Raw genomic sequence first — 144,179 nt, 5'->3', positions numbered from 1 at the left:
ACGAAAAAATATACTTTATTGATAAGAAGAACACTCACTCACCCTAATGGTGACATGCTAAATAATCATTGGGTTCCCACTGGAGGAATTGAATGTTCCTCCAGTGTGCAACGATGCCTGAATTACAGCGGAGCTGGTTGTTGTTTGTGGGTTTTTTTTTGGTGTGTGTTTAGTGTATAGTGAATAGTGAATTTAAAAAATACTAACTGTACCCAAAACAATTTTATTCATAGGTCAGGTAGTATTGATAAAAAGGTGTATTGGATATCTTAGGGGCTATATCAATGACCCCTTGTATCTCAAAAAGTAAAGGTCGACATGTTTCAGCTGTCTAATCAATTTTATGCAGCTTTCTTCAGGACCAAAAATTGAATATCCCGGAGGTCTTTTTTATTAAAAAAAAGAGAAAAACGGAAAAGATGCTCAGGTCACACAACACTTGTTAATAGTGCTTTCGTCATGGGCTAGGGGTGGGGGTATTCTTCACGCTACTGTTTCACTGTAAAATAGTTTGAGAGGTGGCGTTAATAGCGCGGTGATCAAGCAGACTACACTACACTACTCTTTTCTGTTTTTCTCTTTTTTTAAAAAAAAATACCTCTGTAGCTTCCCAGTCATTCTCTGTTTGGGGAGTTTGATTTTAGTGTTTATGTTGTTTGTCTTTACCAGTGGGTCATATTACACTAAAGGGTCAGGAATTGACCACCGTGCTGTCGCTCTACACAAATGCTTTGGCCGCATTTTCGATAATTGGGCATTTTGCTGGCAACATTGAGCGGGCATATCTATTGATGAAATCAATGCCAATTATGGTATATCGTGTCCACGATTTGGGACATGGGGTCTAAAGTTGAACTATAAGTTTACTGGGTGGATGCTATAAATCATACCACTTAAGGGTGAACCTAGGTGCTATAAAGGAGAGTGCCTGAGATGCATGGGAACTAACTAGTTATAAAACAAGCAATTATAAAGCAAATAACTGTTTTTATGCTCCTAATACTGTGATTTACCATTCCACAGGTTGTGGCCCCTGGAAATTCTGGGAGTGCCAACACGGGCAACACCGTGAGTGGTTTTAAAATTTTGGTAAATTTTTCACATATTATATCCGCACGGATAGGACACACCTTAGCGCGTTTGGACCACCGGGGATATTCACTTTTTGGTCCTGAAGAAAGCTGCATAAAATTGATTAGACAGCTGAAACATGTCGACCTTTACTTTTTTAGATACAAGGGGTCATTGACATAGCCCCTAAGATATCCAATACACCTTTTTATCATTACTACCTGACCTATGAATAAAATAGTTTTGGGTACAATTAGTATTTTTTAAATTCACTGTTCACTATACACTAAACACACACCAAAAAAAAACCACTAACAACAACCAGCTCTGCTGTAATTCAGGTGTCGTACACGTAGCACACTGGAGGAACAATTGGTTCCTCCAGTGGGAACACAATGATGAAGCATGTCACCATTAGGGTGAGTGAGAGTTCTTCTTATCACTAAAGTATATTTTTTCGTTGTGTGTATAGCACCTTTTAGGTTCCTTGGCAAACGTCTTTTCACTTTTGGGTTAAGTTTTGCGTGGTGGAGTAATATGATTACAGCACCCTAGAGTCACTCTTTAGTTGTTGTTGTATCACTACCATTATGTCATATTAAAAAGGCAAAAAGTTCAGGGGTGAAATTGCCAAAAGGGCCAAGTCCAACACAACTTCCCTTCGAGCCACAAAGCATAGCAGACCAATCACCACTGTGATGGACTTCCCTGCTTGGGGCATTAGAACACGGATGTGGGCCCGCACTGCAGGGACACCCTCCGGTTCTCCACCACGTGGTTCCACAAAAAAAAAACTTAGGCCCAACTAGGCTGCCCCACTGGTACTCTCTAGTTGTCCACGGTTAGGACCAGGCCCTAGGCCACCTAGATACCACTGGTCCTTGCCAATCCACAGAGTGGGGGGTAGTAACCCCTGGCAAGCAATAGCCATTCTCCACTCTCCTTCTCAGTGTAGTTCCAAACTACCACTGATCATTCAACCCAGGGTCCACACCCTCAGGCTGACCAGAGGTCATGGGCAAGAGTGCCCCACCCTACCTCTACTTCTGGGGTTCCGCATCCTCCCAGGGGAAGCACCCACCAGAACACAACTCTTCCATCAGTTTATGACCTCTCTCCGTCAACTGGCCTACCTCCTGGGATCCACATTCACCGGATGCACCGGGGTCACAGGTGAGGCCTCCTTCCTTCTGCACCCCCTTCCAGAGTTCTGCACCCGCACACTGTGAACAGGGTCCCTCCACTTAAGGTAGGCCCCACCTGCTCTCATGGTAGTCCTACAATACTCAGCCAAGGACCCTAAAGATCCCTGCTAGGACCGTACCACCCCTTCTGGGAAATACAGGATCTCTTCACTTAAGACGAGCCCACCTGTGGTCACAGGGGTACCCCTAGAAGGCAAAATCGGCCAGGACACTGATTACAGTTGCCCTGATGTCCAGATTCAGAAACACCGGCTATGTTCTCCCCAACCCAAGGACGTACCCTTTGGTCAGATGCCTGGCGCACCAGGACTTCACAAGTTATGTTATGTTAGTAGTTTGTGTAAGAGCGACAGCTGCCCCAGCAAAGAGGCGTCCCGGCGCTGGTAGATCAAAAAATGCAGTACCGATAGAGGCAGGCCAAGCAAGGACAAGCAACCCTAAGGAGGAGGAAACAGAAAGGTTTTGACAACTTTCTGGAAGACAGACAAGTTCTCATTACCACTGATGCCCACCGGCAAGGAGTTCCAGATCTTGGCTCCAAACACCCGGAAGGAGGGACCACCAATGCGGCATAGTTTGGGACGAGGTACGATCACTTGATGTTGTCCCAGTGAGCGCAAACTACGCTGGGGCACATATGGAGTCAGAAGCGGACACAGGAGATCTGGGCACCAGTATTTAAGAATCTTGAACGCCGGTCAGAGAGCTTTGAACTGGATTCGGGAATCAATTGGAAGCCAGTGCAGCTTTCTGGTCATGGCTCTGGCATAGCATCTACGGGGAAGACCTACCAAGGTCCTTGCTGCCGAATTCTGAACTCTCTGAAAACGTGCTATCTCAGATTTGTTTGCGCCCAAAAACAGCACACTGGCGTAGTCCAGGCATGAAAGAATGGTAGCTTGGACAATAAGCTGCCATACTTTAGAGTCAAAGAACTTCAGTATTGGATTAAGGCCCCTCACCAGACCCACACAGGTAGCTGCCACTCTCTTGGTGTGGGTCTGGAAGCTGAGCAAGGAGTCCATCCAGACATCCAAGTTTTTGACTAATGACTTGGATGCTGGCATTGTGCCCAAAGATGATGGCCACCAGTGCTCATTCCAGTGGGTGGTGTACTTCCCTACAAGCAGCACCTCCGTTTTGCCTGCATTAAGCTGCAGGCAGTTGTCAGTCATCCATTGGGCTACTTCAGCCATCCCGTCCCTAAATCTCGTGGCCGATGTAGATGGCCCTTCAGTAAGAGTGATGACCAGCTGAGTATCATCTGCATATGATACCAGTGTAAGGGCCCACTCTTTAGCTACTGCCACAAGCGGCTGCACATAGAGATTAAAAGGGACGGGCTGAGTGCAGAGCCCTGAGGGACTCCCTGACCGATGTGATGAGACTGAGAAAGATGTGGAGGTGCCGACACCCGGAAGGATCTGCCCTTTAAAAATGAACGAAACCATTCCAGGGCAAGACCAGTGATCCCAGCTGTCTCCAGACGATATAACAGGATGTCATGCGATACCGTGCCAAAGGCCGCGCTGTGATCTAACAAAATCAGCGCTGCACTTTGACCGGCATCGAGAATCGTCCGGAGATGTTCGGTTGTGGCCAGTAGGGCAGACTCGGTGCTGTGACCCGGCCTGAACCCATTTTGAGATGGGTCCAGAATGACGTTATGGTGCATGAATTGACACAGCACATTGTTAACGTGGGCCTCAGCGAGCTTAGCCACCCATGGGAGAAGGGAAATCGGTCTAAAGTTATTAAGCATGGGCTGAAAATTCGTTTCGCTCGCGGAATTTGCGGATTTTTTGTGTTTTCGTGATCCGCGAATCTCGTGAAATCACGTTAAAATCCGCGAATCAGCGGGGACGAATTTTCAGCCAAGCACTTACAGGGTTACAGCAGCAGGTGCAAAAGTTGAAGCTGTTATTTTGTAACCTTTTACAAAAGGGTTACAAAGAAATTAACTTTTACTTGGGCACCTGCTGCTGAAAGCCTGTAAGTGCTTCCTGGCGCCTCGCTGCCTACTTGTAACTATTCTCTGACCCTGCTCTGACCCTTGAAGCAGGGTCAGAGAATAGTTACAAGTAGGCAATGAGGCGCCTGTCACGAAAATTAAACCTCAACAGGAAGCACTGACAGATATAAAAACAAGCATTTGCAATATAATAGGTCTCGCATTTGGAAAGTTTGAGCTATTGGTCTTGTAAATGACAATTTTTTTTATTTATGTGTTGGTTTTGAAAATAGCTAAATTAATAGCGTTGTCATTTACAATGCCAATAGTTATAACTTTCGCAAATGTGACACCTATAGCATTTGTAATGCAACATGTTTTGTATTTACGTGATTTAGCTGTATTGATATTACAAATTACAATGGCTTTTAATTTTTTAAAATAAATAATACTTAAATAAAAGTGATTTAAGTTTATAATGGCAATAGCTTAAACTTTTGTAAATAACTTTTGTGAAGATTATGTTTAGTGTATTTTATTGTGACGAAAATCCAAGAACAGAAGTGAAATATTAACATCTTTTTGTGACATTTGTAATAAAGTTTGAAACATTGAGAGAACATATTTGAACTAGTTGTTGTTGAATGGTTGCGCAGATTGATGCTGGGGTGGCGCTTAGTGGTGCTGTGGTGGTGCTGAGTGGTGCTGTGGTGATGCTGAGTGGTGCTGTGGTGGTGCTGAGTGATACTGGAATGGTGCTGAGTGATGCTGGGGTGGTGCTGAGTGGTGCTTTGGTGGTACTAAGTTGTGCTGTGATGATGCTGAGTGGTGCTGTGGTGGTGCTGAGTGATACTGGGATGGTGCTGAGTGATGGTGGGGTGGTGCTGAGTGGTGCTTTGGTGGTGCTGAGTGATGGTGTGGTGGTGCTGAGTGGTGCTGTGGTGGTGCTGAGTGATAATGTGGTGGTGCTAAGTGATGCTGTGGTGGTGCTGAGTGATGCTGTGGGGGCGCTGAGTGGTGCTGTGCTTGTGCTGATTGGTGCTGTGGTGGTGCTGAATGATGCTGTGGTAGTGCTGAGTAAGGCTGTGGTGGTGCTGAGTCGTGCTGTGGTGGTGCTGAGTGATAATGTGGTGGCACTGAGTGATGCTGTGGTGGCGCTGAGTGATGCTGTGGTGGCGCTGAGTGGTGCTGCGGTGGTGCTGAGTGATAATGTGGTGGTGCTGAGTGATAATGTGGTGATGCTGAGTAATGCTGGGGTAGCGCTGAGTGATGATGTGGTGATGCAGAGGGCACAAAGGCACAAAAAGCACTCTAACAAAGGGCAGAAGGGCAGAAAAACAAGAGAAAAAAGAGTCTAACAGAAGGCAGAAGGGCACAAAAAAACAGTCTAACAGAGGACAGAAGGGCAGAAAACCAAGGGAAACACGAGTCTAACAGAGGGCAGAAGAGCACAAAAAACTACTTTAACAGGGCAGAAAGGCACAAAAATGAGCCTAACAGAGGGCAGAAGGGCACAAAAAACGAGATTAACAGAGGGCAGAAGGGCAGAAGGGCACAAAAAACAAGTCTAACAGAAGGAAGAAGGGCAGAAAAACAAGGGAAACATTAGTCTAACAGAGGGCAGAAGGGCACAAAAAACGAGTCTAACAGGGGGCAGAAGGGCAGAAAAACAAGGGAAAAATGAGTCTAACAGAGGGCAGAAGGGCACAAAAACAAGGGAAAAACGAGTCTAACAGAGGGCAGAAGGGCACAAAAAACGAGTCTAACAGGGGGCAGAATGAATCCTGCCCTGCGTGTTTGTCCACGAAGATGCCACCTTTTTGTGCACTACCCCTACTCAACTGGAGTACTTTCTAATGTCTAATCAGTAAGTGCTCCCTCGTTGGCTAAATGTACAGGAGCAGATTTACAATAACTGGCGCATCCCCAGAGATGCGCCAGTTATTGTGCGCTGCAGCTCCGCCACCCATGGTGCGCCGCATTTACAATGCGGCGCACCATGTGCCAAAAACGGCACAGAAGCGTCACACATCTGTGCCGTAAAAGCAGCGCATTGCTGGAGCTGCGTCGAGCTTGTGACCCAGGTCCAGCAATGCTCTGGGGGGCCCTATCTTCTCAATGCTGCATCAAGCCTTGCTTCTGCTTCAAGCAGGCGCAGGGCTTTGACGCAGCATTGCCCTAAAAGTGACTGAGTGAATTCTTGTAGATTTCATTCAGCCACTTTTAGGAGGCATTCCTGCTCAGGAACGCCCTCCCCTGCGCCGGAACACCTTCTGATGGCGCAGGGCTTTACAACGTGACACATCTCTCAGACGCGTCACGTTGTTAATACCCAGCACCATGGAGCATCTTTTGTGCTGCCGCTGCGTCACAAAAGGTCTCGGTAGAGGGTGGGAGTGGAGAACCAGAGGGTGGCAGTGATGAACCAGAGGGTGACAGGATGAACCAGAGGGTGGCAGGGGTGAAGCAGAGGGTGACAGTGCTGAACAAGAGGGTGGCGGTGCTGAACCAGAGGGTGGCAGGGGTGAACCAGAGGGTGGCAGTGATGAACCAGATGGTGGCAGGGGTGAACCAGAGGGTGGCAGTGGTGAACCAGAGGGTGGCATGGGTGAACCAGAGGATGGCAGTGGTGAACCAGAGAGTTACAGTGGTGAACCAGAGGGTGGCAATGCTGAACCAGAGGGAGACAGTGGTTAACCAGAGGGTGGTAGTGGTGAACCAGAGGTGCTGTGATAACCCAGAGGGCTGGCAGTCATGAACCAGATGGTGCAGTGGTGAACCAGAGGGTGACAGTGCTGTACCAGAGGGTGGCAGGGGTGAACCAGAGGGTGGCAGTGGTGAACCAGGGGGTGACAGTGGTTAACCAGAGGGAGGCAGTGGTGAACCAGAGGTGCTGTGATGAACCAGATGGTGGCAGTCGTGAACCAGAGGGTGGCAGTGGTGAACCAGAGGGTGACAGTGCTGTACCAGAGGGTGGCAGGGGTGAACCAGAGGTGCTGTGATGAACCAGAGGGTGGCAGTCGTGAACCAGAGGGTGCTGTAATGAACCAGAGGGTGGCAGTGGTGAACCAGAGGGTGGCATGGATGAACCAGAGGGTGGCAGTGGTGAACCAGAGGGTGGCAGTGCTGAACCAGAGGGTGACAGTGGTTAACCAGAGGGTGGCAGTGCTGAACCAGAGGTGTTGTGATGAACCAGAGGGTGGCAGTCGTGAACCAGAGGGTGGCAGTGGTGAACCAGAGGGTGACACTGCTGAACCAGAAGGTGGCAGGGGTGAACCAGAGAGTGGCAGTGCTGAACATGAGGGTGGCAGGGGTGAACCAGAAGGTGGCAGGGGTGAACCAGAGGGTGGCAGTGGTGAACCAGAGGGTGGCAGTGATGATCCAGAGGGTGGCAGTGGTGAACCAGGGGGTGCTGTGCCCATACATGACCGCATGGGTAACTTCGCCATGTAAGCGGCCCGTGAACACGCAAAAAGCCCCGCGAACACGCAAAAAACCCAGCGAACACGCAAAAAAACAAAAATCCACAAATTCGCGGATTTTGCAGATTGCGAAGTCGATTTCGCGCGAATTCGCGGAACGCGAATTCGCAAATTTCGCCCATACTTAAAAGTTTTCTGGTTTAGAAGAATCCAGGGTGGGCTTCTTAATGATACGGGAGATCCATGCCTTTTTCCAGGCAGTAGGAACACTGGCCATAGAAAAGGACAGGTTAAGTATAAAACTCAAAGGCTGCTGGAAAAGCATCAGAGACTCAATAAATTGTGCCGGCCTCATAGGATCTGCCGGAGAACCAGATTTAACTTTCCTACAGAGTTTAGCCAGCTCATCATTTGTGATTTCTGGTATGAGAGTCAGGGCAGCACCACCAGCATTGGTATTAGTGGAGACATGTAAATCCAAAGAGTGCTGCGGGAATGACCTGTATATTTTTTGCACCTTTTCTACAAAGAAAATGGCAAGGTCATCACACTGCTGTGCGTAGGTAATGCTAGAAGCAGGGGTTCTATTACTCTAAAGTTCATGCACCAGTTTAAAAATACATTTAGTGGGGATAGAACTAGCTTTAATCTCTTCCGCATAAAATGTAGCACGCATGGAGCAAATTGCTTTATGATAAAGATTTAATTTAGCTAGGTACATCATTTTATCCCCATCTTTATAGTCCCTTCTCCATGTTCGCTTTGCACTCTTACAGTGCTTCCTCAGGGATCTCAGGGCATCATTACACCAGGGGTTAGAGGGGGATCTGCGCCCCTTAGTCCATTTAGCCGGGATGAGGGCATTGAGTCCCCTCACGATCCAGTCATGGAAGGTGGTATATGCTGTATTGGGGTCCACAGTGTCCCCACAGGGAAACATCCCTAAGGAGGTATGGAGGTCCTTCGATTTAAGTTTATGCCATGGCCTCTTAAAGACCCGATTCAGCCCATCCCTTTTGAATGGCTCCATGACCTCCACAGTGGCTTTAACCAGGTAGTGATCCGTCCATCCCATAGGTTTGGGCAAATCCGTACTGACCTCCGAGATGTTGGAAAACAGTGGATCCAGTATATGCCCTGCCGAGTGCGTAGCGACCTGAATTAAGGAATCTAATTGTAAGGCCGCTAAATCCGTCAGGAGAATCTTGATGGTTGGGTCGTGAACCTGGTCAAAATGGAGATTTAAATCTCCTAGAATCGTGAAATTAGCCGATCCCACCACCAAGGAGCTGGCCACCTCTAGTAGAGAGTCAATAAACTTAGAAGCAGGTCCTGGGAGTCGTATAAATATATAGTCCTGACAGCGAAAAACGCGGGCTAATGACAATCTTAAAGCGGGCACCTTCACAACCCCAAATATCTTTCTTGATGAAGGAACAGGCGTATTGTTTTTTATAAATGACTGCTATACCGCCGCCCCTTGCATCCCTGTTTACAAACCTAATCAGATAACCTTCTGGAAGCGTAAGATTGGGTAAACTAAACATGTAATCGCGCAGCCACGTTTCACACAGGAAGAGAACATCAGGGGATTCTTCTAGAATGAGTGTCCGTATCTCTAAATAATGCTTAGCGAGTGATCTAACATTCAAGTGATGAACAGTGAGCTGAACTTGATTGGCAGACCCCGATCTCTGTCCAGCCAAACAGGGCCTAGGTGCAACGAATTCACAGGAGTTACATTGTAAGCATGTTTGCCCTAGTTGACCCGGCAGCTCACCACAGGTCTGACCTGGGTTCAGTGTAAGTAATGTCTCTTTATCATAGTGTCGGACTTCCCGCAGACCTCGACCAGGGGTACAGGCGAGAGGCGATGTCTTGGCGATGACGGGCGCAGACGGGCTTGCCTTTGGCACGCCCGCTGCGCCCGTCCGCTGCGCTGTCAGGGAATGGTGTTCATTTATAGGAGGAGAGGAGGGTGGGAGGCAGCCGCAACTAGAGAGCGACCCCTGCCTTCACCCAAAATGGCGTCCACCCCACACTCGCACCAGCACCTGATCGGCTGTGCGGGGAGTGGGATTGAGGTAGGAACAGTATCCAAGTGCAAATAGCAGTATTTTAAAAAGGCACAAAGTACATACACTTTAAAAAAAAAATTAAAGAAGCGATTGTGTGCAGATGCTAAAAGATTTCAAATTTAGCGCAATAAAAAAGAAAGTGTCCTCCTAGCTAGCAGCCCCCGGCTTTCCGCCTCAGGGGTGTACAGCACAATTAATCTGTGCGGCCGCGTTCTTTAGTGGTTTAAGTAGTAAAGTGTGTAGTTTAAGTGTGAGTAGTAAGAAAAAAGTCCCTGTTTTTCCAAAACTGGAAAGGCAATTACAGTGCGACCCTACAAAACTCACAAACCTATTAGTGCCATAACCACATTTCTAATGAACCACATCAGTAGACAAAATATAATCAAAAACAAAAAGTTTAAGTGTGACACATAACTAATGTCAAGGACACTGATTACAGTTGCCCTTCCATCCAGGACAGGCAAACACCTGAACCTGGCTCCCCAACCCGAAGACGCTACCCTTTGGTCAGACGCCCAGCGAACCAGGACTTCACAAGGGTGACACATAACTAATGTGTCGTGTGACAGTCTGCCTGGGGCAGATCTCACAACGTACTGTCCAAATGACAATGTGTGCAGATCCCCCAGGACAAAAGTGGCGTCACCATCGCCAATAATTGGCAACACAGCCCTTCTGGCTGGCCCCTGACCCACTGGTTCCCACTGGGGACTCTTTCTCCCTCTCAATCCTCCATCTGGACTTCTGCACCCTCCCAACTGGAGCGGTACCGCCAGACACCAGAACTACTGGAGCACTGCTTACAGAGGCTCCACGTTCTCTAAACACTGGGAGATCCTCCTCAAATGGCCTACCAGTACAGCCTAGGCTCCCAACCTGGTGTTCCCTAAAGAAACCATCCAGGTCTAAGCATGGGCGGAAAATCCGTTACGCTCGCGGATTTTGCGGATTTTCGGTAAATTCGCAATCCGCGAGATTTGCGAAATTCCCGCAAAATCCGCAAATTCGCACGCAGCGGATTTTTTTTCTTTGCGGTGTAAGTTCGCAATTGCGAACATGTAGGTGCGGCGGGCAGCAACAATCTCGCACTCGCAATTCCGCACAAGAAATCTACTAGCAAGCAGCATAGACCTTCTGAAAATGATTATTTTTATCAGAATAACTCCTCAGGTTGACATTTGCCTGCACTTTTTTAGATTTGAGGCTTTTTGATTTTCTTTGGATAACTTTTGGATTAGAAATCAACTTTCTCATATAAGCTTGGTGGGGCATTAAAGTTGCTGTAATGCTGCTCTGCAGAAAAACGAGTTTTGCAAAAGTGAAAGCTGGTTCAAAAGTTCAAACTCATCATTAGTAACCGTTCCATGTAGTGCTTCCTGACAAGGGCCCCTCCAGAGTTCAGTTGCTAGTTGCAACAATTGTATGACCCTGCTCTGACCCTCACAGCAGGCTCATAGAATAGCTACAAGTAGGCCACAAAGGTCCTGGAAAAAAAATTGCACTGCAACAGAAAGCAAATTACAGATAAGGATGCAGGTGCCTGACTGGAATTTTAAAACAGTGACACATTAATAAATCAACCCCAAATTAATTCATGTCAGTTGAAGCAGGCAGGTGTGCGTGCTTTTTCCCCCCATAATCTACAGTGAGGATGAACCAGAGGGTGGCAAAAGGCATTGATGTACGAGAGGGTGGCATGGGTAAAACAGAGGGTGGCAGGGGTGAAACAGAGGGTGCTGGGAACCTGTGATGATGAACCAGACGTAAAAACAACAGAATCGTGACCGTTGCGAGCCGACATGTAAGTTCGCAATTGCGAACTGGTACAAAACCCTCGCGAACTGGCAGAAATCCTTGCGAACTGGCAGAATTCCTTGCGAACACACAAAAAAGCATTCAGCAGGTTCAAAAGTTCAAACTCATCATTAGTAGCCATTCCCTGTAGTGCTTCCTGACAAGGGCCCCTCCAGAGTTCAGTTGCTAGTTGCAACAATTGTATGACCCTGCTCTGACCCTCACAGCAGGCTCATAGAATAGCTACAAGTAGGCCACAAAGGTCCTGGAAAAAAAATTTGCATTGCAACAGAAAGCAAATTACAGATAAGGATGCAGGTGCCAGACTGGAATTTTAAAACAGTGACACATTAATAAATCAACCCCAAATTAATTCATGTCAGTTGAAGCAGGCAGGTGTGCTTGCTTTTTCCCCCCATAATCTACAGTGATGATGAACCAGAGGGTGGCATAAGGCATTGATGTACCAGAGGGTGGCATGGGTAAAACAGAGGGTGGCAGGGGTGAAACAGAGGGTGCTGGGAACCTGTGATGATGAACCAGACGTAGAAACAACATAATCGTGACCGTTGCGAGCCGACATGTAAGTTCGCAATTGCGAACTGGTACAAAACCCTCGCGAACTGGCAGAAATCCTTGCGAACTGGCAGAATTCCTTGCGAACACAAAAAAAGCATTCAGCAGGTTCAAAAGTTCAAACTCATCATTAGTAACCATTCCCTGTAGTGCTTCCTGACAAGGGCCCCTCCAGAGTTCAGTTGCTAGTTGCAACAATTGTATGACCCTGCTCTGACCCTCACAGCAGGCTCATAGAATAGCTACAAGTAGGCCACAAAGGTCCTGGAAAAAAAAATTGCACTGCAACAGAAAGCAAATTACAGATAAGGATGCAGGTGCCAGACTGGAATTTTAAAACAGTGACACATTTATAAATCAACCCCAAATTAATTCATGTCAGTTGAAGCAGGCAGGTGTGCTTGCTTTTTCCCCCCATAATCTACAGTGATGATGACCAGAGGGTGGCATGGGTAAAACAGAGGGTGGCAGGGGTGAAACAGAGGGTGCTGGCAACCTATGATGATGAACCAGACGTAGAAACAACATAATCGTGACCGTTGCGAGCCGACATGTAAGTTCGCGATTGCGAACTGTTACAAAACCCTCGCGAACTGTCAGAAATTCTTGCGAACTGGCAGAAATCCTTGCGAACACAAAAAAAAAATCCGCTAATTCGGGAGAATTCGCGGATTTTGCGGATTGCGAGTTCGCAAATTCGCAAAATTCGCGAACGCCAGATTCGCAAAATTCGCCCATGCTTATCCAGGTCCTAAGACAGGGTTTCGGGCACATGGAGACACGCAGTCCCACCCACTCCCTCTCCTCAGAGACAGGATGTGGGCCCCTACACAGAGACCTAGCTGGGCTACTCTGAACCTATTCCACCACTCTGGGCTGGAAGACACCTCAGCCACTCCTTTTGGAATCACACCCCAATGCAAGCTCCTTATTGCAGAGAACTCACACCCAATCAGGCAGAAAGCTCCTTATTTCAGAGAACTCACACCAAAGTATCCAGCAAGCTCCTTATTTCAGAGAACTCACACCACTCGTACAGTGCAACACATCATTCATCCACAAACATCCCCCCAGACCGGTGAGACAGTATCTACTGCCCCAAAATCTCAACCTGCACCCCTCTTACTGAGCACCAGGTACCATACTCTGGGAACGGGACGGGGAATACATGCACTGGACACACTTTAGCTGCCACCACTGGATCCCACCCTTACTGGTGAATCCACAAAACTCACACTGCACTTAGGGGATAATCTACCCTCCAGAGCTAGTGACTCCATACCAATTAAGTCCCCACTGTAGGCCAGACCAACAACCAGTGCAATGGCTCAAGGGCAGTCTCTCCTCCAGATTCTCTGTTTTCTGTCCTTGGCAGGACACCCAACTCATAGTGCACGAGAAACACATTTCCAAAGAAATGACATTTAGAACCAACTTAAAAACAATAATCCCTTTCCATGTGAATATCTAAAATGCAGACTTTTTTGTAGTGAAGCCAGTTGTCGCTGTGGTACTGCGCAACCACAAGTCCTAATTCTTCCGCTGCTCACCAATGTTAGAAATGGGATCTCTGGTTGGCTGAGGCTTGCGCCAAAGCCAGGCAGAGACCACCACTCTAGTCAGGGCAAGGGAGTTACACTCCAAAGATAACCCATGCTCACCCCGTTGGTAGCTTGGCACGAGCAGTCAGGCTTATCCCGGAGGCCACGTGTACAACATTTGCACACGTACACAACAGCAACAACATCCCAGGCACACTACAAAAGGAACTCCACACAAGGTTATATAAAAACATAGCCTTTGTATTCTTAAAACACATTAGAATAATATTCACATTATGTACACTGCGCCAACTGGCACTGGGCAATATTTACAAGGGATTATGTACACCTGACAGGGCCACATGGACACTGCCAGAACCATCACAAAGCGAACTTGTTAAAAGTAAACTAGATTATAAACGTAGAAGTAAAATAGGTCATAAAACGTACAAACAGTAAAGCACAGCGCGGGGACACGCCGGGATGGCGTCACCAGGCGCTTTATAAACCCCTTTATTATTATTATTATTATTTAAATACTGGTAATCACTGTACTTTGCATCAGTCTGTGACATAAGCTACTTTATGCACAGTATCCCATCAGTCTAAATACATTAGACCCTAACCTCCTAATTATAACTCACACTAGGGGCGTAAATCACACAGTGAAGTATAATCCCACTAACACAAACAAAATAGGTAAACCCACTTCATAATCATAAACCATATTTTAGAGGTATCAAATAGGGTACTCTACACAATATATTTCCTAGCACCAAAATCATATTTAGCACACAAATCACATGAGGGCCTGGTGCCCTATAAAGGTAACAATTCTCCTGGCCAACTGGCCATCTCAAATAGGGGCGCTCAAATGCCCTATGTCCACACAGTCAGGGCTGCTACCTAGGCAGCGAAGGTCAAGGGTGCGCCACTGCGCCAACCTAAACGTGGCAGCTGGCCACTACTTGCTGGGCAGCTGAGAACAATAACATGGGTGCCTAAACGATGCAGCTTGCACTAAGTGCTGCACAGCTTTAGAAGGCCTGGCACCTCTCTGCCACTTCTGTTCCTCGCAGGGACTCTCTTAAGAATTACACCTAAACGGTGAAGCTGCCCACTACTTGCTGGGCAGCTGTAAATAAGCAAATGCAAATGCGGCATGGGCTCTCAGTGGCCCTTGAAATCAATGTGCCCCCGTGGTGCACACTGGCTCCGTAGATACTCCGACAAATGCTGGAGGCCTCAGGCTCGGGGAACAACTGGGGGCCCTGGAACTGCCCCAGGGCCACTCTGGCCCTTTACGTAATGACTGCCCAATTGTTGGAGCCATCTGGCTCTGAAAATAATCAGCACCCTTGAAGCACACTGGCTCCTGAAGCAATTATGCACTACTACGGAAACAAAAGAACTTCTCCCCATCGCTGGAGCAGCCCTACTGTCCAGCGGGGGCTGCTCGGGGAACGAAGGAATCTAGAGCAGTGCCTCCTCTGCATACACACGGGGAGGCAGGGTGGAGCGGCCCACTGTCAAGCGGGCCGCTCATCACTGTACGGGAGTCTCAATCTGGCACTCCCCCCCCCTTCCAGGCAGCTCTACTCACCAGGCTGCTCTCTGGAGGCGGCGGGGGACACTGTCTTCTCTTCGCGGTCTGTCGGAGCTCTCCCTCACTTACGGGAGCCTCGGCGGGTTTCATCGAGGCAGCGGGCGGGGCTCGCTCTTCCTCTCGAGAGCCTTGATGGCGGCTGCACTTTTCCTTCACCCGAGCCCCTTCCTCGGACCTGGGACTCTACGTGACAACTCGGGGAGGCGGGGTAGGCTCTTGTCCTCCCCTCGAAGCATCAGCTGCTGGCTGCCTTCTCTAGTATGTCCCGGCGCCGGGTAGGCTCCCGCCCGGGTCTATCAATGCCTGTCATGCTCTGGCCCCTTACGCTTCCATCCGCAGGCCTCGCCCACAGCCAGGTGGGCTGCCGATCGTGGCGACAACATCAGCTCGGAAACGAGCGGTAGGCTCCTTCGCGATTCAAAGGACCACGCAGGGTGGGCTCTTGCCATAAATATGCAAAGATAAGCGGCAATGTGGGGCTGGCACCCACAAGCAAAACACCACAGCAAGCGGGGTGGGCACCCGCTCGATATCAGCAATTTTGGGTGAATCCCTAAGCTGGGGATTCTCTCAGGACAACATGCAGCTCAGCACTACCCAGCTTCAGGGCTCCTTTTGGAGCAAAACCTCAGCGCTCCCAGGGCGCACAGAAGCCGCATCAGGTCCTGGCAGAGTGAAAGGAAAGAAGATGCTCCCAGGAGTCTTGGAGGCATCAAGGGGGCAATGTAGGGCCCAGAGGCCAGCACAAAGGGCACTCCAGCAAGGAGGCAGCCCCCATGGCGGTCCCTCCTGGGCCCCACTAGCAGCAAGCCCCCCTCTGTCAGGATTTAAAAACAGAACATTTACTTGGGATCACAGCCCCTTATTTATACAGCTATATTGTTTGTCTAAAACTGTAGGGCAAGGGGAGAACCAGATACAACTGGTTCTGGAGCACTTTGTTTTGCTCCACTCCCCTCTCTATTCACAGGACAGGCCAGGGACATCAGATGCACCACAGGAGGTGGAGCCAGCATTGTGGAGGGAAGGCCCAGCCCTATTCAGGTCCCAGGTGCAACTCCTCCCTCCCATCTTCATGCAGATCTCCCTATTCACCACCGGGCTGACCCATCCTGGCTCCTGGAGCCAAACACACCAGCCAGTCCCTGTCAATCACAAGCCAGACATACAATTCGCATCAGGCAGGCAGACACTGCACACAGAAATGCCTACTTCTAAAAGTGGCACTTCTCCACTAGTCACAATAAATCTGCGCACATCATCGTGCAACATTTAATCTCACGAGTTCTCACATACCAAACTCGCCCCTGCAATCCTCTCACATCAGGAATGACCATGGACACTCATATCCCCCATGCATTCCTATGGGAGGGCAGGCTAATCTCACCATACGCACTCAGAGAGCACACGCACCTTATACTGGCCTACAGTGCCAAAGTGCGGAGACCATAAATCACTATCATTATGTCATATTAAAAAGGCAAAAAGTTCAGGGATGAACTTGCCAAAAGGGCCGAGTCCAACATACATTTCCTGAAATGTTTTGGCAAAGCTAATATGCTGGCAGTCAACGACAGACCTATTGTCTTTGCAAGTGTTTGTTCAGCTTTGGTTCATGATCCTTCACATCTAAGACTGGAAACTATTCAATGAAAACGCCCATTCCACTGTCATACTCTCCAGGGAGTGGTTCTTTCTATTAAACACAATCAAACACTCTTGCTTCTGCTGTACACACTTATCACTTTCATCTCATTTAATATTGAGATTCCATTGATCTTCCACCCCCTAATGCCACAGATCTTCAAACAACGTCAAACCCCTCAGAATAACAATAGGTGTGTAGAAGGAGCTACTTTTTAAAGGGGATACCAGATGACAATTAATAGTTTCACGTTGCTTGGCCATGGAGGTCTCTCAAAACAGTGTAAGGTTTGTAAAAATGTTACATGATCTGTGTGACCATGACTTACACAATTGTGTTTTTGTGCTATGAAAAATAAATTTACATATTTATTCTGAGAACTAGAAAAACAAACGTTTGCATTTGTGACACACACGACACGACACTTTTTGTAAATGTTTTCAGCCATTGATACTGGACAGCCATGCGGTAGGTCAGCCAACATTTTTCCTCTCATTTCATTTCGTTTGCAAAAAACTCAAGGGAACATTAAGGTATCAGAAGCCTGGAGGTACATTATCCTAGGAATTACTATGCAGCCCCTGTCCTCACCACTAAATGTTAATGCGCATATTTCAGCCTTTGGATCCTGGCATGCAGCAGCAGTTAATTTTTAGTTTGATGTATATCTGTTCTGCCTCTTTCATCCAGAACTTGTCGGCAAGAATTTACTGAACCTATTTAATAATGTCAGCAAAGGAGGGAGGCCACAGTCCCTGAATGCTGAGTTTACCCTTATATTGTGTGTGCCTAGGTGTGTGTGTGTGTGTGTGAAACCGCCTCTATAACTTTTCCACCATTCAATAAATCTGCACAAAACGTTCCAAACAAAAAGTTTTGGCACATCACGTCTCACGCAGATTTACCACAAAGGAGGTTTAAGAAAAGTTATTTTTTCCATTCTAATTGTGACTTGACTATTGACTCTCTAATGTAGAAAACCTTGCAGAATATAAATTACACCAAATCTGTTATTAAAGTAGAACTTAACTCAAGAAAGAGCCTTTGCTTGGTTGGGTGTAAAATCTTTTAGTGGTTTTCGAGAATTCACTGTTTGAAAAAACATTTTTGGGGTTAAAAAGTTAGTTTTGTCTAGATTATTGGACGTGGAAATCCCAGTACCAGATCTGCCTACCCAAAGCAATTTGATTGCCATGATATAATTCACAGAAACTACAGATTTAGGGCACCCAGTCCCCTCAACCTGAAAAATAAAAATGAAGGAGTCATAACAGGATATGTAAAGAATCCCTTGAACACCTGGCTAACAGCAGCCCCAAGGTCAGCAAACCCTTCCTTTTAGACTATGAATCTCATCCAATGGCTGGTGGGCCCTTGTTGGACCTTGTGCAGGGCTTACAGACCCAGTACCGGGTCTTAGGACCATCTAACATGGTTACACAAACCTTCGGGGTTTCAGAAACCAAATTGGAGTCTGCCAACCCAAAATAAAAAAGAAACATGGAGGCCATCCTCCACTCGATAGCCCATAGGTTTTGCACAGTGGGGGTTGGCTGCCCTCAGCTGATTGGGCACAGGGCCTGCCTTGCAGTAGTCCCTGCAACCAACCCGAATCTGCAAGACCAAATGCAATGCACAATGGGAGTTGACTGGGCCTAGCCAAAAGTGAAGACCGGCACCCCACACTACAGAGGTGGCTAAACCCTTCTGCAAATACCCTTTGATATTGTGGTTTGGTTGTAGGTGCTGGAGTATGGCCAGTCAATGTGCACAACCCTCTATAGGCGACAAACACCCTGCAGGTGTCCAACAACTGCTGCACATAGGCAGAGATCTGGGCTTATACATCCGAATCAGGTTGGACGCAGGTATTTTTCTACAGTTAGACCCTGCGACCACACCTTAATGCGCGCAGCCCTAGGCCACGCAAAAAGGGGGCTGTCTGCCTTTGACTGCTTGGGCACAGGGCCAAATCAAAGGCCAGCCCTTTTAACAAACATAAGCTGTGCCCAGTCTATGTCCAGGTCCTGTGCCTAACACTTCATAGGCAGGTAAACCCTGCAGCATATGACCTTTAGGATTGGTGTCACTACAACGCATGCTTTTACATCGCATGCCTTTACAACGCAGTTTTTACCACGCAGTCCATTACAACGCATAATGCTTTTAGGCGCTGGATAGTGAATTATTTAATTTACTATTCCAACTCCAGTCCCCGTGGATAGCAGGGAAGGTGTTGGATAGTAAATTAAATGTATTCCCTATCCTAGAGCGCCCCCCAGCGCAATGCGTTGTAATGGTTTGCGTTGTAATGGTTGCGATGTAATGGTAGTGCGTTTGAAAAAAATGCGTTGTAAGTGATGTTCCCCGACCTTTAGCCTGAGCATAGGTGATTTGTTGCAGAGTGTGGCCTTCTACCAGTCCCTGCTGACAACCCTCCACGAGTAGCCTACCCACTACATGTGGCCAACACCCACTACATATGGCCACCGAAGTACACTTAGAGGCCAGTATCACAAACTTTGGAATTCACTTTAACATATTTTAAGTACAGTTATTGTTAAGAATTAAAACTGAAAAGCACACTGACTCATACAAGAGCCTTTGAAACTGGTTCTCGCACACCGAATGCAATGCTTATGACCTCACAATATTTAAATACATAAATAACAACGCTTAAAAGCACACAGTAATTTAATACCAACACATATTTCATCCGATATATAAAGTGTTTTCATCGTGTTACAGGTAATATGATAAGAAATCTAATCTAAGATAATTTACAATATTTGAAAACTGATCTATCGCGTAACGGGTGAGATCATGACAGACGAATTTAGTAATTGTGATCGCTGTTTTCAACCCTGCATGGCAGTAACAGCAAATGCAGCCTCCAAGACTGCAGGTGAGGTGAAATAATAGAGCTGCTTCTGATAGTCACTGTAGGGGAATTTTGTAGGCACGGCGGCTTGTTGCGGGCTGATTTACACTAGCCAGTTGCAAAAATGTAAATAGTGTGTTATACAACCCTTTTACACCTTCTGCTTATGCACCTCAGTTCTTAATGTTAAGCATCGCCTTACCATGTGATGGTTGCAGCCTGGTCTTACTGAATATTCAGAGATATGTCTGACATGTCACTAAAACTTTCCCAGGATTCTCAGTCTTTCAGAGATTTGTATGATTCAACCTTAATTCCCCCTGCACGAATGCTGAGCCTGAAATGTGTGTGGATTTCTGTGGCTCTACCAGCTGTTAGCCCTTTAAGAGACAAGTCTGACATGTGACGTAAGGTTCTCAAGCACTATTAGCTTGCCTGACAAGTAACTAATTCCCGTCTGTCCCCTTCCAGCCATGCTAAGTGTACCAGACTTGCAAAGTTTAGTCTACATGGCGTCCACTTCAACACAGCCCCCTCTAGCCTTACACAAACACTCGCTTTTGGATGAGCTCTCCAATTTCTCCGTAGTCAATGGAATATTCCCAGCGTTGCTGTGTTACTGAGGCATTTGTTGGTCGCTATTTAACCGGTTCCATGCTCATGACGGAGCCACTCCGTCATGAGCCGTGATTGCGCTGTGCTCATGACGGAGCGGTTCCGTCATGGCCCTGCCGCCGCGCCTGCGCGGCGCTGATTTCGCGCCTGCGCCGCACGTTCTATTGAGCGGGCGGGGCCATGACGGAACCGCTCCGTCATGTGCACAGCGCAACCGCGGCTCGTGACGGAGCGGCTCCATCACGGAATTGCCGCTGCAGCGAAGGGGTTGATTACTTGCTTTTTTTCGAGGACAGACGTAATTTAAATATGCATTTTCAAATGACTAGAGTAGTGTCATTAAAAGTGTGTAGGATGACTTTTGAACTGTGTGCAGTGGCGGCTAGCATTAGGCAATTATGGGGAGGTGCGATGGCGCACAACTCACTGTAAGAAGCGGGAGCACGACTGAAGTGGCACTTCTCAGTCGGGAATCGGATCTTGGTTGTCCATAAGCAGGAAAGGGAAGGACTTCCCTTCCTGCTCAGTGGAACGCGATCCAACCAATCTTGGAGCTTCTCTCATCAGCATGAGAGTAGTGCAAGGATTGGTTGGAGCAGGCAAACCCAGAGCTCATTTTGACGCTGGGGGCCCATGACAGACGACAGACAATTTGACATGCGCATTGTAGACCAGAGCTATCATCCTGCATTTTCAGGATTCAGTGCCGGCCCCACCCTCACGTTGTACACAGCATGAGCCTGTGCTGTGGCAAATAAATAAAATGGCATTGACATGCCATTTCATTTGTGTTATTCTGGGCGACGCTCCTCCGCTCTTGAGGAGGATCCTCTCTGTAGTGTTGGCGTTGTAGTGGTTGCACGTCGCGTCACGACGCGACGTGCCGGCGGCCAGCTTAAAGGATGCGCGCGCAGCAAGCGCGGCAAACGGCGCGAACCCCGGAGCACGGTTGTACGGGTTCGGCGCTCTCCATAGAAAGAAGTTAAATAAATAAGGCGTATAACTGCATACTGTGTCCTGTCTTTATTGGAGAAGATAACAACATTACAATGGCGACGAGGTCGGGATGATGACCCGCACTGGAAAGAAAAAAAAAGACATGGAAGTTGCAGGACCGCAGAACAGACAGGCCTCAACCAGAAGCCACGAGCCAGAAGTACCGCCGGAACGGCCCACCGGTAGGCAACAGGCAAGTGGACATCGGAGAGCGCGGCAGAGCCCACAAGCACTAGAGGGAAATTGGTCCAACCACCCGGGGAAATAACACTCCCTACCACCAGCCAACGCTAGCCCACCCCTGACAGGAGCACTGGCGACCCCTGGGAAGAGCGGAGGGGCAGACACAGAGACCCCCTTACCCAAAACAGAGGAACCAGAAGAAAACAGCGCACCGGGCAGCCCCAGAGGCCCCAGCAACACCTCACCCAAGGTCAAGCGTGAAAGGATGAGTGCGCAAGCGGCAGCAGCGACGGCCTCAGTGCAATTCTTGCCCAAGCCAGGGGAACCACTCATGCGATGGGAAGACTGGAGGGACTATATCGACAACTTCATAGAGGTGTTAGAGGACGAGAATGAAGAGAAATTATCAAGCATTAGAAACAGGCGAATACTATTGCATAAGTTTGGCCCGGAGGGACTCTGGATCTTCAAGAATTTAACTCCCAAACAACGAGCGAATACGGATGATGATGTGTATGCCCATGCAATAGAGGACTTGAATGAACATTATAAGCCCACGGTGTGTGTCTCGATAGACACCTATAATTTTCAGCAGCGAAAGCAAAAACAAGGGGAGTCAGTGGAAGAGTACGTGACGGCACTAAGAAAGTTAGCAGCAACGTGTAGATATGACATGTTCCAGGATGAATTTATCAAGGATCAGATTGTGATGCACACCACGAGCACCGCTGTGCAGGACAAGCTGTGGGCCAGTGGGGACACCTCGTTGCAAGAAGTAATGGTAGTGGTCAAGAGAGCAGAATTGGCGCGGAGATGCGCAGAAGTAGCGAAAAGAGAAACAGGCCCAAGCGCGATGGTGAACAGAATAGGAGAAGAGGAGCCCCGCAAAGACGGCAGGAGCAAAGGAACCATTCTGAAAGGACAAAACAGGTGGCAAGGGAACCCGGAGCCTCCAGGAAAACAAGCAGGAAACAGTAAGAAATCTTGCTACAGATGCGGGAGTTGGGCGCATGAGGCCCATGACAGGAAGTGCCCGGCGTTTCGCACCAAATGTATGTATTGCGGAATCGTAGGGCACTATGAGAAAGTGTGCCGCAGGAAATCCTCCAGAAATGTGGTCAAATACATCGACCAGGAACAAGAGTATGTGGAGGAAGAAGACCAGGAGGAAGGAGACACTGTGCTCTGCATATATGACCTAGTGTTGAGCGTAGACGGCAAAAGGTCAACGAAACCAGTATTGGATTCCGATAAGCATGGTGGCAGACTCTGGTTCACCCTACACCATTGTCCAGAGGACGGTATGGATAGAAACATTTGAGCCACATCTAGGACCAGGCTCGGAGAGACTGGACATACGGCGGGTCACGTACAATGGAGACCACATACCTATGTTGGGTTTCCGGCCGCTGAGATTTGAATTCAGAGGGCGAACGGCCAACTGCAAGCTATACATTTCGAAAAAGGGCCCTTCGGTACTGGGATGGCTAGACCAGGGTGATCTAGGCATCAAACTAGACCCGGGAGGCAAGGAACAGATCCTCCTCACCGAGCCGGAGGCATGGCCAAATCTGGATAAGTGGAAAGCAGAGTACCCCAAAGTGTTTGGAGGAACGGTCGGCAAGCTCGAGAAATTTGCACACAGGATCGTCCTTAAGGAAGGCGCCATACCGGTGGCTCACAAAGTGAGGAATGTGCCCCTGGCGGTAAGAGATGCAGTACTGGAAGAACTGCAAAGACTGGAAAGGAGAGGAATCATTGAGCTGATCACGTGCGCAGAGTGGCTGGCGCCACTGGTGGTAGTCATGAAACCAAACGGAAAGGTCAGGCTGTGCGTGGACCTACGCGAACTAAATAATAATATTGTGGTAGAGAAGTTTCCCTTACCAAGAATAGAGGAAATGCTGGCCAAGACGAGAGGGATCAAGTGGTACTCCACTATCGACCTGACCTCAGCTTATCATCAAATCGCACTGCACCCGGAGAGTAGGAGGTTGACTTCATTCATTACCCCCTTTGGGTGCTATCAATTCCGACGCATGCCGTTCGGACTAGCATCGGCAGCTGCGGTATTCCAGAAACTGATGCATCAGCTATTCCCGAAGGTAGACGGCATCCAGTATTTCCAGGATGACATCCTGGTGATGGGGCGAGACAAATTAGACCACAATGTCAAACTGACCAAGGTGCTAAAGGTGCTGGAAGAGAAGGGCCTCACGGCGGAGTGGGAGAAATGCCGCCTGGGTAATGGATTCAGTGACCTACCTAGGGCACGAAATCGGAGTGCAAGGGATCACCCCCAAGGCGGACAACGTGAAGGCGATCTGCGAAGCACCACCACCGGCCAACAAAGAGGAAGTACGGTCCTTCCTAGGAATGGACGAATATTATAGTAAATTCGTGCAGCATTTCGTGACGAAGACGCACCACATGAGGAAGCTAACAAGGGAGAGCTCAGTGTTCAACTGGACAGAGGAGACACAAAAGGAATTTGAGTGCATAAAGAAGGATGTGATAGGAGCAATACCCTTGCAAGGATAGGATCCCCGCGGAAAGACGGTGCTCACGACAGACGCCAGTGAGAAAGGATTAGGTGCTGTGTTGATGCAGGATCGGGGACAAGGAACAAAGGACACGCTGAGTTTTGCATCTTGCTCTTTGAGTGAAACAGAGAAGAAGTACAGCATCATCGAAAAGGAGATGCTAGCCATGGTGTGGGCAATGACCAGATTCAGACAACTCCTGTGGAAAGCGCCAGAGAGCCTACGGAGACGCCAGTCCACATCACATCAGACAGCAGACAGCAGAGAGCACGCCAGCCGGCAAGAGTCGGGCTCGCTACCGGCCGTCTCCACCGCAGTTCACCACTCACTCACGGAGGCAGGACAAGAGTGGGGGGACAATTGACCCACGGCACCAGCAGACCCTGCACGGCTAAGCACGGCCTAAGCGTCAAAGCAGACGCCGAGCTGCAGGCTACTAGCCGTAGCAGGACGCGAGCAGGACGCGAGCGGTAGTGGGGGCGCCGAGAGTGCTGAGGTGCCGTGAGTGGAGCCGTCGGAGCCTGACGGAGCCTGACAGCCGGCCGAGCCAGCCGTGCTGAACTGGCCGAGCCGAGCCAAGTTAAGCCCCAAAACCACAAACCCCAAACTCCAAAAGCCTCAAGCTAGCCAGTTGCAGCGGCGGCCCCCCAGCACCAGCACCAGGCAGCGCCAAGCGGTAGGCGCTCAAAGGAACGGCGGCAGCTGAGAGACAGCGAGGAGCAGAGGTGCAGAGGTGAGGCAGGAGGCAGGAGGCAGAAGGCGGGGGCTGGGGGGCGAGGAGTCAGCAGCACGTGGCCTGGCGGCCTCCACACCACCCCGCTCTGGATACAGCCCCACACACAGAGCTGCAGCTCCACAGAATATAACACAGCATCTGCAGCCTAGTGCTTGCTCTCTCTCCGACTTGCAGACCTTAGGCGAGACCCTAAGCCTAAGCCAAAAGGTCTGGCTCAGTGTCTACCGGAGCCTGCCACAGACACTGACGGGGGCTCATACTGACCACTAACCACCGCCACCGTTGCCACTGGCGCCACAAACTTTCCACTTGCCCCAACCCTAACCACAAGGCATAAAGGGGGCGAAAGGGTAAAGGGTAACGGGTAAAGAGACAGAACACAGGGACTAAGGTGGGTGATAAGAAGAAGGAGAGCAGAGGGCCGTAAAGCGACACACCACGAGGCAACGAGGCAACCAAAGGCAACAAGTGGAAAACAGGGAAGGCTTAGTCGTGACAGGACACCAAGTCCAGTGGACCCCAGGAAAACCAAGGAAACAAAAACAAAAAAAAAGAAAGCAATGGAGATACAAGATGAGGTTGGGGAGGCAAAGGGACAACACAGACCATACTGCACCCCCGAACCTCACGAGAAAGCCCAGGCAGACAAAAAAGAAGCTAAAGAAGGACCTGATGGATACGAGTGACGCAAGCTGGGAGAGTAGGGGGGACAGGGAAGAAAAAAAAGGAGAGGAATAACCCTCTCAGTTGTCTCCTCTGCTCCCTGGACTCGTCAGCCCAGGAGGCTCGGAGGCGCAAGGACACCGACACAGCCAAACTAGTAGCAAACCGTCTGTACAACCCAAAATCTACACAAAATTTGCATTCATTAAAGATCCCAGCACACTCCTCTATCTGAACAACAATGCCAATAAAACCAATCTACCAAGCCCACTCAACCCAACTAAAACACACAGGGTAACCCCCATGGAGCAGGGGCCAGAAAGCGCAGTATTAGAGGCGAGTTATATCCAGAACTCACAAAAAGGGGCCTCACCGGGATCCCTAGGATCAACCCCGGGATCCCAGGAAAGTCTATCGGAACTAGAACTAGCACCAGAGAACAGAAGAAAATCAGAGAGGGGGAACCAAAAAGCCACCATAACGGAAGATGAGAACATTAATCAAAAAAACAAAGACAAGGAGGACCCAATGGTGGTCCCAACGGAGAACCCAGAGAATCCGGGGGGAATCGAACTGCAAACCACGAAGCAACAGGAATCAAGGAGTGCTACAACATAAACCACACAACCCCCAAAGTCCAGCAAGATCAAGAGATAACTACAACGGGAAGGAGGGAGAGAAATGCGACCCTCCAGCACTCCAGTTGAGTTCCCAGGGCCCAAAAGGAACCCGCGAGGCTCGTCGTGGCCCTGACACAATGGCAGACCAAGCAACAAAAAGGGGGCTCACGGACGAACCCCTCTGGGCCAGGACAAACAAAGGCCAAACGACAAAAGCTCAAGAGGGACAAAAAGAATCATCACCCCCCAAGTACACATGGAAATTGGAAACGGGGGCTCAAGCGACCCCTGCCCCCGGCAACAAGCACGGCCCAAGTATAGCAGAGGTTGCCGACAAGGCCTGGCAAGCAAAGGGTAAAACTACACAGGAGCAACAGGACTATGGTCGTAGCCCCCCCCACATCACTGACCCGGAACAATTCGAAGAAATCAACCCAAAAAAGGCGGAGGGAGAGCTAGCACCACAACACCCAGGCACATAAACTCGGACTCAACTAGATATGTCTTCACCGCCTAGTACAGGATCCATAATCCCCATGCCGCTTGACCTGAACACCTCGTACCTCACTTCGGAAGAGTGGGAAGATCTGGTAGCATCATACCCAGTGATACCGGAGCAAGGAAAGCAAAGAAACGGCTCCTGCGACAGTCCGGAAAAAGAAAGGACCAAGAAGAACGCAGACATCTGGGCATCCCTCCTGCAGACAATGCAATCATCAGTAAATGCCATTCAGTACCAATCCGACAAGATGGACCTGCAAGTTTCTGTCCTCAACACTCTGGCCACATACGTGGCAAACATCGACGGCAAGCTAGCAGACCTGAATGATCTGATAAACAGGGCGCAAGCAGAGACACAGCTGATAGCATCTAACTGCTCCTGTATCACCATAGTGGACAAACTAGCAACGCTACAAACAGCACTGGGAAACCTCCTATCTGATATGAGGACAGTAGTGAAAAACAGCTATCCCCTCAGGCAACCTGAGGTTAAGCAATTAAACACAACTACCGGGCAAGATGATCCACAACCAACACTGCAAGAGCCCCCAAAGACGCCTACCAATTCACACCCGACAAGGGACAAAACAACCCAAATGAAGACACCGATCATCAGTAGTCACCAAACCGGTCGAGGGCAAAACTCCGCAGCATCCATATCAGACTCAGACAAAAGTAAACCAAAAGGGGGAGTAACCTCCCACCAACCATCCCAAGGAAAAGTCGGAAGAAAACAGAAAAGAAAGGGAAGAAACCAAAGGAAATTGACAGGGTGCATAGCCTGGGGCAAGGCCCGCAACAGTGATCAAACAGCAACCAACTCCTCACAAGCAAGTGCAACAAGGGAGAAGGAAGAAATAAACCCCACGGCCACCAACGGTGAAAATACTGGCCCAGTAGACAAATCTGGAATCGGCCCTGCCCCACCCAGTGGTTCAACCACCTGTCCCGCGCCTAAAACCCAGAAAGACATGTTGAGTACGCCAAAAGGGGGAAAAAGTACAGGGCCCGTGGAGAACGACAAGGGGCACAACCTACAAAAAACCTCAGACTTATCTGACAGTGACACACAAGAAAGAACAAAACAAAGTACGGTACATCTCACTAAAAATTGCCCTGAAAACCGGGCTGAAACGCAAATCCCAGGAAGCCCCAAGTTGATCATAACAACAAGGCTAAATCTTTCAGGCCGCAACCTGCGAGAAAGCACCGCAAAGACTGACCAACCCAAAAAAACTGCACCAAAGGCAACCCCCATTCAAGGGGAAACCAAACCTGCTGACGAAGAAAACACTAAGTCAAGTGAGAGTGGGCCAGACGGTTCATCAACGATAGTAATATTCCATCCTGAATACCACTCTAGAGGTTCAATGGACTTCTTAAACAGGGGAAACATCTTAGGCTATTAAAAACAGTAGAGAGCCTTAAAACCATTACATCGGCAGACCTGGAATCCGTCGAATTTATCGAATCCCGGGGTAGAGTCGACAAAAACCACATGGACCACAGGAGAATTCCCGGAGAGAATGCTAAAAGAAAAGGAAAGATTTGACTCTTGGGGTATAGAACTTCAAACTCTCTCGCCCACAAGATACCCGGAACCCTTCTTACATGACAGTCTCCAAAAGAAGTCCAAGGAGACGACTCTTAAAAGAACTGTCTTAAGAGGAGCTCGAATTAAAACGCCAGAGAGACAATTGCACTTGAATCTGGAAGAAACAAGATCACTGACTAACGACAAGAGGGCTTCACCCAACTGGAGCTGGCTCGCAAAGTCCCTAAATGCGAAAGAGACAAGCCAATGACAAACAAAAACAAAAACAGTCAACAAACTTAATACCCTAAGTATATGTTCATGGAACATCAATGGCACCGGCGACAAGTTTTCAGACACTGACCTAGGCAATCACCTGACAAAATTCGACATCATCGCTATACAAGAAACTTGGACTGAATCACCTCCAATTCTGTCAGGGTATACACTGAACTTCTTACCGCCTACCCAGAGCTCGCTTTTTGGCCACAAGAAAGGAGGCCTTGCCACTTACAGCGCATTAACAGCGATACTAAAAGTAGACCAGCTAGACTACAACTTACCTGCCCCAAACGCAATGTTAGCTCTACGACTGTCACCTGTGTGCAAGACCCAAATGAGGATATAATCTTTATAAACCTCTATCTGCACCCCAGGGAGAAAAAGAAGGGAGTTCGACAATTGAAGGAAGAACTTGTGAAACTGGTGAAGGCCGAGCTCATGAATAACATCATTATCTCAGGGGACTTTAACCTAAATTTTCTGAGCGAAGCAGTCACGGGCACCAAATACGATGAGGACCCATTCGCCTTGGAACCTAATCGTCAAGACAGCACCTCGGGGGGCAGAAGCACAAAAACCACAAGGACCCTGCTGGCTACACTAGAGGAGCTAGGACTTAGGGCACTTAACGGAAGATTTCCAGGGGATCAACCACAGTCTGCAACATTTCACAGTACCCAGGCAAGTTCCACCATTGACTTTACCTTTGTATCTCGCAGTCTATACCATAGAGTTGTAGACTTTAGAATCGGTCTCACTGACTGCAGCGATCACCTGCCTCAGGAAACAGTAATGAACACATCAGTGATACTAAAGCCTCCCAGCTCGAACAACGTAGGTACAGACTTTACATCAAATGAAAGACGGGTACAATGCAAAGTCTCCAACCCAGAAAAATTACTAGAGCAAGCGATACGCTCTCTCAACGAAGCTCAACGCATCACGCATAACCCGATAACAAGCTGGGAAGCATTTGTAAAACAAATGAGAGACAACGCGCAGAGAAAAGAGCTTGTAACACGAACAAGAAACAGCTGTAACATGAAACAGAAAAGATGCAACAACTTCCGAAACACCAGTAGGCTAAAAACACTGAAGACAACGATTAACCGGACTCTACGAAGAGTAAAAACAGATCCATCCCTCCTCCAAGAGCTCACACAGCTAAAAGGAGAGCGCAAGAAATTAATATGGCAGCAAAAAAGGGAAGAGGAAGAGGCATTTTGGGGAAAACTCCCACATGACGCCAAAACAAATCGCAGTGCTCAGTTCTGGCAAAAGATCAATGCTCAGATCAATGGGAAAAACCGAGGGATTGATTCACAGGTGACAGAAGATGACTGGATAATCCACTTCAGCACTCACTTTAGTGAGACTAAAGAATGGGGGAAAGAAACAGGCACTGACAATGGAAAGATGGACGAACACCTGTCCCTACACCAAGAATACTTGAGAACGAATGAAGCTGTAATAATCACGACAAAAGCCAAATAATTAAAAGGATCACAAAAGGTAGAAGAGACGGAGCCCCTGGTCCAAATGGAATACCACCAATAATATTTAAGCAGGACCCAAAATACTGGGCAACTAACCTCAAACCAATGTTCGAAAAAATCTGGCGATCATCTACAATCCCACAATCATGGAGGGGGGCAATAATATCCCCAATCTACAAAAAAAGAGACAGAAAAGATCCCAAAAGTTATCGGCTAATAGCCATTCTAGACAACGAGGCCAAGTACTATGCAGCCCTCCTACTTCAGGAATTAACTCTATGGGTAGAAGAAACTTCAACAATCCAGTTTAACCAAACCGGCTTCAGGAAAAACATGGGGACATCTACCAATATCCTAGCCCTGTCACTACTGATCGACTCAGCGCAAGAGGGAAATTATCCCTTGTACCTGTGTTTCATAGACTATACCGCTGCATTCGACCGGGTAGACAGAAACCTGTTGTGGAAAAAACTGAAAAGAATGAACATCCCAGACGATCTACTGAATCAGCTAATTCTCCTGCACAGTGACACGTGGGTCCAGGTCAAACTAGGCCCTGGAGAGTTCTTAACTAAGAAAATTCAAACCTACGCAGGAGTAAAACAAGGCTGTGTGTTAGCGCCAACCTTATTCAATCTCTTTATGGCCGAACTTTCCACAAAATTAAACGCAAATAACGCACATGCTCCAAAATTAGGGGGCAAACAGCTTTCTTGCCTATTTTACGCCGATGACCTGGTACTGATCAGTCGGACCCAGATTGGGCTACAACGGCTCCTCGACATCACTGCGGAATACTCCAAAGCTAACAAACTCTGTATCGACTACAGTAAAACAAAAATCATGCCCCTTAATCATCGCAAGCAAAAATCACCATTTAGATGGTACTTGGACTCGAACAAACTGGAAACCACAAACAAATATTGTTACCTGGGAGTGATTATAGATGAAAGGGGTAGCTTTAAACCACAACTGGAGGAGATTAAGAGGAGAGGCCTAATGATAGCAGCATCACTTAGGAACCTCAAAAATAAAATTGTTGACCTAAACCTCGCTCCCCTCCTACAAGTGATCCAAGCCAAGCTGATTCCATCTATCACATATGGAAGTGAAGCAATGAGAGGGAGGGAATCGGGAACTCTGAACAGAGTAGTCTCAAAAGCAATGCGGATCATGTTCGGTCTTCCGAAATACATCTCACCGGCGCAGATCCGCCTAGAATTTGGGTTGGCCAAAGAAGAACTTGCACGAAAGGGAACTTACCTTAAGACCTGGCACAAAATAAGCAGAGGAGAGGAAAACACCCTTAACGCACTCCTCTGGAAAGATCTACAAAGTAAAAGTGACTGTCCAGCAAGACATTTCCTGGAGGATGCCATCAATCACCTTGGGGCATGGCAGCTATGGGACCTCCAAGGGAGCCCGTCAGGTTTCAAAAAAACCATAAACAAAATCGTCAAGAAGGAATCCCTCCTGCAAGACAGAGCTTCATTAGCTAAGAGAGCACATGGCTGGCTGACTGTGCAAACATACAACACACTTACTCCACAGGCGTACCTGGTGAACAGTTTCTCCAAAACAACAAAAGAATCGTTTTTAAAACTACGACTTGGAGTGCTACCAGCAGCGGGCCACATGGCCCCGTGGCTGCGACCATCAAAACCAGCAAAATGCCACCTGTCCGGAATGCACGAGGAAAACATCATACACCTAATAACCATCTGCAAAGAGCTGCAGCAAGACCGGAAGAACTTACTGAGACCCTTATTTTTAAACAAAGGAATCAGGTCCTGCAGAGAAGCAGTTTTGAGCTGCTTTAGAGGAGACGACGTGCAAATGGCCTGCCGACTGGTAAAATACCTCGGAGTGGCAGACGAGAGCACAAGCGGACACCGACATCACCTATACAACATCATCTGCCTCCAGTCCTCAGATTGGGCAAGAGACACATACTGACCAAGAACATTAAAGTACTTTCCCCAAGAGGCACGAACACTCTGGGAGAAAGCCGGTCCGTCCCCGGAGGGGAAAGAACAACCCACTTGCCGGAAGCAAGCGCTTGGACAGATACACACATTTTTATCTAAAACAGAAATGTACTTGTACTTAACGCTGGATGAACATTGTCCCACTTTTTATGGTTTTAGACCGACCTTTTTAACCGTTTTTTTTTTAACTGACCATTTTCTTTTACTGCTAAAAGCTATTTGTAATGGTTTTAATTAACTGTACAATAAAGCATTTACTTACTTACTGTGGGGCACACGCTTTACGTTAAAGACAGATCATAAGCCCTTAGTGAAGGTCCTAACATCAAGCGGACATGCAAGTGCCACCCCCAGGATCTCGAAAATGACATTAAAACTACTAGAATTTAGATACGATGTGGAATACATCCCTGGCAACCGGAACAAAGTAGCGGACTATCTGAGCAGGGCAGAGGCCATGGAGCCCGAAGAAGAAACCCAAACAGGTGGAGAAGAGATGGTGGCACTGATAGATGACCAAGAGAGGGTCATCAGTAACCAGGAGTGGAAGGAAGCATACGAGCGGGACCCCACCATGCAGGAAGTGAAACGGTGCATAGTACAAGGATGGCCAGAGAAAAAACACGATTCAGAAAAGGGGGTGGTGATGAACAGAGTGTCTGAATTAAGCAGTCCACTCTTACCCAGTCCAAAGATCAGGGATTGATCCATCACCGTTATTTAGCTCACTGCACCATCCCAGCTCAGAACCTGGCTATATGCAAATTAGTCTGTCCCTGGCCCAGTGCATCATGGGAACAGGGCAGACCAAACTACCAAGCCAATTCTTCACCAGAAAGGAAACAAGCTACCGGGGACCGGTTTCTGGCATCTCAGCCGTCGTCGGCCCGGCTTGCTTGAATCCTGATGGTGCAGTGAGCAAGGGACTCATGTCTGAGTATACCCTGAGTATACCCTGCCACACCTAAGTGAAGTAGTGTGGCTCACCGGTTAGAGGCGGCAGACCCGAGAGCAGAGGACGGCCCGGGACCAGGGTTCAATTCCCGGCGCGGCAGGTTTCTAGACCAGGGTCAGCGGACTCGATAATTCTCTCGCCTCGGTGCCCACTCTGATCAACGATCACACTCGGCAACTCTGGGCATTAGCTTGCCTCATCTTCACTAACGGCCCCACCAGACCGCCGGGGATGCCTGGTCTCACCCTGGAGATACCCATTAAGGGACCATCTCTCAGGGAAGCCAGGAAGGGTTTCGCAGCGGTCGAAGCGCCTTGGGACCCTACGGGTAAGTAGTGCGCTATATAAATGCCTATACATACATACATACTATACATACCTATAGTGGCCAAAAACGATTCAGAAAAGGGGGTGGTGATGAACAGAGTGTCTGAATTAAGCAGACCACTCTTACCCAGTCCAAAGATAAGGGCTTGATCCATTACCGTTATTTAGCTCACTGCACCAACCCAGCTCCGAACCTGGCAATATGCAAATTAGTCTGTCCCTGTCCCAGTGCATCATGGGAACAGGGCAGACCAAACTACCAAGCCAATTCTTCACCAGAAAGGAGACAAGCTACCGGGGACCGGTTTCTGGCATCTCAGCCGTCGTCGGCCCGGCTTGCTTGAATCCTGATGGTGCAGTGAGCAAGGGACTCATGTCTGAGTATACCCTGCCACACCTATAGTGGCCAAAAACGATTCAGAAAAGGGGGTGGTGATGAACAGAGTGTCTGAATTAAGCAGACCACTCTTACCCAGTCCAAAGATCAGGGCTTGATCCATCACCGTTATTTAGCTCACTGCACCATCCCAGCTCAGAACCTGGCTATATGCAAATTAGTCTGTCCCTGGCCCAGTGCATCATGGGAACAGGGCAGACCAAACTACCAAGCCAATTCTTCACCAGAAAGGAGACAAGCTACCGGGGACCGGTTTCTGGCATCTCAGCCGTCGTCGGCCCGGCTTGCTTGAATCCTGATGGTGCAGTGAGCAAGGGACTCATGTCTGAGTATACCCTGCCACACCTATAGTGGCCAAAAACGATTCAGAAAAGGGGGTGGTGATGAACAGAGTGTCTGAATTAAGCAGACCACTCTTACCCAGTCCAAAGATCAGGGCTTGATCCATCAGCGTTATTTAGCTCACTGCACCATCCCAGCTCAGAACCTGGCTATATGCAAATTAGTCTGTCCCTGGCCAGGTGCATCATGGGAACAGGGCAGACCAAACTACCAAGCCAATTCTTCACCAGAAAGGAGACAAGCTACCGGGGACCGGTTTCTGGCATCTCAGCCGTCGTATTTAGCATACAACACACTTACTCCACAGGCGTACCTGGTGAACAGTTTCTCCAAAACAACAAAAGAATCGTTTTAAAACTATGACTTGGAGTGCTACCAGCAGCGGGCCACATGGCCCGGTGGCTGCGACCATCAAAACCAGCAAAATGCCACCTGTCCGGAATGCACGAGGAAAACATCATACACCTAATAACCATCTGCAAAGAGCTGCAGCAAGACCGGAAGAACTTACTGAGACCTTTATTTTTAAACAAAGGAATCAGGTCCTGCAGAGAAGCAGTTTTGAGCTGCTTTAGAGGAGACGACGTGCAAATGGCCTGCCGACTGGTAAAATACCTCGGAGTGGCAGAATCCAGGCTCAAAACGACGAGAGCACAAGCGGACACCGACTTCACCTATACAACATCATCTGCCTCCAGTCCTCAGACTGGGCAAGAGACCCATACTGACCAAGAACATTAAAGTACTTTCCCCAAGAGGCACGAACACTCTGGGAGATAGCTGGTCCGTCCCCGGAGGGGAAAGAACACCCACTTGCCGGAAGCAAGCGCTTGGACAGATACAGAAATTTTTATCTAAAACAGAAATTTACTTGTACTTAAAACTGGATGAACATTGTCCCACTTTTTATGGTTTTAGACCGACCTTTTTAACCGTTTTTTTTTTAACTGACCATTTTCTTTTACTGCTAAAAGCTATTTGTAATGGTTTTTATTAACTGTACAATAAAGCATTTACTTACTTACTGTGGGGCACACGCTTTACGTTAAAGTCAGATCATAAGCCCTTAGTGAAGGTCCTAACATCAAGCGGACATGCAAGTGCCATCCCCAGGATCTCGAAAATGACATTAAAACTACTAGAATTTAGATACGATGTGGAATACATCCCTGGCAACCAGAACAAAGTAGCGGACTATCTGAGCAGAGCAGCGGCCATGGAGCCCGAAGGAGAAAGCCAAACGGGTGGAGAAGAGATGGTGGCACTGACAAATGACCAAGAGAGGGTCATCAGTAACCAGGAGTGGAAGGAAGCATACGAGCGGGACCCCATCATGCAGGAAGTGAAACGGTGCATAGTACAAGGATGGCCAGAGAAAAAAACACATCAGCGAAAATCTGAAAATGTACTACGAAGTCCGAGAGGAGCTATCGGTGGATGATCAAGGAGTGTTCACATACAGAGGGGACAAGGTAATTCCCCCAGTTGACATTGTCCCAAAACTACTGGCGTTACTCCACAAAGGGCATTTGGGAATAGTCAAGATGAAGCTAAGAACCAAACAAGGCTATTGGTGGCCAGCCATGGACCTAAGAGCGGAAAGGCATGTCAGAGATTGCCCACAGTGCCAAGGGGCAGATAAGATGCTCAAGCCATTGCGTCCAGCGCTAGGAAGGTTCGATCCTCCCCAGAACCCATGGGAGGAGTTGTCCATTGACATCCTAGGTCCCATTTTGGATGGACAAGGTGTGTAGAAATATGTATGTGTCCTAGTGGACAGGTACTCGAAATGGCCAGAGTTGAAGGTGGAAGAGATGATGGACACAGAAACCATACTAAAGTTCTTAAGTGACACGTTCGTGAGGGAGGGCATTCCTAAATCGATCTTGAGCGACAATGGTCCTCAGTTCACCTCAGATAAGTGGACCAACTTCATGGAAAGGAATGGTATACTCTCCAAGCACACGTCGATCTTTCACCCAGCGGGGAACGGACTGGTAGAACGGTTTAACCATGTGGTGATGGGATCCGTGCAAGCTGCAATATCGAACAACAAGGACTGGGAGAAGGAAATATGGCAAATGAAATACGCGTACAGGATTACCCCTACAGGAACTGGATACAGTCCCTTCCAAATCTTGAGAGGACGTGATCCCTTCACGAAGAACAATAGAGTGTGGAAGGAGAAAACGATAATGAGCAAATGATCGCCAGCAGTGGTGCAAGCTAACTTAGAGAAAGCACAAAATGTATATGCTGACCACTACAACAGACGGAAGAACGTGAAGGATACCGAACTGGAAGAAGGTGAATGGGTACGAGTCAAGTTGGCGACAATGCAAAAGAAAGGAGACAGCAAGTATAGCAAAGCCCTGCAAGTGAGGAAAGTGTACGACAGAGCAGCTCTGTTGAGTGATGGCAACATTTGGTCCCAGGACCGCATGGCGAGATGCAACAAGGTACTGCAGTGGGGCCAAGGTAGACAGGACTTTGAAAGTGTAGAGGAGTTGGAGGCAAGAGATGAACAATTCGATGGAGAGATGGACTTGGGAAGTGAAGAGGTCAGCAGAGAACAAGGATGTGGAGGTAGCCCGGGAGCAGAGAGAGAGATGAACGGAAATGGAGTAATGGAAAGTCAAGCTGCAATGAACGACATGGGGAGCAGAGCAGAGACTTTGGAGCAAGGAACCCCGATCACCCCAGTGAGACTGACCCGCAGGGGGAGAGCAGTAATGAGACCAGTCAGGTTTCGAGACTTTAATATGAGCGGCGGATTGTGAGTTACATGTTCCATTGTTTGGGAAAAAAGGGAGATATGTAGTGTTGGTATTATAGTGGTTGCACGTCGCGTCACAACGCGACGTGCCGGTGGCCATCTTAAAGGATGTGCGCGCAGCAAGCGCGGCAAACGGCGCGAACCCCGGAGCACGGTTGCACGGGCTCGGCGCTCTCCATAGAAAGAAGTTAAATAAATAAGGCGTGTAACTGCATACTGTGTCCTGTCTTTATTGGAGAAGATAACAACATTACACTCCCCTGACTGTGTGAATGTATGCGGAATTTTGTTACCGTTTTAGGTGCTTTTCACTTTCACAATGTATGTTAATGTCCTTTACAACCTTTCCCTTGCCACCTTTCCATCCTCTCGCCTATGCCCACCTCAAGTGATAATTCCATTTGTAAACAATATCATCAAAATGTTAGTCCACTGTCTGGGACAGCAGCTCTACCCCTTCGGGAAAATACATCTGTTCCAATAACCACTCATAGCTACTTCAGACAAACCCAGAAGACACTACACTTTACCACCTTGCCACAAGGCCTATTTACAGAAGCATATTGGAGAACCTAACTAATACTTCCAAATTAATCTTTTGTGTACTTTTATGAACTTTTAAATTTGGCCTAAAACATTCAAAATGGGAATGAAATTGGAATATTCATATACAATTTGACTCAAACAAAGAAACATCTCTACCATGTTTGCATGTTTACTAATAGGAAGTTTGATGTTGTAGCACCGATTCACAAAGGCATATAAGAATACGTAAAAGAATACTCCTGTAGTACTACTTCTCATACTCATAGATGCTTTTTGTGAATGAGTCCTAAGGTCCCCAAAGACATCCAGTGTAGACTATTAGCATGACACTGCCATTGGGGAATGTGAGTTGTGTTCTAAATGATCCGTTACATTTATAGACCAAAAGGTGCTTAGTCATGTGTTACATCCGTCAGCAAGTCCTGGGCTTTTAAACAGCAAAACATTATATGCTGGGACATTGAAGACCATTTTAACGGCAAATGTGAAATTTCAAGAACTGTGAGAAACATTGTTAGCTAAGAAGGTAAGGCTTGCTAAATGTATCAAATGAAACACAGCCACTTGTCCGGGTATTATTACTATGTCTCTAGTCTACTCTCTATAGTCTACTTCAGGTCATAAAATCAATGTACTGCCACCTGACTAGGGACTTCCATCCCACGTGTTCCGAGTAACAAGCATATTCCTGGTTCCAAACACCTGTACATCTGCGTGCATGAGCCATTTTTTTTAGCAATTTGTGCCCAAGTGTTCTGGTCTGTTACACAAAAGGGGGGTTGAACCCATGTAGTCACGGGGACCTGGGTGCTATGTAGTACATATGAAGGGGGTCCCCGTAAGGATAGTGTATTGTAAGGGACATACACTGAAGTGGAATAACCAAGGAACAATTAAACAAACGTAAGTGAGAATTTGAGATTTGGTATACGAAATTTATTACCAAAAAACAGCGTGATTGCTGGTAACAATTAATGAATCAACTTGTGCGAATTGACAAGCCCCAAGAGAAGGAAGGGAGGGTAGTGCTCAGGGAGGTGAAAAAGAATATGGAATGTTGACACAGTGTTAAGAAGGATAACATCCAAATTCAATGATAGTACAAATCAATTACAATGCAAATGCCAAAAAATTAAGGCAAAATTCCAAACATAGTCAATAAAACATATTCAACGGTCACAACTAATTGCTTGATGGATCGGGGGTGTGCCGGAATCTCAAGAAGGGAAAAGTCGACGTTTCGACCCCTATTGATAGGCTAATTAAAGTCCTTAGGCGGGATCTTCATCAGGACGTCATATTGAAGAGGGGGGGGGCAGATCTGTGTGAAGAATAATTAGACTTTAGTACGTTATAAGGACGACAAATGTTCATCCTATATATTGAGGGAAAGAAAAGTTAAGTGAATTACCATGGAGTACGACCCAGCCGGGCTCTGTACAGGATAGGGACGCCACACCAGAAAGTCGTGGTCGATCCAACGAGGTAGGAACCTCAGCTACAGAGGAGACAAACATAACTGTAAGGTGATAAAATGGCTATTTCTGTTGAAAAGCTTCTGTCATGGAGGGTTGGATACCACTCATACTCATGAGGGACCCAATTCAGGAATATTATTAAATGTCCCATCAGGACATTGGCAGTGTGGGAAATTACCTCTAAATGATGTAATCCTGCCTGACAAACACGTCTTTGTACGATGCAAGGAATTAACTGATAAATAAGGCGCTGCTTCAGTCTCCAAAAATCAACTGGAAGGAGAGACAGAGTGCTAACTGTGATAAACATGCCTAGTAAATTTCAAAAACCAACGAGCGAATCTCGTGTTTTTACATATTCAAATGACTGATACTTACAAGAAATTGAGGCAAGAAGCCTCAGACATTTAACCGATCTCCGTCATGCAAGGGGAGCGGAGTTGTATAACACGGACTGAATCAGAGCGGGGTAAAAACCACCAGCGCTCGCGTGTTAGTTCTGAAATGGAGGATACAATTGTATCGTTTTAGAATAAAGCAACAAGCGAGTCGCGGGCTTATCCAACGCGGGGATAGACAAATACTCACACAGAATTGAAGCGGGCAGCGCCGTCTCAAAAAGCAGGGTTAGACCTCCGGTGCTCGTATATTTATCCTGAAAGCGAAGATACAATTGTATCGTTTCAGTGCTAAGGTCTCTGAATGGTCACGGAAAACACTGAATGAGGGCAGTGGTTAAGGACACAGTTACTTACAGAAAAAGCAGCCAGCGTAGTCTGCATCGGTATAGGCAGGAACTCCGCAACAGCTTGAATGCGGAGTTGGGGGAGTGGCCAAGTAGAAGGTGAGACATAGAAATGAAAGAGTTACTGGGCCACGGTCGCTAGGGGCCTAGGTGTATCTCCATACATTATCCCGATTGATTAATAATTGTGCTGTAAATTCATAAAACTAATATGAGAATTATGTAGAACGTATTGTAAAAATTACAAGCTCACAGTCGCTGGTGCATCTCTCACACAGGAGGATGAAGACCAGAGGACACGATCTTGAGAGAACAATTATTAAGGTGGACTTAAACTGTCTAACATACTTTAACGAATAATTCATTCATAGTGAACATTCACTGGTGTATCTCACACACAGGAGGATAAAACCAGGCAACAATAAATTAAACAATGAATCAACAGACAAACACCAATTTGCAATACATGTGTGTACTGTAGAGAAACCCACGTGACTCTCAGTGCACGAGGTCAAAGGTGGAATATTTTCTTTTTGAAAACACATGCTCTGATCAATTATTTCGAAAGGAAATTTGTCATTTTACAACAGATATGTGTACTCAGGAAAAAAGGGGAGTGAGCAAATTAATTAGGCAACAGTTAGAGGTGTGTTAACGTTGTCCAAGTGCTGCTAACTGTGCTAGACTGCTGTCCTGTTCATTCAGGCCATTGTTAATGGAGTCCAGAAGGGACATCCATTTTGACTCACGTGTGTTTAGTATTGTTGCGAAGTTCCCTCCTCTTCTCCCTAAGGTAACTTTCTCAATCACAAGCCAACGTAGGTCTGTGACTGTGTGTCCTACTGTTAGCCAATGGTCAACCAGGGGGGCCCCTGTCACCTTGCATCTTAATCTGCTGCAGTGGGATGAAATCCTTGACTTAATTTTTTGTTGAGTTTGGCCCACGTATAACTGGCTACATGGGCACCGAATGATATAGATGACTCCAGCTGAGTTACAGTTCGTGTAGTGTTTGAGCTTATACGTTCTACCCCCATGGTCAAAAGTTTTTGTATGGATGGTTGTGTCACAGGCGGTACAAGTTCCGCATCTGTGATGACCAACCAACGGGGGCAAATTCCAGAGTGATGTTAGAGTCGGTTGGCTTGCTGGTTCAAGATAAGAATGCACCACCATGTCTCTAATGTTTTTGGCTCTCTTGAAGGAGTGAAGAGGCAGTTCAGTTTGGTTGATGACCTCGGCCACCAAGGGCCAGTTGTGGTTGATAATCTTTTTTATGTCATTACTACGGGTTGAAAAGGTAGTAACACAGATGACACGGTCAGTCGCTCCACATGGTAAATTCTCGGGATTAAGTAGTGAGTCACGGGGATTATACCAGGCCCGTTTTCTGGCTCGTTTTACCATCCTGGAGGGATATCCTCGTGATATGAGGCGTTGACTTAGGACCTCCGACTCTTTGAGGTAGTTGGCTCTTGTGGAACAATTTCTCCTAATTCGTAGGAATTGCCCTACCGGGAGGTTGTCCTTGAGGCCCCTCGGGTGATGACTCTGATATTGTAATAACGAATTGCGCTCTGTCGGCTTTCTGAACAGTGTTGTTTGAAGATGATCTGATTCTGCATAGATCGAAATATCTAGAAAAGGTATGGTTTTATTGCTGGATTCCATCGTGAACTGGATGTGAGGGTTCCGGGTGTTCAGCCAATCGTGAAACATTTGAAGTTGGTCATGATTTCCCTCCCAGATGCACAGAACGTCATCGATATATCTGACCCAGAGTGAAAGATGAGCTTTGAAAGGATTGGATTCTGGAAAGATATGTTGATGTTCAAAATGATCCATGTAAATGATAGCCAAATTTGGGGCAAAAGTAGCCCCCATGGCTACCCCCTTAGTCTGTAAATAAAAATCTTCTTGAAAAATGAAAAAGTTATGCATCATGGCAATCTCCAATAGTTCAATAATGAATTGTGTGGGAACCTGAACAGGCGCAATTCGAGTGTCTAGGGCCTCACGCATCACTTCCAAGGCATCTTGCTGTAGGATGCTGGTGTAGAGTGATATGATATCACAAGTGACTAGGAGTGTCTGTTGAGAGTCAAACGGTCTTTCGTCTATCAGGTTGATCACCTGAGTAGTATCTCGTAGGTAAGCCTTTGTGTTGAGAGCAATGGGCTTGAGAAAGAAGTCCACATATTGGCACAGGGGCTCCAACAGTGATCCGCAGCCCGAGACAATGGGGCGTCCTGGGGGTTTGTTGAGGTCCTTGTGCACCTTCGGAAGAGTATAAATTGTGGCTAGTCTTGGGAACTTCTGATTAAGAAAATCGAATTCTTGTTTGCTCAGAAAACCCGTGTCCAGTCCTTTCTGTGTGACTCTCAGGATAGTGCTAGCCAGTTCCTGCGAAGGGTCACTGGGTAACAGCCGGTAACTAATGCCATCAGATAATTGCCTGTAGATCTCTGCCTTGTAGTCTGAAAGATCCTGTACCACAATGGCGCCGCCTTTATCCGCGGGTTTGATGACTACATCTTTATTATTGCTTAAGGAAGTCAGGGCCTTTTTCTCAGTTCCAGGTAGATTGAGCCTCAAAAATTTGTGCTGTTTGAGAGATTGGTCTACAGATGAGGTGACAATTTCCTCAAAGGCAAGAATACGACTGTTCATGGCATACGTTGGTGGGAAAAAGGTGGACGGTGTCCTAAGGCCAGTGACCGAATTCAGTGGTCTTGAGGTCTGATTGCGGAAAAAATATCGTAGCCTTATCTTCCTGAAGAAGCTGTATAATTCAGTCTTGAGCAGAAATTTGTTCACTGAAGCAGTGGGAACATACGAGAGTCCTCGGCCGAGGACTTTACGTTCTTCCTCCTGGAGGGTATATTTAGAGATGTTAATCACTGGACTGGTGGTAGTTGACATAGTGGTGTCATTAGTGATGTCAGTATCTACCACCTGTATGTGTTCCTGCGGGTCGAGATCTCCCCGTGTGCCTCCGGGCGGAAGGTCACTTGTTTCTGCTGCTTGCCTCGTCCGGCATCCCATCCCGCCTGATTCTGTTGCTGTCCTCTTGTTTGGCCACGGGGCCAGTTGTTCCCACGGCCCCGTGGAGGGCGCCATTGGCCCCGGCCTCGGTCTAAAAAATGAGGTGGGAATTGTGGAGGATATTGTTGGTAGAACGGATCTTGAGGGGGGTAGGGTGGATAGTGGTAAGAGTTGCTGGGTCCTGCCTCTCCGTCACTGCCCGAACTATATGAGGAGTCGGAAAAAGTAGTAAAATTCCTTCGTCCTCTGTACCCCCTGCGGCCGCGATTGGTAAAACGACCCTGATTGTCCTGTTTATAATAGTCAGGCTGTAGATATGGATAGACTGATTTTTTATCAAACAATCTGAGGTCTCGTGCCAACTTTTCCAGCTTTTTTGTTTGGGCTGTGGTATCAAAGTCTTTGATTGTGACTTCCAAATAATCAATAGCTTCTTTGGCTTTAGTAAGTGTGGTATCTCCCAGGATTTCAGCCTTTAGGTCTGCAATTTCTTTACTTATAGAGACAACTTGTTCCGCAGCAGTCTCGACTCCCAGCACCATCCAGTGCCGGGAGCAGTTATTGGCCACGTAACTAAACCCCTCTTTAAACTTGGGTACATCTACGAAGATCACAGGCTCGATTTTAATTTGCAACCCAACAGGGATGATATTTTCTTGTAGATATCTCATGAAGAGGTGCCCATGTAGCCGAGTTCGTATAAGTTTCTTCTCTAATCTCTCTAGATGGGAGATCTTATCATTAAGAGTGATGTCAATTGTCGGGACAGAAGTAGATAGAAAGGTGGTAGCCAAATCTTTAGTGAGCTGGTTGATGTACTCCTCTGTATAGGACAATAGCTATGATTCCACCATGGTATGGATAAATTTAATTTAAGAAAAACCTCGCAGGTCAGCACCTCTATAAACAAGTGTTCTGGTCCCCATGTTGGAAAATAGCCCTCTTTGAAGGGTCACCCCAAACCTTTTACCTTCCGGCTGCTCTTTTTGCTGAATTCATTTTGTTGGTCTTCATTGGAACTGTGCCCTTCGAAGATCCTCTAACTGGCAGCCAGTATTATAGCTCTTCTTGTAACTGCCATTATGAACAGAGCAATCAATTTCGGGTACTCTACAAAGGTTGTGGAAAGAGGCTGCGGTTAGGCCTCTTCTTAAGAAACCCAATGTTGACCCGAAAGATATGAAGAACTATTGCCTCATTTTGTTACTCCCCACTCCGGCCAAGATCATGAAGAAGCATCTCAACCATCACTTGATGGCACACGAGGAGCAACAGAGTTTGCTTGACCCTCACGGTTTTGGCTTCAGATCTCATCATGGTACAGACACTACCCTGATATCTGCAACTGTCAGTATCAGGAGTCTAGTTGACAAAAGGCAGGCCGCGGCCTTGATTTTTTTGGATCTGTCTGCAATCTTTGATTCCCTCTCCCCCACTCTTCGCACTGAACGCCTGCAGTGCTTGGGTATCAGTCAATCAATCAATGTATTTATAAAGTGCACTACTTACCCGTGAGGGTCTCAAGGCGCTGAGGGGTAGGGTGTTCTGCTACTGCTCGAAGAGCCAGGTCTTGAAAAGTCTTCTGAAGGTGAGTAGGTCTTGGGTCTGCCATAGGTGAGTAGGGAGGGTGTTCCAGGTCTTGGCCGCGAAGAAGGAGAAGGATCCGCCACCGGAGGTAGTTCATTAGATGAGTGGGACTGCGGCAAGGGCGAGGCTGGCGGAGGGGAGCTGGCGGGTGTGGGTGTAGAAGCTGAGTCGGCCGTTGAGGTAGGCTGGTCCGGTGTTGTCTAGGGCTTTGTGTGCATGGGTGAGTAGCTCGAAAGTGATCCTTTTTTCGACGGGGAGCCAGTGCAAATCTCTCAGGTGAGGGGTGATGTGGCTGTTGCGAGGGACATTGAGGATCAGTCGGGTGGAGGCGTTTTGAATGCATTGAAGTCGTCGTAGGTACTTGGCCGGGATGCCTGCGTAGAGTGTGTTGCCATAGTCCAGTCTGCTGCTGACGAAGGCCTGGGTCACCGTTCTTCTTGTTTCGGTGGGGATCCACTTGTAGGTCCTGCGAAGCATGCGGAGGCTGATGTAGCTGGAGGAAGAGACAGTGTTGATCTGCTTCGACATGGAGAGGGAGGAGTCTAGGAAGAATCCCAGGTTGCGTGCGTGGTCGATAGGTGTTGGTGCAGTCCCCAGCGTGGTCGACCAACAGGAGTCGTCCCAGGCTGAGTGGGTGGTTCCGAGGATGAGGACCTCCATCCTGTCCGAGTTCAGCTTCAGTTGGCTGTTCCTCATCTATTCGGCGACGGCCTTCATTCCCTCGTGGAGGTTGGTTTTGGCGGTGTGCAGGTCTTTGGTGAGGGAGATGATCAGCTGGGTGTCGTCGGCGTAGGAGATGATTTTGAGGTTATGCTGGCGGGTGACGTGTGCCGCGGGCCATGTAGACTTTGAACAGCGTCGGGCTAAGGGATGATCCCTGGGGAACGCTGCAGATGATGTCGATGGCTTCGGAGTGGAAGGGGGGAAGGCGGACGCCCTGGGTTCTGCCGGAGAGGAAGGATGTGGTCCAGTCCAGGGCCTTCTCTTGGATTCCGGCTTCTTGGAGGGGTGTCTTTAGTGTGCGGTGGCAGACCGTGTCAAAGGCGGCTGACAGGTCCAGGAGGATGAGGGCTGATGTTTCGCCATTGTCAAGTTGGATCCTGATGTCGTTTGTGGCGGCAATGAGGGCTGTCTCGGTGCTGTGGTTTCGTCGTAAACTGGACTGGGATGGGTCTAAGACGTTGTTGTCCTCGAGGTAGCGGGTCAGTTGCTTGTGAAAAAGAATATGGAATGTTGACACAGTGTTAAGAAGGATAACATCCAAATTCAATGATAGTACAAATCAATTACAATGCAAATGCCAAAAAATTAAGGCAAAATTCAAAACATAGTCAATAAAACATATTCGACGGTCACAACTAATTGCTTGATGGATCGGGGGTGTGCCGGAATCTCAAGAAGGGAAAAGTCGACGCTTCGACCCCTATTGATAGGCTAATTAAAGTCCTTAGGCGGGATCTTCATCAGGACGTCATATTGAAGAGGGGGGGGGCAGATCTGTGTGAAGAATAATTAGACTTTAGTACGTTATAAGGACGACAAATGTTCATCCTATATATTGAGGGAAAGAAAAGTTAAGTGAATTACCATGGAGTACGACCCAGCCGGGCTCTGTACAGGATAGGGACGCCACACCAGAAAGTCGTGGTCGATCCAACGAGGTAGGAACCTCAGCTACAGAGGAGACAAACATAACTGTAAGGTGATAAAATGGCTATTTCTGTTGAAAAGCTTCTGTCATGGAGGGTTGGATACCACTCATACTCATGAGGGACCCAATTCAGGAATATTATTAAATGTCCCATCAGGACATTGGCAGTGTGGGAAATTACCTCTAAATGATGTAATCCTGCCTGACAAACACGTCTTTGTACGATGCAAGGAATTAACTGATAAATAAGGCACTGCTTCAGTCTCCAAAAATCAACTGGAAGGAGAGACAGAGTGCTAACTGTGATAAACATGCCTAGTAAATTTCAAAAACCAACGAGCGAATCTCGTGTTTTTACATATTCAAATGACTGATACTTACAAGAAATTGAGGCGTGAAGCCTCAGACATTTAACCGATCTCCGTCATGCAAGGGGAGCGGAGTTGTAAAACACGGACTGAATCAGAGCGGGGTAAAAACCACCAGCGCTCGCGTGTTAGTTCTGAAATGGAGGATACAATTGTATCGCTTTAGAATAAAGCAACAAGCGAGTCGCGGGCTTATCCAACGCGGGGATAGACAAATACTCTCACAGAATTGAAGCGGGCAGCGCCGTCTCAAAAAGCAGGGTTAGACCTCCGGTGCTCGTATATTTATCCTGAAAGCGAAGATACAATTGTATTGTTTCAGTGCTAAGGTCTCTGAATGGTCACGGAAAACACTGAATGAGGGCAGTGGTTAAGGACACAGTTACTTACAGAAAAAGCAGCCAGCGTAGTCTGCATCGGTATAGGCAGGAACTCCGCAACAGCTTGAATGCGGAGTTGGGGGAGTGGCCAAGTAGAAGGTGAGACATAGAAATGAAAGAGTTACTGGGCCAAGGTCGCTAGGGGCCTAGGTGTATCTCCATACATTATCCCGATTGATTAATAATTGTGCTGTAAATTCATAAAACTAATATGAGAATTATGTAGAACGTATTGTAAAAATTACAAGCTCACAGTCGCTGGTGCATCTCTCACACAGGAGGATGAAGACCAGAGGACACGATCTTGAGAGAACAATTATTAAGGTGGACTTAAACTGTCTAACATACTTTAACGAATAATTCATTCATAGTGAACATTCACTGGTGTATCTCACACACAGGAGGATAAAACCAGGCAACAATAAATTAAACAATGAATCAACAGACAAAAACCAATTTGCAATACATGTGTGTACTGTAGAGAAACCCACGTGACTCTCAGTGCACGAGGTCAAAGGTGGAATATTTTCTTTTTGAAAACACATGCTCTGATCAATTATTTCGAAAGGAAATTTGTCATTTTACAACAGATATGTGTACTCAGGAAAAAAGGGGAGTGAGCAAATTAATTAGGCAACAGTTAGAGGTGTGTTAACGTTGTCCAAGTGCTGCTAACTGTGCTAGACTGCTGTCCTGTTCATTCAGGCCATTGTTAATGGAGTCCAGAAGGGACATCCATTTTGACTCATGTGTGTTTAGTATTGTTGCGAAGTTCCCTCCTCTTCTCCCTAAGGTAACTTTCTCAATCACAAGCCAACGTAGGTCTGTGACTGTGTGTCCTACTGTTAGCCAATGGTCAACCAGGGGGGCCCCTGTCACCTTGCATCTTAATCTGCTGCAGTGGGATGAAATCCTTGACTTAATTTTTTGTTGAGTTTGGCCCACGTATAACTGGCTACATGGGCACCGAATGATATAGATGACTCCAGCTGAGTTACAGTTCGTGTAGTGTTTGAGCTTATACGTTCTACCCCCATGGTCAAAAGTTTTTGTCTGGATGGTTGTGTCACAGGCGGTACAAGTTCCGCATCTGTGATGACCAACCAACGGGGGCAAATTCCAGAGTGATGTTAGAGTCGGTTGGCTTGCTGGTTCAAGATAAGAATGCACCACCATGTCTCTAATGTTTTTGGCTCTCTTGAAGGAGTGAAGAGGCAGTTCAGTTTGGTTGATGACCTCGGCCACCAACGGCCAGTTGTGGTTGATAATCTTTTTTATGTCATTACTACGGGTTGAAAAGGTAGTAACACAGATGACACGGTCAGTCGCTCCACATGGTAAATTCTCGGGATTAAGTAGTGAGTCACGGGGATTATACCAGGCCCGTTTTCTGGCTCGTTTTACCATCCTGGAGGGATATCCTCGTGATATGAGGCGTTGACTTAGGACCTCCGACTCTTTGAGGTAGTTGGCTCTTGTGGAACAATTTCTCCTAATTCGTAGGAATTGCCCTACCGGGAGGTTGTCCTTGAGGCCCCTCGGGTGATGACTCTGATATTGTAATAACGAATTGCGCTCTGTCGGCTTTCTGAACAGTGTTGTTTGTAGATGATCTGATTCTGCATAGATCGAAATATCTAGAAAAAGTATGGTTTTATTGCTGGATTCCATCGTGAACTGGATGTGAGGGTTCCGGGTGTACAGCCAATCGTGAAACATTTGAAGTTGGTCATGATTTCCCTCCCAGATGCACAGAACGTCATCGATATATCTGACCCAGAGTGAAAGATGAGCTTTGAAAGGATTGGATTCTGGAAAGATATGTTGATGTTCAAAATGATCCATGTAAATGATAGCCAAATTTGGGGCAAAAGTAGCCCCCATGGCTACCCCCTTAGTCTGTAAATAAAAATCTTCTTGAAAAATGAAAAAGTTATGCATCATGGCAATCTCCAATAGTTCAATAATGAATTGTGTGGGAACCTGAACAGGCGCAATTCGAGTGTCTAGGGCCTCACGCATCACTTCCAAGGCATCTTGCTGTAGGATGCTGGTGTAGAGTGATATGATATCACAAGTGACTAGGAGTGTCTGTTGAGAGTCAAACGGTCTTTCGTCTATCAGGTTGATCACCTGAGTAGTATCTCGTAGGTAAGCCTTTGTGTTGAGAGCAATGGGCTTGAGAAAGAAGTCCACATATTGGCACAGGGGCTCCAACAGTGATCCGCAGCCCGAGACAATGGGGCGTCCTGGGGGTTTGTTGAGGTCCTTGTGCACCTTCGGAAGAGTATAAATTGTGGCTAGTCTTGGGAACTTCTGATTAAGAAAATCGAATTCTTGTTTGCTCAGAAAACCCGTGTCCAGTCCTTTCTGTGTGACTCTCAGGATAGTGCTAGCCAGTTCCTGCGAAGGGTCACTGGGTAACAGCCGGTAACTAATGCCATCAGATAATTGCCTGTAGATCTCTGCCTTGTAGTCTGAAAGATCCTGTACCACAATGGCGCCGCCTTTATCCGCGGGTTTGATGACTACATCTTTATTATTGCTTAAGGAAGTCAGGGCCTTTTTCTCAGTTCCAGGTAGATTGAGCCTCAAAAATTTGTGCTGTTTGAGAGATTGGTCTACAGATGAGGTGACAATTTCCTCAAAGGCAAGAATACGACTGTTCATGGCATACGTTGGTGGGAAAAAGGTGGACGGTGTCCTAAGGCCAGTGACCGAATTCAGTGGTCTTGAGGTCTGATTGCGGAAAAAATATCGTAGCCTTATCTTCCTGAAGAAGCTGTATAATTCAGTCTTGAGCAGAAATTTGTTCACTGAAGCAGTGGGAACATACGAGAGTCCTCGGCCGAGGACTTTACGTTCTTCCTCCTGGAGGGTATATTTAGAGATGTTAATCACTGGACTGGTGGTAGTTGACATAGTGGTGTCATTAGTGATGTCAGTATCTACCACCTGTATGTGTTCCTGCGGGTCGAGATCTCCCCGTGTGCCTCCGGGCGGAAGGTCACTTGTTTCTGCTGCTTGCCTCGTCCGGCATCCCATCCCGCCTGATTCTGTTGCTGTCCTCTTGTTTGGCCACGGGGCCAGTTGTTCCCACGGCCCGGTGGAGGGCGCCATTGGCCCCGGCCTCGGTCTAAAAAATGAGGTGGGAATTGTGGAGGATATTGTTGGTAGAACGGATCTTGAGGGGGGTAGGGTGGATAGTGGTAAGAGGTGCTGGGTCCTGCCTCTCCGTCACTGCCCGAACTATATGAGGAGTCGGAAAAAGTAGTAAAATTCCTTCGTCCTCTGTACCCCCTGCGGCCGCGATTGGTAAAACGACCCTGATTGTCCTGTTTATAATAGTCAGGCTGTAGATATGGATAGACTGATTTTTTATCAAACAATCTGAGGTCTCGTGCCAACTTTTCCAGCTTTTTTGTTTGGGCTGTGGTATCAAAGTCTTTGATTGTGACTTCCAAATAATCAATAGCTTCTTTGGCTTTAGTAAGTGTGGTATCTCCCAGGATTTCAGCCTTTAGGTCTGCAATTTCTTTACTTATAGAGACAACTTGTTCCGCAGCAGTCTCGACTCCCAGCACCATCCAGTGCCGGGAGCAGTTATTGGCCACGTAACTAAACCCCTCTTTAAACTTGGGTACATCTACGAAGATCACAGGCTCGATTTTAATTTGCAACCCAACAGGGATGATATTTTCTTGTAGATATCTCATGAAGAGGTGCCCATGTAGCCGAGTTCGTATAAGTTTCTTCTCTAATCTCTCTAGATGGGAGATCTTATCATTAAGAGTGATGTCAATTGTCGGGACAGAAGTAGATAGAAAGGTGGTAGCCAAATCTTTAGTGAGCTGGTTGATGTACTCCTCTGTATAGGACAATAGCTCTGATTCCACCATGGTATGGATAAATTTAATTTAAGAAAAACCTCGCAGGTCAGCACCTCTATAAACAAGTGTTCTGGTCCCCATGTTGGAAAATAGCCCTCTTTGAAGGGTCACCCCAAACCTTTTACCTTCCGGCTGCTCTTTTTGCTGAATTCATTTTGTTGGTCTTCATTGGAACTGTGCCCTTCGAAGATCCTCTAACTGGCAGCCAGTATTATAGCTCTTCTTGTAACTGCCATTATGAACAGAGCAATCAATTTCGGGTACTCTACAAAGGTTGTGGAAAGAGGCTGCGGTTAGGCCTCTTCTTAAGAAACCCAATGTTGACCCGAAAGACATGAAGAACTATTGCCTCATTTTGTTACTCCCCACTCCGGCCAAGATCCTGAAGAAGCATCTCAACCATCACTTGATGGCACACGAGGAGCAACAGAGTTTGCTTGACCCTCACGGTTTTGGCTTCAGATCTCATCATGGTACAGACACTACCCTGATATCTGCAACTGTCAGTATCAGGAGTCTAGTTGACAAAAGGCAGGCCGCGGCCTTGATTTTTTTGGATCTGTCTGCAATCTTTGATTCCCTCTCCCCCACTCTTCGCACTGAACGCCTGCAGTGCTTGGGTATCAGTCAATCAATCAATGTATTTATAAAGTGCACTACTTACCCGTGAGGGTCTCAAGGCGCTGAGGGGTAGGGTGTTCTGCTACTGCTCGAAGAGCCAGGTCTTGAAAAGTCTTCTGAAGGTGAGTAGGTCTTGGGTCTGCCATAGGTGAGTAGGGAGGGTGTTCCAGGTCTTGGCCGCGAAGAAGGAGAAGGATCCGCCACCGGAGGTAGTTCATTAGATGCGTGGGACTGCGGCAAGGGCGAGGCTGGCGGAGGGGAGCTGGCGGGTGTGGGTGTAGAAGCTGAGTCGGCCGTTGAGGTAGGCTGGTCCGGTGTTGTCTAGGGCTTTGTGTGCATGGGTGAGTAGCTCGAAAGTGATCCTTTTTTCGACGGGGAGCCAGTGCAAATCTCTCAGGTGAGGGGTGATGTGGCTGTTGCGAGGGACATTGAGGATCAGTCGGGTGGAGGCGTTTTGAATGCATTGAAGTCGTCGTAGGTACTTGGCCGGGATGCCTGCGTAGAGTGTGTTGCCATAGTCCAGTCTGCTGCTGACGAAGGCCTGGGTCACCGTTCTTCTTGTTTCGGTGGGGATCCACTTGTAGGTCCTGCGAAGCATGCGGAGGCTGATGTAGCTGGAGGAAGAGACAGCGTTGATCTGCTTCGACATGGAGAGGGAGGAGTCTAGGAAGAATCCCAGGTTGCGTGCGTGGTCGATAGGTGTTGGTGCAGTCCCCAGCGTGGTCGACCAACAGGAGTCGTCCCAGGCTGAGTGGGTGGTTCCGAGGATGAGGACCTCCATCCTGTCCGAGTTCAGCTTCAGTTGGCTGTTCCTCATCTATTCGGCGACGGCCTTCATTCCCTCGTGGAGGTTGGTTTTGGCGGTGTGCAGGTCTTTGGTGAGGGAGATGATCAGCTGGGTGTCGTCGGCGTAGGAGATGATTTTGAGGTTATGCTGGCGGGTGACGTGTGCCGCGGGCCATGTAGACTTTGAACAGCGTCGGGCTAAGGGATGATCCCTGGGGAACGCTGCAGATGATGTCGATGGCTTCGGAGTGGAAGGGGGGAAGGCGGACGCCCTGGGTTCTGCCGGAGAGGAAGGATGTGGTCCAGTCCAGGGCCTTCTCTTGGATTCCGGCTTCTTGGAGGGGTGTCTTTAGTGTGCGGTGGCAGACCGTGTCAAAGGCGGCTGACAGGTCCAGGAGGATGAGGGCTGATGTTTCGCCATTGTCAAGTTGGATCCTGATGTCGTTTGTGGCGGCAATGAGGGCTGTCTCGGTGCTGTGGTTTTGTCGTAAACTGGACTGGGATGGGTCTAAGACGTTGTTGTCCTCGAGGTAGCGGGTCAGTTGCTTGTTGATGACTTTACTTGATGACCTTCACTGGGAACGGGAGTAGGGAGATGGGCCGGAAATTCTTGAGGTCCTTGGGGTCCGCCTTGGGTTTCTTGAGAAGGGCGTTGATCTCGGCATGCTTCCAGCTTTCCCGGAACGTGGCTGTCTTGAGGGAGATGTTGATTACTTTCCGTAGTTGGGGTGCGATGGCTGCATCTGCTTTGTTGAATATGTGGTGTGGGCAGGGGTCAGACGGTGAACCTGAGTGGATGTAGTTCATGATCTTGCGTGTTTCGTCATTGTGGATGTTGGTCTAGGAGATCAGGCGGTTGGTGCGCGTGGGGTTCACAGGGGTGGTGGAGTCTGGCGTTGTCGGGGCGGCCGAAATATTGAAGCTGTAATGGATGTTGGCGATCTTGCGATGGAAGAAGGTGGCCAGCGAGTCGCACAGTTCTTGTGAGGGTGGGATGTCGTTGGTGTTGGCACTGGGGTTGGAGAGTTCTTTCACGATGCTGAAGAGTTCTTTGCTGTCGTGAGCGTTGTTATAAAGGCGGGTTTTGAAGGACGATCTATAGTTGCCTTGAAATTGTTCACGTCATTCCTTACAGACAGGTCGCAGATGGTGAATGTAAGGGAAAATAAGTCTGACACTTTTTCCCTGAGCTCCAAACAATTTAACCTGTACATTACACTTCTGGCCTCACATGTTTTTTCCTATGGTCTTCAGGTTGTGTTGTACACTGACGACAAACATATCATTGTATCCATTTCAAAGGACATGGAGGTCATAGCAGCCAAATTTACCAACTGTATGAAGGCAGTGGCCATATGGATGAGCAAGTTCTGCCTGAAGCTGAACAACAAGAAGACAGATGTGCTGATGTTTGGGAGTCAGTTATCGGTATAGAATCAGAATTGGTGGCCAGAGAGCCTGGTCACACTGCCCATCCCCACCAACTCAGCTAAAACTTGGGAGTCATCCTGGACAGTGACCTGTCCTTTGATCTTCAGGTCAATCACACTGTGGCGACCTGTTTCTGGATTATCAGAACTTGGCGGAAGATCTTTCCTTCCCATGCACAGAAATAAGTGGCCTTCACTCTAATCTCATTCTGAACTAATTATTGCAATGTTTTCTATTTGGACAGCAATAAAACTATCCTTGCCAAATTGCAAGTGGTGCAACACGCAACAGCCAGGCTTACACTAGGCATCCCAAAATACAAGTCAATCTCAAAAGGATTACATGAACTTCACTGACTCCCTGCAATGAAGCAGGTCACCTGCAAGGACATGTCTATTGCTCACAAAGTACTTTATAGTGCTAGCCTGGATGATAACAACATCTATGTTCCAATGGTACCCCCCCAAGTAGACTTCTTTGACTGGCAGACCACAATTTAGTGGTCATCCACAGAGTGTGATAAAAAAATGAGGCAGTACAGTCTTCTTGGTTGTGGCTGCCAAGCTCTGGAATATGATCCCACTCCATCTGACCAATATGAAGTTGCATAAGACTTTTGGGAAGGCCTTAAAAACCTGGCTCTTCTCCCCGTAACTTTGCCTGGCACTCTTTGTGATTTAGCTATGGGGATGGTTAATCAGCATTGGCTGTCAGCGCCTTGACACCCTTGGGCATTTACTGCTCTATATAGGTTTATATAATTCCATCTCATAGGATTCTGAGCACTTTACTACTGCTGACCAGTACTAAAGTGCATATGCGTCTCCCCTAAACATGGTGACATGCATATTTAGTTTGCTTATACGTCCCCTGTAACAAAGTGTAACTTATACCCAGGGCCTGTAATATAAATGCTACTAGTGGGCCATGCAGCACTGATTGTGCCGCCCACTCAAGTAGCTTTTCAAACCTGTCTCAGACCTGCTATTACAGTGCCTGCATGTACAATTTACTACCACTTCATCTTGGTAAAGTTACTTGCCAAGGCTTAAACTCCTGTTAGAAATGAGGATATCTAGTTGGCAGAGGTTTGCACTCTTTCCAAGTAGGGACCCTTCCTTTTAGTCAGGATACAGGAGTTATACACCTAGATAACCCTTGCTCACCCCTTGGTAGTTTGGCACCAGCAGACAGGCTTATCTCAGAAGCAATGTGTAAACATTTGTTCCCAAACCACAGTAACACAGTGAAAACACTACAAATGGATACCAACCAGTTTAGAAAAATAAAGTGTTTTTATCTAAACCAAACAAGATCAAAACAATAAAAATCCAACATACAGAATTCAAAATATTACTTTTTAAAATGTTTCGTAACTTCTGTCCATAGAAAACTATGGATGGGTGCAAGAGAAGGGCACAGGTTTGGGGAAAGGAGCCGGGGGTAAAATAATAAAAAAGAAAAGACTTACATGCTGCTTCGCTCTGCTGACGGTGGCCTCACCGCTCCTCTCATTGCAGTCGGGCCGGAAGTGGATGGGCCCTCAGGGCACAGGCTCCAGTCTTAATCCAGAAGCTGCTCTCACATGAGAGCAGTGCCAGGATTGGTGTGAGCAGCCTCGTTTGCCACTCAGATGGTGCATTAGAGCCTGTGCCTTTTCTCCAACCCTGATGTGTGTCACAGCCGGGTTGGAGAAACATAAGTGAGCTTGTGTGCTTTGCCAGCGTGGGACGGCCGGCCAAGCACACATATGCACTTATGAGTGCACTCTGCTCCTACCTGCCATGCCTGAACCATCATCATGCCCTATAGTCATTACGAGGCTTGGACAGACAGCATAAATAAAATGGCAATAATTGTGTTATTGTCATTTTATGTACCAATTGCAGGCGCGGGCTGTGTGGCTCCGCTCCTCCCCATTACGGAGGAGCCATGCCTGAGTCCATTCCTGGTCAGGACAGGTGGCCAGCATATACCAAACCTAACCTAGATGAAGTTTTGTGGGGAATTTAGCAACATGAAGTTGACAAACATATTTTTCCAAAAAGCTGGGAGTGAGCATTGCTGATGATTAAGACAGAGTACCTCTTCACAAATTTGCTTTTGTAAAGTTTTGGCACATTTATTTCTTTTATGTTGATTCCAGGCAACTGACCTGGTTTTTTACCCAGCTCTTGATTGACATGATTGTCAAATATGTGCACACCAGTCAGTTTAATTCCTGCCAATAATACTTTCCAATGTGGCTCACCTTTCAAGCGTACCAGAATGTCAACAGATCGTTTCCCTATCCAGCAGCCCAGCTTTGGAACAAACGCCCTCATAATAACCAGGTTAGAGCCCAGTCGTGTTATATATATTGGGGCATATTTACAATTACTTGCGCATCCCTGAAATTTAGCAGGGATGCGCCAGTAATTGTGCGCCATGCCTCCTCCACCCATGATGCGCCGCATTTACAATGTGGCGCACCATGGGGCAAAAATGGCACAGATGCATCACGCATCTGTGCCGTAAAAGTATCGCATTGCTGGAGTTGCGGCGCATGCGCGACGCAGCTCCAGCAATGCTCTGGGGGACCATTTTACCAATGCTGCGTAAAGCCTTACGCCTGCTTCAAGCAGGCGCAGGGTTTTGACGTAGCATTGGCCTAAAAGTGACTGAGTGAAATCTTGTAGATTTCACTCAGCCACTTTTAGGAGGCGTTCCTGCTCCGGAATGCCCCCCCTGCACCAGAACGCCTCCTTAAGGTGCAGGGCTTTACAACGTGACACATCTCCCAGATGCGTCACGTTGTAAATAGCCCGCACCATGGCGCATCTTTTGCGCTGCGGCTGTGTCACAAAAGTGACGCAGCGGTGGCGTAAAAGAGGTGCAAGGGGCTTGTAAATCTGTATCAATGTGCGTGGCTTCTCGAGGATCAGCTGCGTTTAGGCCCTTGTGGTCCTCATTAGATGTTGCCAGGAGAAGGATCCCCATGCAGGATATCTCAAAGAACGACTGGACAACAACACCCACGACAGCAAGGAACTCTTCAGCATCGTGAAAGAGTTCTCCAACCCCAGCGCCGGAAACAACGACATCACCCCCTCGCAAGACCTCTGCAACTGACTCGCCTCGTTCTTCCACCGCAAGATCGCCAACATACACAACAGCTTTGATGCACAGACCACGCACCCTACCACCGAACCAACACCCACCACCACCACCCTCTGCAACTGGACCCCGATCAGCACCGAAGACACCACCCGCACGATGAACTCCATCCACTCCGGGTCACCAACCGACCCGTGCCCACACCTCGTCTTCAACAAAGCCGATGCCACCATCGGACCCCATCTCCGAGACACCATCAACTCCTCCTTCCACACCGCCACCTTCCCGGAGAGCTGGAAGCACGCCGAGCTGACCGCCCTCCTGAAGAAACCAACGGCGGACCCCACCGACCTCAAGAACTACCGTCCCATCTTGCTCCTTCCTTTTCCGGCCAAAGTCATCAAGAAGACGGTCAACAAACAGCTTGCTGCCTTCCTCGAGACAAACGAATCCCTCGACCCCTCGCAGTCCGGGTTTCGGGCCAACCACTGCACCGAGACCGCCCTGATCGCAGCCACCGACGACATCAGAACCCTGATCGACAACGGGGAAACAGCGGCCCTCATCCTCCTGGACCTCTCTGCGGCATTCGACACCGTCTGCCACCACACCCTAGTAAAGCGCCTCAGCAACTTCGGAATCCGAGAGAAAGCGCTGGAGTGGATCATATTGTTCCTCACCGGAAGAACCCAGAGAGTCCGCCTCCCTCCGTTCAGATCCGAGGCCACCGAAGTCATCTGCGGCGTACCACAAGGATCTTCCCTCAGCCCAACCCTTTTCAACATCTACATGAGCCCCCTCGCAGCCATCGCACGCCAGCACAACCTCAACATCATCTCCTACGCCGACGACACCCAGCTTATCCTCTCCCTCACCAGCGACCCCACCACCGCCAGAGCCAACCTACACGAAGGGATGAAAGACGTCGCCGACTGGATGAGGAACAGCCGCCTTAAACTGAACTCAGACAAGACGGAAGTCCTCATCCTGGGATCATCACCCTCTGCCTGGGACGACTCCTGGGCACCGCTCCCAAACCAACGGGCCACGCACGCAACTTGGGCTTCATCCTGGACTCCTCCCTATCGATGACCAGACAAGTCAACGCCGTCTCATCCTCGTGCTTCAACACCCTGCGCATGCTCCGCAAGATCTTCAGATGGATCCCCACTGAAACCAGGAAGGCCGTCACCCAGGCACTCGTCACCAGCCGACTGGACTACGGGAACACCCTCCACGCCGGAACCACAGCCAAACTTCAAAAAAGACTCCAACGCATCCAGAACGCCTCCGCACGACTCATCCTCGACATCCCCCGACACAGCCACATCACCGGACACCTGAGACACCTACACTGGCTCCCCGTCAGCAAGAGAATCACGCTCAGACTCCTCACCCACGCACACAAGGCTCTTCATGACCTGGGCCCCAAGTACCTCAACGACCGCATGACCTTCTACACGCCCACCCGCCAGCTACGATCGACCAGCCACGCACTCGTCACTGTACCACGCATCCGCAGAGCCACGGCTGGAGGAAGATCCTTCTCCTACCTAGCAGCCAAGACTTGGAACTCCCTCCCCACCCACCTTCGGCGAATTCAAGACCATCTCTCCTTCAAGAAGCAGATCAAGACGTGGCTGTTTGAGCAGTAACTTACCCCTCCCCCAGCGCCTTGAGACCCTCCCGGGTGAGTAGTGCGCTATACAAATGCCGTGATTGATTGATTGATTGATTGATATCTCTCCAGACGATTCTGAGTTTCCCGTTGTTGCCTCACCCGAAATAATGGGTGCAGAATACCGGGCCTGCTTTTACGGGGTGCATTCCACACCTCATAAAAACCAAGGAGGTTTCAGTGGTCAGTTTTTGCCTGCACTGATAAGTGGGAAAATGCCCCTGGCAAAGGCACCAGAGCCCCAAATGTCACAGAACAATGGGTTCAGTATATAATTCCCATGTGATAGCGGCTGAAGAAGGTACCCCCGTCCTTGTTATGACCAACTCTTAATTCCTGGCGCTTGAGAATGAGGGCCCTAGAGTTCATGCAGGCATTGCATGCGCATTACAGAAAACATGCTTCAGGGTGGTCCGGGAAATCGGATGATAAAGGAAACAAACTCATTTGGCTTTGTGGTTGGCCACCAGCACGCCTCAGTGATCAAACTGCCTTGTTCCACAGATATATTTTCTCATGTTTTGATCTAATTAAGGTGATGAGAAAGCATTGGCTGTTTCATGCGTTTAGATTTAGGTCAGGAGCTCAAAAAAAGTTCCTGTTTCTGTCCATATTTTGGTAACATTTTTACATTATCTCATCGACTGTCTTCCACAAGCAAATCCGAAAAAATGAGATTTGCCTTGTACAACAGACAGAATTTTTCTCTCCTACCCCTAAAGAAAAAAAGACAGCAGGGGCAGCACACCATCGTTTTTATTTTTTTTATTTTTACTTCACTGTGTTGTATGGTGCTTGTCCTCATCCTGGGGCCGAACACCTCCGCTTGGGAAGACTCGTGGTGGCCCAACGCACTAGGAACCCCACCCCCACATCCATAGACCACGCACGAAGCCTCGACATCATAATAAACTCCTCAATCACAATGAATTGCCAGATCAACGCCCATTGCTTCATCATACATCCACATTCTCCGCCTGCTGCAAAAGACCCTCAGATGGATCCTCACTGAGGCCAGAAAGATAGTCAGCCATGCACTCACCAGCAGCAAACTAGACTATGGGAACACAATCTATGCAGGCGTGAACCAGAAACTCCTCGGGAAGCTGCAAAACATTCAGAACGCTTCAGCTGGGCTGGTCCCCAACATACTCCACAGCAGCCACATATCCAAATGCCTTTAAGAAATCCACTGGCTCCCAGTCAACAAAAAAGTCACATTCAAGCTCCTCATTCACGTCTACAAAGCCCCCCACGTTGCCAGAATGGCATACCTAAACCATCTCCTCACATTCCACGTACCCATCAGACACTTCCGCTCTGCCGAACTGGCCCTGCCACCATCCCTCAGATCTGCAAGTCCAGGACCGGAGGAAAATCCTTCTCCTACCTCACCACCTAAACCTGGAACAGGCTATCCCTGTCGCTGACCCAATTCAGGAAGGATCTAAGGACCTGGCTCTGCGACTGCGCCTCAGCACCCTTCCGGACCTGCAGCCTCCCCCCACAGTGCCTTGAAACCCGCAATGGTGAAAATTCGCACTTAGCAAACCCTGATTGATTGATTGATTGGTGCTAGACTAATCCGGTAAGTCATTTTTGGTCTGACACACAAGACAGCATCAGGTGTTTCATGTGATCTGTTATAAATAATACATAAAAAATTAAACATTGAGGCAGGCTTTGGATGAGTCCCCTTCTGCAATTGGTGCGTTTGAAGAGTCATTCATATTTCTGAGTGACAGAGCCTATTCTGAACACACCCACTAGATTTCGCTTGGCTCAAGGGAGCACAGGTATATTAACTCACCCAGCAGAGTGGGGAAAACAGGTTGTGATCCACAAATTTCAAAAGCAAGTTCTATTGAATTTAACTAGAGGGAGTTTGTGTTAAGAAAGTAAAAATACCTGTCAGAGACAAACATATACTTGTGAATTCCATTTACCTTTACTACTATGACAGCACATACATGAAATCGGAACTAGTTTTTTAGAAGGTTTTAATAGAAACTGTTCTTGTACAGAGTATATGCAAACATATTGCAGCGTATCATGGAGCGTGTTAGTTATGAAAGAGCAGAGAGAAAAAATAAGAGTGCAGACAGCATGTTACAGAATATGAATTCTCATCTAACTGAGACTTGGCTAATAATCATTAGCTCGGAATGACATACCATGTGAGGGGTGTATCATAGTTGTCACATACCTGAAGGCCGAAAGTTGTCAGCCAGGTACCTGCAAGGACAAGGTTTGTTTGTGAGAATTCAGTGTGTTCAATATTGGTGAAGAAACAATAGGTTCTCTCTTAGCTGGAAATATTCATCTCTTCCCGAGAGCGCTTAGGCTCCTGTTTTTGTATGTATTCTAACGGCGACCGTGAGAAACTGCCCCTAGAAATTCTGATATAACATGGGAAATAATTCATTGGAATTTTTTTACCAGATTACACATACAATTCTTATTCTTCAAGTTCATATTCCGGAGTTTTCCTTGGTGTGTTGAAATTAATAGGCACCTTAAACAAAATAGCTTCCAAGGGTCCAATTTATCCTCTCAAGTGTACGTTTGTTCTAGTTCTTTTACTGGGTCAAGCCAGCAGCTGAGAATTGCGGCTTGATCTGCACTGGGGGCTGCCATTTCCTGCAGTAATGCGTGCCTGGTTCAAAAGTGGGGGCTGCCTTGCGAGCTTACCGCACTGTGTATTTCTAGCCACTTCCTCTGCTGTTTGTGAGGTCCAGGACTGCCATACTTCCTGTCAATGTCGCAAGAGACTGCTGAAAACGTTGCAGGTCTGTGTTTTGTCCCTGCAGTCAGAGGTTTCAGTCCCTCCAGGCCCACTCTGCATTTACTTATATAGATGATGAAGTAAATAGTAATATTGTAATGGATAACATTAACTATTTATTAGTCAGTTTCCTATTTCCCCTCGAGCTATATATGCGATTTATGAACGCTGATGATACGTTACACAGGACGGAAGCTCTTGTACTCTGCCTTGTTATTGCCTCCTTCTTGTTGGCTGGTCATGCCCTGATGCTTTAGGTCTCAGATTAGCAGTCTGTTCCAGGGCCTGGTCTGAGGTTTTCCAACGGTGGGCGTGTGGCCTGGACTTGGCTTTGCAGTATTTGGATGTTTGTAGCTCTTATTAATTTCCCCTTGTCAAAAACGACTGTTTGCAGCAACATTTGTTTCTTTTTATGGGGAGGGGCCCTTTTCAGCTTCATTTTTCCAGCATTTCCGGAGCCTATAATTGGCTAGAATCTTTTCTTTCAGGACGCTCGCAGAGGGTCCAACTTGGCGATCAGGTATCAGAAAAGGGCAACATCTCCTGTGGGGTCCCTCAGGGCTCCGCACTGTCCCCGCTCATCTTCAACATATACTTGCAGCCCCTGGTGGCTGCGCTGACCAATGTGGAATGCCGGGTTTTCAATTACGCGGATGATACTTAGCTCATCCTGAGGGTCGATAACTCGTTCCATGCCCAAGAGTCAGTCCAGAACATCCTCAAGTTCACAATAAACTGGATGACAGCAAATTCCCTAAAAATGAATCCAGATAAAACCGAAGTCTTAGCCATTCCGGCAAAAAACAACCCATGGAACGGCCTGTTTTGGCCTCAAGAGTAAAGGGCCTCTCCCAGCCCATCACCAGTTGTAAAAAGCTTGGGAATCAAGATTGATTCCGAGCTCTTGATGACTAACCAAGTCAATTAGGTGGAGGGCACATGCATTGGTCTTCTAAGGCAGCTGAGGAAACTGGTTCCCCTGCTCTAAGTTTCATCTCTGACAACTATTGTATCAGCAACTATCATCTCGCGACTCGACTATGGCAACACACTTTATGTCGGGCTCCCCCAGAAACTTACGAACAAACTACAGGTGGTACAGAATGACTCAGCTAGGCTGATCTTCAGGCTGTCCAGAAGAACTCACACCACTCCCTTGCTGCGCAATTTGCATTGGCTGCCTGTCAAGCAAAGAGATTCAAGGGACCCTGCATCGCCCATAAAGCTCTTTACGGACACGCCCCAGGGTACATAAGTGAACGCCTAATCAAATACGTGCCAGGGCGTGTGCTTCGCTCAGCAAAAGCCGCTCAGCTGGTCTGCCAGTGGGGTAACCTTGCTTCCAAAGAAGGACAAGCTTTCTCGGTCCTTCTGCCACAACTCTGGAACCAGTTGCCCGATAACCTCCATAAAGAACCTGGTCTGCTTCCCTTCCGAAACAGCTAAAAACTATTCTTTTTAGAGAAGCATTAGACACAAAGGGAAACATCCTTTACAATGCAGTGTTTACACCGCGAAACCTTTACGACACAGCCATTACAACGCAAGTCATTACTACGACTTGCCCTGGAGGGCGCTCTTGTTTAAGGAATAGTTTGATTTTCTATTCCAACACCTTCCCTACTGTTACGTGGGCTGGAGTTGGAATAGAAATTTAAATTAATCCACAATCCAGCGCCCTCCAACGCAAGTTGTTGTAACGACTTGCGTTGTAATGGCTGCGTCAAAATGATCGCGTTGTACTGACGTACATCAGACACAACTTAATACTTCTCAGTACCATGGAGACTACCCCGCCCTGATGCTGTTTTACTTCTTCCAAAGAGCTAAGAGACCTGTCGGTGTACATGCGCTATACAAGAATAACATAACATAACATAACATAACATAACATAACATAACATAACATAACATAACATAACATAACATAAAATATCTGAATTGCCCTTGCTATGTTCAGTGTCAATTCTCTGATTGTGTCTGTATAGGCTGCAGCTTCTGGGGGTCTTGCCTGTGGGGTATTGATCTTCGTCCTCCTGACCATCTTCACCCCCCTTCATGCCCTTTTCATGGGTGCATCTTTCTCTGCTGCCTTGGTCTCTTTTGTCCTTTTAGTTCTCCATGTGGCCTCCGGGTCCTTCTTCTGCTTGCCTGTGATTGAGTGTGGTCTACTTGCGTACATTATCACTTCACAAGGACTGGGCTGATGATGACAGATGAGAAAGTAATGTAAGAATAGTTACCAGTAGTATTCATTCCTCCAAGTCCTAGAGGGTTGGGCATGGGTTACCTAGTTGTTCTGGAAGTGTGCTTGCTTTGTCCCTTCTCAGGTGAAAGGAAAGACGCATTCCTACGTAGGAGAAGCATGTGCTTTACCTTTTATTTATTTATTTTTGCTATAGATCGGATGGGTAAACTTAGTGCTTTATTTGTGAAAGAAGGCGTGTGGGTGCCCAAAATGTTGCCCTGAAGCCCGTGACCTGTGCAATAAAACATTGGTGCGAAGAATACCAAGGCTAGTCATTTTAAAACCATGAGACGCCCTGGACGCGTGGCGTTACCTCAGCAGCACCCGTAAATCTATTAAAAGTAGCAAATCTCGCCGTAAAGACAAGGTTGTGCACAAATCAAACACTGCATTTTAAAACCAACTCATATCTCTTTAATCCACTACCAGACACTTTATTTCCCTTTATCTCACTCTTCCAGGTTCCAGCTTTCTTCTTTTGTGATGGTTTTTGCCATCTTTCTCTTCCTCCATCTTTCCAGTCTGTGTAATTTCCCTCTCTAGCACCCTGTATGTAAATGATACAAAATAATAAGTGGTGATCCCCAAATATTTGTGCCGATGCCCCCACCGGCAACCACCGGCAACAACCACTGGCATAAATAAAGCACTGGATAATTTGTGTTTGCTGTTTGAGGCAAAACTCAATTCATAAGGGCTCGGACAAGGAAGAGTAGACGTAATGAAGAATGCCGGTAAATAATTAGTGCATTTCCATAGTCTCCAGATAATGTATGTAGTTCACATCAAATATTTATTAAATCTTAAAAAAGTAACACATTACACTCAAGCACATTCCTAACTAAGCAATTAATCAGCATTTGTCGCAGGCATTCAAAATATTACCAGTAACACTTCTTGTCGGAGCAGGCAAATTCATTAACTTGTACTATGTCAGCTTCTACTAATCCATTTACCATTGAAAGCATGTCCATTTCCACTTCATACATCGAGGTCTCTCCTCGTCCTTCAGAGAAACCACCCTTTTAGCTAATGAAGATGCTATGTTTTAATTTCATTTTTCATACAATTCGTCTCAATTTAATTTGCTTCAGTGGCACTTAAAAAGACTGTAATCGAACCCACTATGACATGTTCATTACAATAGACTAGCTCAAGTCAAATACTGATGCACTGCATTCTGGGTAATATGTCAACGAGTTGATAGGAAAAATGTTGTTCAAAACAAACTTAGGTTGGCATTTCTAATGCCATATTAACAGGCGCCCCTCATCCATATATGCACACAACTTTAATGTCCCTAGTCATGTTGACTGGGATAAAACACAATAAGTAACTAGTGTACAAAGTAGTTCATTCTTGTTGCATAGCACACATAATATTACTTCAAAACAATGAGTCAAAGTATTCCTAACACGCAGCTGTAAATCTAGAAGAGTAACTAGAGCGGTGGATAGTATGAGCCACACTTGCTATGCAAACACATGGCAGCCATTTTGGAATAATTAGTCAAAAGGGGTTAAGTAAGCCATAAAACCATAGGTGAAACTCTATTTCTTTTTACAATGTTAGTTTTCCACATATACACAGAAACTGAGCCAGAAAAAATACAAACACAAACTTAGGGGGTCATTAGGATGGCCACCCGAGGTAGAGGGACCGTCCGCATGGGCAGCGGCGGTCCCTCCATGCAAATTAGGATGTGACCACCACCCTGGCGGTCACATCCCGTATCTTTAACCTTGCGGCGGGTGCTGCTTGAAGAAGCACCCGCCGCAAGTTTAAAAATGCATGTATTGCATTTACATGCACAAAGCGGCAGGCACCACGCGGTGCCTGCCGCTTTGTTCATGTAAATGCAGGGGGGTACCTTAAGTACCCCCCTTGTGCACCCCCCACACCCTGACACCCTGGGAGCCCGCAACGGGCCCCCACACTGAAAAGACCACATGCTTTTCCTGCCCCATCCTAACATGGCTGGCGGTGTCTAATAGACACCGCCACCATATTAGAGTTTTTCCGCCACGGTCGGAAGGCGACCGCAGCGGAAAAGCGGCGGACTGTTTTCCCGTCTGCTGATGACCCCCCAGCCATCCTAATCTGGCGGGGGGTCTTTGTAGGCACTGCTGCGGTGATTCCGCATCCTCGGGCCGGCGGTGGCTTCCGCCGGCCCGGAGGATGCGGAATCCCCGCAATCCTAATCGGCCCCATAATTCGGTCTTGTTGAAAACAATTAGAGGTGGTTCACTTTAGCTGTTTTAAATAGGTGCATTCATTGAAAACCAAATCTTAACAGTTTTGGTGACATACATAGACTTGCCTTTGAACCAGAGATTTAATGATATAGCATTCTGCTTCAAAACATGTCTAAAATAAAGAAGAAATAAAACAATTAAAAAGTATTTGCAGAGTCCCATATGTGTTTGTAACCAAGTAGAAACAGGGAGCACACATGGCGGCCCCCCTACAGAGAGGAGGAGCCAACTTCTCCACATGGAGATAATTGAGGAAGACAAAGAATTACGTGGTTGTGTGTGATGTTGGTAGGGTGATCAAGCGTCCATAATTTTCACAGACTGTCCGTAAATTTGCCCTAAAGTCTATTGACCGGCATTTGTCCATAATTTTAGCCTTTCAGCTAAGGTACAAATGCTTATTTCCACAACTGAAATTCCCCAGCTAAAGTTCAAGGGTAGGAATCGCCTGTGCTGCATTCTGAGGAGAGGGGCAGACTGCTAAAAAGAAATCTTCCAGTCAGGACGTCTTCTTCCCTAAAGAAATGCAAATGTGTGCAATTGGTTAATTGGTAAATGTAAAGGCTGCTTGGGAGGCGTTAATGGACGGAATCACTTAAAGCTGCATGATGACCAGATATTTTCTTGTTGTGAGTACTTTAAGGGTCTTGCAAGCTGAGCTAGGGAATGCATGCTTTTAATGGAAAGATAAAATAATGTTTGCACTAGATATAGTCTGCATATTACTATAATCTATGCTTTAGAAGCACTTTTCATCTATAACCTAAATGTATATGGGCATTTAGTGGCAGAGTATATTATACTGTGTATAATGCATGTTTAAAATAATGACTTGAAACATTCATAGTGCTTTCAGGGACCTATTAGCACTAAAATTACACAAGTTGCTTTTCCCTGCTGCACCACACAGGTTTCAATTCTGTGGGCCTCTGGTTGCACACATTTACATCTGTAGTTCTGTAGTGATTGCATTATCCAATAGAGCTTTCAAACCGTAAAATAGGGCATTTCTCACTGATAAGTCTAATGTTTATTCATTTTTCAATACATTAATGATATGTAGTCACCTGACAGTGAGAGCTCATCAAACTAGTTATAGAATATTTTGTTCTTTTGTAGCCATGACTTTGATTACATTCCGCGCTTACTGACTCCATCCCCATGGCAGTATCCATACTTTTTTTTAATGCCCTTCAACTGCTGCATTGAATAGCTTTGAAGTGAGGGGGGCAGCAAATTAACAAGGTGTGCATAGCTAAAGGTCTGGCTCGGACCTTAGACCCCGTACACAAGCCAAGCCATGATAAGATTGCTGTGTAAATCATATAACAAACATCATGTAAAATATGATATAATTCAAGAGAAGTTTACTGTTGTAACATGTGAAGCATTTACATGAATACATCACATTAAAGTCTATTTAATCAAATACAATAGGTTTTTATACAACTAGTATTCGGAACTCACATACTTGAAAGTGATTTCATGTGCATTAATGAAGAAAAATAACTTTTGGTGAAGTAAAACATTTGTCTAGGATCACACAATTTAAACAGGGAAGCAGCAACGTATCCAGTTTTTTTAGTTTAACTTTGTACAGATCAGCCAGGACATGGGTATTTGTCTTTCCTTATGTTAAGGGCTTTTTTTTAATTCTTTGTGCATTTTTCAGAAGTTTTTATATAGTGTGAAATTGACCCAAAGGTATTGTAGCACTTTCCATAAGCACCACTTGCATTTCCCAAGGTCACATTCATTGTGTATAGCAGGGGTCTTCAAACTGTGGGGCGCGACCCCCAGGGGGGCCGTGGAGCGATGCTAAGGGGGTCGCGCCTTCACAGTGTCACTTCTGCCTCCAGGGCTTCAGCCCCCCTCCTCCCCCATCCTGTGTCTCAGCCCGGGCTTCTGCAGTGCAGCTCGCGCTCCTGGGGCCTCGGCTGGGCAGTGTCTGGAGTCTTATCTCCGGCCAGAGTTTTTCACAGGTCTTTAAAGACCATTAGCATATTTACATGCCTTTGTTAACTGATTACCGAAGCTTAGTCTTTTTATGGTTCCAGTACCCCCTGGGCCCCCACTCTGCCTATTCCTTACATTTGTATTTTTACACTTACTGCTGTAGTGTGAGAATGCATTTAATGAAAAGAAATATAAAGTTGGGTTGGCAAAAGAAACATGCCTGCTATGTGTTGTTTAAAGATCCTGCAGAGACCTGCTCGACACTAAATTGAGTTATAAATAAAAAAAGTATGTATTAATTAGTTATGTGACTTTTCTGTCTTTATTCTCTTTAATTATTAGTCATGGATCATTGAGACTTCCCTAGAACACATTTAAAGTGCTTTCTATGTATATTTGCTGTTCTAAGTATTCACAGATAAGTGCAAAAAATACAGCTGTAGGTGACTGCTTATTTCTGGGCCATCAAAATAATGAGCTGGTAACCCTAATCATTAGTCTGGACGTTTGTTGCAGGATCAGCACATTATTTATTTCCTCCACCCTCGAAACCTGATTAATGCCATCATAGCAATAGTTTAACTTATATCTGAAACCCTACGCTTCAAGTTTCTGGGAATGCACCCTGCTTTCAGACTACTCACTTATCATTCTCGCCTTCACTTTCACGTTCACCCTGCACTCCCAGCGATCACAATGCACTCGCACTGATCACCATGCACTCATAGCGATCACAATGCACTCACACTGATCGCCATGCACTCACACTGATCGCCATGCACTCACACTGATCGCCATGCACTCATAGCGATCACAATGCACTCATAGCGTTCACCATGCACTCACAGCGATCACCATGCACTCACAGCGTTCACCATGCACTCACAGCGATCACCATGCACTCACAGCGATCACCATGCACTCACACTGATCACCATGCACTCACACTGATCACCATGCACTCACAATGATCACCATGCACTCACACCATTCACCCGCTCACCGTGCACTCAGTGATCACAATGCACTCACACTGATCACCGTGCACTCACACTGATCACTATGCACTCACAACATTCACCCTGCACCTACAGTGATCACAATGCACTCACACTGATCACAAAGCACTCACATCATTCACCCACTCGCCCTGCACTCTGTGATCACCATGCACTCACACCATTCACCCGCTCACCCTGCACTCACAGTGATCATAATGCACTCACACTGATCACAATGCACTCACGCTGATCACCATGCACTCACGCTGATCACAATGCACTCACACTGATCACAGTGCACTCACACTGATCACCATGCACTCACACTGATCACCATGCACTCACAACATTCTCCCACTCACCCTGCACTCACAGTGATCATAATGTACTCACAGTGATCACAATGCACTCACACTGATCACCATGCACTCACAACATTGACCCGCTCACCCTGCTCTCACAGTGATCACTCTGCCCTAAAAATTTGCTTGCATTGTTCACTCTGTACGTCACCCTGCAGTCACACGAGCACACTTCTCACCCTGCACTCATGTGACACTTCACTCACCTGTCCCCCCTTACTGCTCAATCTGTAGCTCACTCAAACAAGGCCATCACTAACCATGCACTAATTCGTCCCACTCTGCACTTACAGCCGAACCCAAATTCATATGGTCACCTCACTCACCCTGCAGTCACTCCTTTTACCCTACTCTCACACTGTTGCATTGCTCACCGTGCAGTCACATGGGCACTCTTGTCACCCACACAGTGCAGAAGGTAAAGTGCCTGGTACAAAGAAGATGTACCATGCACATCACAGAACTGAGTGAGAGTAAACTATGAGTGCGCTATAAAAAAATGAAATGTTTGTCAGACAGGTGCTATAGAGAGATGAGGTGTATTGTTGGTGAGTGGTAGTGAGGGAATTCATGGAGAAGGTGGAAAGACTGTTGCACCGTGTGCGACCAGTGCTTGGACAAGCCCTGGCTGGGAGTGTTAACCCACCGCCCCCCCACCCCCCGAAGTTTGGGTCTAGTGGATCCCCTGCTTCTGCCTATTATTTACATTTGTAGTGCGCTACTGTTACCAAAAGGAGTCCTGGGGCTAATAACCATCTGCTTGCAATGGGGAGAGAGGGATCCGGGGCTGGGAGAGGAGAGAAGAGAGGGATGGAAGGAAGGGGTAAGAGGAAAGGGGCATTGGTAAACTGCTTAACTCTGCACAAGACCGCCACTGTTTGAATGCACCCTTGCTGCTCCCGGCCATGGCCAGGTGAGCTTCTAATGTGGCAGCGTGTATTCCAGCGGATTGGGAGGCACTTCACAGAGGTTGACTAGACATCTTTCTGAGGTTAATTGCTGTATTTTGGTTATAAACTGGTACAGATGGGGTGAAATCTTTCCTCAGTATTACTGTGTTATAAAAAATTCTAAATAATAAAGCAATGCTATCCCAAAATACGCAGCATCACAGAACATTATTTACATTTTCTACTCACACAATTTAGTCAAGCCTGTCGCATAATTTGGTCCTCACCTTCCTCATAACCTAGAGGTTTAGAAATTTTTGTCAGGAGGGGGTCCTTACGCTTGAAAATTTTGACAGGGGGTCTCGACATCCAAAAGTTTGAAGACCTCTGGTGTATAGGCATGTGGAGATTAAGTAGTTTACCCAGAATCACAGGATGTTTAGCTGTTACAGAGACTCGAACCTGGTTCTCTAGTTCTAAAGTCAACAGCCCTGTACCCTAATGCTGCATCCTGGGTTAGAGGGAAGGAGGCAGGCAGAACCACATGAAAGTTTGGCTTGTTATGGGATCGAGATTCCAACACGACCTCGGAGCAGAGCCAGGGGTCAGGCTCAAGCCTGGCTCAAGCTTTTAGTGGCTCACTCATCTTTAGAATAGCTATATAATGTCTAAAAAGCCAGTTATATTGGCATATGGTGTCTTACATTCCCTTACCTTCAATAGGGACCTCTTTTTACATGTTGTGTCAGAGTAGCCTGTGAACTGTATTTATATAACACAATATGCTATTCATCTTCCAGAGTTGTACAAAAATACTACCCTCTGGTCCTTAAGGGTATTGTGGAATATATATGAATCTAATAAGTTATTTAAGTCCACTATCTATGACTGGGAACCCTGGGTTCAAATCCCAGATTTCCTGCATGGCTTGATTGTGTAATCTTAGTCAATTTGGAGAAGTGTGGCTCAATGGTTAGAGCAGGCAGACCTTGATGCAGAGCTCTGGCCAGGGACCAGGGTTCGATACCTTCCCCGGCGGGTCTCGGGCTCATTAATTCCCCTGACCGGATATTCTCGCCTCAGTGCCTATTCTGATCATGGGTCCCATGCTGCAACTCTGGGCAATAGCTTGCTTAGTCTCCACAACGGCCCCCACAACGCGAGGGATGCCTGGTCTGCACCATGGGGGTGCCCAGGAGTGGACACTTCACAAGGAAAGCCAAGAAGGGTTCCCTTGCGGTATTCGTACAAGCGCCGGGAAACCCACTGCGGGTAGCTGTGCACTATACAAATACAAAAACATTTACATTTACATTAATTTACTTAAAGTGTCTAATTTACTTGATACATTTGAGGGCACTTTCAAGTAATTCATTTTAAGATGGACTGTGTATAAAATACTCACTTGTATGTTTTATTATCCTGGAATGTTCCACCATTTATAACAATAATATTGGACATGATGTAAGGGACACCAGATGATTGATTCACTTTGTTCACTCCTCATGTTGTTAGGAGCAGGGTTATTGAATGTTTTAAAGTTCATGTTGTGAAACTTTCACTTCAAATGAATGTCAATGCAATGTTGCGATCTAATGCATTAAACTGAAACACTATCATATTTTTTTTTAAATAATATATTGTTGCATGCCATAAGAGGTTACATAGAATGATAGTGGCCAGGCATGTGACAATAGATTCCATCGTACAAGTACAGAAGAACAGTAATGGGCTAATTATTAAGAGTTAGCATACATTTGTTACATTTTTCTTTGTAACAAACTGACCCGTAATAACTGTCACTCCCCCTCCCAGTTGCTGCCACTTAAGCTATCAGCGTAGAGAGGTAATGCAATGAAGCCTCTGGTGCTTAGAAAGTGTTCATAGGGGAAATCATTACACTATGTTGAAGATAAGCACCCTTAAGCCGTTGCCTTGAGTAGTTGCCTAGATGTGGCAGCTACTGTATATATACCAGGAGTGCATCTGTTGGGAGGGTGAATTTTGGGTGGAAACTATTATCCTTGGTGCAGTTTTTAAAGCCCTCCTTCAAAATATTTTATCAGACAGGTTCATTCCTCTGTGTGTAACAGGGTGCTCACAGATCGAAACCAAGACAGTGAGAACTTGGTCTAACTTACAATATCCAGATGAAGTTAATCGTTCCAGAGCAGTGTAATATTGGGTTTTGCTAGAAGAAGAGTCAGATCGGTGAGGATTTCTCGCACTTGTGGTGGGGAAACACGGCCAATAGGACCACTTCTTGGGAATTTGTTTGTATACCGCCCATCGTGGTCGACAACACCTCGAGAACTCTTTCTCAGTATGAAAGGAGTGTGGGGCGAGACCAAAGCATATAAAAGAGGTTGCCCTCTAATTGCATACAGCGAGGACATGCAGCTACAGCTCCTGGGTATATTTTGTTAATGTGGGCTTGTGTAAGGTAGGCTCAGTTCAGAATATTACATTACATTTAAATTAAATATTACATTGAATATACATGAAACTACAGGTGTGGGATACTTTATGGGAATATTTCAATATTTTAGTCCACTCAGCATCATGCAGAGGTTTGGCCATGTCAGTCTTCCAGTTGGAATGGACCCCATCTTATCAGTTTGCTGCCAGTCCTATGATGTAGAGAATCTGGCGCACTTCATGTGGGCTTGGTGCTAGGTGGTGTGCATGAAATAGGGCATTAAATGATTGTTTAAGGTGTTTGTAATAAAGGAATTGACCCAGCTGATGTGTCTAATCTACCATTAGGGTTTAACAATCTAGTAGTTTATCATCAACAAACAAATACCTCAATTTTGAGAGTCCTTTAACATGCCCCTGATGAACTTGCCCTGAGCAAAACCATCCTGCACGAGTGAGGAGGCCTAGCAAAGGTTTTGAAGGAGCGTAGAGTTTCTTCGTGTTAGGGAGTTTACGGTTTCTAATAGGGTAAGAGAAAGCCAAGTGGAATGACCTTGGGTGGCTTTGGGTAGAAAGAATGAGTAGTACAGTAAGCGCTCCTCAAAGTATTTATGGGTAAACCCCTTCTTATGCAGAGGGTAGGCAGAGAACCAATTATAGCTGTTCTATTAAATAATAGCAATATAAGTCCAGGCAAGCTAATCCCCACACTGTAAAAGGTGACTTTAGAGTGAAAGGACCAACCCGGCGGCCCCAGCCCCCAAATCAGATGTGGGACATGTCGAGATGTCTGAAGAAGGAATGCGGGATGAGCAGGGGAAGGTTGGCAAAATAATACAATAACCGGGGTAGCACCACCATCTCCACTAGTTCTACATGATCCATTTCTGAAAGTGGAAGAGAAGACCAAAAAGCAAATAGGGCTCGAAGGGACCATGTCACTCTGCCCAGATTTCAAAACTGCAAATCAGTGGGGTAATGGTAGGTATTAATCCCTTAGCATTCAAAGGTAACTGAGTTCCAGTTCAGTCTGGGCTCTAATTGCATGTAAAGTGGAACACACTACCATATGGTTAAAGAAACACTCACAATAAAAACATCTTCATCATATTCTTACGTTTTGCTTGTGTAATGTACTGGCCGTTGTATTGCGTGAGGACTGGCCATTGTATTGCGTGATCCCGTGACCCTGACGTACTACCGCGGCGTTTCGCTGCGAGAGCGAGCTGGAGCCTGGAATTGGAACTCAGGTCTGCTGAGCGGGATCTCCCGAAGAAAATCCTCGGCGAGTGCCTCGAACGCCTATTGACTTCTCTGCCTGCCGTCTGCTGCCGCAGCCACTGTCCGCCCGCCCACCCGCCATCCCCAACAGAAGTCTTGTCATCGTGCTACGTGAGCGCAGAGTCCCCAGTGTGAGCGCCCGCCAAGGGAGGTGGTAGCTCGGTGGGTTTAAAGGAAGGTAAGAGGGGGATAGGCGAAGCCCAGCCTGGTTAAGGCTAATAAAAACTGGAAAAAAGGTGAAAATATCGTGCAGGAGGAAAGCGGTTCAGCATAATTAAACTCCACATAACTGCACTAATATTGCAGCAGTAATTTAGCAAGGGTGCCAAAGGAGGAAGGAGGAACTTTGTGTGCTGATTAGTGTGTTGGGAATAGGGTCAAGAAGGGCACGGTGCACGGCATAAGTACAAGCACACAGCACACCAGAGGTGCCACTCGCAGCTGCTATTGTTGGTCACGTATTTGAACTTATCCTCCTCGTGGTGCAGAGTGCATCGGAGCCCTGCAGAGGGGGTTTGATTGCTGCTTGGACATTGTCTTCCACGGAGTGCCTTCAGCGGTCGGGACTGCGAGTACCAGGGTGTCTTGCGCTCGACCAACACAGCGCACCTGGTGACTCTTCCCGCCCTTGCTCCTCCCTGTTCCAGCGCCTACTTACAGCTTCGCGGGGGCCACTCGCAGCTGCTTTTGTTGGTCACGTATTTGAACTTATCCTCCTCGTGGTGCGGAGTGCATCGGAGCCATGCAGAGGGAGTTTGATTGCTGCTTGGACATTGTCTTCCACGGATTGCCTTCAGCGGTCGGGACTGCAAGTACCAGGGTGTTTTGCGCTCGACCAACACAGCGCACCTGGTGACTCTTCCCGCCCTTACTCCTCCTATTTAGGCCCGCCCTTTCACGCACAGCAGGACCCGTGTGCGGGATGCCGGACTAAGCCCGGACAACGGGCGGGCCCTCTGAGGCCCTCAGAGGCTGAAGAAGGCTGGAACTGGGCTCATCCACTAACTTGAATTATTCCCAGTTCCCCACCATTGTATAGGATTTGTTAACAGTTGCATTTGGGCTGCATTGTATTCTATTGCAAACAAAACAGGTGAGGGACAGAATGTGGATCAATGTCACACATTCACCCCAGTCCAAAGATCTGGGCCCAAATCCATCGTTTTTTTGCACTCCACACCACCCTGGGTTAGACAATGGCGAAATGCAAATCAGCTCTGACCCTGTGCCCCATGGGAACAGTCCAGTCCGAACTACAAAAGCCATGTCCTTCCCAGAATGGAATCAAGCATCCGAGGACCGGACCGGTTTCGAGGTAACACCTCTCATCAGCCCGGCTAGCTTGACTCCAGTGGTGTGGAGTGCCTGGGACCCACGTCTGAGCATCCCCAGCGCACTTATGGCGGCAATTGCAAACAAAACAGGTGATGGACAGAATGTGGATCAATGTCACACATTCACCCCAGTCCAAAGATCTGGGCCCAAATCCATCGTTTTTTTGCACTCCACACCACCCTGGGTTAGACAATGGCGATATGCAAATCAGGGTCAGAGCTGATTTGCATAAAGCCAATATCTGACCCAGGGTGGTGTGGAGTGCAAAAAACGATGGATTTAGGCCCAGATCCTTGCACTGGGGTGAATGTAAGACATTGATCTACATTCTGTCCATCAAATTGTTTTTTGTAATTTTCTCCCTGAGTGTACTGGGGTAGCTCAGACGTGGGTCCCAGAGCCTCCACACCACTGGAGTCAAGCTAGCCGGGCTGATGAGAGGTGTTACCTCGAAACCTGTCCGGTCCTCGGATGCTTGATTCCGGTCTGGGAAAGATATGGCTGTGTAGTTCGGACTGGACTTTTCCCATGGGGCACAGGGTCAGAGCTGATTTGCATAAAGCCATTATCTGACCCAGGGTGGTGTGGAGTGCAAAAAACGATGGATTTAGGCCCAGATCCTTGTACTGGGGTGAATGTAAGACATTGATCTACATTCTGTCCATCAAATTGTTTTTTGTAATTCGCATTGTATTCTATAGCATTTAGGTTATCGTATCAGGATGACCGCCAAAAAGTTAAGGTCTGGGAGAGTTCTGGTGGGTAGAGCATGCTCTAAAACTAAATCCAACCCACTTAGAAATAAGGACGGTCCTCCAACACAGTTAAAGGGAAATTGTCAATTGTTTAGTCTCTGGGAACGGGGTTCGAATAAAACTTCAATGGCGTCACCCAAACCCAAAGATAAGGTAGACATTAGTAAAGGTATGCCAGCCTTATTCGCCTCAAAGGATGTTCCTTCCCCTGAGAAATTACTGGGGGAAAATAAAAAAGAAGAGGTTATTAGTCGGCTTAAGGTTGCAGCAGTGAGCGATTCTCTTCCCTCAAATCTCAATTTCATCCGAGAGAACAATTCTATAAGTGAGAACGTGTTAATTCATAATTCACTCCCCAATTCCATTGAGCATCCTTCAAAAGATTGCTTAAGAGGGTCTATCCGTAAATCCCTCTTAAGCTCTCCTTCTCCTGAAAGAGAGGTCAGTAATAAATCAATATCCTTCGAAATAGATATGGAGCTTTGTGAGTAGCCGACGAATCCTGTAGAAATTCAAATTTGGTAAAAACCCCATCGGCTTTTGTCCCTTCTGGACTCCAACTGTATAGCAGCACGCCCTCCAATAAATCTAATCCCAATAGTGTATCATTGAGCCCCGACCTTAACATAACAGACCCAGATATCTTGATCCCTGCCAACTCTGTCAAACCAGTTTCCGAGTCTCTGATTTCATTGGAATGCCTACTTTCTTCCATACTGTCTTTACTTGAAAAGTTTGTTGGGGGGTCGGATTGTGTCTTAGAAACGGTAACGAAAATCCTAAAAGTACTGTTGGATAATCGTGTAGAGAAGGTTTCTCCCCTCAATACAGTAATAAGCTCTACGGAGGGGGAGGGGATGAATGATAAAATTCTATCTGAGTGTATAGATGCTGTTACCGATGTTCATCCAGTTTCTATAGCTGTGGAAAAGATGACCTCCCCCATAACTAATTTTTCTTCCAATTGTGTGGTAGAGCTTGATAGTCCTATAGTTGTACTGTCCCCAGATATGAATGTGAGACCAGTGAAAGAGTGCTTCGCGATTTTTATTCAACAGAGTGGTAAGGAAGATAAGGCGGTCCTGGAAGTAGATGCTAGAGCACAAAAAGGAAAATTTGGGAAATTAAATAAGAAGGGAAGAAATAAAAGAAAGTTAATCCGCAGGATTGAAAAAAACAGGCGGAGGAAATTCCTTTTTGAATCCCAACAAGAAACATCTTCTAGAGAAGAGGTCCATGCGGAGCCTTCAATCTGCCCTACAAATACGCCAAGGGATATAAAAGTAGCTAACATTCCCTCCCTACTTCCCACTCTGGTCCCAATGCCTATACCATCTATATTAGACTCTTCTTTACCAGTATCTAAGTCTGCTTCTGTTGTTTGTAATGGCATAAAGGGGGAATTACAAGCTGAAAAGGGGGAATGTATGTCGAGACATCTGGGGGTATTGTTTAATAATCCCCCGGTCACAAGTTTGTCAGTCCTTAACACTTTGGCCAAATCCTTTTCTGGCAGGACGGTAGGCGTAGAGGATACAAATAACTCTACTAATCCTAGAAAAGAGGAAAATATAAATACATTTGTACTCAATTTCTATCCGCTGTTTGAAGCGGATTGTATCTTGAATAGATCCGCCCTTCTTTTTTTTTTTTATTTTTTTTTTTTAAAACCTTTATTTATGAATGCACAATACACAGCGTCTGCCTACAACCCCGCAGGGCCGGCCGCTATGACATTTACGGTTGGTTGAAAGGTAAATTTGAAGACAGTACGTTGTTAAAGCAATCTCTCGAGGCTACATTGTCGGACGGAACATAGCACCGTATCAAATAGGATAAGAAAGGTTTAATTTTATGATTTTGTCGAAAAGAACAACAACACACAAACACATGGTATCATAATGGTAAGGGTCGCTAGAGGGGGGAAAGGGGGGGAGAGCGCTAATAAATGAGGGAACCTATATGGCGAGGGGGGGCGAGCACGGGGGAGAAAGCAAAGGCTATATTGGAAATTGGGAACGGAACGTCAATCATGGAGAGGAGGGGAGAGGAACCTCATAGTCAAGTGGAGGGGAGCAAATGTATCCTCGGTACGAATTCCACTGCGCCCAGACCCTGGACCATTTCTTGGGACGCCCCCGGGCCTCATATACAGTTTTTTCTCGGAACATGCACCAGTCCATGTTCTCTTTCCAGGCACTGAGCAATGGTAGTCTAGGAGAGCCCCAGAGCTGCGCTATATCTCTTTTTGCCACCATGTTGCCCAGAGTGACCCATAGTGTCTGGGCAGCATTACAATCTGACGGTTCCCACACATTCAGCAAGCAACGTCGTGCTTCGGGAAGGAGCGGGATCCCGGTGACACGACCCATAACATCATGCACTCTAGACCAAAAGTCTGCAATCAACGGGCATTCCCACAGAACATGAAGGAAAGTGCCATCCATACCACACCCACGCCTGCACCGTCCATCCGAAACCAAACCCATCCGCACCAGACGCATACCAGTCAGATACACTCGGTGGAGGATCTTCAACTGAACAAAGCGAAGCCGAGCCGGGATAGCCACCTCCTTAGGGGAGGATACAGCTGACTGCCAGTCCTCGTCGTCGAGCTCGAGCCTGTCAGCCGTCCAGGTAGAACGAAGTTTCTCAAGTTGGTCAGCCCGGTTGTTGACAAGCTTCTTATATATTAAGGAAATCGTGCTATCGGGGACATGGCCGTCTAAAACACGATCCTCCAAGGGGGAGGACTGCGGGATATCGGTACCAGATGGAAAGACAGAGGACAAGGCATGTCGAACCTGCATATACCGGAAGTGCTCCCTATCGTCGAGCCGATATTCCAATTTCAATACCTCGAAGGATTTAACAGCGCCTCAAGCCCATAGATCCTCCACCTTACTGATCCCAATCATGTCCCACTTCTCGAATCCCTTCGTCTTCCACAGATTACCCAACCGATCCGAGTCGTACAAAGGCGTCATACGTGTCAGCCTACCACCCCAACCCGTGGCAACAGTAGCATCTCTCCATGCCCGCACAGCACATTTCGTCGGGCCTGTAAGGAGTCGAAAGGGTGCCTTTGAGTACAGAGCCCTATTGAAGTTGCCACCGGGCAATAATAGTTTATCCAAAGCAAAGGCGGGAGCGGGTTCCGAAGCGTACGTCGCATGGTTGATAGCGCTCAGGTGTGAGGCCCAGTAATAGCGTCTTATATCCGGCAACACAATACCACCATCATACCATGAGAGGGTGAGCTTGGACAAGGCGATACGTGCACGACCATCCCAAATCAGTTGTCGCTGTAAACTCTCAACCTCTCGGAAGTAGCGAGCAGGGACAGGATCGAAAAAATTCTGCAGGGCGTAAAGAAACCGGGGGAGCGACATCATTTTAAAGAGTGCCGCTCGGCCCAATGGGGATAGAGGCAATTCACGCCACCGTCGCACGTCCTGCTTAAGTCTGCGGAGCGGAGAATACAAGTTCCGCTCATAGCGGACCGAAGAGACCATAGAGACATGGATCCCCAGATACTTGAAGCCATCAGTCGCTACCAATATGGGAAACCTGCGAGGCAGAGGCGGGAGCGCCCCGGCTATGACGTAAACACAGGACTTGGTCCAGTTGATGACTAACCCCGAGTTCTTACCAAAGGATGTGAGAACGTCAAAGAGGACGTTAAGCAACTTTTGAGGGGAAGTAAGATAAAGAAGGATATCATCCGCGTACAAGGAGACACGATCCTCGAGATCCGGGGACCATCTGATCCCCTTAATCGAGGGCTCCCACCGTAGCCACGCAGCAAGGGGCTCAAGCGCCAATGAGAATAGAAGCGGGGAGAGCGGACAGCCCTGACGGGTACCGCGGCCTAAGGGGAAAGGGTCAGAGCATCTACCATTTACCACGACCTGAGCCAATGGTCGTTCATAAAGGAGCCTGAGCCACGCGATGAAATTAGGACCAAAGCCAAACTTAGCGAGAGCAGCCCAGAGATAGGGCCATTCGATAGTGTCGAAAGCCATAGTGGCGTCTAAGGAGGCAACCACTGCCGGCTCGGCGAGAATTGGAGCCCTCGCGAGAACACTGTGAAGCCTACGCAGGTTAAGGGCCGTGTTCCTATGCGGGATGAAACCGGATTGATCCGGATGGATCAAGTCGTAAATCACCTTAAGCAACCGATTGGCCAGAATCTTGGCAAGGATTTTGGGTTCCGCGTTCAGGAGAGAGATGGGGCGGTAGGAAGTGCAGCGGTCACGAGGCTAGCCGTCTTTATGAATGACCACTATGGTAGCTAGGTGCTGCTCGAGGGGGAGGCTTCCAGCCTCAACCGCCTCGAGAAACATGTTGCGCAGGTGGGCGGCCATCTTGTCCGGACAAAGTTTATAGAGTTCAATGGGCAACCCGTTCGGGCCCATCGCCTTACCTGAGCGCAAAGATCGGATAGCAAGGGCTATCTCATCAACGGTGAAAGGGGCTTCCAAGGCAAGACCATCTTCATTCGAAACAGTAGGCAGGGCAATAGGTGCAATAGCAGCCTGGACTCAGCCTCATCCCGATCACTAACAGGCGTATAAACCTTCCGGAAGTGGTCCACAAAGCAATCAACAATTTCACCAGGATCAGAGACACTCTCACCGGATTCACGAACAATGACAGGCACAACACGACTCGCTCGTTCAGCCTTATCCAGCCATGCCAAGAGCTTGCTAGCTTTGTCACCCACATCATACAGTCAGCCTAGTTGATTCGCTCGCATCAATTTAGCAGCATCAGTGACACAAGCTCTATAGTCAGCTTGTTTTAGTTCCAAAGTGTGCAACAATGCAGGTGTGTCATCCCCACCCAGCTCACTTTCAAGCGCAGCGATCTCAGTTTCAAGAGCAAGAACAGCCTCCCTCTTTACCCTACGCTCAGCAGCAATGAGTGATAGAGCAGAACCCCTGATAACAGTCTTGAAGGCTTCCCAAAGAACAGTAGGGGAGGTAACTGAGCCAACATTCTCGTCATAATAACAATCAATTGCCTTCACCAAATCTGAGCGGAGCCGGGGGCTACGAAAATGCCAGGGAGGGACAGGGGGGATTCTGTTACCAAGTAGACCACCCACAGAAATCTTAATCATCAAGGGGGAATGGTCCGAGATACCCCGGGGAAGATGTCGTACCTCCCGGACAGTGGACAGAGTGGAGGCTAACATAAGGAAATAATCAATACGAGAGAGGCTGCCATGCGCACCCGAGTGGAAAGTATATTGCTGGAGTGTGGGGTGCAGTGAGCGCCAAACATCGACCAGGCCAAAAGTATCAGCCATCTCATTGAGCCACATTTGGGACGGCAGCAGGACTCTAGGGGGGAGTCGATCACATTCACCAGACATAACAGAATTAAAGTCCCCGCCCACAATTAACAATCCATCAGGAAGGCCAAGAAGAGTCCTGCCGAGATCAGCGTAGGTGGTAGCCTGCAGCCCCGGGGGAATATAGACGACAACCAGCACAATCTGCTTACCCTCCCCCCACCCAGAGACAGCAGCATACCGCCCACGGTCGTCGAGGATAACCTCGTCAATAGCGAAGGCTAGGGAGGACTTCACCATGATACCCACTCCCCGGGACCCAGAAGTGAAACCAGCATGTGCGATCAGGCGATAACCCCGGCGGTCGAGGGCCTTGCAAGCATTTCCAATTAAGTGGGTCTCCTGAAGGAACACAACATCTGGGGCATGTCGTCTCAAAAATTGCAACACAATACCCCGCTTGATCCTGTCGCCCAACCCGTTGACGTTCCAAGAAAGAACCCGCATTTCACCCCCCCCCCCCCATTGCGGCATAAGCAATCCACCCCAACCCCCCTCCACAACCCCAAGTTCGGAATATTTGCAATCAATAAGATACCATGAAAAAAAAGACATAACAAACAAAACGAAACATCACCAAGGCCCCGGAAACCAACCCCCCAACAGAAACCCGTTACAACACCCCCCACCCTGCACCCCTGCTGACTAAAAAGCCACCCCCAACTGCAGTGTGCCTGTCGCCCCATCTTATCTACACAAAGAACCCCCCGAGGAGGAAGGGAGAAATCACCCGTTCCCGCACCGCCACGGGCATAACCATAGAGCACACAGTTAATCTACTCTGTACAATACGTAGTCTCAATCTGGACCCCCGGGGGCCCATGTCACTCCTGGGCCGTTGCACCACCTTCCGCACCACCAGGGCCTCCGCTCTCAGAGTCCTCCATCGGCAACGAGTCCAACCAGTCGGCAACACGCTCCGGCTGATCAAAAAAGTAGGCACGTTCTCTAAACTCTATCCGCAGTCGGGCTGGAAACAACATGGCGTACTTCAGTCCCCGGTCTCTCAGGCGACGTTTCACTCCGAGGAACCCAGATCGTTGTCGCTGCACTTGGGGAGTGAAATCGGGATAGATGGAGATAGAGTTATTGTCATATTTCAACGGGCCGTGTTTACGGGCGGCCTGGAGGATAGCGTCTCTATCTCGATAGTGAAATAGCCTTGCAATGATAGGCCTCGGCGGGCCTCCTGGTTTCACCCGTCCTCCTGGAAAACGATAGGCGCGCTCTACGGCAAAGAACTTACTGAGTCCAACCGGAGCGAGTTTAGCAACAATAAGTTCCTCGACCAATAAATCGATCGAGGTAGCACCATCACTTTCCGGCACTCCAACCAGGCGTATGTTGTTCCGCCTGGCCCTGTTGTCGTAGTCCTCCATATATTTAAGCAGCAGATCTTGCGAGGCAGGCAGATTTCCAATCTCAGACTGTGCCTCTGCCACGTCCGTTACCAGGCTCGACGCCTTCAGATCCAGTGCCTTCACCCTCTCGTTAGTTTTGGCAAGATCGGCCCGAATAAGAGTAACATCCACAGCCACCGTGTCTATCTTGGACACGATGGCTTCATACTGCTGACTCATATCGGCCTTAAGTCCAGAGATGGCTGCCAACAGGTCTTGGAGCGATACTTCAGAAGAAGACGACATGTCTGTCTGAGGTCCTTCAGCGCCCACCCTTGTGACACCGGGGGAGCCTCTCGGCTGGGTGTAGCGTTCGATCATATTAGACTGGATCGACCCCCCCCCCGGGTTACAGTGTTCCTGCGTTTTCCGGTCTCAGGTTTTGTCGCCATGTTGCAGTCGATGGGGGTCAAGAACCCAAGAGTGGCAGTGGGACGGAAAAAAGTCCAGAAACTCCAAAGCGCCGATCGAGGAGGGAATACGGCAGGCCTCCTTGCCAGCCCAATAGTGGAAAGTGTGCACTGTGAGGGCAGCAGGCAAAGACAAAGTAGGAGGAGACCGGGACGATGAGGCCGGAAACCGAAAGTGAAAGTGGTACACCACCGGTGGGCCAGATGTCAGGCAGCCGTTGTTGTTGCGTTACAGCTCGGCCATAGTAGGCAGCCGAGTCCCCGGTCACGTCCGTGGGCAGGCCAAAAAGTTGAAGACGACAGAAAAGTGGTCCCCAAGGTCCGATTTCGACCAAAAAAGGATCGTCAGCATCAGTGAAAGTAGCACTTCAAAAGCCCGTCGAATTGATCAGGATAGGTGCAGGATAGATAAAGAAGGGCGGCGCGGATCTCGGGAGCTCTCTGCTCACGCGACCATCTTGGATGCCCGCGTAGCTCCTCCCAGATCCGCCCTTCTTAAATGTTTTCAGGAGTCCGGAAAAATGGAATTAATCCAATCATCAGACATAGATCTAATTTATATATTGAAAACAGAGGGAGGCTTCTTATAGCGGGCAAAGTTCCATTCTAAACTTATTGTTAATTTAATCCTCCAGCATTCTGAGATCTTTCAGAGTAGGGGTATCGATGTTACACCATTTTGGGGGAATTTTCTGTCGGATAGACCATCTAAATCCCCTAAGGGGGCACGCTTTTCTGCCCCGCTTTTTCCATCAGCCCTGGGTAGGAAAGAACGATTTGATGTCTACAATGACCTAAACATTTTCTTCTCCAAAAATATACGCTGCGTATCTGAAATTACTTCCCTTCCTCCCACAACACGAAGCAAGAATGATGATGAGAGCTCCCGTTGGAATTGGCCTCCAGGTGTTCTTACGAGGAAACACACAGTTAGTCAGGAAATGCAACCTGACGTTTAGCAGCTATTTTAAAATTCTGTCTTGGAACGCTGCAGGACTAAAGAATAATTCTGAAAAAACTGCGTTCCTCTTGTCCTCTGACGCTGCTGTGATTTGTCTACAAGAGACATGGAGCACCAAGAATCTTGTTGTAGGTAGTGATTACATTATCTTGGAGGGTAAAGCTACTCCTTCTCCTAGAGGACACGCAAGAGGGGGCATTGCTTGCTGTCTCTTAAACCGGATCAAATGGTCCTTTTCTCATTTTCTGGATCCTTGCAATTTATTTCAGGCTGTAACATTATTCAGCCTTGGGCAATATGGAATTTCCCAGCCCGATTGTTTTGATTAATGTGTATATTCCTCCCGATGTATGTTTTAATCCTATCCTAAAGAAAGTTTTTTCCTATGTTAAGAAAGCCAGAGAGGAAATTCTGTCTGCATATATAATCCTGGTGGGAGATCTTAATTGCAAAATTTCCAACTTAAGCTTGTCCCTATTTAGGAATAAATATAGGGAAGAATCTCTACACATCCCCCAAGCCGTGTTCCCTGCGAACATTAAAACCAACAAAAGAGGGAAAATACTTCTGGAAGAGTTATTTGAGATGGATTGAATTGTGGCGAATGGAAGACTCTCTTCCGATTCGCCGGCGAAATATACACACGAATCATACCAGGGAGAATCTATTTTGGATTATGTTTTGGTGGATAATTCCGCCTATATGTTACTAAATGATCTTGAGATCTCGAAAACGCCTTTAAGCGACCATTCTTCTCTGGCTATCTCACTAAAGATTTGTCCTCCTATGGCTGACCGTTGGTCGTTAAACAGGGATTTGGTAAGCTTTGGTGGTTCATCGGGGAGATGCTATTGGGATAAAAAGACTCTTAGTGGGCTGGACAATATCCTTGATGCTACAATAGCTGATTTGCCGAATTGAGATGGTACTGAAATTGATCGTTTTTTAGATTTATTGCTGAATGTGACCTCTGCAGCAAGATACCCCAACAGAATCAGGCTTCCAGCCCTACCTCCCAGTTCCATTCGTCTATTAAATAAAGATATAAATAAATTGGTAAGGGACCAATATTTGAAAATCCTACCCAAAAGATCTTGTAGGATAACTTTATTAAAAAGGAGAAGGAAAAGGCTAAAGCTTAGACTGTGTAAGGAGAGGGAAGACCAAATCTGGATGCAATTGAGAGAGGCAGCTTTTCATGGCCGAGTAAGAACATTTTGGTCTTTAATTGGTAAGGGTTGTGGTGCAAGGTCGAGCCCCTCCCCAATTCCTATTGAGGAACGAATCTGGGTTGAGCATATTAAAAATCTATATGCAAGCAATGGGGAACACTCACTTCAGGGAAGTTACAACGTGGTGCATTTGGCTCATGAGGAACCCCCATCGGAAAAGTCCATTGTGTTGGCCATCCGTGAAATGCGAACATCAGGGACCATGGGTCCAGATGAGTTGCCTATCTCTGTCTTAAAGCAGAGTAGCACAAAGTGGAGTAAAATTCTATTTCCTGTATTTGCTCGCTGCTTTTTGAATAGGGCTGTTCTCCCATCTTGGAAGGGGAGTATTTTGGTTCCCCTTTTCAAGAAGGGCGATCGACTTTTGCCTCAAAATTATCGCCAGATTGCCCTTCTGGATGCCGTTGGCAAGGTCTTTGCCAAATGCCTTTTGAAACTGTTATTTGAATGGGTAGATCAGAACAATATTCTCCCCTTTCAACAAACGGGTTTCCGTAAAGGACATGGCACCATGGATAATCTAACAGCTTTACAAGTGATTATGGACAAATACATCAGAGTCCGGGGTGGAAAGGTATATGCTGCCTTCATAGATTTTTCCACGGCATTTGATAAAGTTGACCGCCACCTGCTGTGGAGGAAACTATTGTTTTTAGGCATCCCACCTTTACTGTTAGATTTAATTCGGGATCTCCATACGGATACCTGGTGCAGAATATTGTTGGGAGGAGAAAGAGGCTTGTCAGAATCCATTCTCTCGGCCAATGGACTCAAACAGGGCTGTTTGTTGGCTCCTTTATTGTTCTCCCTTTACGTTTATGATCTCCCTCAAGTTCAATCTTTGAGCAGTGGAATTGCTCCTGTATTGGGGGATAAAGCTATTGTGTGTTTAATGTATGCCGATGACATATTGTTGTTAGATTTGACACCGAAAGGGTTGAACAAGCGTCTACAAGCATTACATATTTTCGCAGAGTCGCACTTTCTACAGATAAACATCTCTAAAAGTAAAGTTATGTGCATGTCGGGGAAGAAAAAACCTGCTCATGGGAGTTTCGTATGGACATTAGGTGGCCATAAGTTAGAAATCGTAAACTCATACGTATTTTTGGCGAAAATAATTTGTGGTAATATGAGTGACAAGGCCCATATTGAGAATAATATGCGCAAGGCTCTGATGCAGGGCAAGGGTCTAAACGCTCTTTATAAAGCCACAGGAAAACGTCATTTTCCCTACTTGTTAGAAGCTTTCCGAGCAAAAATCCCTGCCTCATTACTGTACGGTACTGAACTCATTGATGTGAACAAATGGGGTTTTCTCCACATTATTGAAGGTAGACTCTTGCGACAACTATCCTCTGTTAATTCCGCCTGTTCTGTGGCCTCTCTTAGGCTTGAGTTTGGCATAAGAAGTAGCTGGGTCCAAGGACTAGCTGGGATAGTCAGATGGGTCTTCTATCTAGCTAAATGTGAACCCTCCACGTTAAGACATCTCATTCAAAAGGAATTACTGGGTCCTTTAAAAGAACTTTCTCCAATCGTAAAAAACTTTAGAAAGGCGGTCTCTTTGTTGCGATTGGAAGAATCCTCTTTGTTTTTACTTTCTTCTGATCAATTAAAGGCATTATTAAAATCAGCAACGTGGAGGTTGAGCTTTATGTCGGATAGAGACTCTATTGTATCAAAGAAAAGCAATCTGTCGTTGATTAATTCCTATGTTTTTAAATCCATGCAATATTATGTATCTTGGAATCTTCCACATGGCATTCGGCGTTTTTGGTACTTGCTAAGACAAGACATGTTACCCTTGAATAATCTCCTATCCAAATGGTATGGTTCTTCCAACATATGTACTTTGTGTAACTATTCGATCCAAGACCTCACCCATGTTTTGTTTATTTGCCCAGCTTTGTCAAATTCACGGCGTAAGTGGATAAGACCAATTTGTCTGACATTAGGTATTCTATCTGCCAATGCATTTTCTGAAGCGATCTTAAGCCCCCCTAATGAAATGTTTTGTTCTAGAATATTTAACTTTTTTAAATGTTTTTGAATTTATATTAATCAGGTCGGTCATCTTTATTTTGTAACGACTGAATGATTTTATATATTTGTACTGTTTTGCTGTTGCACTTTTTATGTGGACCTCTCACGAGTTCCAAATCATAAAATAAAAACTTGAACTACATGCCAAATACTTAGAAGACTCTGTAGGTACTTTGGCACTTATGGACGAGCCAGTTCACTGGTTCAGCCTTGGTTTGACTGCAGAACTGTAAAATAGGGGCAGAGCAGGCAATTGCCCAGCACAACAATCCAAGGGTGCCAAGCTCCAGTCCACCCTTTACAAGAACCATCAGCAGACTATTGTACCAGCAGAGCTTGTCAGGGTGGGTGGATGCTGCTTGTTCACCCACTTGACAGTGCCTCTTCGGTTTCTCTCCTCCCTGCTAAGAAAAAATCCCCAGGTACACAATACTTTCCAATGCTCATGGCGGACCCATCTTATCCTATATTAGCAATTGTCCCACCTTGTTCTTCTCTCCCTTATTTGCCCAGTTCTTAGCAACAGACTTTGAAACAGTTGTTGTGGATCTCCCATCTGATCTAGATTTCATCCTGCTCTTTAATTTAATTTCTCTGCTAATCTGAGCCCTCGGTTCTCACCTAAATGTAGAGTCCTCGAAGCACAGTCTAGTGCTGTGAGTGTACAGACAAGTTGTGGGTACCTCACATTCAGACATTAGATGTTCGACTGATGCCCACACCAACTGCTGTACCTCATTATTTTTGTTTAAGTGGAACATTCACTAGAGGTTGAGGTAAGCCAGATGTTTTAGTTCAATTTATCTAAGCTAACATAAGGTCACTTACCTTAATGTTTCCCAAACTGTTTGCCATAGGTTTTAAAATGTTTAGAAACATAATCAAAAATGTGCTGTTGCTTTCTCTCCAAGAAAGTTTGGGTAAATCGAGATGGGGTGATGCCCTTGACCCCATGCTCAAGGGCATTAATTTAGGATTGAACAGCAACATGTGGGAGAAAAGAGAGAAGGAGGGAGATGTGTGGATAGAAAAACAGAGATTGTATGAGGCAAGGCCAGACTGGGAACCCAAAACAGCCCTGGCAATACAGCTAGATCAGCCCCGGGGGGGGGGGGGCATTGGGGGTAAGTATGCTAGTGAGAAGCACTGCTTTCCTCTTAGCACTATTGCCACTTTTGTTACAGGGGGCCCCCAACCGCTTGAAATCTGGCCCCCGGCCTACTCGGAAAATGCCCGGTGCCTGCTATGGCCAGTCCGGCCCTGGTGAGAGGATATGAGTGGAGTGGAGCAAAGCTGGTTTGAGCATTTGTGCCAGGACAGCTCTTGGTTCCCCAGTCTGTCCCTGGTGGCCAGCCTATCCGGACTCAAGTGGTTAGTTGAGCCTAACAGAGGACCTATCAAAGACCAGCAGTCACCTAAGAGGTGGCATCTAGCTCAATCTTTGCTTTGTTAGTCGTCAAACGTTGCGCTCCAAAGAGGTTCTAGAGATAAGATTCTGGCACTGGTGCCAATGTTTGGGGCCATTTACTGTTATTTATGAGTGTAATCATTAGTAAAAAAATACACTTGACTCATGAGCCTGGTGTTATAGAGAAAGTGGGTTGAAGAACCAGGTATCTGCATCTTTTTGGGGTTGGTTTTGCACACAGATTTATAAACTAGCGCTATTATTGTCTAAATAGTCCGCATGCCCTAGAACTGCATTTGCAAATTCTTCATTAACAAATTCCAATGTAGGTGGTAGGTGTCATTTTCCCAGTACCGTATGCTAATAGGAATGCTTTTGCAAAATTCGGTTTTTTTTCATTATAATATCGTTTTATATACTTTTAAACATGTACTTTTCTTTATTTATGTTTTATGCTTTAGTTTCCTATATGAAATCAACAAGTTCTGTGAATGATGGCACTATTCTATTACACTGCTCAGTGCGTGGCTAATTTGCTCTCTTTTTCAATCGCTAATACTAATAAAAAAAAGTTTGGCAAACCTCAGTGCAAATGAATAGTATGATTCCTGATCTCATTGTCTTAGCATGATTTTGAGAGCCACAATGAGGTGAAAGGCTTTACAAATGATAACAGAGGTGGCAGGAGACCAGCCTGGATGGCGTTTGAAAGGTGGTCTTTTTACAGCCTAGCCCCAGTACTGCAGAAGGCCTCCACGCCTCATGGGCTCGCACCATTGACATTTGGCCATTCTGAATTTCTGTTGATGATCTCAATGACAGTGGCTAATGTTTGTGTTTTGGCGGGAGTAGCTTCTTCTGTTTTCAACCACCCCCTGCCAGATCCAGGCCTCTGGGCACAGAGTTCGCCATCCTCCTTGCAGCTGCAATCCCAGCTCCTTGCATCCTGTGATCGGCTTTGAAATTGAAATGGAATAAATGGCCCCATTGAGCTTTTATATTTCAACAGTGAACAGGCATTTTGGGGACCGGTTCAGTGGGCCATTGCTAACTGCCGCCCAGTTAGAGATTGGATTGCTGCTGCATGTCAAGCTAAGGGGCTGTTCTTGACGGTAAACGTAATTCTCCCAATTCCCAGGCGACGGCCCCTGTGAGCGCATTTCAAGTGCGTTGTCAATTTGACTGGATCTTCAGATTTCATGTCTACTCGGGCACAGGGAATACAATCTTTGTCGAGTCGGGGTCATGAGAGCAGGATCCATGCCAGATATTCATAAGAACCACCGGCTGTGTAAACTACTTCTATTCAGATTCATTTCAATTAAATGTGGCCCATGAGAATGTCCTGAAGATCTGGCATGGATTCGATGGAGTTGGCTAACATTGGGCACCACTGGCCTAAAAATCTTCTATCTACTCTGATCTGACACGGCTTTTGTTGGACGCCATATATAAGTAGGTTAGGCTAATTAGAGGTAATTATATATAGAAGCAAAGAGACAGGTCTTCACAGCTGCAAAACTTTGCATTCTTTAATTCTTTTGAGGTGAACACACTGAACACCATTCATGTGATTATAAAAGCACCTGTTACAGTGTTTCAGGGGTTCAAGTGTCTGTCCTTAAGTGCTAAATAAATACTCATTTATGTCAATCCTAGTCGAATCTACTAAACTCTACGTTAGTCGAGAATCCTTTCTACTGGCAAATGTTCACTTTTAATCCCATAGTGTGTCGTTCATGCAGTGCTTAATTTAAACCGGTGGTTGCCAATGGGGGCCACCGGTACTCACTTTTGGCCACCGGCGCTTATTTTTCTGCAGCTATCATTTAACTAGAGCGAGAGCTAGAAAAATAAACAAAGCAGAAAGACAAAGAAAGAGAAAGACGGAAAAACCGTCCTAAAGGTAGAATGCAGGAACCTGCAAGAGTGAGATGACGGGGCAGTGACGGCGTATTAGTGGATTCAAGTGACATGAGGGGAATAAAGACTATACAGTCCTGTACTCTGTCCACCACCATTTAATTGCACCGGCCACGCGCTTCTGAGCAGAGCTTAGGGCGCCGACACTCTTTCGATTGCATATTAAGTACTGTGTTCCTTTATTTAAATAAAGGAATCATATCCTCCAATCATTTGTTAATTTGTTGAATCCACTAAGCAAGATTTGCCACGTTGATCTCTCACTTGCATAGAAAAAAAGGTTCGTTGGTATACTAGTCCCCTACAAAAAAGTGTCTCTCTTATATCTTGTTAAACCTTTACTCCTTTTAGACATGGTCTTGTGGAGGTGAAAGTCACAATCCTTGTTGCACCAGGAAGTTCACTCACGTCGCCTTATAGTTTACTTGCACAGCATCTAGGCACCTTGTTGTCCACCTATCTTTTTGTATAGCAGGTTTGTGGTGAGTGCCACCCTGCTGGTCACCCTCTACTGGCACACATCTGGCAGCACATCTTTCCTTATATTGAACTGGCATGGCTAGGAACATGGCAGGCCACTTTCCTGTCGTCATGGTTACTTTAGACGGGGATTTGAAGCTCCATATCTGTAGATTTGAAGACACAGTAGGGAGTTACAATATTCAGATCATATTTAGCTGGAACACGCCTCGAATCCACAATATCGAATAGCACTATTTTGCCAAGGTTAGTAGATGTGAGTTAGAATAGGAAATATATGCTTCTCTGTATATGCTTACTTTTACAATGTAGAGGTAGTCGGTACTGTGGGGTCGAAATATGTGCAGGTCGATATCATGGACCGCCATACTGTGAAATGCAACCTTTGAAATCTCAACATAGCCATTCAGCACCTAAACAGAAGCATGAAATCATTATAACTGAAACATGAGCGAAAGTCTACTTGGGCAGAGCAGGGGAGAACCACACAAGTGTTCGGAAAAGAGTTGCCTACATATCTTATGTCACACAGAGGAAAACGTGATTTTATTTAATTTGAGGCTAACAGTAATAGGATGTTGCTGTAACCCACATTGTAAACACATATAAAATGCTTGTGTGTCAAAAACTAAATAAGAACTAGTGTTGATTGTGCAGCATGTCCAAGTATGTTTCCCTCCCTCAGAGTGAGACTGGAGTATATGGCAGTATTACTTGCTTCCTGGTCTGAGGCCCGCTCTTCTACCCAGCAGCTCCGCCATGCTCTGCAGCTCCACCTTGCCCTGCTGTGCCGCGCTCTGATCACGAGCCCCACCCTGGTAGGGTTTGAAACCGCTGTGTGTCGGTGCATCCTATCTAGTGTCTCTGCTCTTCACTTTTTCCTCATTGTACCCTTTATCGTGCGTTCCTCACTTTTTTCTGCCACTTGTTAATTATTTTCTGCCACTTGTTTAATTGTTTTACTTTTACACTGTAGTAGCCCTCAGTACTTGTGTTGTTGCCCGTATTCACTGCTCCTTTTTTCCCACTGTTCCTGCTCCCGCCTCCAAGCTTCACGTCCCTCCCCCCTCCCCTACTGAATGGTGACTGCTGCGCGGTTGTGCCACTGGCGCGCCAGAGGGAAGCTCGTCTGCGCCCGTCTACGACCAGTGCCAGCAACCCTGGACCTCCGACCATCCGCCTCTCTGACGCCACTACCCTCCAAGCACTCAACCCTGGAAGACTCAGAGACTGCCAACAGGTCTCGCTGAACATGTCCCATGGCCACTTCTCCTGTCTCCACTGCCACAAGACCTCCACCTCCACCCTTGCCCCCGACATCCCCAACGGCAGCATCAGCGACACCATAAGATGCATATTCCTCAACGTACGCTCCGTACACAGACACGCCATGGAAATCTGGAACCTCCTTGACTCACTTTCTCCTGACTTCGCCTTCTTCACAGAAACTTGGACCAACGCCTCCTCCGCCCCCGACATCAACAACGCCATCCCTGACAGATCCAAAATCCAGAGGAAGGACCACCTAAACCATCCAGGAGGGGGACTCGCCATCGCCCACAAGAGCACCCTTTGACTCACCACCTCCAACAATACTTTCCTTGCCGCCAAACTCCTGCACTTCCAGATCCAGACCAGCCTCAACACCTCTGTCAGGGAGACCCTCGTCTGCAGGCCACCTGGCCCCCGAACACCCTTTACCACCACCATCACCGATTTCATTCCACCCCACGCCATCACCTGAATGAACTACATACTCATCAGTGATCTGAACTTCCACCAGGAAAACCCCAGTGACTACTACTCCACCACCCTCCAGAACAACCTAGCCGACATCGGACTCAAACAACTCATCAACACACCAACCCAAAGAGCAGGGTACACCCTCGACCCCATCATCGCCACAGGAAACAACGTCCACTTCAACCACACAACACAACCACCATGGGCCGACCACCACTGCATTCACTTCACCGTCAACAAACTGAAAGCACCCAAACCCGCCCCATGCCCGCCACGAAAAAACTGGAGCAAAGTCACTGATGAAAAACTCAGCTCCTCCCTCACCTGTGACACTCACACCAGGGCATCCGATGCAAACAGCGCAGCCAGAGGACTGCACACCGGAATATCCAACTGCGCAGACGAACTCGTCCACTACACAACCCCGGCAAACAGCGCCCCAGGAAAGCCGTCTGGTTCACATCTGACCTCCAAAAAACCAGACAAACCTGCAGACACCTGGAGAAGAACTGGAAAACACAAAGACACCCAAAAACTAGTTCACCTACAAGTACGCCATGACAGACTACCACAACCAAATCAGAACAGCCAAGAAGAATTTCATCCACAACAAAATCTGGACCAACTCCACCAACTCCAAGGAACTCTTCAATGTCATCCATGAATTCACTAATCCTCGCAGCGGAACCACAGACATCACCCCATCCCAGGACCTCTGTGACAAACTCGGAACCTACTTCCATCTCAAAATCAAAAACCTCTATGACAACTTCACAGACCACCCTCATGGAAATACCCTTTACGCCAGAACCACAGCCAAACTACAGAAAAAACTCCAACGCATCCAAAACGCCTCAGCCAGACTCATACTGGACATCCCCCGTCAAGCTCACATTTCCGGTCACCTGAAAGACCTCCACTGGCTTCCCGTCAACAAGAGAATAACGTTCTGTCTCCTCACCTACGCACACAAGGCCCTCTACGACCTAGGACCCGAATGCCTCAACACATGACTGTCCTTCTACACACCCACCCGCCAACTACGATCATCCAATCAAGCCCTCGCCGCATTTCCGCGCATCCATAGATCCACCATGGGAGGAAGATCCTTCTCCTACTTAGCGGCCAAAACCTGGAATCCTCTCCCCACTCATCTCCGCCTTACACAGAACCACCTCTCCTTCAGAAAGCAGCTAAAAACCTGGCTTTTGGATAAATAATGCACCCATCCTCCCTCAAGCGCCTTGAAACCCTCTGGGTGAGTAGTGCGCTATACAAATTCCTGAACTTGAACTTAAACTTGAACTAGGTGCTGCAGACATACCCCCACCCCCTAAAGACACCAACCATCCCACCATCGCAAACTGGACACTGACCACAACTGAAGACATCGTCTCGACCATGAAAGGCACCACTCGGGGGCCTCCACCGACCCCTGCCCTCCGCACATCTACCACAGAGCCGAGCCACCCTCACACCCAAACTACAGCACATCATCAACACCACCTTCAAAACAGGCACTTTCCCCGACGACTGAAAACGAACAGAAGTCAGACCCCTCTTCAAGAAGCCCACAGGTGACCCAACCGATTGCAAGAACTACAGTCCCATCTCGCTACTCCCCTTCGCAGCCAAAGTCACAGAGAATACGGTCAACAGGGAACTTTCACGATACATCGAAGAGAACTCTGTCCTTGACCCGTCCCAATCTGGATTCCGAAGCAACCACGGCACCGAGACCCCCCTACTCGCCGCCACAGACGACATCCGTACCCTCCTGGACAAAGGCCAATCCACAGCCCTCATCCTACTCGATCTGTCAGTAGCCTTTGACACCATCTTCCACCACACACTACTCACAAGACTACACGACGCCGGCATACAAGGAACAGCCCTGGACTGGATCCGATCTTTCCTCACCGGAAGAAGCCAGAGGATCGGACTGCCACCCTTCCTTTCCGATCCCACGAAAATCATCTGCGGAGTTCCACAAGGGTCATACCTGAGCCCGACCCTCTTCAACATCTACATGGCCCCCCTTGCTGTCATCGTCCGACAACATGGCCTCAACATCGTGTCCTACGCTGACGACACCCAGCTCATCCTCTTCCTCACCAAAGACCCCACCACAGCCAAACACAATTTCCAGAAAACAATGCAGGACGTTGCAGTCTGGATGACCAACAGCTCCTCGAAGCTCAACGCAGAGAAAACAGAGCTCCTCGTCCTTGGAACCACCCCCTCGGCATGGGACCACACCTGGTGGCAAGCGGCCTCGGAAACCCACCTACCCCCTTGGACCACGCCAAAAACCGAGGCATCGTACTCGACTCATCATTCACCATGAACAGACAGATCTACGCTATCACCTCCAGCTGCTTCAACACACTTCGCATTTTCTGTAAGACCTTCAAGTGGATCTCCCAGGAATCAAGGAAGACAGTCACCCACACACTCATCGCCAGACTGAACTACGGGAACGCAATCTACACCAGCATCAACAGGTCCCTACTTCGCAAACTCCAGACCATACAGAACACCGCTGCGAAACTCATCCTTTGCCTCCCATGACATGAACACACCAGCCAACAACTTCGTGGACTTCACTGGACCCCGTGGAGAAAAGAGTCACCTTCAAGATCCTCACTCACGCCTACAAATGCCTACACAACAACGGACCCAAATACCTCAACAACAGGATCATCTTCCACGTACCCAAAAGAAACCTCCGATCTGCCAACCTCGCACAGGCCGAAACCCCGCGCATCCACAAAGACAGAACAGGCAGAAGATCCTTCTCCCACATTGCAGCCAACACAAGGAATGAGCTACCGTCTGGTGGGGGGGGGGGAGGGGGGGTGCATCTGTTGCCTGGCAACAGACGTGCCCCCTGTTAGGTTATTATGTTATGTTATTAAGGTATTAATTAAGCGCGCTATCACCGATTGGTTTCTTTCCCTCCATGAACACATTCAGGAAAACCCTCAAGACCTGGCTATTCGGCTAAGCGGATCTGCTGACCCCTCTTCCAGCATCTTGAGACCCTCGTGGGTGAGTAGCCCACTTACAATTCCCTGATTGATTGATTGATTGATTGATATGAGGGTAGTCAGAGGATACTGAGTTCCAGTGGTAACAATGGAGTCACTTAGCACTGGTGTCCTGGGCCACAAGGGCTATTGGACACCAAAATGAATGACCAAGCACTTACATTTAACAATTGACTCTCTCAAGGTAGTGAGACACATCATTCCTGGGTTAGCTCAAGTAGGTGATGTGGTGTTACTTATTAAGGGGTTAATACTCCTTAAATACTGATTGTCCAGAACACGTGTTACTTTATTAAAAAACTTTAATATACGTAAGCAGAATACAAAACATATATAGAAATGACCGGGAAATTAAACTAGAAGTCTCTGACTCTCTTCTAGCTATATACATGATTCCAAATGCCAGGTAGGAGAGGAACATGGTGGAGGTTAGGTCAAGTGAGTTTCAAGGATACAGAGGATAAACCATAGCAAGTATTGACAGAAAGTTGGGATGATCTTCATCAAACCATCACAGTGCACCTACGTGATTGTGTCAGTTATGCAAACTCCATCATAAAATGTTTAGACATTGATAAGAAAAAAAAAATAGTCACATCTGCTAGCCCCAATTGAGGGCACAGGCAAAAAGTGTCAGAATGTAGTATGACAATCATCTTCCAAGTGGAGCACATGCTCAATGTAACTGTTGCACGCAAATGTTTAATAGACTGATTAACTCACAAAAGAGTAGAAAATAGCACATGAGATAAATACTGTATACCTCTTATTATGATATTTAGAGGAAACTGATGACCATATTTCAGACAGTATAAACATAGGCACATGAGCTCTAGTGACTTGCTAGTTGTCCAAAGTCAAGTTGCTGTGCAATAACAATAAGCAAGGCAGTGTATGTGGTGCTGGTACACAGGCCACCAGCAAAGCTTGTCTCTACTCCCTGACATCCAGTGGTTAATTTATAAAGCAAGAAGTTCCAGGACTCTTGCCAGGAGGCAGCTTCCGCCAGACCCTTTCTCCTGTTAGCGCCATCTAAAACGCTACCAACTACTAACCATGAAGATGTGGCCTAATGGCTAGAGCTGCTGACTTCGAACCTGGGGCACCAGTATCGAGTCTCGGCGTTGGCTCAACATCCTGTGATTCTGGGCAAATCACTTAATATCCCTGTGCCTATCATAAACGAATGTGTCCTTAAGTGGTGCACATGGAAAGCGCCTGTGTTGATGATTAAGTGCCAGTCCTGAGTACCGGAAGCCACCAAGTCAAATTAAGCACTGCTGACATCACATAACCGCAGTGCGTTTGGATCCTTTTTTGTATGTCACAAAGAAATTGGTGTAAGTGGCTCAGCAGCACATCCCTCAGGCTATTGCATTTCTCTGTCATTAGTTTCTGTTTTGGGTATATTATCAAATATGTCTACTACTTTTACATCTATGGTGGGATTTATCCATTTTGAGGGTGTCACTTCCTTTGGGGTCATCGGGGAAAAAGGTCATGCAATGTCACTTCCTGGAGTATTTTCGAGAGTCAAAGGATTGTAGTTCTAATTGCAGGAGCAAAAAAAATATAAACCTCTAAATTCTTCCCTAAACTTTTAACTGAACGAATGCATTTAAGTGTTCTAATAAGCCAGTACTCGCCACTGACTCCTCTGCTAAATGTAGAAAATAGCGCCTGTGTTTTTTTTTTCATTTTAACCTGCTTCAGATCGATTGTCACAGCCAAAAACAAAGCACTGCAGCGCTACTGCTCCTGCTTCACCACGAACCTGTAGAACGCGGCGTGCAGCTCTTATTAGGGAACAGGATAAAGAACCACCTATTTCTGTTCTTGGAATACCTTCGTTATCTCGGGCTGCAAGGTGATAGTCACATGAAATGTAATATACCTTACGTATGAAGAGGTCCTGCTGTAGGAAGCATCCCCTTGTCAGCAAAAGTATTTTCTCTCTGTGTCCCAACTTGGCCAATGAGGTCTTCTGAAGAGCTTTTGATTGCTATTTCGAGATGTCACAGTAAGCTTTCTCAATGGCGGATCTAATATGTTGTAATATGTTGACGCTCTCTGAAAACATCTGGCTTATACACAAGTTAAAAAAAAGTAATTTACTCGCGTGTTTCCCTACAAATTTAAATAGCATTGCAAATTCTCCTATTTGTATTTATTTAATAATGATATTTGTGTATTTGCTTAACAAACCCAAGTCAAGTGTATTTGAACAATTTAAAATTAGAACTATAGAACTTCTATTCATGGTTAATCATATTCAAGACACATATATTCAATATGGACACTTCAATATACCTCACAGGAACAACTTTTTTAGAATTCTGACTTTAAAAACTATCAGCAAAAATATCTCTCAGTCAAAAATTAAAAAGTGACCAGACTCTGGGGCAGATTTATGTTAACTGGCGCATCCCGAGGGATGCGCCAGTTAACATGCGCCACAGAGCGCCACAGCTACGCCACCCATGGTGCGCCGCATTTATGATGCGGCGCACCATGGGGCAAAAACGGCACAGATGCGTGACGCATCTGTGCCGGAAATGTGGCACATTGCTAGAGTTGCATCGCAAGCGCGACGCAGCTCCAGCAATGCTCTGGGGGGGCCTATTCTTTCAATGCTGCCTCAAGCCTTACGCCTGCTTCAAGCAGGCGCAGGATTTTGACGCAGCATTGCCCTGAAAGTGACTGAGTGAAATCTCATAGATTTCACTCAGCCACTTTCAGGAGGCGTTCCTGCGCAGGAACGCCCCCCCTGCGCAGGAACGCCTCCTCATGGCGCAGTGCTGTACAACGTGACGCATCTCCTAGATGCGTCACGTTGTAACTAGAGCGCAGGGATGCGCCACGTTTCCGTGCCGTTGCGTCACGCAACGGCTGCGTAAACGTGGCGCAAGCCCTTCATAAATCTGCCCCATAGTGTATGAAGAAATATGAAGCACTTAATCAAAGAAACATAGGCTGACCCTGGGGCCTGCAGGAGAAGTGGTCTGGAATTTTCACACGAGCCACTGCATAATAGGGTCCAGCCGAGCCCTGCACATCTTTTGCAAGTGAGGACTCCCTTTAAAAACTTTTATGTTCAGGGAGAGCTCTGTCCATGACTGAAGACAACGCAACATTTTCGGGCTGTGGAATTCTCTTTCAAAATTGGGCTTTGATAACTGTTCTGACTCCAGTGAAATTCAGAAACACGTGAAGGTCGTTCAGAAGCAAATGTATGTTTCTGTGTAGTTTGTGGCTGACTCTTGAGGGGTAATCCTGATGATTCTGACAAGAAGGTGAGCATTTGCAGATTGCGTACGCCTCCACTGAGGCAGCTTCCAGTGCCCTCCTAACGTAATCTTATTCAATCATTACAAACAAGCTCAAAAAGCATTCAAGGCATCTGTCCACAGAGACCAACAGTCAGCGTCAGACAAATTCTGGATGAAGTTAGTCCATGCCAGCAAAAAGTATAACAAAAAAATATTTTGGACCCTTGTGAACAGAGGCCCGATAGGAGGCAGAGGATGCACCACCGCAAAACATATGTGCAGACGACTGGACTAAGTTTCTATCCAACCACTTCATAGAAAACTCAAGTGGACAAGAGCCTCCTAGTCTTCAATTGACATTAAAATCTGGACCATCATCCACCAATGATTATTCTAAAGGAAACACTGGGCCTACTACCGAGGCTGAAGGTGTCATGGATTCACCATCACTTGAGGAGTCACAAAAAAACTCCACCTCAGGAACACTGATGACCGACGGACTTCTAATAAACAACATCGCCCGGATTATCATGAAGGGCAGGTCAGACGGAGCACCCGGCCCCAACGGACTACCTCAGGCCTTGTTCAAATCAGATGAAACGCTATGGTCAGGCCTCCTCGCACCCCTATTCTCACACTGCAAGCTTAATGATCACATCCCGGATTCTTGGAAAGGTGCCATCATTCATCTCATCTACAAAAGTGATAAAAGAGACGACCCAAAAAATTATAGAATGATCACTCTCCTTGATATTGATTCCAAATATTATGCAGGTATCCTACTAGAAGAACTGACATCATGGGTTGAATTAACACAGCGTCTTCCCTTCAACCAGACCGGCTTCGTAGCTAAGTCAGTTTGCAAAAACAACAGGTGATGGACCGAATGAGGATCAATGTCACACATTCAACCCAGTCAAAAGATCTGGGTCCTAATCCATCGTTTTTTTGCACTCCTCACCACCCCGGGTTAGACAATGGCGATATGCAAATCAGCTCTGACCCTGTGCCCCATGGGAACAGTCCAGTCCGAACTACAAAAGCCATGTCCTTCCCAGAACGGAATCAAGCATCCGAGGACCGGATCGGTTTCGAGGTAACACCTCTCATCAGCCCGGCTAGCTTGACTCCAGTGGTGTGGAGTGCCTGGGACCCACGTCTGGGCATCCCCAGTACACTTATAGCGAGTTTGCAAAAACAACAGGCGATGGACCGAATGAGGATCAATGTCACACATTCAACCCAGTCAGGCACAACCAGCAACTTACTCGCATTATCCGTATTGATGGAGAAGGCCGACGTCCGTCGTATGCAACGATATTGCTGCCTTGTTGACTTTAAGGCGGTTTTCGACCGAGTGCCACGTGGCCACCTTTGGCAAAATTGGTGTGCTGGGGTTTGCCGATGGCCCTCCTACAAGCTATCATCTAGCTCCACACACAGACCTGGATAAGGATTAAGTTGGGCGACGGGTCCCATGTCTCAAAAAAGATCCAAACAGGAAGTGGTGTCAAACAAGGATGCATTTTGGAGCCCCTTCTTTTTAACCTGTTTATTTCTGATTTATCCCCCATACTTGACAAGATCAACTCCCACCCGCCCCAACTAGACGGGACCCGCATCAGCAACCTGCTGTACACCGACAACCTCGTGTTATTGAGTCACACAAAGGTTGGTTTGCAAAGGCTCCTTGATGAACTTCTAGCTTATACTGGGGAACAAACTCCTTACAACAGGCATTGAAGAGCGTAATTAAGCGAAGCGTTCGATCCTGGTCCTTCCACTCCGACAGGGCAAAACTATCCAGAAGGAAGCACGCATGGGCCGTCATCTCAGACTATAAACCGGGAGTTGAGTCATCCGACCTATCAAGTACTTACTCAATCTTCTGGAAGGTCAAATTCATGGCCCTAAGGCTAGGCGAGTGGCCCTTTTTAAAACATCTACCACAACGGTGGCGCCTTAATTATAAAATCGAATGCAGGGAATGCGGCTACTACTCTGGAAGCCTGGTACATATAGCCTGCTCATGTCCCACTCTGTTACATGACAGAAGGACCTTATTGACAGCAGAGAGGATTAAATTAGGCGCTCGCACATGTCGCCAGGAAATAATGTTAGCTATGAACCAGAAAACTATAAAGTTGAACATTCGGTTTACCAAATTTGTTGCCAGACCTGCAAAAATGTTGGGGAAAGAAAAGGCAGCAATCCTTTCGCGGTTGGCCCATATATCATTCTGAAATAAAAACTCAAGCAGCCCCCGGCCCCCTCCAGCAAGGTCCACATGGACACTGAGTTCAGCATTTTAAAATCAACTGTCACATTGACTTGTTCTCTTCTTTTAAACCTTTTTAAAACCATTTCGTGACTGCCATGCTACTTAATGAGCTTGATCTGTAAAATATTAATGCACATCCAGACAATTTTTAAATGTTATCCAATTTTATTGTCAATCTATTGCACTACGGTTGTACTAATTAAAGTTCCTCTTTGCTCCTTTTTAAATTAACACATGTATAGGTGAGTTATATGGTCTTAACATTTTTGTTATGATTTTAAGTAATCAAACAATAAACTTGAATTTGAATTTGAATCTGTCCTAAGGGGCTATATCTGGTGTCCCCATGCAGATACTGACAACGAGTTCTAGATGAATCCCCATAGCCAGTCCCAAAGAGAACTCCTTGGGCATGCTGAGGAGTTGTACATTTTGAGCATCGTGTTGCCCTCTGTATGCTTCAACAATACAGAGCAAGCTCACTGGGTAAAGAATTCCCTCACCTGTGTGTGTATCAATTCCCCCCCTCTGGAAATAATGGAACACACTCTTACCACTTCAACGTTGCTATCTTTACACAGTTGAAAAGGCTATTACAGAAGGGGACACAGAAACTGCTGAGACCCTGGGAGTTCAGAAACAGGAGAACATGGCAATTTGTCTTCCAGAACAATTTGAACATCTTGCCCCTCATAGATAAAAAAAGAAGGTAGCTTTAAAGTCCAGTTTTCCAACATATACCAATGTTGCATTCCCTGTGGGCAGCAATGAAACCTAGAATGGTTTTAAGTTCACTGCATCCGGATAATCACTTAAAATTTTGAAGAAAATAGTTCTGATTGACTGTATTTTTTTGTACAAAGGTCGAAGTCTTTTATCAGTTTTCTTATCCTTCATCGTTTTTGTAAGTGTGGTATCCTGACATCTGCTGCATATATGCTGTCCTTTGTTTCGAGTCTGTTTTTTGTCTCATGTTAGATTTTAGGATTCTCAGGGTTTTAATTAAGATCTTCCTGTACAGGGACTGAGCTATGGACATTACGTTCCTGGTGAGACACTGACTGATGCACCTGATTAGCTGAGAGTGTCCTTAATTACTTGGTAATTAGCTCTTCCATAAATGTACTTTTCTGCCTCCGGTGATCTGAGCTTGCGGTACATATTGCTGTTGTTAGAGTACGTTGTGTGTTATTTCTGCTATCTGAGGTGTATAATAAAGATGGAAAAGATCATGTTCACGGTGCTCCCATTTCTGACTCTTGAGGTTAAGTGCTTTGTACTGCCTCTTGCGGTCAATGCCTTACACCCTGTGTAGTGGAACAGTGGCTGACTGAATATGGGTGGTGCATGGACGGAGGCTGTCAGTAGAAGGGGGTTGTTGAAACAAATAAAAGGTTAGAAAACTTCCTGGGTCATCAGGAGCACAAGATAAAAAATAAGCTTCAAATAGATTGTGAAGTACAAAGGTAAAATAGGAGAGCACTATAAACTGGAAAAGGTAAAGTACTGTAACTGTGAAAATAGTCATAAAAGTAGTTGGTTTATTCAAGAATAAATGTATTATAAAAGTAAATGAATCAGATTTCAGTTCCATTCGTTTTTGATGAATTCAACCTAACATACAATGTAGGAGAGGGGAGTTTGAGGTCCATGTTCTCCGGAGCAAATCAGGATGATGAGGTTAGCACCGGGTCTTTGCTTGACCTGAATAATTTCTGATTGACACAATCTACCCTGTTTTCTGGTTTACAGAAATTTCCCAACAGCATTGTTTGGCTCTGTGTTGAATAAATACAAAAAACTCAGACGATGAAGTGGCATATGCAAACCATCTGGATGGTGAGTGAGGGAAGAAGCAAACATTGAAGCAGCTTTTGCACCTGCAAGAAGTTAAGAATTATCACTGATTGAGTTTCCTTGAAGCCTGTTTTTTCAGGCTATAAGGGGTGGAGCTATAAGGTATGGGCCACGGGAATCTACTGTGCAATAAGATATTGTTGAACCTGGCCCTCTCTGCAGAGTCACCTAGAACTGTTTGCTGTCACTACTCCTGTTTTGCTAAATTTGTTTTTGTTCGCCTTAGGACTTTATACACTTTACTACTGCTATCCGGTGTTAAAGTGCTTGTGCTCTCTCCTCTAAACATGGTAAACCTGGTTTACACACAATTGATACATTTAAATTGCTTATAGGTGTCTGGTAAAGCAGTCCTACATTTACCTAGGGCCTGTAAATTAAATGGTACTAGTGGGACCGCAGCACTTACTGCGATACCCACTTAAGTAGCCTTTCTAAACAAGTCTCAGGTCAGCCATTGCAGCCTGCATGCAGTTTTAAACTGCCAATTTGACTTAGCAAAAATAAACAGTATGTTATGCCTAAAACTCCCTTCTTAATACATACAGGTCACCCTTAGGGTAGGTTCTAAATAGCCCATAGGGAAGGGTGTATTATATTTAAAAAGTTGGAAAAGTACCTTTAAGTTTTGCAAATTATGTCCTGATAGTGAAAAACTCATAAATTTGTTCTTCACTATTGAAAGGCCTAACTAACGCATAGGAGAACATTGGGTTATGGTATTACATTAAATAAGTGATAACTTTATTTTGGGAGCAGGTAGGATTGTCATATTTGGTGTCTGAGGAATTATAATTTCAAACCCTTTTTAATGGTAATGTTGGGCTTTAAGCAAGGGTGATTGCAATGTTTCATTCCGCCCGCAGAATCGGCAGAATTTATGACTCTGTTTTACTCTTGCAATGCTGAGTTCAGGCCAAATTCAACCAATTGCGGTGTGGTGGAATTTTTTCCTGCGAGACTCCATAAATGCGAGCGAGATTTGGCTTACCCTAGCATGATTTTCTAATGAATGCGGTCCTAAGCACTTACAGTCAGAGGTCTTATTCTCGAGTACATCTGCGTCTGTTTGAGTAGATTTTCTATTCGTGCGACAGCAAAACAAACAAGAATGGCCGTTCACTCTTGCACACAGCTGATTTTTCAGTGCTGCTACTGGTGCTAAATTGCTTCGCGAACAGAGAAACGTGCCTATTTTCCACCCACTAGTGGAAATCTGTGGAATCTTGCAGAGTTTTTATGTAACTCCATGGAATTCTTAAGTGTGAAACTTTGCGATTTCGATACACCCATAATTCTAAGTCACAATTCTGAAAGTGATACTTTTAGAATGGTGGCATTTTCTTGCCCAATCATTTAGTACCTGCAGTTCATTGTTCCTGGGTCACATGATTAGGTGTAGTTGGCAGTTGGTCTTTGTGTATTCCACACTGGCAGCCACACAATAGAGGGTCTGGGTGTTAACAGGATTGAACAATCTGACTTGATATGGTGAGCCGAGATATCACTTTCACACTTGCTCATCAGAAGCACTGCTTCAGCTCACACACAAATAACTTCACACTAGCCCATTATGCCTGCAGACAGACTGGTACCAGGGCAGAGAGACAGGAAATTCCAGACACCTCTGTGGTTGAAAACTCAAGAAGTTTCTTCCACTTCAAGGTGAGCACCATCTATAAATAGGGGACTCTCAGAACCACTCTCAGTACACTCCTGGACCTGTGGATATTATAGAAGGACTGTCCTGCTGCCAGAGGATTACCCTGCTGCTTGAAGCCTGCCCTGCTGTCGGAGAAGGAAGACTGGACCTGTACCCTTCATGCCAGACTAAAGTGACTCCAGGGGTTGTATGACTGACCTTCTGTTATGAGCTAGAGGGTCACACAAAGTCCAGAGGCCTCCTTGCGATTCTCCAGCTGGCCTGATGCACTGCACCTGCTTGGACCTGATGAGGCCTGCTGATCTCTCTGAGAGTGATTCCTGATTCCCCAATGGGTTCCTCACCGGTCCTAGACCCTTTGAGCTCTTTGTGACCGTGAATGAACCAGTTTGCAGCAAGATATTTCCACCCACATCGACTACCAACGCGAAGCTCAGGCGAACCCGACTCTTTGTGCTACAGTGACTGCCAGCAACGACTGTCAATAGAAGATACGATGAACGATCCCATTTGGGACAAGATCTGTCCACCCATGTTGACCATCAATGTGAAGCTCGAGGTGAGCCTGACTCTTTGTGCTACAGTGACTGCCAGCAATGACTGGCAATGGAAGATCTGCACTTTGTACTACAGCATCGACACCCTACAATCACCCACAACATGAAGCTTCCCAACAGCTGTCCATTAGGCCTAACAGGATCTTCACACTTGTGCTACTACTGTCCGTGATGCCTAACCTACTCTACGCACAACAGCAATGATCCTTCACAACACTCTCCCTGCTCTTCTCTGCCTCTGCGCTGGACTTTAGAAGGTAACTGTTTAAGCACCACTAAGGTGGTCACTGTATCCGGCCAGCACTACATCGCAGTTAGCCTGAACTTGTGACTATCAACCGTCTCGTACAACCAGATAACCCCAAGTGGTGCTTTGTGCTTTTAGAGGCTATACTCATCTTAAATATTTGAAATTGCATATCTCCAGTTCTACTGACTCATTTTGTATGGTTTTGATGTCCTCAAATTTTTACCCTATTCCTTGGACAGATCATATGCTCATCCCCTTCACCTGGAATACACCCACACCCGGTCCAGCAAAACTGCCCAGTAAAACTCTGAGTAGGCGGTGGACAAAATTAGACATGAATGACTGGATAGAGGCACTGAACACGAGCGAACCCCAGGCCAATCAGGACATTGGCAGGGCTAATGTGGAATTTAACCAATGGATTGAATTATCATTGGATAAGGTGCTTCCAAAAATAAACATCTCAAAAAAGAAAGGCTCCACTAAACAACCTTGGTTTACTTCTGAGCTAAGGTCATTAAAACAAGAATGTAAACGGTTGGAGAGACAGTGGCGAAAACATTTCGAGGAAGAGAGAAAAACCAAATATAAACTCTCTCTAAAAAAATATAAATCCGCCCTTAACGTGGCCAAATCCACTTTTTTCGCAGAAAAAATAGAGATCTCAGCCAATGCCCCAAGAGAGATGTTCAAGATAGCTAACTCTCTGTTAAAAGCCCCCGACCCACCATCACCACCACTCAGCACGGAGGAGGCTGATGCTCACTGCAACAACCTGGCAAATTTTTTTGCTGAAAAAATTCAGAAGATCCTCCTGTCCCTCCCCCCTTTATCTTTGGAAGAACCAATCCTCCCTCTGCCAGATGAAACTGATTTCACTCTGCCTTGCCTTTCTTTCTTTTCCCCCCTTAGCACTGAGCTTTTACTCTCACTTTTCAACTCTGTAAAAAGCGGATCCCCGTTAGACCCAGCCCCTATGAATATACTAAAGCTGGCCCTGCCTAATATCAGTACACACATCATCCATCTAGTCAACACCTCACTTGAATCAGGAAGGGTACCCCAAGACTGGAAATTGGCCATGGTTAGGGCCCTGTTAAAAAAGCCTCATCTCGACCCCCAGGACTTTTCCAACTATCGTCCCATTTCCTTGCTCCCGGGCATTAGTAAACTTGCCGAAAAAGGGTAAATAAACAATTAGCATCCTTTTTGGAGACCCATAACCTACTCCATCCAACCCAAACTGGGTTTCGGAGAGGGCAGGGAACGGAGACGGCACTGTTGAGGGTGGTAGAGGATTCCAGGAGGATTCTGGACGCAGGTGGCAGCGCGGCCATTATCCTTCTGGACCTCAGTGCCGCCTTCGACACGGTGAACCACCGGGTCCTCCTGTCTCGTCTCAGAAAGCTGGGCGTCAAAGACAGGGCACTCATGTGGCTGGAATCCTTTCTTGGTGACAGATCTTTTAAGGTCTTCTCAGAAAATAGCTGCTCTCCACCAATGCCATTACAGTGTGGGGTGCCACAGGGTTCCTCCCTTAGCCCCACACTGTTTAATGTATATATGGCGCCCCTGGCGGAAGTAGTAGCTCCCTTTGGGATCCAACTGGTAAGCTATGCTGACGACACCCAGCTAGTTGTCTCTCTCAATCAGGTGGAATCCGCCCCCTCCAGGCTTTGCCGTTGCCTGGAGGCAGTAGCAAACTGGATGGACTTGTCCCACCTGAAATTGAATGGAGGAAAAACAGAGCTGATGCTATTGGGAAAACGAGCCATATTCAATAACACGATACATTGGCCCCCTTGTATGGGTCCAGGACCTACCCCAAAGACCGAGATAAAGAGTCTCGGGTTTTGGTTGGATGCAGAGTTGTCATTCAAGACCCAGGCAAGGAGGACAGTGGCCACCTGCTTCGGACTGCTGAAAACAATTCGGAAAATCCTCCCTCAGCTACCCGAAGCAGCAAAGAAAACCATAGTCCAGTCCCTTATTCTGTCTAGGCTGGACTATGGAAATGCTATCTATCTTGGAGCCCCCATGTCGGTTATCCGGCAACTTCAGGTTGTCCAGAATTCCGCAGCACGGCTACTTACGGGCACCAACCATCGTACATCAGCCAAGCCCGCACTCTGCACCTTGCACTGGCTCCCCATAAAGGAGCGAATCCATTTTAAGACACTCTGCACGGTCCATAAAACACTCTATGGGAGTGGCCCCCCCATTCTAGATGACATGATCAGACCATACAAACCCACCAGGAATCTCCGCTCGAACCAACAAAACCTGCTGATAGCTCCCAGGATCAGCAGAGCCCGCACAGGAGGTCGTCTGTTCTCCCACAATGCGGCAGGGTTGTGGAATGCTCTTCCTCCACCTCTTCGTCAGGAGCCTAACCTTCTTGTCTTTCGGAAAAAGTTAAAAACTCTTCTGTTTCCAAAAACTAGATAATTCAGATCTCCTTTTTTAATTCATCCCTGTCTGGTCAGTTTTAAGCGCTGGGATGCTCTCGAGTGGCCATGCGCTATAAAAGAACCTTTTAATAATAATAATAATAATAATTGCGTTTTACTCTTCTTTCCTAAATTGGCATAGGATTATTTTTGTGTTGTGCTTTCATTTTAATGATTTTTGTGTGCTGCAAAAATATTTTACACATTGCCTCCAAGTTAAGACTGACTGCTTTTGTGCCAAGATACCAGAGGATTAAAAACAGGTTAGTTTGATGACTTTTGTGGTTCACCTTCACCAGGATTGTGGCTTTTGCTAGAGAAGGGCTCAAATCCGACTCCACCAACAACCCAGTTTCTCACAGGTATGACTGTTGAAAGGGCGCCATATTATTTTCTCTGAAGTAATGCATGGGGCTACTACAATACACATGTTGTTTGAAACAACTTCTTAGTTAGCAGTAAACATCCTTAAAACTGTTCATTTTGTTTACATTGCCATATGTAACTGGAGGCTTTTGTTTGTTTTAGGCATGTTTTAGGCTTATAGAGAAATATATTTCCACAAATGTTTTGTCTTTTACAATCTTGTAGGTCAGGTAGTGTAATTGGACTTTGCTTGTGAGAGCATTGTTTACATCACATTGACTCATCCAATAAATCGCCGAGGGAGTTACCGACTTGATGATCAGTGAGGTCACAACGGAAGGAAGCAGGTTTTCTAAGATGGCTGTAGAATGTGTTTTTTGAGTGGTCTCAATGGACTAGTTTTAATTCCTCAGAAAATGGCAGCTGATTCGCCCATGGGGCTAGTCATACCAATAAATCAATGGGAGTAGGCGGTTGAAGATTAGATGTGAAGACACCTCAAGCATCTTTTGATGATCAGTCATTTTACTCATTTGTCTGCTGAGCTCATTAAGGGCAACTGTTCTTGGTGATTTTGAAGCAATGAGCAAGGCAGCAGTCGGCACCGAAGGTCGGAAAGTGCAGGATGTGGTTGCTGGGTGCACTGTACATCAGTAGAAAAAGAGCTATGTTCACTTAATGTCGTTATTTTCAGGTTTTTCTTATAGGTATAGCCAGTTAATGACAATGGGAAACTGATAATCCTACCTGTGGGTGAGGGTCTTTCTTCTTTTTGTCATATTTTGCTTTTTCACTTCAGGATCACACTACTTCTTCAGTGTCTCGACTGTAAACTTCATTACATTGAATTATTCTCTTTCTCGTCGCACTTCTAATTATTTGGGGGCGAGTCCATACCTGAATGACAGTCTACAGTATAAGTATTTTAAGCACTTTACATCTTTAGTCTCTGTCGTTGGCCTGTTTGTTCTTCGGATTACATCCCAGGAAGAAATAAATGAATCGTCATTGAACCCTTCTTCCTTGTTACAGCCCTGATTATATTTAGGATAAAGTACCCTATGCCGTACATTGTAAGAAAATAGCAAATCACAGAGGTTTTCCTTAACAAAATACAGGAATGGGCCAGAACACAGTCTGTAGTGTTCAGTAGTATTTTTCCCATGCTACCACGATAGACTTTTTACTCAAACAAAGTGTCAATTATGGAACAAGATGTAAACTCTGTGCATAGCAATCATGCCTTATCATTCCTGAAACCACTAAGCAGAAAAATGGAGACGAAAACCCTCTAATCAGTAAAAAGGAAAGAAAGAATGGGAAAAGGAATCAGTTGTGTGATATCATGAACAGTGCTATGGCACTTCCACTATCTTTGCATTCTGGGCAATCGACCATCATGCACCCATTTAAATGAGGGGCCTCTGGTCATTGGCGTAATTTGGTGTATGTACAGACTATCAAGTGTGTAACCTCGAATTAGTAGAATATCAAAGTCAAACTATCGAGGACCAAAATATTGACAGGTAAACATGTACAGATTTGCTATACATAACTCTACATATAAGTACTTTTACAATATATATGTGCATATATATTGAAGGTATATAGACCTGAAGTTAAGAATAGTGAATCTATAACTACCTATATGCTCTTACCTCCTCAATACTTCGGTCCTCAACATTTTAGTCCTCAATATTCAAGGCTACAATCATTTAAATTCATAATTTTTAGAGACGTCCAGAGGAAGCAAAGAATACATAACATATTGCGCGGTCATTCTAGTCTAATTTCCAAACAATCTCAGAACTTTCCAAATTGATATTGAATGTAAATTTAAGATGGTTGCAAAATGCGAGTTAGAGAAAGACATATTTTTTCTGAATTTATACAAATAGCAAATGCCTCCATTTCAAATCCTAAATTAGGCATTGAAAACATTCATGCAATATTTGTGCACTATATATGGGAGTTGTGAACCACAACTCAGTAACCATTAAGCTGAAGAGGGATCGCATGGTAAGAGCACAGAGCCATATGTACAAAACTTTTTTCAGTCAGAAACGGCCGATTGTGCTGTTTTCGACCACACACATGCTTTTACATATGTACAAAACACAAATTGTGATTCAATAACATTACTGACTCACATTTTTTGTTTGCGAGTCAGTATTTGGAAGGGACATGTCTAAGGCATCTTTTCCAAATACTAATTCTTAATGAGATGTATGAATGCTTTGCTACTGAATTACAGTGGCGAAATATTCAAATTTTACCGACTCCTTGAAGTAGGTGGCTAACTCTTTACAAATGACACCATTCCCTTTCAGAATGGAAAACAAATATTATTTTCTTTAATACTGCAAAGTTTCATTTTTTCTTTTTAAATGCAGTCCTTTTTCCTTTAAGGTAAACGGGCTGCATTTTTAAAAAAAGATTGCTTTATTAAAAACCAATCAATAGTGGTCTGCTGACCTCAGCAAGCCATCATCCCTGTGATGTCAGCGATTCCTAATGAGTCGCAAATTGAGACCTACCTCTTTAATATGCATGAGTTAGGTCTATTTGCGGAGAAGTGTGGCTCACTGGTTAGAAGCAGCAGACTCTGAAGCAGAGATCAGACCCGGGACCAGGGTTCAATTCCTCATGCGGCAGGGTCTTGGGCTCAATGTACGCGGACTCGATAATTCTCGCCTAAGCACCTACTCTAATCATGGGTCCCATGCTGAAACTCTGGGCAATAGCTTGCTTAATCTCCACAACGGCCCCAACAACACTGGGATGCCTGGCTTCACCTTGGGGGTGCCCAGGAGGGGCATCTCACAGGGAGAGCCAGGAAGGGTTCCACAGCGTTATACAGCGCCGGGACGCCCTGTTGCTGGGGCAGCTGTGCGCTTTACAAGTATACTACATTTACATTTGCGACTACTAGGAATTGCAAATGAAACCCAAAAGAGTTTCATACATTAGGAATACTGATTCCCTAATTGTGATTCTGAGAGAATTGCAGTTAGGAAATCGGTATTCCTAATTTTAATACATCTGACCCAAAGTGCCTACAACTTCAAGGTTCTGGCATCCAAGATAAGAACTTGCTTCCTGAAAGCTCTCGAAAGACTGCCAATGGAAACAAAAGGCCTGCTTCAATTCACAATTTCTATACAAAGGAAAAAAATCTTCCTTACAAGACCTAAGAACGTTAGTTCTTAGAAGAGAGAACTCACTGCTTGTACTAACTGTCATGAGTGGTCAAAACTCAAGATGTTTTGGGGTGGAAAGGGTAATGCTAGTGTTAGAAGGTGGTTCTGACCATCTGAGCCACCTGGAATTTTCGTTTTTTGAACACCTAATTTTTTTAGATTGTACTGTGGGAGAGTCTCATAATCTGGGACTCACCCACAGTGAACTTGTGATGAAATAGACTGAAAGTGGATTTTACTCTTGTCCCCCTGGTGAGAGTAGGCTGCTACACTGCAGCCGAATTAAGGGACACCGACCAGGTGACATACAGAAACGTGTGTACATTAGTGTGAACACGTGTATGGGCTGTGCGAGGAAGATTCCTATTGTGCGCAGAACCAGGAGCAGGTACAGATAGAATGGAGTGGCAGGAATTATACAGAGTTGGGTTTTGACATGGAATAGGCCTTTTGCTATGGGAAGACAAATGTAAGGGAAAGTTAGTGTGTTTTACTGTCTTCACTGAAAGAACGCTCCTTTATTCTCCTATGAAGATGGCGACCACATGGGGTAGTTTCACTTCCCTAGGGCCTACCAATTTCAGACACGAACCAAAGTACACTGTAAGTTGTGTAAAAAGAAATATTCTGCTGCGTCCAAAGCCATATCTGTACTGCTTATGGGTCATCCAGAAAGTCATATTCCTCTGACTCAGCTCATAACCTGATCCTGCCTGGGTGTGACCCTGCCAGGCTGGATTAATTATCTTTCTCCCCAAGCTGTAGCATCAGAGGCCTAGCCCTTCACTGCAAGCATTCCAAAGGCGAAGGTCTCCTCTCCAAGAGGGAGAGATAAGGGTGGAGCTACAGGTTATCCATCAGCCGCTGTGACCTGGTGCTAGGCACCAGGCCGGGAGAGTAAGCAGAAAGAGGGGAAGGGGGTTTTCAGAGACCATGTGGCATGAGATCCCTGGGCGCTGCGGTTTGAACTATCCCAGAGGCCTGAGGAAGAAGGGAGAAGGGGCAGAGAGGTGATGTGTCGCTGCAGGATAGGGCAGACAAGCCTTCCAGCTAACTCCCTCCAAATTCTTTTAAAAGGTCTTGCACAGGAAGAGGAGCTCTCACTTTGGTGTGGTCTGCTGAGGAAGACTGGTGCTGGAGCCTGGCGACATGGGCAGTTGGAAGGAGGAACCGCCTGGCTGTCCCAGGACCCTGGATTTTGCCTGTGGGGAGTCCAGGACCAGTGAGCAGAAGCCTGGGCTTCTGCGCAAGGAGACGAGAAGCCCAGGAGGAGAGAAAGGTGAACGGCTAGCGCAGGGAGCCAGTGAAGACAGCTACCTGTTGAGTTCACCCTAGTGGAGGCCTGGACTGCGAAGGAAAATTGCACAAGAAGATGCTGGCCAGTGCCGCCGGAGGGTGGGCTCCCCGAGCAGCTCTCGAACAAGCCTGCAATGCGGGGTAACCCGATGAGACCAGGCCCCTGAGGATCAAAGCAGCAGGGAAGGCCGGGGATGGGCTCCCGGAGCCATGCTACACCTACCTGCGGAAGGTGTCCGGGTGGGACTGGGCCCCCAACGAGGGGCTAATGCAGCACAGGGCCTGCATGACGGGCAGCGAGGCGCTCCCCAGAGCAGCGGGAAAGCTGCTCATCTAAAATGCACAAGATGGGGGTAGAGTGGACCAAAATGCTTTGCAGAGTCTGGGCAGGCCTGTAGTAAAACATGCCTGTTTCCTGCGTATGGTGGCCCCAGGAAGGTGGGGTCCCCACCAATTGTGTGAAAATGTGCAGGGGGAGTTGCAGGAGAAATGCAGCCTCCCGAGCGCAAAGATGTGACGTCCCCCCTAAGTCTCTGGGGACTCAATGGCAATAAACTCTCAAGGGTTCAGCCATCCGCCAAAAGCAACCTGTGGCTGGAACTTTTGTTCTTCAGCTGAGGGACTGCACCAGGGTGTCAAGGGATCAACTGGGGATGTCTAGAGAAGGGCGTCCCCTGGAGGTGAAAAGGTGTAATTGCACAAGAGGTGCATTTACTTAAATAGGAGGATGGTGGGCACACACTGTCTCACACTCCAGCACTCAGTTTGCCCCGATGCATCATAATAACTGCAGTGCATGATAACAATTTCTTTGGTGTCAGGCTTTAGTTTTTCACCCTTGTTGGTGCAGCCAGTGCTGTGTATCTCAAAACACGTGTTTCAGGATAATTGCCCTTCTCCAGTGGAGAGCAACACTTTTTTGGGGGGTGCTGGAGATGCTGCCCAAACTCTTTTCAGGTCTCAGTACCTCTCGCTGGGCCCAGGTGCATCAACCAGAGCTCGTCAACTCGTTAGCTCAAGGGAGCCTTTTCAAATAGGAGGGGGTGGGCGCACACTGTCTCACACTCCAGCACTCACTTTGCCCCAATGCATCATAATAAATGCAGTGAATTATAACACTTTCTTCGGTGTCAGGCTTTAGTTTTTCACACTTGTTGGTACAGCCAGTGCTGTGTATCTCTAGACATGTGTTTTAGGATAATTGTCCTTCTTCAGTAGACAGCAACACTTATTTGGGGGGTGCTGGAGATGCTGCCCAAAGTCTTTTCAGGTCTCAGTACCACTCGCTGGGTGAAGGTGCATCAACCAGAGTTCAACAGCTCATTAGCTGAAGGGAGCCTTTTCAAATAGGAGGGGGGTGGGTGTACACTGCCTAACACTTCAGCACTCAGTTTGCCCTGATGCATCATAATAACTGCAATGCATGACAACACTTTATTCGGTGTCAGGCTTTAGCTTTTTACCCTTGGCGCAATCAGCGCTGTGTATCTCTAGACATGTGTTTCAGAATCATTTTCCTTCTTCAGTAGAGACCAACACTTTTTTTGGGGGTGCTGGAGATGCTGTTCCTCAGGTCTCAGTACCACTCGCTGGGCGCAGGTGCATCAACCAGAGCTCATCAGGTCCTTAGCATTTATTTAATGTTATTAATTTTGTGGGACTGAAAGTCACATGTGTATTGTGAAGTTATAGGCAAAGTGGGGTTATCTTGCTGGACATTCCTGCTAGGGTGTCTGTCTGTATATGCTCAATCCTGTGATTAGAACTGTGATGCCTTTGAGGGGCTTTAAGTGTCTTGCATTATAACTGTTATCAGCTATGATAAATACTGTCATTTTAAGTGATGCCTAGACATGTATTCTTGTTAGCCACTAAGATGTAAAGGTGTATACTGTATGGTCAGTATGAGATTCTCAGTCTGGGTTATGTGTCACCATGGCAGGTGTGCCCATTTTAAATGCTTGTTGAGATGACTGGCTGGGTCGCCACTGGGATGGTGCCAGTAGGCAAGGGCCATATTCCAGGTCATGGTCAACCTACTGCATTAGGGGGCAAGATGATGTGCATACATGGGAGTGGTGGTACTACACCCCACCCCCTTGTGGGAGGGGTGGAAATGTTATGCAATGTTGCAAAGAAATTCAAACAGCTTATGTATATTTTTAAATTGTTGCATAGTATTGAGTAGTGTGTGTATTTAATAAATGTGCTCTTTCTTTTCTGAGGCAAAGTACAGACTGGACAACCCATTATTGAGTGTTATTTCTGCGTACTGGTAAATGGCGATTACTAGCCCACACAACCTCCCTTGAGTAAGCCTTAGACTGCTCTGCAACACTACCTTCTGAGAGTCAAGCGCTACAATGGGGTGTTTCGCTCCCAGTGAAGGACAAATGTAGTCATGTTATTTGTCCAGGCCTCTCAGATACTGCCTCGTTTTCCAACAGTTAGCTACAGTAATATGACACCAGCTTTTATAACAAAAATCATGTGAATGGCGATAAACCAAAGTCTTTGCCTCTGTAGTGAGTGTTGCTCAAAATAGGGGAAAGCCTTAGGAGGGTTACATTTCCTTAGGGGCATAACGCTGACAGTGTCAGGGCATCTACCTTAACCCCTTCGATGCGTGTGACAAGGTCAACTCATCATGGGCGTTACCTGCGCTGTGCGTGTGACGAGTTGACCTTGTCACGTAACGCAGGATTTTTGAAATCTCAGCACTCAGTGGGAAAACCGCTAGCGCGCATGCGGTTAATAGGAATCTGTGGAGGCTTTCCAAAATTACATTCTTCCTAACACAATGAAGGTTCAAGTTGCTGCATAGGACTTAACCCTAAAGGGAGGGATGCTGTAAAGTTCAAAATATTTACAATATAAGCACCCTGCAGGACAACATCCAAACACAAGTAAGGGATGGAAACAACCCACAGCCACTAGGTTGGTAACATAGGAGGGCCTGTCAGATCAAAGTTTGGGAGGGAGAATGAGGAATCTGGAAAGGCAATAGTTCAAGTAACACCAAGGCACTTGCATACAAAATAGAAAATGTTAGATAGCATGGATGCCCTACCTTAGAGCTAGAAAGCTCTTTCACTCTGCAATGCTAAACAAAAAACAGTAGGAAGTAATAAAACTCAAGCTTCCTTCCATACTATAATCTAGGGTGTTGTGGACCCAAATGAGGTTCAAACCATGAGATGGCTTGTACAAACTCTCAGTGTGCGTAACCTCTGAGGTGCTAGCATAATAAATGGTTAACTTAGCGGCCTGACCAGAGATATTTCTACTTTTGAACATTGGCCCTCTAACATAGCTGTCAACCATGTACAAGAGAGGGCAAGAGTAGCACTGTGAAGAAAAATTAGAGCTTTTGTACAGGAAAAAAAGGTAAATTATTCCTTCAGTAAGGAAAGACAACTTACTTATTAAAGCAGTGTAAAAAGAACTATACTCTTAATGGAATTTACTATTCTAACAATGGTAGTGGTCCTAAAAATGACGAGGCTTGTTTAAAAATGCCTGTAGTGGGGTCAGAGATAGTGGTGCAGAGCATGACTGTTTGTATAACTTCCTGCTTGGCATGACAAGAGATTGAATGACTTGAAGAATTCTTTCTGAAACAGAAACTTCCTGGAGTTTTTGACTTTCACCTGGGATTAACTTTATGTGTGTTGACATTTGGTGTTGTTCGAATTGGGGTCTCTAGTTGGTAAAGGTTTGAACCTTGTGCAAGTAGGGGCCACAATCCTAATTTGGGTAACTGTAGTATGTACAAAACATTTACCTGTGCTCATCCTCAGGGAGCTTGGCTCTGAGCAGTCAGGCTAAACTAAGGAGGCAACATGTAAAGTATTTGTGCATGCACACACAGTAACACAGTGAAAATACCACAAAAGTACACCACACCAGTTTAGAGAGTAGCTAATATTTATCTGATTAAAACAAGAACAAAAAGGACAAAAATCCCAAATACACAAATCAAAATATGAATCTCTTCAAAATTAAATGCAGCTCTAACATTCAGATAACCAATAGCTCCGGTGGGAGTATAACCATGAGCTTGACTAAGTCAAATGTCAAAGTTCATGCCTACCGTGATGAAGCACTGGCCGGCTTCAGAGTGATACAGACCCTGGTTACAGTACCTTGGAAACATTGACAAAACAAAGACATTGCGAAGTGCGAGGGAGGTAAAGCAGCGCTTAGGCTGGTGCTGTGTTAGTTACCAACTGTTGGTGCAGGTCGATGACACATCGGGGACGCTCGGGACGTTGCAAGGCACAGGCGAGGTGATATGGCATGGGTAATGAGGTGTCAGTTCAGCTGGCGATGCGGGTCAATGAAACAGCTAAGGTCAAGCCACGTGGTGCGACTTCAGGGTGTCAATGTCACACCATGGAGGTATGCAACGCTTACAACGCGCGCGTTACCCCGACCTACCATTACCACGCGGTTGTAACAACGAAAGTTGTTACAACGAATTTCGCTGGGGGGCGCTCGAGGATAGTAAATCATTTAATTTACTATCCCAACACCTTCCCTACTATCCACGGGGACTGGTGTTGGAATAGTAAATTAAATGTTTTAAATTTGCGCCCCCCCCAACGCAAGTCGTTGTAACGACTTACGTTGTTACAACCGCGTTGTAATGGTAGGTCGTTGTAACGCGCGCGTGGTAACATCATATATCCACCATGGAGCCACGGGTGCTGCTGCGGAGTTAGGCGTCATGGATCTTGGTGATGAGGTGCTTGAGACTTACGATGTGGCTGATCTTCAATGTTTTGCGGCGGTCTCGGGGGCTGCATTGCAAGTCACTGTCATTGCGTTGAGTGGAGACCACAGACTGGTTTCTTCTTGTTTTGCATAGCAAGCTAACTTGCAAGGGTCTAGGAACTGAATTTGGCACCACTGGGCAAAGTAGGCTTTCCGCAGAAAAGCCCTTCCATTGTAGAGGAAGTTTTTGATGGCCCTGGGATATTTCCAACTGGAGGCTCGCTCAACTCAAGTCTTTGGAAAACTTTAGAAAAGCAGGACACAGAGAGCCTCACTCCCAATCAGAAATAGCAGGCAGTAGTCAAGACAGCAAAGAAAGCAGCAAAGTGTAAGTCCTCCTTTGCAGCACAACAACTCTTCTTCTCGGTAAAATGTCCTCAGTCCAGAGACTTCAAAGAAAGGTCTTTGTAGTGCACAAGACCCTGCTCTTCCTGGCCCTGGCTCTACAGGGGTAGGCAGCTCACCATGAGGGGCCAGGCACAGCCCTATTCAGCTGCGAGTGTCAGCTCCACCCACCACTCTAGCTTAGGAAGACCCATCAGCCTGGTGATAGGTCATCAAGACATGCAAGGCACACCTCAGCTCCCTCTGCATGTGACTTTCTAATGTGAATTCACAAAGCCCAACTGCCATCCAACCCAGACATGTATTCTAGGAACATTCAGCTGCATAGAATGGTTAAGTAAGAAAAGGCCAACTTAACAAAAGAGGCATTTTTGGACTTGCAATTTGAAAAACAATTTCACTAAACACCAAACTCCAATGTTCTATCTGCTCCCAATTGGAAGATACACTTGTAAAGTGTTACAAGGCAACTGCAATGCTAATCTATGGAAGACTTAGGCCTTGCTGTGGTGAAAAACGAATTTGGCACTTTTTCACGATCAGGACATGTAAAACATATAGCCACATGTCTTACCTTTTGAGTTCACTGCACCCTGCCCCTGGGCTACCTTGTGTTTACCTTAGGAGTGCCTCATAGGCAATAAAAGGGAAGGTTTGGGCCTGGTAGGTGGGTGTAAATGCCGTGTCGACATAACAGTTTTAAACTGTACCTACAGGCTCTGCAGTGGCAGGCCTGAGACAGGTTTGGAGGGCTACTTTTGTGGGTGGGACAATCCATGCTGTAGGCTCACTAGTAGCATTGGATTTACAGTCTTGGACACACAGAGTGCACTGTACTTGGGAATTATTAGTAAATCAAATATGCCAGTCATGGAGAAACCAAATCTATTACATTTTTGACACAGAGCACATGCACATTAGCACTGGTCAGCAGCGGTAAAATGCCCAGACTCCTAACACCAATAAAAACAAAGTTGATGAAACAGTCAAAAACAGGAGGGCAGAAACAGAAAGACTGGGGAAACCACACCAAAAGATGCCACGTCTTACATGTTATCAGACTCACTCCCTGGATGACTTCTCTTCTGCATTCTCATTGTGGAAGTTAGACAGTAAAACAGTTATCTGGCCTCAAAACTTTTCTTTATGAACATTTATATAAATAATTCACAGTAGGAGCAGGTGCTGCCCAGGACTGGACTGGCCATAGCAGGCACTGGGCATTTTCCCGGTGGGCCGGAAGGGTGTGGGCCGGTTTTGGACCAGTGGGAGCCATTTTGTTAGTGCACCCCTGCCGGTCTGACTAAATTGCCAGGGCTGGTTTGCGTTCTCAGTCCAGCCCTGCTGCTGTCAGTAACAAAAATGTTTTACTACTAAAGAACATTATATCTCTGACTCTCACATGATCATCCATGATTGTATTGGTTGAGTTTTTCAAGAGTAGAAGCTATTTTTCAGAGCAGGTTACAATGCCCTGTTATTGTCTTTACAATGAAAATTTCAATAGGTCTGAGGTGGAATTCCTTTCAAAGAGCAACTTTATTCTACTGCAAGGTTTAAATACATTTGTTGATGCCCAAACTGGTACTGAGTGCATACGCCCTGCTAGGGTGTTGGGTAGGCAACATGACCTGCGATAGAAAGGCAAGGATACCCTGTCCAAAAAAATGCCCCAAGAAGGGACAGAATTCCAGTACCCCACTCTAGACTGGAGGTAAGAGGCTCCTCAATTGGAGTGAAGTTTCTAAGGTGTGTCAAATCTCGAATGTTAAGACGAGAGTGGGGTTAAGAATGATAAAACATGCTTGGGGTGGATTCAGGGGAACATGGCAGGGGCAGGCTAACGCCGGTCGTGGAGCTCCCAGCTCAGCGGCACTGCTGATAGAGAAGGCGGTATAGAGGAAAGGCATGACGCGGTCTTCAATCTTCCAAAGCGGTGAGACACCCGGGGCTTTCCTTCTTCCCCTCTTTGGGATATTTTACTGCCACGTACTCTCTGTGTCTCCTGCAGTAAGCGAGCCGGCTGAAGCGCTCGGAGGCGCTAGGACCCTGAGGACGTATGGCAAGCGGTATCGAGGGAAGCGCCGAGTATAGCAGCAGACGATCCCTCCCCTTGCCGTCATTAGGAGCAGCGGCAGCACGGTCGGTCGGAGAGCAGCGGAAGAGGCTGTGGAACCGTGCTCAGGTCGCACTCCTCAGCATTCAGTTTGGTGGGCCAGTCTGCTGGGGTTATATTCCAGCAGTGAGTCGTGTCTGCACCTAAAACACCGGTAAGGTGGTTCCAACAAGGGGGGGCTGCATGGATTTGGAGTCAGTGTCATCTACTGCACTAGCTCAGTTAACCCTTGGTGAGGAGTGTGGGGCAATAATTTCAACAGGGGGAGCGGTGGTGCCCTATTCAGTAGCAGTTTCTCCAATACTATCAGGGAACAATTTAAGTGAAAGTGTTCGGAAAAAACCTGAGAAGGTTAACAGCAGAAACAGATATCAACTAAGGTCCAAACAAGACCTGAAGACCAAGGGCATTTTGGACACTGCAGATACCTTTGAGACAGGCGGCCCGGCCCCAGTAACCCCATATAAAAGGAAGTGAAACTTAGGAGCTAAGAAAGCGGGGAGTACTAAAGCAACTTATCAGCTGCAGCCTTAGAAAAACACCCCATCGCTCAAAGCCTACTTTAAAATTATGGAGCGTATGGCGGGTCCTAAGGGGTCGACTGAAAAAGTGAATGAGTCGGTTCAGCCTTCAGTCCTTGCGCTGGAAAACCAGTATGCACCTCTTGATAACATTCAAGAAGGAGAGGAGCTGGGGGCCTCAGAAGTAACCAAGAGAGTTGATTCAGTAGGCAATACCACACAGGGTCCACCAGCGCTAGTGCCAGTGCTAGCAACAGGGTCTACTAGCTCCCTGTTACCTTTGGCTACTGCAGGTTCCGGTCAGCCCCAGATACAGGTACAGGTTCTCCCCTTGACAACTTCTGTAGCCTCTCAAGCTGTCACAGGCTCTCAACCAACAACGGGTTTGACTAATCTTCAGCCTGAAGGAGATAGGATTGGCTCCCTATTTCAATTCATTTGGGAGGACCTTTTGAGCAAATTTGAAGTATCGGAGAGTAATCAAAAAAGCCTACATGACCGATTTGACTATCTGAAGACAAAATTAGAGGACACATGTGCTCGCACAAGCGCTCTGGAGTCTAAGGTTTCTCTGTTATCTGAGTCTACGCTAGGAAATACTAAGGACATAGCTTCCTTAAAAGTACAAAATCGGTCACTAATGATGGACATAGAAAAGTTGGAGATGCACACACGTAAGAACAACCTCAGAATCCTGAAAATTCCAGAAGGGGAGGAAGTTGAGGACAAAAAAGGTTTTGTTCGCAGACTGTTACGAGAGGGGGTTTTGAAGGATCGGCCAGACATTGATTTGGAATCAGAGATTCAGAGGGTGCACAGAGACCCTTTTAGGTTACATCCAGATCGGAAGGCACCCAGGAAAACTCTTGTTAATTTTCAAACTTACAGCATTAAGGAATTGATTCTAAGTTGGTGTCTTTCGCGGTCCTCCTTACATCATCGAGCCAACCCATACCTAATTCGATCTGATATCGGTGGCCGGACAGCACAGAGGCAGTGGGAATTAGGCTCTAGAATGCCAGAACTTAGGTCATTAGGGGCAGAGGTTCAGATGAAGTTCCCTGCACTGTTAAAGGTGATGTGGAACAATAAAATGCATAATTGTAACCATCCAGAGGAGGTAGATGAGCTCCTGTCCCAGATGAGAAGTAGTTTTGTCTCTGAGTACTGCAGCTTGATGTAACTGGCGTTCTAAAGAGGGAGATTAGGTTGGACAGTCTCCGAAGTGAAGAAATAGGTAACAAGGGGAAAAAAAAGGAAGAAAATCGAAATAAAAAAAAATATATATATATATACATATAAAATATAAAAGTACGTTTAACAATAGTAAGCAAGTAAAAAAAAAAATAATCCAACTACTCAAAAAAGAAAACGATATATAAAATATACCGCGGTCCTGTAAAAGCTGAATAAGGGTAATGCAGTGCCGCTGGAGCAGGGGGTTCCCTAAAGGCGAGACCAGCGCCTAGTAGGATGGGAGGGAATAAAAAGAAAAAAAATCCTCATATACTCCAAAACCAGTAAGTTTGTCAGCGCATTGGAAGGTGGGAATGTTATTCGTCAAGGCTTATTATGGCTGTCAGTAGGATCAATGGTAATAAAATTCTCTCTTGTAATCTCAATGGTATCGGGGTTGTGAGGAAACAAGGGTCTGTGAATTCTTAAAAAATTCAGAGGCATCTGTATGTCTATTACAGGAAACTCATCTAGAGGCTAAGTTGTGTAAACAAGTCTTTAGTAAACTAGGCTGGGTACAGGAAGTACTTTGCTCGAGGCAGATGTGGTATCAATGAGGGTAGCTATTATCATCAGAGCGAACAAAGGGATTATAGTCCAGAAATGGGATACTAACCAGTCTGGCAGATGGCTTGTGGCGGCCCTGTTATTACATAACGCCACTTACACGTGTGCGGTGTACTATGGCCCCAACGAGGAGAACTCAGACTTTCTTCTGAAATTGGAGGGTAGCTTATTACAGCATAATGTGCCAGTAATAATGGGAGGTGACTTCAACTTAGTCTTTGATAATCAGCTAGATCGCACCTCTAGAGCAAAGTATTTTCCCCCGAAAAACTCTTTCCTAGCTCTAAGGAATATAATGAAAGATTTTAATATCCAGGATGCATGGAGGGCCAAGTATGGTGCTGCTAGAGAATATTCTTTTTATAGCAAGAAATATAAGCAGTATTCAAGAATAGAATACTTTTTGGTAGACCGTACCGTAATGCCTGACATAGTGTCGGTAACCCATATTCCTGTAGGCCTTTCGGATCATTCAGCGATAGAGCTTGTATTAAACTTCAGGATCAAGCCTAAAGTTGTCAGATGAACCCTAGACAGAACACTCCTGTTGGAGAATCAGACTAAGTCTAAGGTTAAAGAAAGTATATCAAAGTTCTTTCTTTTCAATATAGGTTCAGGTACAGAACAACTGGTATGGGAATCATTTAAGGCCTATTTAAGAGGTATACTGAGCTCTCTGATGTCCTTTAAAAGAAGATCATCAAAGATAAGAGACATTGAAGACCTTGAAGTGATTAAGAAGAAAGAACTGGAATTGCAGTTAGCGGTCCTGGCAGATAGAGACAGTATCCCGAGGCTAGAGAAAGATCTTCTGGAACTTCAATCTTCATTCCAAGCAAGAAGTGATAAAGTCATTAAGGATAGGTGGGAGGTTAGCAGAATGAAGAACTTTGAGTACGGGGAGCAATGTTGGGCCCTCCTAGCCTGGAAGGCGAGGGTAGAGAGGAGCAGGAATAATATAGATTCGCTAATTCAACAAGTCTCAGGGACTTTGATAACAGGGGAAGATGAGATCAGGGAGGAAGCCAGTTTTTTTTCGAGGGGGTATACCAAGAGGATGGCTGTATCGAAGTTGAGGAAGTAGCAACCTGGCTAAGTTTGAGAGATCTTCCCCAACTACCCGAGGAGGAAAAGAGCTTGTTGGCCAGCGAAATTACAGAAGGGGAGATAAGGGCGCACGTAAAGAAGATAAGCCGAGGAAAAGCAGCGGGCCCTGATGGCTTGCCAACAGAAGTGTATGAGGACAATCTCGAAGCAACTCTGCCTGTGCTTGTCTCACTTTTTAATAGAATTCTTCTACATGGAGAAAGTATTCCTATATCTTGGTTGGATGCCACTATTGTCTTAATAGCAAAACCAAATAAAGACCCTCAGAAGATAGAATCGTATAGGCCGATCTCCCTCCTAAACTCCGATCTGAAAATCTTTTCTGGTTTACTAGCCTCTAGGTTAGCAAAAGTTATTAAATCAATCATCCATCCAGATCAGAGGGGTTTTATACCAGGACGGCAGCTCAACGAACTCACGTTTCAGGTGTTGGGGGCTATAGATGTAGCAGAAGAAAGAAGACTCCCACTAACTATAGTAGCGATAGATGCCGCTAAAGCATTCGATCAGGTTAACTGGGTGTTCCTCTGGGAGACAATGACTAGGTTTGGGTTCCCCCCATTTTTGTTGAGGGTATAAAATCATTATATAAGAATCCCCGGGCCAGAGTCCTGATTAATGGGAGTATGACAGACTGGTTCAACATCTCCAGAGGTGCAAGGCAGGGCTGTCCCCTGTCCCCCTATTGTTCAATGTATACATCGAGCCCTTTGTATGTTCCTTGAGATCGGATTCTGCTATTCTACCTTTTAAAATGGGGGAGCTAGAACTTAAAACGGCATTATATGCAGACGATCTTCTCCTGTATGCCACTAACCCTGTTGAAGCTATCCCCACATTGTTTAAACTATCCGAAGACTTCGGAAGGGTATCGGGATACAAATTTACCAAAGAGAAGACCGAAATCATGAGTTGGAATAGTACTTCCCCAGTACAGGGTGCTAAACAAAAAATGAGATATCTGGGAATACACCTCACACAGAAATTATCAGAAACCGCCAAAACCAGTTGGCAGACAGTAGTAAAGGAAGTCAGTAAGTTATTATCTAAGTGGGCGGGTCTTCCCTTGAACATATATGGAAGAGTGAACTTAATTAAAATGACTATCTCACCAAAATAACTTTTTTGTTTAATAACATACCTCTATCATTTGACCATTAAGATATTGCCAACCTACAAGGGAAGATTGGCTCATTTATTTGGGCCACAAAATCTCCCAGGATAGCTTGGAGGAAGTTGAGAAGGGGGCTGAAGTTGGGAGGCCTTGCATTACCTGATCTTTTGTTGCATTGTTATGCCTTCCAGCTTAAAAATTTTAGAATCTTGCCGAACAGGCTTGATTCCTCCTCGCATGGTCGTCTATTTCAGGCAATGTTATCAGACCAGTCACTAAGCTCTGAATTTTTTCTCTATAAATTCGGCCATCAAAAGTTTTATAAAACGGTCCGCCTTAAAACTCCACAGGCAGCACTAAGAACTTGGCTGTACCTTCGGAAAGTTCTGGAGATCCCCTATTACAATATGTACGCCCCCATATGGGACTCCCCTGGTACCCCCGACTGTTTGTTAGATGGGTTGGCAATTCCATTGAGAGAGGCGGGATTAGTAAAATGGGCGGACCTTAGTATTAACTCTAGGCTGTTAGACTGGGAATCTTTAGTAAATCTTACTGGGGGGTCCCTAACAAGATTCAAGTACTACTAATTGTCATCATGGTGGGGGAGACAATGTCGGGGGATTCAGGAGGAGTCCCACATTTTAGACCTTATCGATACAGGTAGTAAGGAAGCGGGAGGTTGCCTTTTGGTATAGCACTCTGCTAGGGGCAAAAGATACTTTAACTTCTGAAATATCCTGCCTCTGGAGTAACGATCTAACAGAAAATTCGGAGGAGATAAGGAAAATCTGGTTTGATGCATTTGCAATATCACAAAAGACAATCAAACCAGCCAATCTCAGAAGGAATAACTTATTTACAGAATGCAGAGTGTACTGGACTCCGGATAAACTCTCTAGGATATCAGCCGAGAGATATTACTGCCCGAAATGTAAGCTGGTGGCAGCTAATGATTTGCACATGCTTTTTGAGTGCCCTCAAATTACTAGTTACTGGAGACAGGTGTGTGGCTTTCTAGAAGAGGTTTTACTAACATCTATCACCTACTGCCTCAGACTGATCATCTTCGGTCTCCCACAAGGGTACTCGATGAACAATCCAGCTACACAATTCCTTTTCTATGTTATTGTCATTGCAAGGAGGGAAATATGTAAAGAGTGGAAGTCGGAGCCCCCCCCCAAAATTTACAGTGTGCCTGAGGAATATTATGATGATAAGTCAGTCGGACATGGCGTGTGGTGGAGAAAGTGCCATTAAGGTGTGGTCAGCTTTAAAAACTTGAGCCGAAAAATAACTGAAGTCCAATGATTATGCCAGAGGTTTATGGTCTGGTCCTCCCGGGTAACGTTGCGATGGGGAGTTGGACAAGGAAACAGCCTACCTCTGGGTAAACTCTGTATGCTCCACACACTCCCTAAGGGCGGAATCCAAGAAGACTTAATGTGTAAGAGGCTCGGAGTGATCCCACTTAGAGAGTATATTTTATGGTGGCATGTATGAGGACAAAAAAAAAAAGAATGATAAAACAGAAAAAGACTGCACGGAAGTGGCCTTTCAATTAAAAAATGAAAACACTGGAAAGATTAGGAAACCCATGTATTCCGAGTCTTGATTTGCGGTGAGACCTGAAGTGGGTGGGCGTCAAGGCTGGACAAAATTAGATACTCAGCAGAGAATCGTCATGAGCATCTGTACCTTGAATTGGACAGCATGCAGCATTGTCCTATTTACATTTTTTTTTAAAGAAGACTGATACAGTTATATCATAATACACTCAACAATTCAGTCATACCAAATTACAATGGTGCCTGGGCATAAAGAATAATGAATTATGTAGCCAGCCACTTGAAAACAGTAACAGTAAGTTATAGTTAATAATTCCATAAACATTTAGAGAAAGACACTAGCGTCTTGGGTCATGACATAGACCAAGAAGCTTACTGTAGCATGGACTTTTCAAAAGAACAACAAATAAATATTTCCACCATAAAACAAGCGAAAGAGAATTGAAGAAAGCATTGAGTGCCTATTAACAACGCCACATGTTCATCTAAAGCAACATATGTGTACAAATGGCATAATCTACCAGTTTAAATTAATAATTGGGACCATAGAACAATATCTGTTTGCTGATAAATTGATTAGCAAAAATTAATTTTAACAAGCATTTTAATTGGAGCTCTTTCAGCGAGCGGGGTGACAAAGTTCACCCCACCAAGTGTTTTTTCCTTATCACAAAGTTGGTAAGGAGGGAGCACGCTTTACAACAGTTCCAGAAGAATGCGGCGTACCCCTATGGGACACCAGGCAGAACCATGTTGACCTTATATATCATGGTAAGGGGAGAATAATTACTCCAGGTCACCATTTACTTTCTTAATACCATACAGTTGCCCACCTTATTAAAATTAATTTTGTAACTGTAATGGTTTTTAAATCACACTTTCAGGTCAGGTGTATGCCCGCCCTCTATCAAACCATGTTTTTAGAGGGCGAGGACTGCTAATGATGAAGCATGACACCAGGTGGTGTATGAAGCCAATCCTTCACTTTTTGTGAGATGTCAACACTCACAATTTAAGTTTGAGCACCATAGCTCACTTTTCTGGGAACGGTCCCACTTGTGTTTCACATTGCATGGAGTGTTCCTGAGTAGAGGGTCCCTGCGTAGAGAGGTGCTGGGTAGAGGGGTGCTGTGCAGAGGGGCGCTGCGTTGAGTGCCAGTGCTTGGAGTGGGATTGCGTACAGTGGCGCTGTGTAGAGTGGCATTGCGTGGAGTGGTGTGCAGCATGCAGTTGTGTGGGGTGCAGTGCAGTGGACTGGGGCTGTATAGGATGGCGCTGCATAGGTTGGCGCTGCATAGGGTGGGGCTGCATGGAGTGGAGTTGTGTGGGGCCGAGTTGCGTGGAGTGGAATTGCGTTGAGTGGCATTGCGTTGAGTGGCATTTCATGGAGTGGCGTTGTGTGAAGAGGAGTAGCGTGAAGCGGCATTGCGTAGAGTGGTGTTGCCCTGAGTGTCACTGCTTGGATTGGCATTGCATAGAGTGGCGTAGGTTGGTTAGGGTGAAGTGTAGTTGGTTGGAGTACAGGAGCATAGAGTAAATTTGCATTGCGTGAAGTTGTGAAAAATGGAGTGGCATTGCGTAGAGCAGGGTGGTGTGGCAGTGTATGGAGTAGCATTGTACTGACTGTTATTGCTTCGAGCTACATTGTGTGGAGCGGATTGGTGCTGTGTAGAGTAGTGTTGCGTGGAGTGGGGTGTCACGTGCAGTTGTGTGGAGTGGTGTTGCATAGAGTGGCGTTGTGTGGAGTGGTGTTGCATGGAGCGGAGTGGTGTGTGGAGTGGCACTGTGTAGAGTGGCATTGCCTTGAGTGGCACAGTGTAGAGTGGTATTGCCTTGTGTGTCACTGCTTGGAGTGGCGTTGCATAGAGCAGAGTAGTACTGCATGGAGTGGAGCTGCATGGAGCAGTGTGGCATTACATGGGTGGCATTGCATGGAGTGGCGTTTTGTAGAGTGATGTTGCCTTGAGTGGAGCTGTTTGGAGTGGTGCTGTGTAGAGTGGCATTGACTTGAGTGTCATTGCTTGGAGTGGCATTGCATAGAGTGGAGTGGTACTGCATAGACTGGAGTTGTGTGGAGCGCAGTGGCACTGCTTGGAACAGAGTGGCATTGCCTTGAGTGTCACTGCGTGGAGTGGCGTTGCCTAGGGTGGGGTGTGAGGAACGTCTGGCTGGATTGGGAGGCGAAAGAGGCTAGATAGAGGAGAGCGAGTGAGTGAAAAGACACCTTTTTAAAACACTGAGGCTTCATAGAGCTGAACACAAGGACGAGGGAAACGGGGAAAGAAAGGATTAACATCAGTGCTTAATTTGAGCAGGTGCTCAGCACCTGCACTTCTTTTCACAGCTACAATTTCTGAACCTGCATGTGGTGGTCTCAATACTAATTGTTCAATTGCATGGTGACTGGCTGGTAAATGTTCATAGACAGGCCATCATACGTCTGTTCAGGCAGGCATGATTGTGTATCACCACAGTAGTGATGCTGTCATCACGCTGATCACAAATCCAAGAAGTCATCGACAAAATATGGCTTGCATTCTATTTCCCTAGTCTGCTGCACCCAGCCACTGCCTGATCCTGAACCTCTCATTGGATAATTGTAGCTAGGGGCTGGCTCATGATGGAGTTAAGGTAAGGAAGCTGCAAGAGCGCATTTGGAACTTGGGAGTGAGGGCTCTTAAGGAAGAATAAATTAAAGTAAGTGTGGACTTTCCACTTGTTGCGTAGCTAAAGTATCATATCCGGCAGTCCTGCATTGCTGCTATCCTCAATGAGCTTAATGCGGCTGTGGCCCAACCCAACTATTGTGCGCTATGGCGTCACCAGTAGAATCTGTTCACTGAACCCCAGCATGGTAATTGCTGAGCGTGAGTGAGTCTAGTAGGCACCACAGCCATACTTACTGGCATTTGCAGCATTACTGCTGGGGACAATGCTTGTGCTGTAGCAGGCAGGATCACAGCAAGCTATGCAGTGGATGTTGATGCCGTCGTCATCCCTGGACCTACTAATTACAGGCAGCACTAACAGTGACATGACTTGCTTTGCTCAAGTAGCCACCTGTTTCGCAATAAACCCAGTCATAACACACTGATTAATATATGCAAAAAAGCATTTTCATTTGGTCTACATTTTGTTTTTGCACTCGGTGTAGGTAAGAAAGTAAAACACGTCATCCTCCGCTTCTTTAGGAATGACAACAAGAAAACGCAGAGTTTAAAAAAGCAGGGACATGTACAGGCTGAGGACAGAGGTCATAGGCTGCTGCAGTGTTAGAGATGAGAGACAGCAACAGTATAGAGGAGCGAGATAAAACAGATCAAAGTAGAAGAAAAGGAGGAGAGCAAATCAGATACAAAGAGAAAGCAGCCATGATGTAAAGAAGAGAGCATTAAGAAGAGAGAAGATAGAATGAAATAATGGAGAGGACAGGACAGAGCAAACAAATGATAAAATGGAGACACAGCTAATCACTGCTAGAGAGTGATAGTAAAGAGCCAAGATCGAGGGGAGAGAGAGCAGGCATGGATAAAAGTGACGAGAAAATAGGGCAGGGCTAAAATTATTAGAGTGCAAATCAGAAATACAGGGTGTGACAAAGGTGATAGAACACAATTAGAGCAGTGAGAGAATAGACTCTTAGAGCAAAGACTCAAGGTTAGAAGACAGATACTGAGGCAGTGAGAGTATTGAAAGTGGGGCTCACCGGAGGAAGACGTGAGCGGTGGCCTCCTTGGCAACATTTTCAGCACCTGCACTTCTTTTTTTACAAATTAAGCACTGGTTAACATGTACATGCTGCAGCAACTGCCGAAGCAAACAGAGGCAAGCAGGTGGAGTGCTGGTGCAGGAGGGGGAATTTGCAGCGCTGAAACCCACAGGTGTGTGTGTGTGCTTGGAGCGTGAGGAGGGAGGGGGAAAGCCACAAACAGGCAGGCAGAATGGCTTATGAATGCCTTTGTGAAGCGGAGCCCGAAGGGAAAGGAAAAGAGAGTGCGCAGGAACAAACCTATATGAAAAGCAGAGTACTGCCACAGTAACGGGCAATCACCTGGGAGGGTCCAAAACGGCAAAGGGCAGGACCTATTTACCATTTCCACCAAACAAAAGCATGCATTGCACAAGGGCAGTAGCAGAAGCCTATAGGAAAGACGGGAGGTTCCTAACCCACACATACGAGATACACCATGCCTTACATAGCAGCGCATGCTCAACCTAAAAATGGGCTAGTAAGCATTTACGCTTCCCTACATTCACATCTGTAGTACATACCTCATTCCAAGTCATTAAGGATGCTGTGTCCAGTGCTGAACTTTATTGTGATCACTATTGGTGAGGTTTGATTTCACAGAATCCAGTAGAATGACATCAAAATTCCAAAAGATGTCACGGAATTCCGCGATGGAGCGTAGTCTGGTATTTAGCTCTATATTCTTAGCGGAAAATGCACCCTTACGTCCAAAAATGGATGTAAGGATGCATTTTGCGCAATTAAAATAGCGCAGCCAAATACGACTTAGCGCCCTTACATACTCTGCAGTGATTATACTGCAGAGAATGTAATGGCGCCACAGCGGAATGGTATGCAGTGGCTTCTAACTTTCAGAAACCACTGCATATCACTCTGCAGTGCCTACTGGAGAACGGCAGCCTTAAGGCCCGGCGGCGCAGGGTACGGATAAATCCCCGCAGTTCACCTGCCTTATCAAATACAGAGACACGGACTCATCGTCTGGCGTAGAAGATGGTATTTATCAGCTGCAGCTAGTACAGTGGTCTTAGAAGTCGTCAGTGCAACGAGGTTCAAAAGAGACTGCCACTTAACTCCGTGGCGCACAGGTTTATATACAGTACAACACAATACAAAAAGGCAATAACACACAAGCATGAGCTATAGGCAAACGTTAGAGACAATGTTTTAAGACTAAGGCAACTCAAATTCCCGGTCCCGTTTGTCATTCAACCCCTTAAGTAAATTACAAATGAATCCACATTATTCATTTTACAAGCAGAGAAAAACACAGCTGTGTATCGTAGAAGGACGTTCGTGAAACAGGAGAATACAGGAGACATTTAGCGAAGGACAGTAGATAAGATAACCTAGAGGAAACAATGGTGTGAACCAACATATAGTCCGGACGGGGATTAATCAGCTCAGACAGGAATTAGTGTACTCGGCCAGACCCTGACACTCGCTAGTAAACTTTAGCAGAGAAGCCACCTGACACGCAAAGGCAGAAACGACAAAAACATTGCGCTCGCCGAGCTGCCTGAGTGAGGGCTACCTAAAATGGGGGCGATCACAAAAATGGAGGCTGAGTACGAACTAATTCGTAATTTTCAGAACCTCAGACCCTCATTTTGCCATTACTCAGGCAAAGACAAACTAACTCACGCTAATCTGAGTCAGAGTCAACACTGATGTTCATAAGGTCTTCAAGTTGTTGCTGCACCATAATTCGAATATTCTCTGTCTTCTGAGTAGCAGATTGTGGAACACATAAAGTAGCCAACATGCCACAAACTGCAGGACCACATTGCACACATACACAACAAGAGAAAATGACGGCTAAGATTGCTCCTAGGAACGTTAAGATCTTCTAACCCCAGGTTGACAATTTTCCCCAAAACCATCCCATAAAAGACCAATCTCCTTCGTCCAGATGAATCGACTCGGAGATCGTGTGCAATTTGGAAATGGCTTGGTATACTGCCTGAGCGTCGTCTGGAATATAAATGCAGCAACTAGATCCGATCAATCTACAGACACCACCTCGGTCTGCTAGGATCACGTCTAATGCAATTCGATTTTGCAACGTCATGAGACGGTCAGCCTGAAGCTGTGCTGTAATGTTACCTATCGCACCTGCAGTAACATTAATAGTGGTCTCAACCACTCGAACCAGTTGTCTAATACGTCTGCTGCTGTTAATCATCGGGCCCCAAAAGGGAAGGAATCCTTTAAGGAAGTCTCTTCCCTCTTGTTCTGCCGTGTCTTTGGCATCAATTATACCTCTGCTATGTCTAACTCTGTGATGGTCTGACTGAGCCGTATATGTAGGGGGAAGGAGAAAACCTATGTAGCAAGTTCCAGAAAAATTAGAAGAGAGCCAAGTATGAGCTCGGTCATTGCAGACAAAATACGTTCCTTGTGACGGAACCAACGGAGGGAAATCAAGGGACGAAAAGAAATATGTGTATGCACATTTCTGCTGCATGTCAGCTTTCTTGGTATTCATTTGGAGACAAAAATTACCTTGATGGGGCACAGTCCATACTGGAGAAGACTCACCCTTCTTAGTTTTGTCCCCAAGAATAGAGACATAGTGGGTAACATTCCATCCATCGTAAGCTGTCTTCTCATCTAATGAAATCTTACTCTTCTCTACGATTTTAGCCATTATTACTATGCCTTTTATCAGGGAGCTATGACTAAAATATAGTCCATTCCCAGAAGTTCTTACAGGGCTTCTAAGTCTGTTGTGGTATGCGGCTGAGAAAATCGTCAGATAAGCCCAAGCTGAACCTTCAGATGAGAAGGGAAGGACCAGATATGGCATTCCCTTTTGCGCATTATGTGGCATAAGACCGCACACCCAACAGTCAGTCATATTAATAGCCAACTGATGTTGGTGCAACAATTGAACAAACGTATTGTTCATATACTCGGCTCTCCTTATCTGCTCATGAGGGGGTAGAGTTTGCATTTTATGTGAAAAGACGGAAAGACGGGAAGGCAAAGAAGATGTAGAATTAGCAACATTTCTGGTTTGCAAAACATGAACGATCCATCCTGTGCAAGCTAATAAAATACACAAGACCATCAAAACACACAAAGTTACGCCAAAGCGACTACGCGGTAATTTACAATATTTGGTTCGCATTTCCTGCTTCCTATTTTCCCTACCTATGGTTGTTGCGCCATCTATCTTTGTCTAAGAAATTGTCGCTCATGGCAATCTTCCTTAATCATTCATTCATTTCATATTAATCACTCAGCTACTTATTTCTGTATATCCTGAGGCACTAGCCACTTACTAAAAGATTAAAAAAAACAGGTTACAGTCTGAAACTCCCACCGTGACCCTGCGACGGAGACAGATGGCACATATAAAACTAAAATTGTATCAAAAGGAAGCAAAAAGAGTTAAAAAAGAAATGTCTTTAAATAGGAAAATGTTCACAAAAAAAGGTTCAGTTCTCTTTATTAGTTCTTGGTCTCAAATTGTAACATGTTTTGCTCGGCACGGTCTGGTCCCGAAATAGAGCTTCTGGATTTGTAGTATCTATCCAACGATGCAAAGGCACAGCAGCTTGAAGAATATCATCATCCGCTTTTTCTGACTTATTCCCATAGAGTTCAGCGTCACTGAAGGGAACGAAGCACGGAATGGCTGCAGTGTCTTTTTCTCTCACACCACTACGAATCCACTGATCAAAGGGCAACGGCAGTGGCACTTTTTTACACTGCACGCCGTGGACCCAGCTTCTCTTTCCCACCACCTTGACAGCTGTGCGGGTGACGAGCAAAACTTGCGTAGGCGCAGACCAGCGAGGCTCCAGATTCTTCGTCCGTTGAAAGTTTTTCACACAGACCCAGTCTCTAGGTTGAATCGTATGACCTGGGTCTGTGGAGGCCTCCGGCAAAACACTTTGCACCTGTTGGCGAATAACACTCAATTTAGTAGTCAAATTGTGCAAATAATCAATCAACGAAGGATATGGTATGTCAGAATATCTTTTGGGACGAGGGACGCCCCAAACATTAGCCGTGCATCCGAATACCATCTCATAGGGGCTAACAGCCTGATTCATGAAAAACGGGATTTGCGATTCTGAAATAGCGAAAAATTGCGATTCGCTATTGAGAAATCGCAAATCTGAATTCATGAAGATTAGCGATAAAAAAATGCGATTCGCACGCGGGCGCAAATTCCGTTTGCGATTAACGATAATCGCAGAAAAATCGCTATTTCCGGCTACCCGCGTCGGGATTGCGATATCGAAAATAGCGATATCGCTATTTGCGATATCGCAAATAGCGATATCGCTATTTGCGATATCGCTAATTGCGAAATCGCGAGATCGGGAAAATGGGAAGTCGCATTTCGAGCACAGTGATGACATCACAACCAGGAGAAAAAATGGCCAGCAAGGGGTTTTGTTTATTCTAAGTTATTCACAGCACTATTAGGACTTGTCAAGGTTTAATCACAGTACCTAAACATGAATTCAATCAGTGGCTGTTAATTTCAATTCAAATGAAACAGAAATCATAAGATGTTACCACACTAACATCCAGCTTTGGCAGAAGTGCTCAATGAAACAAGTAACCAGGGTTTATTGTCTAAAAGTTATTATTAAACTTCAAGGCAAAATATATAATTTTCTGTACAAAAACAATGAACAATCATAGAAAAATAGGGTGCATACATGGATATAATGAGGATATTCAAGGTCTTGGTTGCTTTTCCTTGGACATATCCAGATTTAAGTCCAGACTGCTACGTCACAGTAGTTGGTTGGTTATAACTCAAAGTCAGAAGAAAATCAAAAGATGACTTGAGACAAACTAGGCAGAATTGGACTGAACAGGTCGACGTTTCGGTCTTGTTATGGTTACTCTTAAGACCATCATCAGGACTACAAAGTGGTATATACAATTGATGACCCTTTTTTTACAATGTAGCCGGTGTCAATGAACGGATCTTGGTGGCACCGGTACTTGAAAATAATAACGATGAACTTAGACACAGAAATGAATCAATAGCGCCAAGCGTACACTTGCAACGAATTAAGCGAAGCAGTGGATGGAGTCTGACAGTCAGTCCACTTTAAGTTGAAGATCAGCTGTAACAGATTTAGAAGTTGATAGAAGTCGGCATCGGAACGTCTGTATGGTACGCTTTGATCGTACCATACAGACGTTCCGATGCCGACTTCTATCAACTTCTAAATCTGTTACAGCTGATCTTCAACTTAAAGTGGACTGACTGTCAGACTCCATCCACTGCTTCGCTTAATTCGTTGCAAGTGTACGCTTGGCGCTATTGATTCATTTCTGTGTCTAAGTTCATCGTTATTATTTTCAAGTACCGGTGCCACCAAGATCCGTTCATTGACACCGGCTACATTGTAAAAAAAAAAGGGTCATCAATTGTATATACCACTTTGTAGTCCTGATGATGGTCTTAAGAGTAACCATAACAAGACCGAAACGTCGACCTGTTCAGTCCAATTCTGCCTAGTTTGTCTCAAGTCATCTTTTGATTTTCTTCTGACTTTGAGTTATAACCAACCAACTACTGTGACGTAGCAGTCTGGACTTAAATCTGGATATGTCCAAGGAAAAGCAACCAAGACCTTGAATATCCTCATTATATCCATGTATGCACCCTATTTTTCTATGATTGTTCATTGTTTTTGTACAGAAAATTATATATTTTGCCTTGAAGTTTAATAATAACTTTTAGACAATAAACCCTGGTTACTTGTTTCATTGAGCACTTCTGCCAAAGCTGGATGTTAGTGTGGTAACATCTTATGATTTCTGTTTCATTTGAATTGAAATTAACAGCCACTGATTGAATTCATGTTTAGGTACTGTGATTAAACCTTGACAAGTCCTAATAGTGCTGTGAATAACTTAGAATAAACAAAACCCCTTGCTGGCCATTTTTTCTCTTGCAAATCTTGCCCAAGCCCGCAAGGGTATATTGGGTTGCTCACCTTTTTGTAAATCACAACCAGGAAGCAGCCAGTTCCCACCCCATTCACCACAGTGAGGCAGACCTCGAGTGAGCAAGTGGGAGAGCTCCTGCTATTCTACTGTTGATTCCTACTCTGCAACAACATTGCTGCCATGTCTGAGGAACCTGTTCATGGCCCCAGCAACACCACAGGGCGGAAGAGGAAGCTGAAATTTTCAGAACAGGAGCTGGAGCATTTGATCAAAGGGGTGGTGGCCAACCACGCCAAACTGTTTGGCAAAGACTCCAGGAGGGTCCCGGAGCAGGAAAAAAGGAGGATCTGGCAGGGAATAGCCTCCACCGTCAACTCCGTGGGTGTGGCCGATAGGTCACTCGACGAACTTAAAAAAGATGGTATGACCTCCGAGGTCATGCCAAAAAGTAGGTGGCGGAGCGCCTTGGAGTGGCATCGGGCACTGGAGGGGGAGGACCTACAGTCCCTCCAAACACAGCCTTGGAGGACCAAGTGGAAGACACCCTTGAGAGGGAGGCGTACATTGGATTCACACGTCTGGACTCATCCCGCCCCACCCAAGACACCCAAGGTAAGTGGCATGCGACTGCGACCCTGTCCCCTATGAATGTCCATGACCATATAGGCTCCCATAATGTTCCATAGTCATGCCATTGTTGCACATCAGGGAATGCCCTGAAGCATTGTGGGACATGTAGTGTGGCCACAATGTAGTAGTACCACAATGCAGCCAGACAGGTTCCAAAGTACGCAAAGCCACAGCCAGTCAGGGAATGTCACCCAGCATGCATGTAGCAACTGCACGTCTGACAGATACATGCAACTAATGATCGCCCACTTACCCTCACAGGTGGCGCTGAAAGCAGCAACAGCGAAAGGCTGCTAATAGATGAGGAGGTCCAGGAGGAGGAGGAGGTGCCACCACAAACACAGGCACCAGCCCCTGCCGCAGCAACAACACCAGCAGCCAGGTCCACCAGCAGTGTGCCCCCTGCGTCTGGCGCACCACCTACAGCCGCAGCCAGGCCCGCGACTAGTGTGCCCCCTGCATCTGGCGCACCACCTACAGCCGCAGCCAGGCCCACGACTATTGTGCCCCCTGCCTCTGGCACACCAACTACAGCCGCAGCCAGGCCCGCGACTAGTGTGCCTCCAGTCCCTGCCACACCAGCAACGCCTGCTGTGACACCACCAGCAGCTGGTGCTACTACATCTGGGCCCGCGACAGCGGCAACACAGCGGCCAGCCACTGTGTCAGGCCAGCAGAGCAGACGTGGCAGGTCTCGCCAGCACACCACTGCAGCAATCAGCAGGAGGGGCAATGGACAGAGGCTGGCGCGAATGAGCGTCGAAAGACGCATGTTCCGTATCCATCAGCGCCAGGCACGGCAGCAAGGTGCCATACAGCTCCAGCTGTACAAGATTGGGCGCAATGTGGCCGGAGTGGGTGACCGCATGGACCACATGACGGCGGCCATGGCAGGTGTGGGGGACCGCATGGACAACATGACTGCAGCCATGGCAGGTGTGGGGGAGGGAATGGCCCGCATGACTGCAGCCATGGAGGCCAACACTGCAGCGATGACAACTCAGCGCAACGCAGCACGCCGGCGCCACCATCAGCTTATGAGCCGGCTGGCCGCCTACAGCAGGTCCAATTATGTTGCAGCCAATGCAACATCACAGTTGTCGCGGCGGTCCCTTGCACAGCAGCACCAACTCATCCAGTGCTGTGAGGATATGACCAGGGTCCTGGAGCACCTGACCATGGCGGTGACAGCACTACACCCTCCTGCTCTACCTGCCACTGTTGGGGGTGATGATGTCAGTGAGGGGACATCCAGCATGAGCAGCCACTCTGCCTCACAAGTCGCGCCACTCAGGCGCAGCACCAGGCCCACGGCAGGTACAGGTGCCCCGGAAGAGGATGAGTCTCAGAGGCGCTTGGGTGGAACGCGCAGGAGGCGCAATTGACTACATATGACAATTACAGGCACAGGCTGACTATAAGCCTGCCCTGTCCTTTGACACAGCAGTATGCAGTAATACTGTTAGTAAAGAAGAAAGTTGAAGTGGTGCCATTATTGTGATTGAAACAATTATATTTATTTTTGCAGCACATATTAGCGTTGTGTCATTATTACATTTTGCATGCATTTGTGATTTGTGGGGTGAGGGAAGAGGGGGCACTAGAAACTGTTCACTGTGATGTGGTTGCGACGTCTGTGGCCTTCAGCTGGGTTCTCCCCGCGTGCATGGCGCGCATGTGCAGGTGGCCGGTTGTCCCCTTCAGATTCACTGCCAGAGATGTCGACAGGTATCCGGCGCTTGGTTGCAATGTTATGTAGTATTGCGCAGACAGCCACAATGGGGCAGCACACTGCAGGACTGTAATACATGGCCCCACCTGTCTTGTGCAGTATGCGGAACCTGCTCTTGAGCAGCCCAAATGTCCTTTCTATGCAATTCCTTGTCCGTATGTGTGCAAGATTGTAGCGCCGTTGCTGGGGTGTAGCAAGGTTGAGGTATGGGGTGAGGAGGTGTTCACGGAGGGCGTAGCCACTGTCACCTGAATGAGAGGAGCAGAGGGTGATTGCCTGTGCTGTGCTGCTACCTAATAGCAATGTGACATTGTCGACAAAGTGTACTTACCAAGTAGGTGTCCTTCCCCAAAGTCTCCCCTGGCCAGTCGTGTGTGAAGGCCGCTGTGCCGGAATATGAAGGAGTCATGGCTACTCCCTGGGTACTGGGCCACAATGTCAGTGATGTATGTCTTAGCATTGCAGACCATCTGTATGTTGAGGGAGTGGTAGGACTTGCGATTGCGGAACATATACTCCGTGGCAGCTGGTGGGCAGATGGCGATGTGGGTACAGTCTATGCATCCGAGTACATGTGGAAAATGGGCTACATTGTAGAATTGTAGCTTGGTCAAGTCCAAATCCTGTTGGCTGGTGGGAAATGTGATGTGACGGTGTAGCTGGGTGAGCATAGCGTCAACAAAAGTCTGGAGGCAGCGTGACATGGTGGGCTGGGATATCCCCCCAGCAGCCGCTACTATCCCCTGGAAGCTCCCGGAGGCCAGGAGGTGCAGGCTACACAATACCTGCACATATGTAGGCACCGCATTGGTACGCTCTGTTGGGTGCTGCATCAGGGGGTCAAGGTCCTGTATTAGCTGCATTATCATTTCCCCATTCAGCCTGTATTTTGCATATATCTGCTCTCTGGTTTGGCCCAGCAAGGTGACCTGCTGGCGGAAAATCCTGTCCTGGATCCTGCGTCTCCTCCGTGCTGCTCGCTGTAGCCTTCGACGCCTGACCACCATGTACATTCCTGGCATTGTGGAACTCCTAATGCTGCTGCTGATTGTCCTTATGTGTGATTGGTCAGGCCTGAACCTGTTACTGATTGGCCAACGGTTTTTTAAAAGAAAATTTTTAATGGCTTTTATGGTTACCACCTGCTTTGAGTTGTCCTTAATTTGCGCCGCGCAAACTGCGATTTTTGGGTTTTTCGCTATTTGCGATTTTTCATGAATGCCGATTGCGATAGTATTGCGAAATCGCAATTTATTTAGCAGAATCCGTGGATTGTCGCATTTTCCGATTCGCTAATACTCTCCTACCGGGATTCTGCGATTTTAATTGCGAATTCGCAATTATGGGTTTGCGAATTCGCTATTTTCATGTTGAATCCCCATTACGGATATTGCGCCCGCAATTGCATTTTCGCAGCGATTGCGGGCGCAATTTTGCTTCATGAATCAGGCGGTTAGTCCCATACGAGAGTGCACAGTAGTTCTGGTGGACAAAAGAGCTAGGGGAAAAGCATCAGGCCAAGCAAGGCCAGTGCTGGCTTGAATCTTGGCTAGCTTCAGTTTGACTGTACCATTGTAACACTCAACCAAAACTGCTGACTGTGGGTTGTTTGCCGCATGGAATTTCTGTCTAATACCGAGACCAGAACATACTTTCAGCATAATCTGGCCCACAAATTCACTTCCATTGTCACTCCAGACAATGCGCGGCAAACCAAATCTAGGGAAGAATTCTTTAATTAGTACTTTAGCAGTAGCCAGGGCAGTATTATCTTTTAAGGGGTAGGCCTCTATCCAACGGCAAAAGGCACATACCACCACCAGAACATACTTGGGGTTGTTTCAGCGATCCATATGAATATAATCAATCTGCAACACCTCAAAAGGATATGACGGGGGAGCAAAATGACCTGCTGGAGTTGGGGTACCCTTTCCTGGGTTATGCATTAAACAAACAATGCAATGTTTAACCACATTTTCTGCACATTTCAGAATTCCTTCATTCTGCCATACCGGGGCCAAAAGTTTACATATGCCCTTTGCACTAATATGAGCTGGACCATGAGCCATAGTCACGACCGGTAACACATAAGCGTCCAGTAACAACCATCACTGATGTTCCGACAATTCTGTCCAACAGCCCATCTGATCTAACATTCCCGTACTTTCTTTCCACGTACTCAATTCCTTTTCAGTAGCCTCTCCCTGTATCGTTTTCACACTCTCAATCGTGTCTTCACACATTCCAATTTCCCTAACCCAATTTGCAGGGCCTGCCACATACATTCGGCTAGCGGTGTTTCTGGCTGTTGCTTTCGCTCAAACCAAAAAAGGAGAAGCGTAGAGGTACTGATAGAATCACCCTCCAAAGTAAGCTTTTATAAAATATATTGGGTGTGGCAACAACGTAGCTGGATTTAACGTGTTACATCTTTTGATATGTACTTGACTCACTAAAAGTGTCAGCTCGTAACCAGACAAACGAGCACTCGTGAGATGCTGCCTCTTAGTTCTGTTCAACAAAGTATCCACTGCATGTGGAACCATAACGATAAGTGTGTTATCTAATACTAATCCAGCAGACTGTCTAATAGAGATTGCGGCAGCTGCTGTAGCTCTAAGACAACTGGGCAAAGCTTTGGCTAATGGGTCTAATGTAGCGTAGAAATAGGCACACGGCCTTTGCTTATCTCCGAATTGCTGTGTCAGAACTGACAATGCGCAACTTTCTCTCTCGTGAACGTACAGTGTAAAGGACTTGCTATAATCTGGGGTACCCAACACTGGAGCAGAACACAGAGCAGTACGTAAGTCAACAAAACTTCTCTGACATTCATCCGTCCAAGGGAGCGGATGGGGCGTATCTTTCAACGTTAGTGCTAACAATGGTTTCGCCAGAAGGGAAAAATTGGGAATCCATTGTCTACAGTAGGAAGTGATACCCAAAAAGGCACGCACTTCTCTCTGTGTGGTAGGTACAGACATCTGTGAAATAGCATGAATGCGTTCTGGGGTCAATCGCCTTCCCTCCTTCGACAAGAGATGACCTAAATAGCCGCTTAGAGGGTGACACCTTATGATTTAAAGCAGACAAATGACGCAAAAAAGCAACAGTCGCACTCTTACACGCATCTTCCGTATCAGCAGCCACCAGTAAGTCATCCACATACTGAATAGGCGTAGCACCTGGAGGCAAAGAAAAAGCGTCAAGCTGGGACTTAAGAGCTTTACTGTAAATAGAAGGACTTTCACAATAGCCTTGAGGAGCTCTCTCAAAGCGGAAACTTCGGCCACCTAAAGAGAAACCAAAGATGTCCCTACTTTCTTCAGCAATAGGAATGCTAAAGAAAGCATTCTTTAGATCTACCACAGAGAACCAAACTGCTGAGGCAGGAATCATTGTTAACAAAGCTGCAATGTCCGGAACAAAAGGCAACTGTGGTACCACTATTTTATTGACCTCCCTCAGGTCGATAACAAAGCGATAAACGAGCCGCACACTTTGCGAGATTACACTTCGCGCCGGAAACGGAAATACGTTAGGCAAACAAGATGGCCGCGCCCTTGAACGACCGCGAGGGTAACTTCGCGCCTTGCGCTACGAGCGGCTCGCAAAAAACGCACAAAACCTTGCGAACTAACACGCCGCAAAAAAACAAATTGCATATTCGCACGAATTTGCGGCTTCCGAATCCGATCTCGGCTATGAAGGATCTTAAGGATCGGAAGACCAGGACTGTTGCAAACATTGTCTCTCGTTTCTCCAACGACACCTTTCCGAATAAAGTCATCAACAATAGCCAATAATGCCCTTTCTCCATCACTTGAAATGCGGTATTGGGGAATACGTGGCTTCCTAACATTCTCTCTAACTGTAACAACATACGGGGGGATCGCAAGACGACCCACGTCATTCGGACCCGTGGCCCAAAGACTTTCCGGGAGAGAAAGCAACTCAGGTGGACACTGATCTCGGGACAAGCAATTTCTTTCCCAATGTAAGATGCACACCAGAAGGAGAACAATACAATGTTGCATGTAGCCTTTTTAACAAATCCAAACCCAACAAATTCTCCCCACAACCAGTTGTCAGGATAAGGGAAGCTTCAAAATCATAAGGACCAATCGAGATAGGCAAGGGGCAAGAAACCGGATTACGGACTGGGGTGCCAGAAAAACCCACAGATGTATTCATAATGCCAGACAAATGTGCCCCAGGGAGTTTAGAAGGCATGATAGAACTTCTCATCGCACCAGTATCCTAAAGAAACGGTTCTAAAAACCCCATAGTATTGACAGTAACGTATGGCCCATTTTGATCTACTGAAATCGACACAACTCCTCCACTTTGTCCATGGCTGTCCTATTCAATCTGAAAATCATGGACCCTATTTTCAACATGATAATCATCATTGTAATATTGTGTGGACGGAACTGCATGTTGATCAAAATAATTCGAAGTAGATGAAGGAAAAGATCATTGCTCCTGAGAGGACGCACCCCGTCCTCTACCTCTAGATCCTGCCTGAAAATTACCACAACCTCGGGGAGCAGACATCCCAATATTACGCTGTAATAGAACCAGACTACTTTTCTTGAAATGCCCTTCTTCCCTACAATATGCACATTGATTAGGACCTAACAAAGGTCTCGGCGCATAATACTCAGGCTTTTGCAACAATCTCTGAAACTGTGGAGGCTGCTGAAACTGGGAAGACTGCTGATTCTGATTCGAGCGAGGCGGATACGCCTGCTGCAAAAGAACCTTTGTTTTCAAATCTCTATTTTTCTTCTCTAGTTTCTCCTTTTCTTCCTTATCTCTGTTCTCATAATACTGTGAAGTAGCCAATATTTTAGCAGGAGAAGAGACAGGCCATGCACTTTCAGAACTCTTAATTTGTTCGATAACTCTGCAAGCAAATTGTATACACACTTATCCACAAATAATCGCTGACCACCCTCTATACTCAAATCCTGACCATTGTGGTCTATAAACGTGTCTTCAAAACGAGTGAAGAAATCCGAGACACTTTCATCTTTCTTTTGCTTGCACACGGGCAGCTTATCCCAATTTACTCGCACTGCAGGCATCATTGTCTTCATCAATTCAATTATTCTACCTGGAAGAGCCGTAATCAAATCCTCAGGTTTCGCATCACTCACCTGATTCGCATCCGCAGCTCTAATAGCAGCCCAATCGCCACCTAATTCAGCCAAGTGATTTTCCTTACGAATCCGCGCCCATATACCTTGCGGAACCACATTACCAAATAGCATATCAATGTCGGCCAAATTCATAATGCAGGCATCGACTGTTTGGGACAATTCTTTATAATATCCAGCAGGATTCTTATGGGGGTCCGGAAGAGTGCTCTTAAGTGCCAAAACTTCAGACCTCTTCCAAGGTTCATGGACCCATATACTCTGGAAATGAGCGGGGACTGCAGGTGGACCAAGTACCGCTTCTCTCCATAAAGGAGGAACCTCATGCATCGGATAATTCTTATTACCTTGTTTGTTGGTGGGATCAGCCTCGGAAACAGACAAGGACAAGAACATAGTGCGGAATGCAATGAGGTTATTCACTGCCTCTTCAACCCTGTTTCCTACAATAATGCCTTTATTAAAGTCTGCCTGCAACTTCAGCAATTCCAAGGGAACTGTATCTGACTCCATATCTTCCCAACCTTTAATAAGAGTTTGACACATAACATTTAAAACATATCTCTGCGTAGGTTCTGACCACTGATAGAAGTTACTCATAATATCTGCGGTACTATATTCTAGTCCCTGCTCAATCCATCTACGAGCAAGAGTACCCAGAACTACTTTCTCGTCCGTAAGAGGAAGCTGACAACAAGATTGTCGTATAGAGAAAGCTGGAGACAGATTGAAAGACCCAATGAGAGGAGAAAAGAAACTTGAAACAGCATCCGCTATCCTCCTCTGCGAAGTAGGAGAATCCTTCAGAAGAATAGGAGGCATGACAGATGTAGAAGGCAGCGGAGACTGAAACATAGCAGGCTGAAGAGTAGGAGCAGGAGAAGGCGGAGGCTGAATCACAGACTGTGAGGATGGAGCAGAAGCAGACAAAGAAGTATTAACCCCTTCCATGCTGGGCCGATTCTGCTCGTGTTCTAGGCTTTTAAAGAATGAATGGCTTTATGACGGCCCCCAGCCGTCATGAGCACACGAGCACCGTGATGCATGGCGGATGGGGGGCGTCATCAGCATGGAAGGGGTTAACAGGCTGAGCCTGTTGCTGAACATTTG

Source organism: Lissotriton vulgaris, chromosome 11 (genome assembly GCF_964263255.1).
Source record: "Lissotriton vulgaris chromosome 11, aLisVul1.2, whole genome shotgun sequence".
In the NCBI taxonomy this organism is placed as follows: domain Eukaryota; kingdom Metazoa; phylum Chordata; class Amphibia; order Caudata; family Salamandridae; genus Lissotriton; species Lissotriton vulgaris.
This window is presented reverse-complemented; position numbering follows the sequence as displayed.